Below are 131,918 nucleotides of genomic sequence, written 5' to 3' on the forward strand. Positions count from 1 at the left end.
GCTTTTCCGTCGCAAAACGGCTTTTTTTCTCACTTTCCCAACATGTTTTTAGGGTTATGGTTAAGGTTAGGGTTAGGGATAGGGACAGGGATAGTGTTAGATAAAAGTTTGTTCATGATGGCGTTTCACCTGCGACTCCAGAGTGTCGATATTTACTCAACCACTAGAGGTCACATACGTCAAAACGTAACACTGGGTTGTAATACGGGCGTGTACAGACGACCTATGTGGTCGTTTTTGGTTTGAGGACAGGCTCGATTGCCTGCTGATGAGAGTCATCCTGTCAGCCAACACATCCCTCTACATTCATGGTGCCACCTGTAACGGTCATCTCCCCTTTTGCACTGATTCAGCCCCATATCATCACACTGTGCTACAATGTCAGGACTATGTATTCACTGTGACAGACCTGGCTACTTTACTGCCAAACATTGTGGATCTAATCTGAGTCAAACTAATTTATTTCCATCTCATCTGACCACAGACTGCACCGTTCTTCATCAGATTTTTTTTCGTGTGTTTTCACGTTTCTTCAGTAAATTTTATCTCGCAGTACCAAAACAAAAGCTTTTTTCTTGGCCAGTGTTCTTATGAATTATAGCTATGCACTGTGCCAATTTTCAGTGATGACCCTTGTGCTAATTCTGAAGCATTTGCCTGTCTGCTGCTTATCAGAGCAAAATTGTGCAAGTAGTGGTAGTTATTTTAGAACAACATAAGCCCTGATTAGTGGCACTCTGACTCTTTTTATACCTCCTGATTACTGCTGCAGCAGTGTTTCCACAGATTTTAGTTGGTTGTTGCTAGAGGTACGGACCCGTACCCGTAGCCTGTGGACTACAGATACGGCACTTTCCATTTGCCAATCAGATACGCGAGATCTGGTCACGTGACTCCCGGTAGACGCTAGCGGTACGGACCCGTAGCATCGGTACTACAGGTACGGACCCTAAACCTGACCCTAACCTTAACCTTTGCTTACCTTTCAACAGTTTGCAGTGGTTTGCAGCTTCTTGACTCGCGAGACTCGCGTACGGGTCGGTATCTGTAGACACTACCTTTTTAGTTGGTTACTCATCTTCCTCTATCCTTTTCCGTCTTTTTGAAGTCTGTTATGCCCAGCTCGTTGTAGAGCATAACAAAAAAAAGGAGGTCGACACAGTGACAACTTTTAAATAATAAAATTAATTTATTAAAGAACTCAACCAAGAAATAACCCAAGCTAAACCCAACATAATCAAATCCAAACCAAAATCAAGAAAAGTGCCTGGCAGGCACCCACCATCCGGGATGGGGGGGGGGCATCTTGGGTTCAACCTGCTTTTAAAGGCCCCCAGCAGGTGAAGCCAATCCTGAATAAGGAAAGGGAGGGGCAGGCAGAAGGATCTGCTGCTCTGCTGAACAGCAGAGGTGAGAGGAGGGAGGGGCAGGCAGGATCTAAAATAGAAAGCAGAGACAGGACACAGGAAGACAAACATACTGACTCCAAGTCCTGTGGCCGTCACGAGTCTCACATTAGACTTGTGTCTTTTTCTATGTGGAATCCTGATGCAGACACGCAGACAGACAGAGCCCATAGGTCATTTCTAACCATGTCCATACGGTTAGGCTTGTTGAAGTCACAGATGTACTCAGTTTGGTCTTCCTGACCACAGGTTTTGTGTATTAGTGATCACAAATGTATTTACTTGTGAAGCACAGTCTCTCTTTTGGGGCCTGTATTTTCAGTCTAATCTCTCTAAAGTGTTTGCTTTTGATTGTTCCGAAGAAGCATGGTGCTTTTGAAGTTAGTTAAAAAAGGAAATTATTGGGAGGTGAGACAATTTGGAATCTTTAAGTGATTTGCACAGGTGTCCACTCGTCTCTGTTACAAACTGTCGGGGGGAGGACAGACAAATGGGTCATTTACAGTCAGTGCTCAGTCTTATCCTGTTTACTGCCATAAAAATGTTCCATGAATTTACTTGCATCCTATAATTAGTCACTGTGACTCAAATACTCAAGAAGTAGCTTCAGGAACTTCCTTGCCTGCCCTCAACTTCTGGTATTTCCTTTGTATTTTACTTGGCAGAGGTGCATGTCGATATCAGACAGAAAGACAGACGATTTTTTCCCCACTAAAGTGAAGGTGTTCTTTGATCTGCCTCTCTGACCTCCCGCCCCAGCATCTCGGGTAGTTACACACCCACATTACACAGACACACACACACGTCGTGAGCGCGCAGCAGTCAGTTGGCAAAGTTTGACGCGCAGACTTCCACAGTGCAGATGCGTTAGATAGAAACAGGGAACTATGCGGGATATTTCTCAGTGACTGAAAAGAATTCTTTTGGCTCCACGGTGATAAGAAGTTTGGCGCCTGTAACCTCAAGTCTGACCGTGAACGGAGCTATATTACCTTCCACCTGCGCTTCAGTTGTTTCGGAGTTTTTCTCTTGGGCGCTTCACTTTGTCGAGGAAGGCAAAACGCGCTTCGATATTTTGGCACTTTGGCACAAGTCGGGACGTCGTGCGCGCTTGGCGTCAGACACAAGGAGCCAACAAGTGGCTTTTATGTACGGGTAGAGGAGAGAAATACAGAAAACCTGAAGCAGACAGTTGATTGCAGGGAATTTCAAGTAAGTAATTTTTAATCTAAGCCACTGGAGGAGTTTTAAGTGTGTCGGCACCATGAGAGGACCGCTGGTTTTCCAGATGTGGATGGTTTTATTGTTGGGGACTGTAGTTGAAGTCGGGAAGGCTCAGGTCTCCACCGCCAAAGTGATGAGGGGCAACAACAGGAGAGACGGTGAGTTTTCTTTCTTTCATTATTGCAGTAACTTGTCCGGTTGAAGCTGCAGGCCTGTTCTTTATACGTGCTGTGCTATTTTCATAAATGCAACTTTGGCTCTGGTTTTGTCTTTTCTACTTCAGTTCTCAGTTGTAATATTGCTGTGAGGTGATCATTATTAAGTTGAGATATTTAAATGACAAATACTTTCGTTGCATTGCCTGATTGTCTTGTGGCAGCATATTTTTTGTGACAAGTGACTGAAGTGGTTCATTTTAGTGAAAGACCTGTTGGCACAATGAAAACTGGTTACAAGAGAGAGGAGGCAGTAACGGAGTGGTGGTAAACGTTATAAGTGATGTAAAGGAGGTGCAAACCAAGCTATTAAGAAAGAGGAAGAGCAAACTGAGTAAAAGTCTGCACGTCTCAGCCAGCTGGGTGCCAGTAGCCTTTTAGTGGGACTGCTCACTGCTGCAGTGCATCTCCTCCTTCATTGAAGTTGAAGTTTTCAGACTCCCTGAACCACTTGCCTATATAACTTCCTGGAGGTGTGCCATGCTTACTTTTCACTTGGCCCTGAGGCTGAAGTCATGGTGCAGTACCTTTGATTACACACACACTCAGCTGCAGGGTTGCTTTTGGCTGGGAAACATGAAAATACCAGTGTATTAGGTTCGAACCTGGATGCCTGCTCCTGGGGCCTGTTTCACCAAACACTCCACTGTGTGTGTTCATGAAAAAGGAATAACAGTCTGACAGTTTACACATTAAATAGCCTACATTTCCGTGACCTCTGCTACCTATCAAATACCTCGAAAACTGCCTCTCTTCCATTTTTTTAAAAAATTTTTTAGTTACTGCATTCATCTGCTCATGATTAAACATTTATGAGTCATTTGAACCAAACGTGGCAGTAAATCTAATCACATTTTGAAGTCAGTATCAGAGTTTTATCTTTTGAATCAGAGCGTGAAGCATTCACATATATTTCACTGACAGCACCCTGCCACATGCACACCTATTGATAGTCAGAAGTAAGTGGATCTGCTGTAAATGATGTGGCACATCCCAGCAGTCACAGAGTGACAGCGATGGTGTAGCAGCACTGTGAGACGGATCAGGATAAAAAAAAAGTAGTGAATAGTAAGAAAGAAATGACTTGTTGCAAAGTAAAAGTTTATGCTTTTAAAGACAACTGCTGCACCAACAATATTTGGTCAAGGTTCAAAATGCCAGCAGGATAAAATGTGCCTGTTCTCTAACAGAATGGGAAAAGAAAAAGAATTAAGCTGGAAAGATCAGAAGGCGGCACACTTAAAACACCAATTTTCACGTTTACAATACTGCAGAAATGGGAGCTTTTATTGCTTTTAGTTGTGCAGAAAATCTCCTTGGTAGTTGTTTTTTGTTGTTTTGTTTAATGTTACTAAGAAACAGTCGGTCTTGGACTGGAGTTACAATCAAACCTGCAGGACATTTAAGTGATGTGAATATAATGTAGCGAAAACACATCAAGTCAAGCTTTGAAAAACGGAAGAAAAAAAATCCGTTGTATCACAGATAAATAAAACTTTCTCCTAAAAGGCCCATAAGCAAAATACTTAACTCTCAAAGTCAGCATTTAATAATAACCTTTATGACTTTCAATAAATCTTTCTAGTAGTTTTTCTCAAGCTTCAGATGCTGAGTTTCTTTGTTGTTCATGTTTACTCCTTTTTCACTTATTGGTCAAGGTTACCAGGCATTATGTCCTTGCTAGTTTAACGTTCCTCTGAAAGTCTGCACTGCTGCTTTTGTTCCTGCCTTTATCCTGGTCTTCTGCAGATCTTTGGCAGTAAAGCAAGGTTTTTCTCATCTGTTCTTTTCAGACATCTGATTCTTCATAGGGATATTTTGTTCTTTCTTCTATATCCTGGAAGGTTTGCTGCTCTGCAGTGAGTTTTAAACTTGACTATATTGCTGGCAACTGTGTCTTTTAGAACTCAGAGTGTCTTGGAAGTCATTTTTTAAGCCACTGCCTTTTTGTTGCAATGACGTATTTTTTTTCTCTTTGCTTCATAGACTGCCGCTTTATCTTTGCCATGTTTGCTCTCAGATTAAACACCTGTGTTTTTATATCTCTGTCACAGCTGAAGTGCAATCACAGTGGTGATGGAGCTCACAGAACTTTAACAGGATTTGGCAGCAGTTTGGTAGCTTTTCATATTAGTAAGTGATTAACAGCAATATTAGATACAGGTAGAAATGCTCTTTGCTCTTTCAGTTTCATACGCTTTTGCAATTTTGATTGAGCCTATTTTACTCCTGAAGTAAAAAATGTACTACTTACTTAATAAAATGTATAATCTTCCTTTAAAATACATTGCCAGGAAATTGTTCTCCAAATTTCCATTTAATTGTCATTTGACACCGGCTAGAATACACGCTAATGTACATCTCAGTGGTAACTTTAAATTGGAAGTTTGAGATATAATAATAGTCTTATTTTTGCTGAACATTTTCCAAGTATTCAAGTCAATGATCAGTCCTTACAATGAAAAATGTTAAATTAGTCTGACATGCGAGTTGCAGAAATGAAATTAGTGGTTTAAACACTCACTCAATTTGGGAATTTTCCCAACCAGTTTTATACCAAATTGTAATAGAACTCTATTAAAACATTACTTTTGATTGCAAAGAAAATGATTACGGTCTCCTGGCTCAATCCTCAGCCCCCCCACTATTACACAATGGAAAAACAAGTTAAAAGAGGTGTATCATATGGAGCAGATAACTGCAAGATTACAAATGAAAAGTGACATATTTAAAGATAAATGGGCTTTAATACACAAATATATCTTCAACTGAATGGTATCTATTTGGAAAAAAAAGTGTATGTTGTCTTGTAATGTCAAAAACTGTATGGTCCTGAAATAAGGAGTACTGGAGCTAATTTGCCACACTGCTGTACCAGTTTGTTGTACTTGTATGATGGAGCTTGCACTGCAGAATTGAAATAAAGAATAAGTTAAAAAAAACACTCACTCAATGAGAAAGAGATAGCAGCTCCCAAAACAACCACCTGACATGCTTTTCAAATGTGTTCTGATAATATCAAATCAGACCGATATGATCACAGGGAGGTCGCTCATCTCTGGATCAACAAGCACTATGGGGAAATGTGATCGTTGCTATTGAGACAGAGTGGCTGTTGAATACTTGGATTTAACAGCTCTTTAAATCACTGCATACAGTCTAGCAATAACACTCTGCCCAGAAGTTATCTCTACTTGTGTGTGTGTGTGTGTGTCTCTGCGTTTTTGGTTCAACAGTCAGCTTATGTGGAATATGAGAGCTTAGTTCCGTTATTTGATTGACTGCTGGTGATTAGAGTTCTTTCCACATACAGGAGTGAACCTGAAGCTCACAGGAACTCTGCAGCTTTCCCTCGTCCATTTAGCATTGTGAATGTGCCCGTGTGCGTACACCCTTGTGTATTTGGATACGTGTGTTTGTGTGTGAATGTTCTGACAGAATGTCTTAGCTCACTTCGAGGAATTCCCCCCAAGGTTTTTTCCTCCTGTGTTTGTTCAGCGTTTTGCCCGTTCCTTTCGCCTGCCATTGAAGTGTGTCTGTGGGTGCATTAAAGGGGTCGGGGTGGGGCAGGTTAAGGGGGGAGACAGGGAGACAGGAATGCATTTGCAAAAAAAAAAAAAAGGAACACAAACATGCATGTAAACATGAAGAAGAACGTAAACTATTTGGCCTTTTTGCTCGGAGCGACTTATCTCTGCTGAAAAGACCAGATGACCCAGATAGGACAAAGACTAACACACAGACACACACAGACACACACAGACACACACAGACACACACAGGCAGCATCACAAACCATCACACATGTTCAGCTGTTTTCACGTGCATTAGAATACAGTATAACTGACCTGCTTTTAAACCGAGTCAGGCTTAATGATCATTGCTCTGAACGATTATTCTAATAAATATTCATGTCAAACATTGTCAATATGCAGCACAATGTGACACGAGAAAATGCTTGGCTGTGAATGTGTGACTGACCTCGAGTGGCATCTAAGAGAATTGTGAGATGCTCCAACTAGAGCCCATTATGTTGGTTAATTGATACTGGCTGTCTGATATGCACCAACGTGAAAATTCATTTGTACAGAAGATAATATAGAAATGATGCTTGGGGTTATGTAGAAATTGTATCATACAGTTTGTCCAACAGAGTAGCACATTCTGATTCCATTGTTTACAACACTGCCTGCAGCACATGTAGCAGAGTTTGTGTCACAGCTGAGCAGATGGTGGCATGGAGTCAAGTGGTGCCTCTAAGCTGCTAACTAGCTTGTAAAATACACGGCTGAAAGGTGGACTAACAGTTAAATCGGTAGCAGCATCAGCCCTATATGCATGCGTGCACATCATGTGTTGAGCTACTGTGGTCTAAAATCACTGTTGTAAAATGCAGGCATACTGAGGGTCACTTTGTGAGTTTGACGGAATGTGTGAAATACTCTGGAGATTTAAGTGCATTGTTATCTTTTTCAAGTTTGTTGGCTTTAAGATTAACTGAAGTTATGCAACTGTATGACTTACACACACTTCGTACTTGTGTGTGAAAGTTCACGCACACATTAACATGCAGACACACATGCAGTCCATGAATGCTTGGACACTGACACTGAGCATTTTGGCTCTGTACACCACAACAATGGATTTGAAATGAAAGAAGATGCGCTTTAAGTGCAGACGTTCAGCTTTAATTTGAGGTTATTTACATTCAAATCAGGTGAACGTTTTAGGAATTACAACACTTTTGTTGTGCTGCACAGAGCTGAAATCTGGAAAATTGTGTCAATGTCCAACTATTTATGGACCTGACTGTACAACACAGAGTTTCACTTGGAGCAAAGATGAAAGACAATGCCACATGCAGAGACCATGCTTACAATTAGTGCTACAGAGTTTAACTGGCTACTCTGCTAAACCGAGAACATAGCTTCTATTCCTGCTGGTGGCAAAAGCGCAATATGTTTTATAAAGAGCCCTGGCATATCCTCCTGATTCCTGCTCTTCTTTCTTCCAATAATTCTTCTCTTATCTTTTGCCTTCCTCTCTCAGAACTCTCGTATCAGGCTCTGCCTCGATACATATCACTCCATCTCTCCAGATCCTCCTCTTTCAATCTCTCCCTTTCTTGTTTCTGTCTTTATCTTCCCACCTTCCCCCATCTGTTTCAGCTGTTTTTAATCAAAAGCTATTTCACCCTGTTGGCTCTGTGAGCAAATATAATGTGACAAAACAGTGTCACAGACACAACAATAGTACCTGCACAAGGATAGTACATTTGGTGAAACTCAGTTTATAAACCCTCAGATATTTAGCATCCACTGTGGGTACACTTGAAAGACCTACATCACAGGTGCTGAAAAAGGGAACAGATTGAGAGAAGCAGACAAAAAGCTACAAGATGCACACATGCATGTGATTCATCCAGACAAAGCTGAATTTCTTCAACTGTTGTTCATTCTGGTTTGGAAAATCTGCGACATTTATATTAAAATGGATTTCTTTGTTCTATTTCTGCATGTGTGTTGTAACATCCTGATAGTGACTCGACAAAAAAAATGTTTAAATATGTATTTTCTCATATTTTCTACCACACAATAAAACCAGTGTTTTTGCTTTAGTGGGGTTTCATGTGTTCAAAAATATGTAATGCAAGCTCAGACTGATCTGTACAGATGTATATATCCATTTAATTTTAGGATTTAAAAGATAATATGTCCATTATTTACATGATAAACCGTTTAAATTTGTGCCAATAAATGTTATCTGTAAGCTATTTAAATTATTGGTCCATAAAATGACTTTCCAATTTCCGGATCTACAAAATATTGGTATAATTGCTTTGTACAGTTTACATAAAATATATGGTGTGATTAAAGTAAAATGCTATGGTGGAAAACATGATGGAGCTATTAAGTTTTATTGTGAGAAACATTATAGAAAATCTCATTTGAAATAAAACTTAAATCTAAATGCAAAAATATATATAAACCAGCATTAAAATTAGAAGCTGGACAATCATTTCTATGCTTTTCTGCTCTGCATATCTGACAAAATAAGAATCAGTCAGTGACAGGAGAGTTTTAGCTTCAACTGCTAATGGAAAATACCTGATTGACATCCTAAATAAACTACAGGTGCAACATGCTTCACATGCATGAGTATGTGAGGGCCTGCAAGAGTAAGACTGATGTCAGATTGGTCCTCAGAGGGTGTACATGAGCACTGAGCAATGCATATCAGCAGAATATTTAGACCAATCTACTCCATATGTATGAAACCTGTCCTCTAAGGAGTGTAATCCCCGCTTTACACAGATCAGCAGAATATCCCATTTCTGGCGTGCAATTTACTATTTAAAAAGGGAACAATAGGCAAACAATCAATTTACCAATTTAGCTCCATTTCATGAAAGCCTCAGTTATACAGTTGTGAAACTACATCAGTGTCAAATGTAAAAAAAATGAAATTTATTAAGTTTAGAAGTTTGATTTTCCAATAGTACACGTGGATTTCACTAGATGTATTCTTGGTTTTAGCTGCTGAAGTATGTTCACTTTGCCATTACAGTATTTATCAGTCAAGTTTGAGAGATGTCGAGTGTCGATATCCTTCATAGTCCTTTAATCACTTTCCATGTTGATTAGTTGCCAAACATGAAGAAGGTGGGCTTCATCTAATACGAGCCTGTCAGAGGGCAGATGCCAGAGGAAAGAGAGCAGAGATAAAGACGCATGAAGCTGCGGTCAGACTGAGATTTACCAGAGTGTAGTGACTCCCATAGTGTAGACAAAAGCAGGTGTGAAGCATATACTGTCACCATTAGGCCGAATAGCATGCAAATAATAGCAGAAAGGGTATTTTTCTGTTTATTTGATGGTGTTGATGCATGCCTGTGTCTCTGCTGCCGTTACCTTGGCGTGAAGTTGTCCAGCAAAATATATACAAATAAAACACAAAAAAGGCAACAGGAGATCACTTCCTAACATGCTTCCAGTGTTGCACAATTTAGTCCTTGATCTGAGAAATAACATGTCCCAAACTTAATCACAGGTTAATACGGGGCTTTACCGGGTTGACTTTGGAGAATCAAGTCGATAACTTCTGAAGTGGGTTTAGTATATAATTCCCTCTGTGTGTCACTATTCTCCGTCAGTAGCTCAGTAAAGAAACACTGCCTAGAAACACTAACTGAGCTGGTTTATCGCACAGAACAGGGACTGTGGATTTTGTCCCCTATCACTAACAGCAGAAGCACATTTGGTTGGACTGTCTGAATAAAGTCTCCTCAAGTTCACTGTAAAAATTGGAAACCTAAAGCGAAAAGACGTTGAACTAATTCCACTACTTCAGGCTTGTTGTTGATTAAGCTAATCTAATAATTAGCTAATGACATTCTGTTTATAATTTTATACTTTAAATCAAGTGATTTGCTTTTTGAAGCAGTGGAATTATTTCCATCACAAGATGTCTTTTCCATCACAGGAAACTCTTCCAGTTATATTCACAGTTAAAGATGAAATGAGCTGCTTTGAAATGACACTCAAACATACTGTCATGAACATACACTTAGCTTGATTTTTTTTGTTGCCATTTTCAGTTCCTTTCAAGGAACATATCTGGTTCTCAAGTCACATGATCCACAGTCACATGAGGTTACTACTAAGACAGACCCCAGAATTTGCATTTTGTACAATGTGGTGAATATGACACTTATTTGTAATGCCACATGTTCTTCCTTTTTAACCCTTTACGCTTCAGTGCATCGTAGGTGTACCGCATAGGAATTTCAAGAATGTCCGACGGCTGCAAACCCGATTATACAAACACTATACGCCGATGGAAAGCTTAGATTCTCATGAATCCGCCGGTATAAACCACTTTCAGATGCGATTACCACAGCGGGTGAGAAAAACACATTTGTCAGACAAAAACGAATATCCATCCATCCGTTCTCTATACACGGCTTCAACGCACACAGCGCGACTCACATTTCCGGGTTTATTATTACACACACAAAAAAAAAGATTCCACAAAAAACGGCCATAATCCAACCTTTTACATCCAGATGACACAAGCCAGTAAACTATTTTGTCCAAAACATGTCCTGAAGTCGGTATAAAATCCACGAATCGGTCATTTTCAAGGAAATGCACCTCGCGATGTGCGTCCAATATTCCCTGTATTTTTCGTAATTTTTTTTATTTAAAAATAGAATATTAGCGATTTTTTTGTACTGAAAACGGCTGGAATTGACTGAAGCTTAAAGGGTTAAAAAAAGAAACATGAATGTCTCCCACTACACAATACATTTCATTGTAACTAAATCTACATATCACTTGTTTCTAACAGTAAAATTTCATTGATAGCAAACTCAGACTTAATCAGAGTTATTTCTCCAAAGTCAAACTGTGAGGATAAAGGCCAAAAAGCTAAAAATACACATAAAAAGCCAATTTTATATGATAAAAAATGAATGAGCTCCTATTTATTTTTTATATACACCCTTTGATGTTGAGGCAGTGAGAGAAATAAAGAAGAAATATATATTTAATACTTTTATACGTCTGGGATAGAAAAATGCAGATAGTTGAAGAAACATGCAGATACAGGAGTGGTTGTGCTCACAGTAGCATGTTTGTAACAACTGTGTGGGAGGTTGTGTAGTACTTCACTGTTTGTTAGAATTCAAGGTGCCCAGCGTCACATACAGACACACAAAGAACACCATCTCCCACCGATCAAAACATTCTTTAGCATCTGAATCCATAAAACGAGCAACAAAAGAGATGAATGCAATGCATACTGCAGCAGAGACTGCAAGGATGTTTTAATAGTGGAGAGTTATGTTTGGCCTTGACGTCCATTGAATAGACCTTCTTTTTCAGTAAATAAAGTTTCCAATTTATGATACTGTAGACGTTCTCTTCTCATCCGTATTGGCTTAAAATATATTTCCAAAATGAGTCCAGCTCACCATTGGATCATTAATTGACAAAATGGTTCCCTTCTCAATGTCCGTTCAGAAGCTATTGTGGAGCTTCAGGTTGCATCACAATCACAAGAGTAAACTGTTCCAGATCTAAACTGCTTTGTCCTAAATTCATTCTTTATTCGTGAGATGGAGGGAAACACAGATTTAGTTTTGGCATGGCTGGTTGTCCATGAACCTGCTCACACCGTCTTTTATTATCGCTCTGGCTCTGATGGACTGATTTACGACAGGATGCAAATTGGTTCCAAATGTTTTCTGTGTCACCATATTAAACACAGGGGTGACAGCAGGGAGGAGCATCGCTGAGGTTATTGGAATTCATGAGTCACAGTCAGGACACCCGACGTGGAAATACTCCACACCCGCCCACCCACGCCGACACACACGCCAACACAATTACAGGATCTCCCTTTCAAGGGAATCCCCCAATAAACACTCGACATTTTACACACACACACACACACACACACACACACACACACACACACACACACACACACACACACACACACACGTTTGTACTTCTATCTTAGTGAGGACATCCATAGGCGTAATGCATTTCCTAGAGCCTTACCCTAACCTTAACCATCACAACTGATGGCCTAAACTTAATCCTTACCCTAACCCTAACCAAACCTCAATTCATACCTGTTCTCTAAAAACAAGTCTTCACCCTCAAACATGGCTGTTTCAAAGTGAGGACCGGCCAAAATGTCCTCACTTTGTAAAAATGTCCTCACTTTGATAGTTAAATGCAGAAAATGGTTCTCACAATGTAGCAAGTACAAGAACACACACACACACACACACACACACACACACACACACACACACACACACACACACACACACGTTTGTACTTCTATCTTAGTGAGGACATCCATAGGCGTAATGCATTTCCTAGAGCCTTACCCTAACCTTAACCATCACAACTGATGGCCTAAACTTTATCCTTACCCTAACCCTAACCAAACCTCAATTCATACCTGTTCTCTAAAAACAAGTCTTCACCCTCAAACATGGCTGTTTCAAAGTGAGGACCAGCCAGAATGTCCTCACTTTGTAAAAATGTCCTCACTTTGATAGTTAAATGCAGAAAATAGTACTCACCATGTAGCAAGTACAAGAACACACACACACACACACACACACACACACACACACACACACACACACACACACACACACACACACACACACACACACACACACACACACACACACACACACACACACACACACACAGTGTGCGTGAGCCAAAGTGACCCCACCCCTAAATGTTTGGCAGACAACCTTTTCCTCCCCTGCGCAGACAAAACTGGGTGGTGACCGCTTGGACAGCCTGATGAGAGAGCAGTGTGTTGTGTGTGCGACACGAGAGAGGCAAAGAGTGAAATGATGCCTTGGAAATAGAGTGGAGTGAAGCTCATGTAGGAGGGGGTGCTCATATTTCAGCAGGAGGGGGCAGTCGGAGGGAAGTGAACGTTTAGAAGGGAGCTTAAAGGGCACAGAGGAGGAGGAGAGGGAAAAGGTGTGTAGAGAGAGATATGCCAAGTTAAAAGACCTGTCCCTCAACTTTTCTGCCCTGTCAGCTTTCAAAGAGATAAACCAACTGCAAGCCAAATGGACAGAGTATAAAGGAGGAGATGGAAGAAAGCAGCACAGATAGAGGAGTGGAGGGGGGTGCAGATAAGATGTTTCTGGAGAGGGAGAGCAGGTCCAAGTATAGTACCACACATCAGCAGATGATCTGATCTCAGTCACAGAATCTGATCAAAGTGGAGGGGAATGATTAGGCTGCTTTCACTGTGGATCCAAATGGTTTTTTTCCTCAATTCTGATCGATCAAAAACAAAAACAACACATTCCTCAACATTGTCCATATAAATAGAATGCTCTTAAAAGAAGATTAAATTGCTCCATTTGACACTCTGATGTGTGAATCCAAGTAACAGTGACCATCATCAAATATCTAAAATTAACACTAAGCCAACAAGAAAAGCACAGAGAGTGCAGAACTCTGCCAAGGCTGTCCATTCCCCCATATACCAGTGTCAGAAATGTAGGATTTTTTAATAGAAATGCAGCATTTGTTCACTAGTTATTGATAATCACAAATCACAGCAACATAGAATGTGGCCATCTAATGTAGATGTACCCAAATGACAAACAAAACGACCAGGTGTGTGTTATGCTATAATGTTTTACACCTCAGTTTAGGAATGTACCGTTAATTCTTTTTCTAGACTATGATTCTTAGTAAACAAAGTGAACAATTACTGATATTTGGATCCGATATTTACAGTAAAAAATTAAAATCAACAAGCAAAACTGAATTAAAAGGCCTTCACTATGTCTGTTTTGCATAATGTTCGACTAACACGGAGCTTTAGCTTTTACCCTTCAGTGTTGATAGAATGTTACTCATAATATGTACCAGTCAGATAGTGCTGTGTGGGACAGCGTTAAGACTACAGAAAGGGATCACAGATAGAGAAAAGCAGCTGAAGCGGAGTACATTTTTGAAATAGAATCAGTAAAAAAAAAAATTAAAAAGATACAATAATGGGAAAATTTCTAACCCCACCAAACTGATTATTGATTGAGCCTTTCGATGCATAATTATGATATTTAGGTTAAACTAATCCAACTTGACCACATCATCTTACAAAAGTAACAAAATCTTGGTATAATAGTATGTGAATCCATGACAGTTTACAAAAATGTAATGACTATCAGTTGTGATTGTGTAAGTGATAAAGATTTTGCTGTAAATTCTGTTATTCTCTCTGATCCATCAAGTAAATCTGAGATGTATTATGAAGTCCAAGCACATTATTAGGAGCAGCTGTGTAACCTAGTGCAATCCAATACAACAGCTCTGCCATAAATTCTGCTTTTCAAACAGCATATTTAGTTTCAGTGTTTGTTGACCTTGTCAGAAAAGTGATAACGCCACTTTATGACCATTACTGAGGTCATAATTGGTGGTGATACTGGGCTGCGTTACATGGGAGCATTTCTTTTATTTTATCTACACTAGTAACATACATGAGGGCAGCACATTTTTTTCATATTTAGACCATCCATCCGAGTTCTTCTCAGATGATGATGAGTTTATTTCGAGCTTTTACAAGGTAAAGTTTCTACATGTTGGGAACAGTACTTTGGCAGTTTTTCTACTCTTCCAAGATGTTTCGATACAATTTGTTCGAACCTTATAAACATGTCAAACATGTCAATACAAAAAAGAAGAAAAAAAACAACAAAAAACAGCAAAATTCCAATTTCTTTTGGTTTTTGAAATAAAAGGAAAATTCCAAAAATGAACTGAATTTACGTGTTTAACATCAGAAACGTGTAACTGTATTTTCTACATAAATTACATTCACAAATGGTATCATAATTTGAATTGCTTTGGTGCCCCATGTGCCATCACATTACCAGTTTGGAGTTATGTGATCATTACGTAAATCCTTCCATTTGTAACATTACTCAGAAACGGAGGAACAGATTTGGGTGAAAATTTCAGGGAAGGTCAGAAATGACACAAGGACAAAGTCATTAGATTTTGGTGGTGATGCAGTCAGTAGTCTGGATCCACTGATTTATTAAGGATTTCCCACTGAGATAGCACCACGGCATCTGATAGTGGCACAGCATCACTTTAACTGTGACAAGTGAACACTACCTCAACTGCCTGCTGACGATCACATGATTGCGATCCTTCTACAAAGTCGACTTATTGGAAATGATGATTCGAGCATACACATGCATAGCACACGCCTGTGCTCAGGGCAAGGTCAGGGTAGAGTGCTGTTCTCTGAGTGCTTTTCTAGTTTTGGTATTGTGATCATCCTGGGATTCCATAATTATTATAGATGTACAGTTTATTTTTATTTATTTATTTTTAGCTTTTCATAAAATTGAGGGAAAACAGATTTCTACAAAGTCATGTCCTTTAATTAAAAATATAGAATGTAAAATAAAAGATCGCATAAGGATTCAGAGAGACAGGAAAAGTAGGGGAAAGACATGCAGTAAATGACAGTCGGTCGGACTCGAACTCATGGCTGCTGTGTCGTGGACTTTAGCCCTTTTTTATGGGTCGCCCGCTCAACCAGTTGAGCTACCCGGGAGCCCGACCCTGTTGTGTTTAAACTGTTTTTGTGTTTCTTTGGCTGTATGCTTTGGGTCATTGCCTTGCTGGAAAACAAATCTTCTTCCAAGTCATAGTTCTCTTGCAGACTGCATCAGGTTGTCCTCTGATTCTCAAGCCTTTGCTGCATTCATTTTACCCTCTACCCTTACAAGCCTTCCAGGGCCTGCTGCCAAGAAGCATCTCCTCATCACGATGCTTCCACTACCATGCATTATGGTGAATGATGCGTTTGTGATGATGTGCAGTATTTGATATTGGCTAGTCTGATGGCCAAAAAGCTCAGTTTTGACTGACAAAAGAACATTCTTCCACGAGACTTCGTTCTGGCAAACTCTTGTTCAGCTTTTTCCAATGGTGGCTTCCTCGTTGCCACTCTCATATAAAGTTTTGACTGATGAGGAACAGGGAACAGTTTCTCCCATCTCAGCTGCTGAAGTTCGTAACTCTTTCAGAGCAGTCATTTGTGTCTTGGTGGCCTCACTCACTAGTCTTTTCCTTGCAGAGTCACTCAGTTTCTGTGGCTGACCAGCTTAGGCAGGTTTTTACATGTGGCATGTTGCTTCCATTTTTTGACGATGGGTGTAACTGTGCTCCAAGGGATGTTCTGTGACTTGGAAATTCCCTTGAATCCATCGACTGTGCTTTTCATTAACCTTTTCAAGGCTTCCTTTTTGTCTTTGTGATGTAGATACAGTGTATATATACGACAGTTACATGACACAGATTCACTGCACTCAGAAGACCTCCATTTCACTAATCGTGCGAATTCTAGGAGCAATCGGCTGCACCTGTGTTGAATTACGCAAGTCAATTTAAGGGGGTGAATACTTATGCAATCACTTATTTACATTATATATTTTTAAATAATGGCTGCACAGTGACATAGTGGTTAGCACTTTGGCCTTGCAGCAAGAAGATCCCCGGTTCAAATCCCAGCCTGGGATCTTTCTGCATGGACTTTGCATGTTCTCCCTGTGCATGCGTGGGTTTTCTCCGGGTACTCCGGCTTCCTCCCACAGTCCAAAAACATGCTGAGGTTAATTGGTTACTCTAAATTGTCTGTAGGTGTGAATGTGAGTGTGATTGTGTGTCTGTATATGTAGCCCTGTGACAGACTGGTGACCTGTCCAGGGTGTCCCCTGCCTTCACCTGAGTCAGCTGGGATAGACTCCAGCACCCCCCATGACCCTAGTGAGGATAAAGCGGTGTATAGAGGATGGATGGATGGATGGATTTTTAAATAACTGACGTTGCTTTGTAGAAATTTGTTTTACTTTGACATGATAGTCTTTTATGTATGTTTTTGTCAAAAAAGCCAAATTACACTGACTGTGAATCAGAGAAAGCAACAAGAAAACTACTAAGAGAGCACAGTACTCCACCAAGGCTGCTCAATCATTGTATTATTTCCAACTAATTAAATCTTCAAAAAGATTCATGGTCCACAGCAGTCGATTTTAGTGTGATCACAATCGTGATCGTCCGCATGCAGGTGATGTAGTGTTCACTTGTACTGATAGTTACAGTGATGCCATGCGGCTATCTCACAATGATACAGAAATCTTTAACAAATCTCTGGATCACTGCCAAAATGTAATCAAGTAGTCCTTGAGTCATTTGTGACTTTCCCTGAAAAATTCGTCCGTATCCTTTGATCCATTTTTGAGTAATGTTGCCAACAGACAGACAAACCAACAGCGATCGTCACACAACTCTGCCTCCTTGGGGAGTAACTTCCAAGGGAGCTCAAAACTTTTCCTAAGCCCTGTACTTGTTAATGCAAGGTTGTTGGGAGTTGTGCAGAATCATTTATCTCTGGTGATGTTTATTGTTTTCCTTTTACTCTAATAAATCAATTTATAAGCCAAGCACTTTTGAAAATAAGTAGAGTTGAGGACACAGCAGAGGAGAATGAGGGAAGAGGCAGCAAGAGACAGAGGGAGACAGATGTTTAGTCCTTGTAGAGTGTAGTCAGTTTTGGCAGCTGAGCCATCTAACTGCCACTGGATGAAGATTACAGGAGCAGGACAATGCAACAGAGAGCAGGAAGGAGTTGTACAGAAAGAGAGGAAGGATAAGAAGCAATAAAGAAAGTGATTAGAGTGCTGGATGAAGGAGAAGAAAACATGAACTGATGAAGTGAAAAATATGGCTGAAATGGGATTTTTTATGGCAAGGATGGCAGAGAGGTAGTTAGGTAGAATTGGAAAAGTATGAGAATAAACAAGTACAAAGTTTCTAATTCAATAGAAGATGAGACATTGAGTGGGATAAATCAAAGAGGCAGAGATGAAGGAAAGGAGGAGAGAGATGCTGTAGTATGCCAAAAACAACTGACAGCAGGTGAAAGAAAGAGCTAGTGAAAGAGTGGGAGGGATACAATGAGACAAGAGAAATAGAGAGTGATGGACATGAAAACAGATAGAACAGAGGTGTGAGAAGAGTGATACAGAGAGCCCTGCATCACAATAGGAGAAATGAGTTTGGAGGAGTGTGCTGAATAAGCACCAGAAGTAATATAAACAAGAGACTGCAGGATAAGGAGAAAGAGAAGGAGAGAAAACTTTAGAGAGGTGGAGGGAATTTGTGAACAGGGAATCACGGCACCACCAAAAGTCAGAGAAACATGAATAAGAATGAAGGATAATAAGGGGAAGAAAACTGTGCAACAGAGAGTGTGTGCTTTAAAAGGATGTAGATTAGCTGCAACGGGAGCTTCTCTCACTGAGTTAACTCTGTCCCAGTCCTTGACAAATAAAGCTAATGTGACTAAACAGTAAATGCAAGAAGAAACTGCTGATCCCTTTGTGTGAGCGTGTTGGAGATACAAAGATAAAGAGAAGGAGAGCGTTAGTGTGTGTTTGGGGATGGGTACTGCTTAAGTGCAGCCTGTAAACATACATAGCAAACAGCACATTTACTTCCATTCATATTCCCCTAAACTACTCAGCTGTAAAATAGGCTTTCAGTACAAATATGACTTATAATGTATCTACCACTCAAGCTTATACGTACAAAACTTACAGACCCCTCGGATATTGACAGAAAAAGAGAGAGCCTTGGATCAAACTACACAAACATAGTAAGATAAATAACACAAAATGCCAACGTAAGGCGCTGGACCACCATGAGCTGCCAGAACAGCTTCTATTAAAAAACGCATTACACTTTGCATTTACACAAATAACTCTGGTGTGTAACAATGTCACTGCAGGTGCAGCTGGTGTGTTAATTACAGCGATGTCCCCTCAGGCAAGGTGGTGGATGGAAACTAGGGCTGGACCCGAATATCCCGAATATCCAAATATTCGTTCGCTACGGCGCTATCCGGATATTAATTTGGTATCCGAATATTCGCCCCCCCACCCCCTGTCGGACATTACTGGGCGGAAAGAATATGCCGCGTTACTGTCTTCCCTCCGCCTTCGGCCCACATCGGCACTTATCGGCTCATCTCATCATGTGATCACATAAACATATACACATATGTCTATGTGATCACCCCCTCCTCCCCTCAGATGAAAATATTCGGAGCTCGTCTCTTCCCTGCGCCTTCAGCCCACTTCGGCTCCTCCATTCGTGTTTGCAAACACCACCTGAATGGCCGGGTGGCTGCAGACTCTGAAGCCACGCTTCACTTCGTTGCATAAACACAAGACAAGATGCTGAAGACCTCTGCTGAAGACAGAACGAAGGCAACGAAGGTCGGTTTACACTGGGTTCAATCTGTCATCAGGAAATGTTGGCCAGAACTTTCTAAAAATGAAAAAGGATCCAAATTTTCGGGCCGTTAGTGTCACAAGCCGCCGCCGCGCTGCAAACCCCCCCCCCCCCCCCCCCCACACACACACACACACACACACAAGCACTCTGTACAAATTACTCATCTCCATAGTCAATCTTCAGTGACTCGCAAAATATAAATCACTTGCTATTGAGCTCCGTTTGCAACACAAAAATGGAATCAAATAGGGATGGAAATTACCAAGTAATTCATTAATTGATAGTTGTTTCATCTTATCGATTGATTATCGATTAATTGATAAGCGGCAGTGTTTCTGAGAATCTGAATTTCCCTCTGAATCAATAGGTTCCTTTCTACAAAAATTCTATCTTTCTTATGAAAGAGAAAATGCAAATCATATTCCTTAAAAAAAGATTTATTCTTAACAGCAGGAAACAACACATTCACAAATGGAACAGTCCGTTGTGAGGGCCACATTCGCGGTTGCAAGTTGTGTTTTTAACTCTGCCTTCTTCCTCGCGTAGCTTGCTTCCATGCGGGTGGTTATTGTTGTTCTAGAGGGAATATCGTATCCTGGCTCGATGTACTTTATTACCTCTCTAAACCTCTGTCCTTCAACGACATTTACTGGCAGCATGTCTGCAGTAACCGTGTCACATATCCGCTGGGTAATGCCCTCTGCCTTCGTGGAGTCACATGCGCTTCGTCTCAAAGCTGTGGTGATTGTAGACTGAGAGCTACTCGCTCCTTGCAGCACAGCTGAATGTGACGTATTGAGGTGATAATTTAGCGAAGTTGTGGAGGAGTTGTACTTTAAAATACTTCCACAGATGTGCATTTGGCGTCTTTGTCGTCATTAACCAACTTAAAGTGGTTCCATACCGACCTCCGTCTTGTCCTCTTCATCCTGCCAGCTTACCGCTTCTCGTTTGTCTTGTTGTTGTTCTCTTGTGTTCCCGCGTGTGCGTCAAGGACGTCTGGGGTCAAGCGCGCCCTCATGTGGGCTGGTGGGGAATTACAAGTGCAAAACACAATTAATTGCAATTATCTTATTTTAATCGAGTAATGTCTTATAGACAATTAATCGATAATCGATTAATTGTTTGCATCCCTAGAATGAAAGGATTAGTTAATTTCATGAGTAATTCTTAGAAATCATTCTGAAGTTTGGGAGGTAGTTGAAACCAACAGCACAAGTTGACAGCTACACTCACACCATGACTCACTGCAACTTAATCCAACAAAACTTTTGCAGTAGGACAGTGTATTTAGACTGAATGTCCTGTTCACTTTTTGTTTGCGTTTCACCTGAAACCTCTGCTGGAACAGCTGTGTTTACGTGGCAGCATTCATGGTATATAACATTTTATAAGCTCTATCTGCAACCCTGTATCAACCTGTTATGTTTTGAGCCTGGGTTACCCTGGGAGGAAAATTATTACCATCACTTCTCAGTGTCTGCTGTGCTTACCTTGGTGCATCCTTAAAGTGTAGAAGAAGCTCAGGACCTCTACACATTCTGTATTCACACAATAATCTACTCTCTGACTGAACCAGCCATCATAAGGAAGTATATATATTTTTTCAGAAGTAGATTGTAATGAGACTCTTACAAATCCCAAACCATTGCTTATTCACAATCAGTCTGCCAGAAAGAGAGAAGAAATGGGCAACCTGACACAGGGAACCAGATTTACTGCAGACATTTTACACAACAGGTGAATCAATAAAATGAAAACATTGCCACTCTTGGGATATTTTAAGAGGCCTGCATCACAAAACCAATGCAGAACTTAGCAGTGAAGTCATCCACTGTGTGAGGAGGATTATCTATGGATCCCATTTAAGAGTGAAACCTCTGAAATACTGTAGTGCCGGTTATTGGATACTTCCTCAAGAAAAAGACACAAAGGAATCAAGTCTTTCAAATGTTTTCAACACCTGCTGCAACTTTAAAGTACAAGATAGAGATCCTGAAAAATGGTGTGATACCAGTGAGTTTCTGCTGCCAGGGCAAAGTCAGGGTGAGAACATGACAAATGTCAGAAGTGACACTGCAGAAAGATGAGAGCAAGAGCTGCTCTCACCCCAGGAGATTCGCCTCTGCTGAAGAAAAGAGATAAACACTCTGTGTATTTATGTTGTGTGTTTTATATACTGTGTTTGTGTGTGAAAGAGAGTGTGTTTGACAAATCCTCTAGTGCACTGTGAGAGCTATGTCTTTGTTACTGTGACAATGGTACCCTGACACAAATGAAAAAGATTCCTTTTTTCCTTCTCTGTCAAACACTTTTATCTTTCCTTCTCCAACTGTCAGCATTTCTCTGCATATTTCCCTCACTCTCTCCCATTCTGCCTTTGTGTATCTCAGCATTTCTTCCGCTGTGTCTCTCCCCCCCTGTCTCCTCTTGTCTTCATTAGCTTCACCTCTCCTGTTTTCATTTTATCATTAACTCTGTGAATTTTGGTATCTGAGCAGCTGAGAGAGCCACAAGAGTAGAGAGCGAAGCAGAGAATACAAATACAGAGCAGAGAGGGAGAAATGGGGATAGAGGACATGGATAGGAGAAGAGGGAGAAGCCATTGTTAGAGGGATATCAAAGAGGGAAAATGAAAGAGTGGCAGAAAGAAAACTTAAGGCAAAAAGAGAAGCAGAGGAGAGAAAGTAAAATAAAAGAAGGGGGAAGAAATGGCAGGAGGATGGTGTTATGTGCTACTGTGGAGCCTACATGAGGATAAGTGATCCCAGTGGTAGATAGAAGGTCAGATGCACACTGACAGTCGGACCACTGCTTAACCTTGCGATACGACCACACAAACTCACACACACGCACACACAGGCAAGGCTACGCTTGGACACATGCTTCCTGACACAAAAATGCGTACACAAATGCACACTTACACACATCTGATGTGAGGCAAACAGACTGAGAGCAGGATGGCTGTCAAAACATCAGCATCTGCTCAGCATCACACACAGCGCTCAGAGCAAGCACACATACATCTAGCAAACAGCGTCCAAGCAGCCCTTAGAGGGATCAAGGCTGATTTTTGATAAACTTGTGCTACTCCAGCTGGGGCTTAGCGCACACACACACACACACACACACACACACACACACACACACACACACACACACACACACACACACACACACACACACACACACACACACACACACACACACACACACACACACACACACACACACACACACGGAGACACACTGCTTGCACAGCCCAGAAACAATTTCCCCTTTTTCTTCCTCATAAAGTTCATGATTGCAGTTTTTTGAAACACGAACGGCTGGAAATATGAAGAAAAGTGATCTTGTTTGAAACGTCAGAGCTTTCCATAAGCAGTGGCTTCCGGCCAAACAGCCAAACTACTGAAGTCCATGCCGGCTGCTTGATTTTATTAATTTGATGTATTACTTAATTTTACGACCACCGGCCTCCGAACAAAACGATGTCAGCATGACAACTGAGAAATGTGCCTGTCTGTATCAGTCCTGCTGCCAAATGAGTGTGTCCGTACACACTCAGTGGTTGTGTCCTGCCGAGTAGAGAGGAGAGTCATCTCTGGAGTTTGACAAATATTAACAAAATAAGTGATGGCAAAACACATGAAATGTTGCACTGATTGCACAGACAGACTTGAAGAATACTTGAGGATGGAGCAGTAAGCAATAAAAAGTACACTGAACCTTGTATGAAGGTTGAGCATCCTCTATGACATCACCTGTATGATTCTTAATGGTGTTTTTAAGCTCAGTGTGGTGGCGCTGACAATCACCATCACAGCATTACCAAAAACGAGCAAAGAAAAGAATCCTTAATGAACGTATGGGCAATGGACTGTCCTGTGATGGTGCCCACCTGTTGCTCAAAGCTGCCAGGCACTGAATTGCGCATAACTTTCAGCCCTAATATAATTAAAACTGGTGGGTTTTATAAAACTTCAACCCCCATTCAGTTGTCATGAAATGAGAAATTAGTCGTAGAGACAAAAGCGTTTTTGTACCATGTCGTGCGCGTGTTTATTTCTACTATAAAGTTGAACATTTTAACACTTTTGGAGCCCGCCTCAAGCGGACATTTGAACAGTGAAGTTTTTTTTTTGAATTGGCTTCCTTTTCTCCACAGGGGGTTGCTGCTTAAGATACACCACAGGGACATTTATGTGGTTAATGAATGAACTAATGAATTATCCTTTTTTTGTATCCTCTTTACATGTTGCTTTCTCAGAAGATGACTAGAAGTTGAGTTGATTCTGTAGAGCCACATGATTTAAATGAAGTTATTCACTTGTTTTAATTAATCAATCCAACCTTATTTGTACAGTACGTTTCATATAAAAAAGCACCACAGAGTGCTTTAGCAAACAAAAGGAGTAAAAAAGCAAGAAAGCAATACCCCCGCTTCACCCCCACTCCCTTATAAACACTGAGGTATAATTAAAGGACGAAGTAAAATAGGACATGAGGAACTAAGGAACTGAAGAAATGCTGTCATAAATCTGTTAAAAAAATTCTAAAGCTAATAAATTTTGTTCTAACTTTTGATTTATTTACATTCGTTCGATAAGACATGGTATTAAAACCATGTTCTCCCATAAAATAACACTGACAAAATTGATAATGGTGACACTGAAGAAGCCAATAACTAAGAGAAGATAAAATAAGATAACTTTATTGATCTGTCACCATGGTACAGCAGCTGGATACAGATAAGGCAGAAAGAAGCACAAGACTAAACAGATAACTATGCAATAACTAAATAAAAAATGGGAATAAGATCTAATGATTATTCATGACAGAAATTCTGACCAGTCAGGAATAGTTCTGGTTTACAACTGTATAACTCTTGCCAAACTGTGGGCTGAAATGGACAGTGCTTTACCATAACTATTCACTGCAGGTTTGCAATCAAGTTGGCAAACTCATTAAGATCTGCAAAGAAGATCAGTATAAATGGTGAAATAATATCTTTGGATGGTGCTACAGCTGGATGGGCTTCTTTGTCCCCATGTGGCTGACTACTCCATAGCTTTATTAAAAGCCTTCATTAAATGTCTATTATATCATGGCTGCATGTACTGTATCTGCTTTCAAATGTGCGTTTTATTCTGTGCACACATTTATGTGAATACCAGTGTGAGTGTGTGTGCATTTGTGCAAATCAGGGCTAATTGATTGTCCTCGTCAGCCCTGCTGTTCAGACTGCAGTAGCTGTCAGCAGGAGCCAACTGCTACACTAACAAGCCGTCCAAACACACACACTTTCATTCTCTCACAGGCGCACACATTATTACATTTACCTTTAATGTAGAAACGACTCACTCCAACTCTTCAGGCACAGGAGAGTCAGAAAATGCTCGCGGTGTGTGTGAGGTGGTGTTCTTGATGCTTGCCAGTTTGAATGACAGATATTAGAACCGTCTGAAGAATCCCCTGGTAGTTGTTTGACGTGGCAACAACAAAGACCCAGCCCTTAATCCTGCTTTAAGTCTGACTTATACAAAACAGAAAATCGTCCTCTGTTTGATTCGCAGGAAACCTGAGGAGTCTTTTGACACCTCCAGCTTTGGAAGTAGTATGTCTGATGACTCACATTCCTAATAGTGCAGATAGTGTTAAACAAAGAGCCACCCTGGAAGATAATGCAAATGCTAAGCAACACTCTGCATCGAGCCACACATACTGTACGCACTCACACAAGGAGGATATTGCTGATGAAGTCTCAGTAAATACACTCCATCACAGTGTAGGAGGTTACACAGGGACAAGCCCCTCTCATCCCTCATCCTTTCCTTTCTCTCTATCCTGCCCCTCCCTCTAAACCTCCTCACAATCTGTCGTTACAACTTGAGCTGGCTTCCGACACCCACCTGCTCTCTCCTCTTACTTTCCCTCCTTCTTGCAGGCATGGATTTCTGCGTTAGCTATCACTCTGTCCTCCCCCTCTTCTCTCTCCGTCTTATTTTCTCCATGCCCTCCTGTCCTCCCCCTTTGATGCTTTCTCTCTTCCATTCTCTGTGTACATTTTTCGAGAAATTTGTTGTTCATCCTCCTCATTTAATAAGACAGAGCTTGCTGTCAGACGGCACACTTTGACTCCTCCTCCATCCTTCCATTTCTGCTGGACTGGAGTTCTAAATTAATGTGTGTATATCTTTCTGAGTGGGGTTTGGAGTTTGTGCACGTTACAGGATTTTGTGTGTTTGGTCAAGTATATGTCAGCATCTGTATCCAAACTAGATGTTAACAGCTGGAGGAAAAACATGCAGTCTTTAAATTTACTACTATTTTTTAACAACATGCAGTTAACACAGTCATGAACATATTGAGTCTATTCATTTTGTTTATTTAGACTAAGGAGACAAATGTAACTGCAGTGAGTGACAAATGAGGGCCTTTTGCATGTAATTAGTGTGCCATAAACATGCATCGATTAAACATTTCAGCCCCAACTCCCTAATGTGATTTTTGCACTGACATGCCTTCTACTGCCCCTGTGTTTACGCGGATATGTCAAGCCCCCATGCATCTGCTTGTGTGTGCCGCCTCTGCATTGGAGTGTCAAGGCTGCCAGAGCCGTTCAACCACAGTGTCTCCACTGACCTGTCCTCAGAGCTGACTCAGCGAGAGTTGCTCCCCTCTGCATTATTCAGCGAGCTTAGCCAAGGTGTTAAACAGGAGCATATCACAGCGGAGGATGGGAGCATACTAAGTGGGCTGACACAAGACGAGGAGAATGTAGAGATGTTAGCTTAGTGTGATACAGAGATTAGCTTGTAGAAACAAGGCTAAAGCTGTGTCCTGTTTCCATTCACACACGTTTCAACCTGGATTTGTGGATGTTGAAATCCATCGTAAGTCTTCTTGATTTTTTAATGCTGGTGAGCACATTATCCCACCATGCAACACATCAGAAATGAAGGAGGCTGCTGCAGTTAAAAGATGAGGCCACAGGTTTCTCATGGGCTACAAAAACAAGTCATCGGTGACAAAAACAAACAAACTGCTGGCTTTGTCTTTTCACGGTAATGTGAAAAATTGAACAAATTTGCTTCTATGCTAGAAAAAAGCGCATATCTGATGTCCAACAGTAACAACAGTTTGATGTTAATTCCCACCACAGGAGAAATGAAAGACCCTTATCAGTCGTTAACCCTAAAAGACCATCTTTGTGAATTGTTTTGTATTTCTTCCATAAAAATAATTCGTACTTGTCTTCACTCTCCACACACTAAAATCTGCTGGCAGGTTTGAAATACATTTTACCAAAAAAAATTAAACAATTTATCAGCACCAGAAACTGTAAAAACACAAAGAATAGGCAGATTTTTAACTTTCTGACAGTCCCTGAGCTGATCATCTGTGACATGCTGCTTTGACGTAATAGTTCATCAAACTTCCTTTTATCTGCATTTCTCATTTAAACATTCAACAAAAATACATTATCTGCTCTAACCAGATCTTGTAGTAAAAAAAAAGAAAAACATTTATGTTTTTTGACTAAACTGGGCTGAACTGCAGGTTGTGTTTACACAGCAGATAACAGAAGTATGGAAACAAGTTAAAAATGTAAGAAGTAAAATATCTGTTGCTTGTGGAACCCCAGTTATTTTCTCCAGCACTGGCAACACTTGGTGGCACTTGGAAAACTGCTGTACATGTTGCTGGGGGTTCAGACAGTTAAAATAGTTTACATGTAGCTCCCTAGTGTTGCTTCCTTTAGAATAAATGGATGAATTAAGTCCCTGCCCCCTTCTCCACTCACCCCTCTGCTCACTGCATCTTGAGCACACTAGCTCACTTACAACTCTCCTCAAACACTGTAAGTTGACTTTATACATGCAGCCATACATGTTTGAACTGGAAAATAATTCTGAAGGAATCAGTCACTCAGGCATTGTATCACCTCTGACGGCTGAAATCTTGAAAAAATCCTTGGCAGAAATCCCGGCACCATAGAATAAGGCCATTTAACATAGATGTACCCACAAACAAGCTGAGCACGGGTGTATATTATGCATGTGTACGTTCTGTACGGATACCGAATTGTGTGACTTAAATATGTAGCGGGCGGCAGGAATTGATGGGACTCAGAAACACCAGGACAATTTAATCAATTGTTCCTTGTATCATTTCCGATAGAGAAGTCCCAATAAGTCTGCAACGGTTGATTTGTAGTCGGATCACAGTCATGTGATCGTCAGCAGGCAGCTGACGTAGTGTTCACTTGTTGTCATAGTGACACTGTGCCGCCAATGATACAGAAATCTTTAACAAATTCATGGATCCAGACTATAGCTGCATCACTGTCAAAATCTAGAGAAGTGGTCCCTGTGTCATTTCTGACCTTTGCTAAAAAAATTTATCCAAATCCGTTAATCTGTTTTTGAGTAATGTTGCAGACAGGCAGACAGGCAGACAGACAGGCAGGCAGGCAGACAGGCAGACAGGCAGGCAGACAGACAGGCAGACAGGCAGGCAGACAGACAGGCAGACAGACAGACAGACAGGCAGACAGGCAGACAGACAGACAGACAGACAGACAGGCAGACAGGCAGACAGACAGGCAGACAGACAGGCAGACAGGCAGACAGGCAGACAGGCAGACAGGCAGGCAGACAGAGAGACAGGCAGGCAGGCAGACAGGCAGGCAGGCAGACAGAGAGACAGGCAGGCAGACAGGCAGAGAGACAGACAGACAGACAGACAGACAGGCAGACAGGCAGACAGGCAGACAGACAGGCAGACAGACAGGCAGACAGGCAGACAGGCAGACAGGCAGACAGGCAGACAGACAGACAGACAGACAGACAGGCAGACAGAGAGACAGGCAGGCAGGCAGACAGGCAGACAGGCAGACAGACAGACAGACAGACAGGCAGACAGGCAGACAGACAGACAGACAGGCAGACAGAGAGACAGGCAGGCAGGCAGACAGGCAGGCAGGCAGGCAGACAGGCAGAGAGACAGACAGACAGACAGGCAGACAGGCAGACAGACAGACAGACAGGCAGACAGAGAGACAGGCAGGCAGGCAGACAGGCAGACAGGCAGGCAGGCAGGCAGACAGGCAGAGAGACAGACAGACAGACAGACAGACAGACAGACAGACAGACAGACAGGCACCAACCTTCACATAACTCTGCTGATGTTCTCGATGGGATTGGTGCCTCAGCCTCCTTGCGTATGCACCTCTGGTCTCAATCCATGCTTTTGGGACTATGTGCAGGTTCAAGGTGGAAATGCTCTGCAATGACAAGTATATTTTTTAAAAAGAAGCAAAAAAGAGCATTATAACCACTGAGTTTTCACCCTAACTGGCCGACAGCAGCTCATCCCTCCTCTTTGTACCCATTAGGCTAATCTGCCCCCATCAACAAGTTTTGAATCACAGATGCCTGAGAGGTGCTTATAAAGTTAAGTGGATGCTAATGCTAATCAAAGGCCCAGGAGGACCATTGAAACTCACTGGCGAAGATGCACAGACCTTAAAAGCCCCAGTAACAAAGAAATTTAAATGTACCAGTGAGTCACAGATTTCCAGTGATGCTCTTCACTGTTTTTGCTCTTTGAAATGGATGAAAAAAGTCGTCATCATGACAAACTTGCACAAATTGGTACACATCACAACAGAGCAAGTGAAGCATTTACACAAACGTAGGCATAACTCCACAGAAGCACACAAGCAGTTAGTGCCGTTGCTTGTTTGTGAGTCCAACTCAGATATGCTCTTTTGTGTAGCCGATACAGTGTTTGATGCGTAGAGGTGTCTCTGAGCTTTCCATGTTCTTTTCTCTCCGCTCCCACCACTCCCCATTTCTTCATCTGTCCTGTCCACACACTTATTTTCTCTTTCTCCATTTCCCTCTAAATGTCCCTTCTTTCTCACCTTTGTCCTTCTCTGCCTCACTCAATCACTGTCTCTGCCTGTATCTCTCTCATCCATCCTTCAGTCCATCCTTCATCTGTGCTCCATCTCATTCTGGTTTCTCGTCCTGTCTTCACCTTCATTTTGTCCTTTTCTCTATTTCTGCGCCCCCACCTATATTACCTCCCTATGTGGATGTCCACTCTGAGTTAGGTGTTGTGTTCTAGCTCAGTAAACAGTCCTTTGGTCATGTCTGTAGCTGTTTTAACCTATCCTGTCCGGTTCACAGGGCATGGCTTTGTTTCAGCATTAAAACAACCTAAACGCGCTCTCACACACAAATGCGCTTACACAAAATCTTCAAAATCCTTAATCAGAGGTATGTGTTCACCCACAGAGCACACAAACTCTTTCTGCTGCAACCTCTCACATGCTGACGCTCTCACACTAAAACATCCACCCACACAGACACACACAGAGGGTGTCACCCCTACTATGAGCGGAGGAAGACAACGAGACGAACACCCTACAGTGTTTTGGATTGTACTAAAATTGTCCCCAGGCAGGGGGTTATAAGGACAAGTGCTAGGTCATGATGAACTTTTCTTTTTACTGTACTGAAGATGAGGCATAACAGAGAGAATGGAGAGAAGGAAAAGGATAGATTAGGAGAAATGGATGACTGGCTGATTTGTACTGTGGGTTTACTGCAAGAGGGAACATGAGACAGAGGGAGGACGAGTGAGAATGTTTGTGGGAAGTTAGATATGTGTGGGAATGGATATCTATACAGGACTGCCACTGATGTCACTGAGGCACGAAAAGCTTTGAAATAGAAAGTTCTGTACGATAATGTTGCCAGGTAACCAATATGTTTCTGAGCAGATGTTTCAAGCAAGTCCTAAATATAAAAATTCACTTACACACACAAAAAACATGGATAAATACTTTTAAGTCAAGCTACAACCTGACTAGTGTGAAAATCCTTTTGGACATATTATTAGAAACCACATCTAGGTTTCAGGCCTCCAAGTGACTTTTTCCCTTGACTTCCAGCTGAAGGCTGATGTTGCAATGATACACGTTTTCTATTTCTGTGATGTCCAACTACATCATACAGTAACTCTGTATGTCCAATGATGTTTTTTTTTTCTTTTTTCAGGAAACACACACACACAGTACACATTCTTATTATGTGCTACATTAAAGCTGTCTGTCACTTTGTGTAAACGCCCACTGTACAGTCAGGTTGTGTTTTACAAATGAAGCTACAGAGCTGAAGCGAGGTAATCTTGCTTCTACAGGCAAGTACTGGTCACTACCCCTAGATGGGTTTTTTCAGTCATGGTACAATTTCAGTTTGATTTTAAAAACTGTTAAGTGAAAATCAATAATTTAACCCTCTGTACCCCCAAAACTTGAGACTTTTTAAAAAAATAATAAAGTCGCACAATTTTTCTACAAATGTAAAACTGTTGTCAGATTTTCTACATTTAGTTTGAAAACTCGACCAAATTGAACCTTAAAATCATGGTATTTAATCAAAATTACTTTATTCTGCATGCCACGTTTGCCAAATGTAAACCAATTTTTCTAACCAGATTTTGTAAAAACCAAAGCAAGTTGTGCTCCCCAGAGCCACTCTGAAGCCATTAGTGACTCAGCTGGGACAGGTGACAAAAACTCAGGGACTTGTTGGCAGAACTGCAGGCGAGGTTTACACAGCAGATAGAAGTCCAACATGGAACCAAATAAATAAAGTGCAAGCAGTAAAATGTCTCTAGTTTTTAGAGGCAGCATGTTTCCCACTATTGCCAACACCTGGGAAAATACTGTATGTATTGATTCCATGGGTATGAACATGTACATGAGTATTTGATTTATGGCATTAAAACAGTGTTATACTGAACAGAACACATTCGAGTTCCCTTTACTTTGAGTGTGCTGTTTCACAGAAGTGCTGGAATTTGTTAGCAGATCCCTGCCTGCTGACATGTGGCACATAAACAACATACTATTTTGTTTTTCTCTTTTCTGTGTTTAGTCCAGCGGCTACAAAAAAAAAAAAAAAGTGTTGCATGAAGTTAGGTTTACTTGTGAGTAAAGTGAGCTGCCTGTTTAAAAAAGACATTAAGTTTACAGAAGTCATCACCTGAGTTTGTTCTTTGTGGCAACCATCTTGTCCTGGAGGTGAAAGAGAGGCCACGTCTCCAGAGCAGCTCTTTGATTGGTTCACTGAGTAGGCAGGATGTCAGATGTGATTGGATTATAGATGTCTTCACTGGCCAGTTAAAACTGGGAAGACAAGCTGCTCCCTTGTATATATGAGTGTGTGGGGAGAGAACTGTTGAATGCAGTTTGTGAAAGTTTTCTGACATTTTTGTTTCTTGCAGTTTTTTCCCTTTTCTTCCTTTTGGAGATATGCTTTGTTTAAAGAATGCAAATAAACACTTTACAGTTGTCAAGCACACATTTTTACCAGCTGGATGTTGGTGCTCAGTATGCCTGCAATGCTATTTAAACCTCTCCTTGCAACAATATTACAGTGAAAAATGAACCCACAGTGAGCAAAAATACGAATAGCAAATGGTTCCGAGGGTTTACAGAAGAAAAGCAGAAAGCACAAAAATAGCAGATTGATCTATATGATTGTTAAGTTTTATACACTGACATATTAGATTCTCTTATTTTTTCTGTGATTCTATATCCTGTATACTTTTCTGATAACAACTCAATGGCCGTCAAGCTAATGCAGCAATCCTGTTATGTCCAACTAAAAGAACATAAAGCATGTAGTGTGTTCTTTTCTATAGGCCTGCTGTTCTCTATGATTCATGGATATGTACACCCCAGCTGCTTTGGCACGCATGTAACTCTCAGATGAATGCCCATGTGGCCTGCCTATTGCACTGGACACTCCCACACACCATTCCTTTTAACATGTACTTTCCTTCTTGATCATGTTGCTAGTTAGACTGGAGAATAACTGAAAGGTCCCGGATGTCTCTCAATCCTTTATATATTCCGTCTCCATCGCTGTTCCATCATTCCACTCCAGCATCGCAGTTCCCCACACTTTTCCACCGCCAGCAAAAAACATGCAGTCTGTCTGCATAAAAGAAAATGACAGAAGTTAATTGGTTTGAGCAGCAAAGGTAAGCGCTTTGACAAAACAATGATGTGCAAGAAAAGAGTAAAATATGAGTCAGAGGGAGAGCACAATGCAGTGTAGTGATGCACTATATTTTTGAGCTCTTCACTTTAAATTAACACAGGTTTGGTTCAGTATGACATGAAATATTTTGAAAACTCTATATCAAGAGTCCAGTGGAGTAAACCATAAAAAGGAAACATAAAGCTTCAGTGGTTCTGTTGTGGTCAGACAGAGAGGTAGAGGAGATGGTGCAGGATGGAGGGAAGCAAAGGAAGTAAAGAAAAGAGAGAGAGGAGAGAGATGTGGGTCGAGAGGCGATGCTGACCAAAGCTGACACCCCTCGGCATGCAGCGTTCACCCCCAGGGTGCGTGTGTGTGTGTGTGTGCGTGCGTGTGTGTGTGTGTGTGTGTGTCTTTTTCATGCCTCTATGCTTGTGTGAGCGTGACTGAGAAACAAGGGAGAATATTTAAAGCTGATTTGTCATGAGAGAGTGGCAAAACAGTGGAGCCAGCATAGGCTTTGATAAGCAACACAGAGATGCACAAACACACACACACAGGCTCACACACAAACACAGACACACACATATGCCTTGAGCTAACATTTAGCCAGATGGAAAAGGCTTTGGTTGTTTCTCATGGGTGGAAATGCTCTGAGGGCGCAAGTACGGCTCCCCACATCCACGACCAACACACACTCACATGCACACAAACACGACCCATACACAGTGACGAACAGATGTGCACACACACACACACACACACACACGCACTGTACGCACATAAAAACAAGCGATGATACAAACACACACTACCACACATGCTCGTGGTGCTTAGTAGCGGTTTCGCTGATAATGGGCAATGTTTTACACTCTGTTTCCAAACACAGATGAATAAACAATTCAGCAGATAACTGACGATGACAGCAAGAAGGTCTGTTCCAATAATGATAATAATAAAGGGAATGCTTTCATGCTGCCATCTATTTTTGGTAGAGCTATTTCCACGGGTTCATTCATGCCAAGTCCAAGTAGCCTATTAGGATTCTCACTAAGGTTCAGCTTGTATGGAGCAGACCCTGTGGCTGATTCTGGAGTTGTCTCATAGTATGAATGAAGTAGGCCAAAGGAATCCAGTAAACCACTCTGTACAGCGCTGACTACTGTTTTGTAAATGTTTCCCTTTGCACGGCAGACTTTTTCAGATGTCTGTCTTTAGCACTAAAACAGAGCTTTAAGTCAGCAGCCTGGATATTAACGTACGAAAGTGTCAATCACTTGGATATTAAAGTACTAAAGCGTCAAAATCCTGGTAATTAATACACAGAATTGTAAATAACTTGGATATCACCAGACAAATGTGTCAATAAAGTAGATATGTATGCACTTAAGTGTCAGTAGCCTGGATATTAATGCACAAAACAGTTAAAACTGCATAGTTAGGCCCATAAGTGGCAAAAAACTTCAACATTAATGGACAAAACAGTCAAAATCATTGATATTAAAACATGAAACGATTAAAAACTTCCACATTTACACACAAAACCGAAATATCAATCTCTGTTTTTATGCACTATAAAAATAATAAATTCTCCTTTTATTCTCTGCTTTTATCCTTACTTCTGTTTTCCTTTTTTTTAATTTTTAGACACAATAAGGTTTGACATGCTAATGAATTTTAAAGGTGCTTGTAGGTGGATTTTGTCCTGCTTCCACTCATCCTGCTATGAGACGCTAACTGGCTGCTGGCTGTAGCGTCGCAATGTAATAAAAGATCAGAGAATGGTGTCAAGTTTCTCATCCAGCTCTCCACCAGAAAACAAATGAGCACTTTCACCAGGAATGTCAACCTATTCTGATGCTGCAAGGTATAATTTGGATTTCATGAAACTGGTATAATTACTTACCTGATCATCTCAAAGCACATCAAATCTTAAAACACCTGTTTTTGTCGATAAAAAATGGGAATGGCACCAAGAATGCAAACAGCAGCATTGCATTTCTCCAAGGAGTTTTTTCACAGCTGAAAGTGAATGTATTATGTGTGTCCTGTTAGCTGGTGTTGTGGCTTATGAGAATTCATTTTGAGAAGATGAAAGTCAGACAGGATATGTCAGACAGGGGATGGCAGATGTAGGAAATGGGGTCGCCTTGTTATAATGTCCTGTGGGAGTATGTCTCTGAGTGGGAAGGTATCATATGCAAACTGTCACTCAAGAAAAATAGAGTTTGCTTTGCACAGAATAGAGACGTGGATTGAAAAAGTTTCATATTAGGCGACTGTTTGCACACCTGCAACTTCACCAAAATCAGCTTTTAATGAAGAGAGGAATGTGGAGTTTAATATCTTGTCTTCATCGTCAGCTCTCCTTCTTCTTCAGTATACTTTCTCCACAGAGCTATTTTTCCGTTGCCGGTGCACCGTGTTGCTGTGTGATTAGAGTCTGATTGGCACTTGGATCAGAAATAGATCTCAGAGTCATGAAGAACATCACACCCCGGCACTGGAGGTGGGAGAGCCAAGTTTAATTAGTGAGAATCTACCCACGTGCACCATCACAGACATACATGCATGCAAATACACACGTACAGCCGAGAAGTTTTTTCTTCTTCTTGAAACCTACCACATCCTTAAACACACTTTGATCTGCCCCCGACTCACAAACTCACCACACAGTCACGCAGCATCATTGTCACAGTTATTTAAGTGTCAGATCAGGAGTCTGAAAGCTTAATTGCCAGAGACTTTGCATGTGTGTGTGTGTGTGTGTGTGTGTGTCAGAGAGAGAAAGTGTTTAAATGCAGGATGTGAGTCAGACAGTCAGTGATATTATCAGCACAATATCATATTTCCTGAGATTGCAGAACATTAACTTCCCGTCAAGTTTTGAAGCGATAAATGTTGTACAACTGGTTTAGAGCATAGGTCTTGTCAGACATGTATTTTAACAACGCTGATTCTCAAGTTTTGCAGCTTAGATAAGAACCATTAGATAGACACATGTGCTAAGAATTTACTTTAAAAGTGTGTGTGTGTGTGTGTGTGTGTGTGTGTGTGTGGGGGGGGGGGGGGGGGTGCAAAGAATAAAACTGTAGCACAGCTTGATAAAATCCAAAGACTGAAATTAGTTTCAGCACATTTAGACACAGTAGACTCATTATTTGTCCATGATAAGAGAAGTCTGGGGCTGTTTATTTTACATAATTGGTGCAAGCACTCATGCAAATGCACCTTCCCTCTCCTTCTTTAAAAAGCTTAATTTTTAATCACTCCCACCTGAAACAATGTTCTTTAATAAACATGTACACACGTGGACAAAATTGTTGGTACCCCTCAGTTAAAGAAGGAAAAACCCACAATTCTCACTGAAATCACTTGAAACTCACAAAAGTAACAATAAATAAAAATTTATTGAAAATTAAATAATCAAAATCAGCCATAATTTTTGAATTGTTGATTAACATAATTATTTAAAAAAACAAACTAATGAAATAGGGCTGGACAAAAATGATGGTACCCATAACTTAATATTTTGTTGCACAACCTTTTGAGGCAATCACTGCAATTAAACGATTTCTGTATTTGTCAATGAGCGTTCTGCAGCTGTCAACAGGTATTTTGGCCCACTCCTCATGAGCAAACAGCTCCAGTTGTCTCAGGTTTGATGGGTGTCTTCTCCAAATGGCATGTTTCAGCTCCTTCCACATATGTTCAATGGGATTCAGATCTGGGCTCATAGAAGGCCACTTTAGAATAGTCCAACGCTTTTCTCTCAGCCATTCTTGGGTGTTTTTGGCTGTGTGTTTTGGATGGTTGTCCTGTTGGAAGACCCATGACCTGCGACTGAGACCAAGCTTTCTGACACTAGGCAGCACATTTCTCTCCAGAATGCCTTGATAGTCTTCAGATTTCATCGTACCTTGCACACTTTCAAGACACCCTGTGCCAGATGCAGCAAAGCAGCCCCAAAACATTACTGAGCCTCCTCCATGTTTCACCGTAGGGACAGTGTTCTTTTCTTCGTATGCTTGGTTTTTGAGTCTATGAACATAGAGTTGATGTGCCTTACCAAAAAGCTCCAGTTTGGTCTCATCTGTCCAAAGGACATTCTCCCAGAAGCTTTGTGGCTTGTCAACATGCATTTTTGCAAATTCCAGTCTGGCTTTTTTATGACTTTTTTTCAGCAGTGGTGTCCTCCTTGGTCGTCTCCCATGAAGTCCACTTTGGCTCAAACAACGACGAATGGTGCGATCTGACACTGATGTACCTTGGCCTTGGAGTTCACCTTTAATTTCTTTGGAGGTCGCTCTGGGCTCTTTGGATACAATTCCAACGATCCGTCTCTTCAATTTCTCGTCAATTTTCCTCTTGCGGCCACGTCCAGGGAGGTTGGCTACTGTCCCGTGGGTCTTGAACTTCTGAATAATATGAGCCACTGTTGTCACAGGAACTTCAAGCTGTTTAGAGATGGTCTTATAGCCTTTACCTTTAAGATGTTTGTCTATAATTTTTTTTCGGATGTCCTGGGACAATTCTCTCCTTCGCTTTCTGTTGTCCATGTTCAGTGTGGTACACACCTTTTCACCAAACAGCAGGGTGACTACTTGTCTCCCTTTAAATAGGCAGACTGACTGATTATGAGTTTGGAAACACCTGTGATGTCAATTAAATGACACACCTGAGTTAATCATGTCACTCTGGTCAAATAGTTTTCAATCTTTTATAGAGGTACCATCATTTTTGTCCAGCCCTATTTCATTAGTTTGTTTTTTTAAATAATTATGTTAATCAACAATTCAAAAGTAATGGCTGTTTTTGATTATTTAATTTTCAATAAATTTTTATTTATTGTTACTTTTGTGAGTTTCAAGTGATTTCAGTGAGAATTGTGGGTTTTTCCTTCTTTAACTGAGGGGTACCAACAATTTTGTCCACGTGTGTAGATATCTAAACTATATTCAGTTCTTTTTAAACGTATTAAATGCTAATATTGTTACAACTATTTAAATAATTATGTCATAATATTATAAAGCCTCCAAAACTGTTATTCTTCTGAATCCCAAAACCTACTGGAAGTTTTGAAAGGCATGTTATTTTCTTTTTTAATTTCCAAAATTCCCCCATTTATTAGAGCTACAATTTTCCACATTCCAACAGCCCTTCACTTAATTCTGTGCAACTTGCATATCTGTTTGAAAATTTATCAATTTGACCTAAATCTATACATTTCCTTTCAAAAATGAACCCAGAATACACTAATTACAACTTATTTGAGCAAAAAAAAAAATGCAATCTTTAGATCACCCAACAAAGACATTGATGACTCAGCCACCTCTGTCATATACGAGACAAACATTTGAGACTTTATGGCTGAACTGGTCGGAACAGCAGTGTTTACAGATTGGACAGTATGGACAAGAAATCTGATTGTAAATGGGTAGATTTTTTTAGCATGTAGATAAATATTTTTTTCATGATTAATGATATTAAAACTGTGCCATGTTACACTAAGGCAGGGGTCGGCAACCCGCGGCTCCGGAGCCGCATGCAGCTCTTTCAGCCCTCTGTTGTGGCTCCCTGTAACTTTTGAAAATAAATTGTTCTGCCTTTCAGGCACGTTTCAATGCATTTTAATATAGAGAATTTTATTGTAAAATTACCACTCTTACTTTGACGTGTCACTCCACCGGATGTGCTGTGCCTGTGACATGAGAGCGCAAAGCTGATGCAGACAGACAACACGGAACTTCCAATTCACACACGTTTCATGCCTTTTTTTTGTTTTACTCCTGGAGAAGCAACGCCTGTAGTTTCACATCGTTTTGTACTCAAGAATGGCAAGCCTGTATATTAAAGCTCCACTCCAAGAAAGACACGTCTTTGAGTCAAAAGTACTCATGATAGGGTAATACACGTTACTCGCAAGAACACGGCTCGATGTCACATCCAGGCAGCAGGTCAGAGTCAGAGGAGTGTCGTCTTGGAAAATAGGGCAGCGACTTAGTAAGATATATTAATTCAATTCAATTCAATTCAATTTTATTTATATAGCGTCAATTACAGTCAAATCGTCTCAAGACGCTTTACAGAACCCATATGCCTGACCCCCAGAGCAAGCCCAAAGGCGACAGTGGCAAGGAAAAACACCCTTTTAACAGGGAAGAAACCTCGAGCAGAACCCGGCTCTAAATAGGGGGGACCCATCTGCCTGCTGGCCGAGCGGGTTGAGAAGGACAGAAGAGGGCAAGGGGGAGGGATGGGAGAAGAGGGAGGGGTGAGAAAGCAAGGAAAACACAACACACATTTGAATACATGCATGACAGGATATGTGACACAGACAAAGTATAAGCTAACATTGAAAACTGACTCATAGTTTACTCTTATGATGTACGGCTCTGACATTAAACATACTCCTTATATAGCTAGCAGTAAAATTCAAACAGTATGTAAGTTAGCATAACAGTATATTGAAGGCGATGCAGAGTTGACTCGTGGAAAAAGGGAATTGGAAGCAGAGGGCTGGTGGAAGGTCAGTAGCAGCATCCCACAGTGGACATGGTGGAGACTGGACCAGCTGGTGGAACATCGACCGCAGATCTGAAGCATCCAGCTCTGGGACCAGGGACACTCGGAGAAATAGCACAGGGGGAAACAGAGTGAATGTACTGCAATAACGGTATACATATTAAATGTAAAGGTAGATAGAGAAGGGCTCAGTGCGTCAAGAAAAGTCCCCCAGCAGCCTAGGCCTATAGCAGCATGACTAGGGGCAGAACGAAGGGACGTCCAAGAAGGAGTCAGCTGTACAATGAAGACACAAGCCGAACCTCTGTGGGTCACCCAGTCAGCCCCAACTATAAGATTTGTCAAAAAGGAACGCTTTAAGCCTGGTCTTAAAAATAGAGAGGGTGTCTGCCTCCCGAACCCAAACTGGGAGCAGGTTCCACAGGAGAGGCGCCTGATAACTGAAGGCTCTGCCTCCCATTCTACTTTTAGAAATTCTAGGAACAACAAGTAAGCCTGCAGTTTGAGAGCGAAGAGTTCTACTAGGATAATAAGGTACTATCAGATCTTTAAGATATGATGGAGATTGGTTATTAAGAGCTTTATATGTCAGAAGAAGGATTTTAAATTCTATTCTGGATTTAACAGGAAGCCAGTGAAGAGAAGCAAGTATAGGGGAAATATGATCTCTTTTGCTAACTCCTGTCAGTACTCTCGCAGCAGCGTTTTGGATCAACTGTAGATGTTTGAGAGAGCTATTTGGACAACCCGATAATAAGGAATTGCAATAGTCAAGCCTGGAAGTAACAAAAGCATGAACTAATTTTTCTGCATCACTCTGAGACAGAATGTTCCTGATTTTTACAATATTACGCAGGTGAAAAAAGGAAGTCCTACAGACTTGCTTTATGTGTGAGTTAAAGGACATGTCCTGGTCAAAAATAACTCCAAGATTCCTCACAGTAGTACTGGAGGCCAATGTGATGCCATCCAGAGTAACTATTTGCTTTGAAAGCGAGTTTCTAAGATGTTTGGGGCCAAATACAATGACTTCAGTTTTGTCTGAATTTAGCAGTAGGAAGTTAAAAGTCATCCAGGTTTTAATGTCCTTAAGACAATCTTGCAGTCTAGCTAACTGATCAGTTTCATCTGGCTTCATAGATAAATACAATTGTGTGTCATCTGCATAACAATGGAAGTTAATACAATGCTTCCTAATAATATTGCCTAAAGGAAGCATGTATAATGTGAAAAGTATCGGTCCTAAGACAGAACCCTGAGGAACTCCGTGATTAACTTTAGTCTGCTCAGAAGAGTTATTGTTGACATGCACAAACTGGAACCTATCTGATAAGTAGGATTTAAACCAATCCAGTGCTGTCCCTTTAATGCCAATTGAATATTCTAGACGCTGTAATAAAATTTTGTGGTCGATTGTGTCAAACGCTGCACTAAGATCTAACAAAACAAGTATAGAGACTAGTCCATTATCTGATGCTATGAGAAGGTCATTAGTAACTTTCACTAGAGCTGTTTCTGTGCTATGATGCACTCTGAAGCCTGACTGAAACATTTCAAACAAATTATTCCTTTGTAGGTGTTCACACAATTGATTTGCAACTGTTCTTTCCAGAATTTTAGAGAGAAATGGTAGGTTGGATATCGGTCTATAGTTAGCTAACACATCTGGATCTAAAGTGGGCTTTTTAAGCAAAGGTTTGATGACAGCAACCTTAAAAGCCTGTGGTACATAGCCTGTTACTAGAGAGAGATTAATCAGATCTAACATTGAAGAATTAATTAAAGGTAAAATCTCCTTGAAGAGTCTAGTTGGGATAGGATCTAAAAGACATGTTGATGGTTTGGATGTAGAAACTGTTGAAATTAGTTCAGAGAGACATATAGGAGTGAAGAATTCTAAAGATTCATCAGGTCTAACAGCCAATTCAAAAGCATCTGTGACATTTGTAGGAAGGGCCAGATTAATTTTATCTCTAATCATAACTATTTTCTGTGTAAAGAAGCTCATGAAGTCGTTACTGGTTAAAGCTAAAGGAATACAAGGTTCAACAGAGCTCTGACTCTTTGTCAGCCTGGCTACAGTGCTAAAGAGAAACCTAGGGTTGTTCTTGTTCTCATCTATTAAAGATGAATAATAAGTTGTCCTGGCATTATGAAGAGCTTTTTTATAGATTACTAGACTATTTTTCCAAGCCACATACACTACCTCTGAATTAGTGGAATACCACTTTCTTTCCAGCTTTCGGGATGCCTGCTTTAAAGTCCGCAGCTGGGAATTATACCAAGGAGCAAGTCTTCTCTGAGATATAACTTTCTTTTTTACAGGTGCAACACTATCAAGAGTTGTACGCAGTGAGGCTGAAGCATTATTAACATAATAATCCACTTCTGTGGGGGTAAAATAATAATATTTGCCTTCTGATTTATCAGTAAATGTTGCTGAAGTAAACAGTGAGGGTATTATTTCCTTAAATTTAGATACTGAATTGTCAGACAAACACCTACTGTAATGATATTTGTTCTCAGCTGCTAAACAATCCTTTACTTTAAATTGAAATGTTATCATAAAATGGTCAGAAAGAAGAGGGTTCTGGGGAAATACTGTTAACTCTTCAATTTCTAAGCCATAAGTCAGGACAAGGTCAAGAGTGTGATTAAAACTATGAGTTGGTTTATTTACATGTTGAGAAAACCCAATTGAGTCTAATAATGAATTAAAAGCTGTTGTAAGGCTGTCGCTGTCTACGTCAACATGAATGTTAAAGTCACCCACAATAATAACTTTGTCTGAACTGAGCACTAATTCAGATAAAAAGTCTGAGAATTGAGATAAAAACTCAGAATAAGGAGCAGGAGGACGATATATAACAACAAATAAAACTGGTTTCTGAGCTTTCAAATTTGGATGAGAGAGACTAAGAGTGAGATTTTCAAATGAGCTGTAATCAGGTTTAGGCCTCTGGTTCAATTTTAAACTAGAATGGTAGATTGCTGCTACTCCTCCTCCTCGGCCTGTGATTCGAGGAATATGACAGTTAATATGACTAGGGGGAGTTGATTCGTTTAGGCTAACAAATTCTTCCTGCTGCAACCAGGTTTCAGTCAAACAGAACAAATCAATCTGGTGATCAGTTATCAACTCATTTACTAGCAGAGATTTAGACAAGAGAGATCTAATATTTAACAGACCACATTTAATTTTCCTGTCTCTTTGCTCTGTTGAAATAGAGGTATTAATTTTTATTAAATTTTTGTGGTTACTATTTCTTTTGTATATTTTTGATTTGATTAATTTATTGAATTTTGGTGGTCGGGGGACAGACACAGTCTCAATAAAATTAACTGAATTAACTGAATTACTGGAGGGTGACAGCTGTGAGGAAACTGCAGAGAGGTGTGTAAGACTACAGCTCTGCATCCTGGTCTTAACTCTGGGTTGTCATGCTTTAGGAGTACTAATAAAATCAGCCATATTCCTAGAAATGAGAGCTGCACCAGCCAAAGTGGGATGGATGCCGTCTCTCCTAATCAGACCAGGTTTTCCCCAAAAAGAGCTCCAATTATCAATAAAGCCCACGTCGTTTGATGGACACCACATAGACAACCAGCGGCGAAACGACGACATGCGGCTAAACATGTCATCGCTGGTCAGATCAGGCAAGGGTCCAGAGAAAACTACGGAGTCCGACATGGTTTTGGCGAAAGTACACACCGATGCCACGCTAATTTATTAGTGGTAGGACACAATTTAAAAAATGAATCTATCTAATTAGAGGTTTTGTAATTAATTAATCACAACTGATTAACAAGGGCATAGAGGTAAAAAGTGATATATGCAGTGTTGTCTTCATTTTAAATGCCAAAAGGATTTTGCGGCTCCCGGTGTTTTCTTTTCTGTGGGAAACGGGTCGAAATGGCTCTTTGAGTGTTAAAGGTTGCCAACCCCTGCACTAAGGACTTCTACTTATGCTTATGCTGTTTCCGTAGAGGTGCAGGACTTTACACTGCAGTGAAAAATGAGACAACAGTGAGTGAAAATGTGACAGGACCAAAAAATGCCCAGAAACTGCTTGGCTAAAACTAAATGTCAGCATAGTCTTTCTTTAATTTTAGTTGCAATGTGCTGTAGTACAGAGCTTCATAAAAATGTGTCACTGTCCTGTTATTTCCAGATTGCACTGCATATCCCACTGTGCCCTCAGATATATCTGTTGGTTTCCTCAGGATTCTCCTTAAGCCTTCTTCCACATGAGCCTCGTACCCAGAATCCTATCCTTAGCAGACTGAGGAAATGTCAGACGAAATGGACTGGATCTTTAACTGAAATTCCTTTCCCAATCATTGTTTCATTTGCATTAATTTGCAATAGTGTCACTGACATCTCTGCATGATTTATATTAAGGTCAATGCCACGACTGCGTAACAGCATCCATAAGAGCCGGGTGCTGCTCCAGCATATTTGCATATTTTCTCCTTTTAGTGTCGTCCTTCTTCTTAATGCTCACACACGGACACACTCATACCTGTGCATGGATGGGCACTTTAATGCTTAATTCATTCTACAGGATATGCTCACAAAAATGCCAAAATAGCAAGTTTCACAAGGATTATGTGCTGAACAATTCTGTGGCCAGAAACAGTGAGTTTTATTTCTGCATCAATTCCTTAAGAGAGCTGACTGCAAACACGTTAAAGATGCCTTAAAACATGGGGCTAAGGTGGATTTGCTTTTATATGCTGTAATTTAACTGCTAAGAAAGACACAAATGCATTGTTTGTTTGACAAGCATTATGTATACTATCACATGATTATGGTGCATTCAAAAATCTAACACTCCTTTGTGCATTAACACAAATTACCTTATGTGCAACGCTGACAGACACACACTTAGAGCTCCGTTCCCCAGAGACATTAGTAGGTGAAAGTTCCTGACACATAAGCACTTTTATGAGTGAGTGGACCACACAGTCAGGCCTCTGATCAGCAGAGTGGAAGAATTCCAGTACAAACAAATTCTGCTCCAACACACACACATTTGCACGCATTCACAAAAGCACAAATTAAAAGTGCATGCTGTGTCCCAATCGTTAATGCATGTAAAGATACACTGACGTACGGTGTTAATTGCTGTTGCCAGAATTAGAAGAAGTTGTGACTGCAGCAGCAGCACAAAATGACCGATGAGACGGAGTTACTGACTGCGGAGAAGACGATTATAGAGAAGGGGGAGAAAGGGAAAGATGGGATGGAGCAGGGGAAGGAATTAAGGGAAGTTAGCATTGAAGAGGTGGAGGAGAAGGCCATAGCTTCATCATCATCTCCCAGGGGTGCAGGGGTGATTATACATTCTCTTACAAAACACCCCCCCCCCCAGAAAATACAGCCATGTCAGCCTACCTCAGCACATTACCTGACCTTCTGTGTGTGTCTGTGCGTGTCTGTGTGTAGTAGCATTTTGGCTAATTTTAGGAAGTCAGCAGTACAGTTGTGAAGTTTTGTAGAGCAATCGCCAAATTAACGTTTTGATTGCATTGATCACTTAGGGCTAGATACCCAGTGATGTTTATTAGCACTGATAATGACAGGCTTTGAACACAACTTCAGAAAGTACTGTTATACTTTATAGAGGGAGTCAATAAAGCAGAGCCTGTGATAGATACTAGCTACCATATTATTCTTCATTCCTCTGTAAATATATTTGTCGTGCGTGTTTACATGTGTTTTTGTAGTAAGTTTCAGTCCAAATAACCACCAGTAATGTCTGTTGCTTGTCCTCTAAACCTACTGTAACCCACGACATGATTCTTAGTTTCAAGATAATTATTTCAAAGGATTGTGATGAGCAGCCAGTTTTCTTCCAACTTTACAGTCGTTATTTTTGAAAAATACACTTCAAAATTTTAATTGACCCCTGGGCCTTTTGTCTTGAGTGAACTTAGTTTGTAAAAGTTATTGGATTGTCCTTCAATGTTATATGAATATGTCATTCAATTGTCTGAAATGTCCGCTTGGACTGAAATATTAGAACTGAATGAGTGTAAAACATCAGACTTACAAATCAGTGACAGATGTGTGAACATATTAATGTATGTTCTGTAGAAACACAACTACAGATTCTCTATGGAATCACTTGAAAAATGAGATATGAGACTCTTTTCTCGGTTATTCTGTGCTGTAGATTTCTCATTTCAAACTACTGACCCAGACAGAAGGAACTTGGTTAAATTTTAGGTTTGACCAATAAATTAGTTGACATTATCTGTAATATTTTCACCCGTGTGTATGTGTGCCATTAATAATGAGAAACCGCAGTATGGAAATGCACAGTTTGGCTTGGGACTATTTAGAAATAGTGTCCTTCATAAATAATTTGTCCAGCAGAGAGCTCTGAGAAGTTTTGAACTGTAAAATGTCCTGCTGTGTTTGCATCTCGGTCACACAACCAAAAAACAAACAAACCCCCTCCCCTAAAATCCAAGCAATGAATTTTATGCTCATCTTATGTTCATGCATTTAAATGAGGTGTTTTTTTGAAGGTCAGGTCACCATTTACAGCGAAATGTCATCTTTGTATTGCTATTGTTTATCGCTCTGCATGATTTGTGCTTCTAGTTTGTGCTTCTCTGTCTGTACCAGCATCTATAAAAATTCATTTTTTCATGTGGATTTGCAGTTTGTGTGCATTTCTCTGTGAACAAGCTGCTTTGCTTGTTTTTAATCTACAACTGGACGAACTAACTGATTAGTTGTAACCACTAACAGACAGCAATCGCCTCACCACAGACTTGTACCGCAAAGAGGAAAACGTCACGGTAACACCAGTGGGCGGAGCCATCCACAGCCCACGCTACCCCAACGCTTACCCACGCAACCTGCTGTTGTCATGGAAACTACAGTCACCACCTGGGAGCCGCATACACCTGGAGTTTGACGGACACTTTGGCCTGGAGGAGGCTGAGAATGGAGTGTGCAGGTAAAACACGAGACAGAAAAAACACTGACAGAGGTAGGAGGGATGGAATACAGAATGAAAGGATTATAGCAGAACATACAGAGTAAGAAGAATGACAGGAAGTGCCTTAAGAAGAAAAAGACAACCTGAACAGAGGTAAGAGGGACTGAGCACAAAAAGGAGGGAGCAGTGATGAATTATCACAGCTATAAAAGAGAAAAGATAAATGAAAGAACCAGTGATTAAAGAACCAGAGACCAGTGAGATGAAGCGATCCAGAGGAAGGTTTGATGTGACAGGAAAAGTTTATTGGGCAAAAATCTCAAGTTGAAAGAAAAACAGCAACAATAAAATATGTGAAAATGAATTACACATTAGCACATAGTAATATTAAGTTGTGATTGAAGGGATGTAAGGAAAGGAACATAAAAAAGGTAAGAGGTGGAATAATCACTGTGAGAGAGATGGATAGTTAAAGTTTGCTTTCTTGGCAAGAAGTACAAGAAGTTTGTCCTTGAGGACTGAGGGGAGAAAATAGACTTTCTAATCCCCATATGCAACTCAGCCATCTTTGTAAGCACTTTGCTGAAAAGACAAGGCTGAACAGCATGGGGGAGAAAGAGAGGGAGGAGCAATTTGGAAAGGTAGAAAGAAGGAGAGAGGAGCTTTGCCCAGTTTTTAAAAATCTTACGTGTCTCACACACACACACACACACACACACATATGCATGTCTGACAGTTGACAGAGGCGCTGATTTCTGAGACATCTAATCAAAGTTGTTAACTTCTCCACATAATTCTTCACCTCGAGTACTCTAGCAGGATGATCTGCTGGCTTGAGAACACATTGTAATGGATACAATCAGTAAAAGTATCTGCAGATCCTAAAACTAAGCTGTGGATGAGAAATGGCCAAATGTTCTCCATCTCGTTACAGGGAAATTACTGATTTTAAAAATGTGGTTACTGCTATCGTTTCTGTCTATCTACTTAACAGACTGGCACAAATTTTGGTTCAGAAATTTATGGTTTCCCAACAACATGTCCGAATGTCCTTCATAGCCCACGAGTGACGTTGTTTCAGCATTGAAATAGTCTGTCAGCACATCATTGTGCTTTCAAGGAAAAAGTGTCCTGTCTTGTTCGTATTTCTTCAAACCAATCCTAATTATCTTGCATGGTGCTATGCCAAGGATACAGAATCAATGCCCTTGCAAAATAATGATAGAAAAATTGGTTTGATTGGACATGTGCACTCAGAATGTCATTAAAATGGTTACATTCACCAGAAGAATCATGCAGGTTCGCCTCATTGCACCATCCAAAGCATTGACAAAACTTTCAGCACATAGGTTGTAATTCAGAGTTCATTGTTGCTGTTTTCTTTAGCAAAGGGGTTAACTCTCAGTTTTATAACTGAAGTCTACATCTGATGAGTTAGACCAGTGGTCCACAGACTTTCTGTCTAGTCCCATTATTGCATCAAAAGGTTCCATGTTTTTTCCACACTAGTTTATGGCCAAAGTCATGTGAAATAAACAACATGCCCATCAGCCTCAGTTGCTTAGTGGTATTTAGCAAATGACAGCATGCTGACATGCCAAGCTAACATGATGGACATGGTGGAGCAACACATGCTAAATATCAGCATGTTAGAATGTAGCTGTGAACATGTTGCAGTGCCAACATTAGTAATTTGCACCACATTTATTACACACAGATATTTCCTATCAGTCATGATATCACCTTTTCCTCAGATCTAGACACTAGTCTTAAACAGAAAGAAATAGAAACTGCCAAATAAGAAGGTAAATTGTAAATTAGCCAAAATTTAGCTGGATCAATGAAACAGTTTATCTGGAAAACTGTAATTTTTTCAGGTTTTTCAGAACGCACATCAAATCTGAACCACGCCACATTGAACTTTGACCTAGGCCATCATACTACGGGGTAGAATCACATGATCTGTTTAACTGAGGATTTAGGCCATTTTACCAGGAGTGACCAGCATCATGAAGAGGTGATTTAGGCATAACAATGACGGTGACAATATCTGAAATGACACAATAAATCTTCACTGGACAGCAAAACAGCAGAACATGAAGTGCACATGTGAGATCAGAACTGTGAGGGACATTTGATGTGATCTGTCTGTGTTACTATATGCGTCATCATTGAACCTGTCAAGTTAATGTAATTATAATGAAGAAGAAAGAAAACAAAAAAAACATCTAATTTTACTGCCAGTTTTCTTAAAATGTTCTCCATCCATCCATGAGGATAGACTCACAAACATTCATTTAAGATTTTTTCAGCCTGCCTTTTTGTACTTTCTTGACAATGTACAATTTTCATCCTCCAGCTTTAGCTCTTTCCTCCCACATATTCATCTACTTGTCCATCTCTCTCACTCACACTCCAGGTATGACTTTGTTGAAGTGGAGGACCAATCAGAGACCAGCACTATAATTTGGGGTCGCTGGTGTGGGCAGAAGGCACCACCTAGTCTCAACTCCAAAAGCAACACGCTCAGAGTCACCTTCAAGTCTGATGATTACTTTGTTGCAAAGCCGGGATTCCAAGTCTACTACTCGCTGCTGGTGAGAAACGTTGCACTCACACTCCTGCACACACGGCTGATGATGAATTGTGGGCTGTTATTTGAGACGCAGCTTAAAGTTTTCTTTTATTTTTTTCATCACATTGAGTTCAGCTTGAGTACCACTGCAATGCTGCGGGTAAAAATGCTTCTTTTACTGTTTTACCTGCACTCGACGATAGATAAAAGGTATAAGATGACGGAGGAGATAAATAGGTAGGAGAGAAAGGAGAAAGGAAGTGAGGGAGGATCTAGTAACACTGTCAGGAAAAGGCCAAAATGTATTAGCCAACTGTTCTCTTCTCACACGTCCAGTCGACAATAGAGGGGAGGTAGGGAGGAGGGATGGGGAAGTGTTCTCTTAAAGGCTGTCAAACGAATGGATAAGGAGATTAGCTTTGTCATACTGCCAGGAAGAAGAAAGAGGAAAGAGAGGGACTCAGATTTGAAGATGTTCTCCCACCCTATAATCAGAAAAGGGGGAAGAGAAGAGCAGCAGCAGGACAGAGAGGCATTTAAAGATGTTTCCGTGCTTCCTCTTTCATGGGGATGAGAGACAGCATCACAGACAGGGTTGAACTGGTGGCACTGCTAATTATCACAAAAAGTGGTTTAAGCACACATGGGATAAAGGACGAGAAGGACACAGAGAGATCCTGTGTTTGCTGATGGTCTGTCACTTAAATAGCATCATTTTTACATTACCTTCAATAAATTTGATATGTACAGTTTGTGCTTTTTGCACACGCAGAAATTTCACAGCCATAAACTGTACGTTTGAGCTAAATGAGCCCACAGCAGTGTCACCACGTTTAACGGAACATAATGGCCAAAAACTAAGCGCCTATTAATAGAGTATTTGCCTAAATGTACTTTCTGCCGCTGCATAAACCACAAACAACTTTCTTATCTCACCCTCTCAGACTCTCACGGCTTTCCTCTGCCGTCCCTCCCTCCTCAGCCTTTGTTATTTCTCCTCTGGTCAAATAATCACACCTCTGTACATTTTAAAACAGAATCCACCTCTCGAGGCCTATCTCATTTGATCAGTTTTTACCCATTTTTCAAAGAGCTCCTGTGTTCGAGTGTGTGTTTGTGTCTTTCCATCTTTCACAAACACACACGCACAGCTTCCCTCCAGCTAGACTGCAGCTCGGTGTGTGGCTTAATTTAGCAGGTCTAATTTGTTCTCTCCAGACCTGTCGAACAGATAAGAGGGAGGAGGAGAGGAGGCAGAGAGAGGAGAGGAAGAAGAGGGAGACGGGGAGAGAAGGCAAGGAGAGAACGAGGCGAAGCAGCATTGGAAGGAGAGAACAGGTGTCTGAGATGGTATCAGCATGTCAGCTAATGACTAAAACAACCTGAACTGAGGGAGACAAAGAGAGAGACAGAAGTGGAGAGAGGCAGCTGAGAGGTAGTGAGCAGTATGGAGTGGACTGAGGTGGACAAGATAAAAGAAAAAACCATAGAGAGAGAGGAAAGGCAGAGTGGAGTTGTACAAGGAAAAACAGATAATAGGGACCAAAACAAAACACAGTTTTACTATTAAAACCCTGCCATGTTACAAGTCTTCATGGGTTCTCTGTGTTCCTGGTATCTCAGACCCAAACCAGTAATCAGCATCACGCCTACACAGAAGGCAGCGTGTTAGCAGAACAACCCTGGTTCAGACCCAAAACCTGCCGGTGGGTTTTAAAGGAGTGTCATCTTTAAGAATTCACCTAAATTTTGCCAGTAATTAGACCAAGGCACTGTAAAAACAAGCAAACTTACCAGATTTAGAATTTTTCGAGGGTCCTTGAACTAATATGTGTCACTTTACGTTTTGTCAAAAGAATTTAACAAATCAAAGCTTAAATTGTGATATTTGCTCAAAAAATATTTCATTCTACACATCTCATTTTAAAAATTGCTAAAAAATTAAACACATGAACAAACTAGATTCTGTAAAAACTAAATCAATAAATTTTGGGCTTTTCAGTGCAACTAACTATTAGTGACTCAGCTGTGACCAACAGTCAAATAACAACAACAAAAAAAGATTATTTGGCTGAACTGCAGGCTGTGCTTCCACTGAGCAGATGTGAGACAAATCTGAAAGCACATATAAAATGCAAATAGTAAAATGTCTACAATATATAGAAAACATGTTCAACTGCAGGAAAATGCAATCAAAGAAATTCAACTTTTGTGTGTGCGTGTCTGTTTTTGTGTGTTTTTTTAGATTTATGGCATTATAATAGTTAATGGTTGGATTATGTTCATTTTGCTGTTTCTTATTTTGCACACTATCCTATAATAACTAATGGTTCCATATAAATACAGGACTTTATATTGTAGTAAAAGCTTAGTCAGCAGTGTGTGTGTGTTCTCTGTGAGACAAATGATTGATCAAAACACAACTGAAACAGCTTCTGTGGGCAAACCTTAACTCAAACCAGGTTCCTGTTATAGTAGTTTTGTCAGATTTGGATAGAATGTTGTTTCATTGCCATTTGTTCTGTTTTCGTGTTTGGTTTATAGATTTAAGTGGATCTGGCAGCATGTTTGTTGCAGTGGTCCACAAAGAAAAATGTGTGCTTTGAGGCAAAGTGGAAAACCAGGAACCCATGCAGGAAGAACGACATGCGTTGCTGCTCAGAATGAACCCATGCTTGTTCATTAGAGGAGCATTTTACTGCTACAGTGTTTATCTGAACCTTAAATGTTTCAACTGTTGCATGATCAGTGAGGACAAGATAGTAGTTTGAGTGCGAGCGTAAATTCTCGGTAAATTTCACCCTCTTGGTTGGAGTGGGGCTTAATGCTGATTTGCATGTAGCTGTGGAAAATCAAGAGTTCTAGCAATCAGGTCTGCCTGATGCAGATGCATGCAATATGTCTATGGCTAAATGTAAATGGAAGTGTCATGAAATTCACGTGACCTTCATGCATGAAAGAGGTATTTGAAATGACATCTGTGAACGGGGTGTGATGGGGTCAAACAAATGTCAGATGGGGTCTTATTATCCTTGGTCTGCTTTAGATTGGGTACCTTTTTAAAAAGTATACATTGTGTTTAGATCGGTTTCAGACTATGACCTGAAGTGACCCGTATGTCTGAATACAACTACTGCTGTTCCCTCCCAAAAAAAGCACCATAGGCTACACCGCAGTCAGACGCCTTACTCATTATTCATGTCACTGTTTTCCCCCAGACTTGTTGTTCTTTGATCCTTTTCAAATCTTCTTTTCAGTTGTTGCGATTCGTCAGATTCAGCGCAGGCTTACATGAAGTAATGAGTGCGTTTGATTGCGTAAGATAAACATTTTAAGCTATTTTGAAAAGCTAAAAAAAGGAAATATGAGAGCACAAACCTGCTTCATTATATTTATTGTGAACGGAAGCAGCTTTAAGTTCATCTTTTAAGATTTCAGAACAATACAGAGCTTTATTTTTGTTCTGTTTTATGTGTCTTTTCTTCCGGTGTTGATTTTTTTATCTGAGATCTTCGAGTAACAATGAGGTGTCCAGCTGCTAATCCAGGCGCAAGAACTATGATCCAAGTTAGAATTAGATTCAAAGTTTTTCAATATATATTTGGAAATATATATTTTGAAACATATTCCAATATAAATATATATTTCAATACAGACATAAAACATACGCTATATGAAACTGAAACATAACACTAATTATGAATTAAATTATTTTAAAAATTCTTTAAATAATTATTTCCTAGTTTGTCTTCTTTCGTGTTGTTGATGTGTTTATGTGAGATTCTTCTGGTGGTGCTCATTGGTAGCATTTTACCTATTCATGGATTTTTAACAAGCAGAACTCTTCTGCCGCTTGAATTACACTAAATATATATAATTCCAGCCATTTAATGAAGCACTCCAACTGTAATAAAAACAATGTGCAACAACTCTAGATTTAACAGTAAGTAAAACTGTAACCCACTTAAAGTTTTTGCAGTTTGTGTAAAGCAGTAATAATTGTGTGAAAAAGCTGCGTGAAGTATATAAAATGAGATGTTAAAATTGGTAGTGTCTACAGGTACGGACCCGTACCCGTAGCCTGTGGCCTACGGATACAGCACTTTCCATTTGCCAGACAGATACGGACCCGTACGCGAGTCTCACGAGTCAAGAAGCTGCAAACTGTTGAAAGGTAAGCAAAGGTTAAGGTTAGGGTTAGTGTTAGGGTCAGGTTTAGGGTCCGTACCTGTAGTACCGATGCTACGGGTCCGTACCGCTAGCGTCTACCGGGAGTCACGTGACCAGATCTCGCGTATCTGATTGGCAAATGGCAAGTGCCGTATCCGTAGTCCACAGGCTACGGGTACGGGTCCGTACCTCTAGCAACAACCGTTAAAATTGTGAGAAACTAAAGACTGTCTCTGTGGGCTCTGAAACGCTGATTCTGTCCATTAATGCCACTGACTGACAGCTTTCACTAGCCAGGGAAACAGACCTGAGTTCATTTTATGTGAACTAAACAGCATAAACTACAAAACTAAATCACAAAAGCATACCACAAATATGTAAGATAACGTTGACTGGACAGGAGGATGAAGGCCAGAGAAGGAAATATTTAATTTGGTCCCATTCAACAGCAGTGAATCATCCAAGAATTTGAATGTTCTACGATGAAAGTTTGCAAAACTACCCGACCTCCATCAGCGTTGCTCTTCATCTCATCGGTCTCAGAACATTTGAACACAGAGGTCGAGTTATTCTGTGAATTCTGCCATCTGGGGGAGACGCATTTGCACAGCTAGCTACCAAACTGTAGGCTGTAGCAGAGAACGGCTGTTACTAATGCATTCAGGTTATTGTAGCATTACAGTGTTAGAGGAATGGACCACGCAAAGGATGACTCCAGTGTGTCATCGAGTCATAATGTCTGTCTCACAACATAAAAGATTTTTAAAAAACCAAGGTGCTGAAAAACAGCTTAGTTTGGTCCAGCTCCACAGTTCAGTACCACATCCTCAGTAGTTCTTTACATGTACTGCTATAAATCTCTGGATTTTCTGTGCACTGATTTAAAAATCCGCCACAAAGCGAAAACATTGCAGCTGATGTATTTAAGTAAATATACGACCGACTCAGAAGTCTCACAGTAAACTACAGGAAAAGCCTCAGTGCACCATGAGAGGAGGCATTTTTCAAGGCTCTAACCTGAAAATTAGCTTAGACTCAGTCATAGATGAGACAGCATAAATGTGCTCAGTGTGATTTATCTACTAAGTTAGGGCTCCTCTGGCTGTAAGCGAGATAACTGCTTGTGGGGGGTGAAAGTCAAGAGGGAAATGCTCTCTCCTTCCTCACCATCCAGCACACACTTAATCCTCAGCTGCTCCAATGTCCAACTGTACAAAATGGAGGTTGAAAAGGGCAGCTCCCTGATGTCGCCTCCACTAGACTGCTACTGTAAATAAGAATGTATTCCCTCACCACCGACTTATATGGCAGCACTGCTTCAAATATCACACTTTGCTTCTACACCAAATAGTGATTCATAAATTGTATAATTCAAAACAGTTTCTCTACAAAATGAGCTGGTTTTAGCGTGTTGAAATAAGCTCTGAAAAGATCCTTGCATGCCCTTCTCTAAACACAAAGAGCTGATCATACTTGCTTTTCCCAGTGCTGCTACATTTACAAGTACAGAAAATTATATTCACAGTCTCTAGCATTTCTTTATTGCTTCACAAAATACAAAATGTAAAGCTGGAGCATTTTAATGTTTTTACTGCTATTTGTAACAAACCTTTCATCAGATGCTCTGCAGATTATTACTTGAGATGTCATCACACAAATCAAAGTTTGTATGAGGACCCAACTGGGACCACTTGAATAACTGGGTTGTGGTATGTTTGTAGCATGAAAGCAAAGCAGAAAAAGTTCAGGGTTTAGTGGTAGAAGATGGGGTTTTAGCAAGACTTCAAAAGATTATGTGCTGGAAGGTATTTGTTATGTGATCATTTGGTAATTACGACATAACTGACAGTTACAAAAGTGAGAGGTCTGAGACTATTTTCACTTCCTCCAAAATGAACATATCTGTCCTGTTTCTACCTGTTTCTGGGCTGCACAGTAGCATGGTGGTTACCACTTTCACCTTGCAGATAGAAGATCCCCAGTTTGTGTCCCGGCCTTCCCAGGATCTTTCTGCATGCAGTTTGCATGTTCTCCATGTGTGTGTGTGGGTTTTCTGCAGGTACTCCTGCTTTTTCCCACAGTCCAAAAACATGCTCATGTTAATTGGTAACTCTAAATTATCCATATGTGTGATTGTTTGTCTGTATATGTAGCCCTGTCCCCTGCCTTCACCCTAAGTCAGCTGGGATAGACTCCAGCCCAACGAGACCCTAATGAGGATTAAATGGTGTACAGAAAATGGATGGATGGATGTCTTTGGACTGTGAGAGGAAGTTTGAGTACCTGGTGAGAACCCATGCTGCATCAGGAGAACATGCAAAGTCTACACAAACAGACCTTCTAGCCTTGAGGCGGCAGTACTAACCACCACATCAGCGTGCCGCTTGATTATTTATTTTTCAAAACGTGAATTTGTTACTAATGATGGGGGAAATGCGTTCCGTGCTTTCCCTGTATCTGCTCTGTGTGAACACAGCCTGCAGTTCAGCCCAACTCAGATCAAACATGACTGGATTCTGTCATGTGACTGTTGGTCACAGCTGATTCAGTATGACTCGCACAGAGAACAGCAGAATTTATAAGTTTTTGCATAATGTGGTTGGAGCGTGTGTTTAATTATCAGCAAATTTGTAAATGAAATGTGCAGATTAAAGAATTTGACACAATGTTCTGATTTTAGGCTTCTATTTGGTTTGTTTTCCCAAAAGACCTCTATGTCACACATTTCACACAGCTTCAGAAAGTTAATCATCAGACTGTACTTCGTGATTTTACAGTTTCTGATTTGGATAAATATTGTAATTCTAGCAATGTTTGAAAGATAGAGATAGAGATGGAGTTTTTAGTTAAGGAACTAAACGCGCAGCATTTCCTGCGTTTCGCCTTCCATCCCTGCTTGATGTCTCCTTTCTATTGGCTGCACAGGTAGTCATCACAGTGCAGGGCAGTAAAAGTTCAACTGAGCTGAACTTTGACCGCTGTGCGTTTGGGAGCTCACCGGGAGGCACACTGTGCTCTGCTTGATGCAGAAATAAACCATTATGGCGTTGCTCAAGCCACTGAAAAAAAAAATCTTTCCAAAGGGCAGTGGCACCTTTGTCACATTCAGCCTGGAAGCCTCTTCACTCTTCTTGCTCTGCAAAGAGTCAGAGCAAACATCAAATGCACCAGAAAGTAACCTTCCTCTGTGAATAGTTTAAAACATAAACCTGTGTTAAGATTTTATTTACTTCCAACTGAGTCACATCTTCAACAAATTAATCCATCTGTGCATCAAATTTACATTAAACAAGAAAACATTTTATAAAAGCATTAATCCGTGTCCACATCCTTTGTCTTTTTCAACCCTGTTAAGAGCTCCAGATGTGCTTGACAGGAAGCATTTCATCTTTAAAGCAAATGAGACTAGGAGTGTGTAAACATGCATTTACTCACACAGAGGGACACACACACACACACACACACACACACACACACACACACACACACACACACACACACACACACACACACACACACACACACACACACACACACACACACACACACACACACTTATATTTTCATTACTTCTCATGATGTTGCATTCATTTACATTCATTTTCTGCATAACCACAACTTGTCTAACCTGAACTCTTTGTCAGCTTAAGTTCCTACCTTATATTTAAATCAGGTATTCATCCTAAAATTGAAACATCTATGTCCCCACAACATTAGCAAAACAAGTACACACAAACACACATACAGGGACGTGCATGCTCTTACAGGAAACCTTCTGACCTCATTCGCAGCTGCTTTGGGTCTGCATTTATGTGTATGAGTGCGTTTATCCAAAGGCCACATGCGAGAATCTGTTAAACGAAAACCTTTGCACACTGACTGGCTTTGAAGTCACCTCTATTACATTCACAGACACACACACACACACATACACGCACACAGACAGACACACACACAGACACAACAAGACAAAGTAAGGGCACTGTGTCTTTGAAGTGCAGTTGAGACAGATTTACTGTTCCACATTGACCGGAGATGGTATTTAAGACGCTTCAAGGAGAGAGATTCGATAGCTGGTGAGAGTTTATGTGTGAGTGTATAAAGAGGGTGATCCCACAGACAGTGTGCACGTGTGCGCGTGCATGTGTGTGTGAGTGAAAGAAAGACAAAGAATGTGTGTACTTCTGCCAAACGTGTGAGTCGAATGAGTTCCGTACAAAGGCATGCTGTGACCAGCTTCATTGGAAATTCTTTTTGGATTTTGCTGACACACTGACAGTCGATCAGGCAGACAGGCAGACACCTGAATGTCTTGGAAAGCATGTGAATGCTCCACCCCATGTCCTGAGAGTTATGTTTAAGGGCGACTATTAGAAAAGGAGAAATGTTGGCGCCTTGAGCTGACAGACTGAAGCATTTACCTTTAACAGCCTGACTGTCCATCCTGTCTGGTTGCCATGATCTTCTCCTAAGCTTCATATACGGTTTAAGGTGCCTAAACTCAACCATCACTCATGGTAACTGCACAATGTGTGGAAATTGTTGGAATTGCTCTGTCAGTAAGTGTGGACATATGTGCAACATCACTGTCATATCTCTGAGATTTGAGAAGAATGTCACCCAGCTGGCATTAGCTCAAAAGTGCAATCCACAGCACCGTCCAGCTTATAGAGCACTGCTATACCAGCCAACGTCTTCTGTTTATGCACTAAATGTGTATAGTGCAAAAAGAACCATAGAGGAGGGTGGGGTGGATGGATGGGCTCAGGTTGACGTCTTTTGAAAGCGCTTTTTTTTTCCAAAAAATCTGCTTTTCACCAGAGACATTATTAAAGACTCATAACTTACTATAAAGAACCCTGAACAGAAAACTATGGCAGGTTAGTAAGCCTACTGACCTGCAGGGAAATATGATTCTTAAAAGGCAACAAACTTTTTAAGCAGTTTTTATGGTTCTACACATGCATTTTTTACATCCCTGTGACCACTGAAACTACAGTTATGGCTCTCTCTCTCTCCTCATTCATTGAAGTAGGGACCTGTTTGTTAACCAGAAATAACTGCTGGGGACAATAACCAACATGGATCCCAAATGGTCAGTCTTGCCTAGAAGGACTTAGCTATGCATTATTAGTGACTTTTTATTTGCCAGACTGAACAGGCCTGTTACATTTCTTATTTCTGTAGCCTTTGTGTGCAGTTTTGAGGAGCTAATTCATCCATAACAGGACCACTTCCATGCCTCCAGAACTGCTGCTATGGGTGTTCCAACCCCTTCACACAAGACAAGAGCTCGTTCAGTCCTACCTTAATCATATCTCCATTTGCCCTGGTAATCTCAGAGTTTTAAAAATGTATTTTACAGCCTGAAAAAAAACACTTAGAATCAAACTGCTTTTGTTTATAGCAAGGCACCAATCCATCTTTGTAAGAAACAAAACCTGTTGTTTTTCATTCTTTTTTCTTCACCATTGAATGCTTAACCTTATTTCTGTTTCTGCAGTATGATTCTCCTTTACCTGCATCCCAAACCAACTGGGAGGCTGTGACGATGCCCATGTCGGTGAGTAACACACACACACACACACACACACACACACACACACACACACACACACACACACACACACACACACACACACACACACACACACACACACACACACACACACACACACACACACACACACACACAATGAATGAGTTGCTGAAATCCTGAAATTAAAAGCAAATCAGTAGATATGCTTTTTAGTTACACTTTAGCCACTGAAAGGAAGACATGAATGCATATTTAAAAGCTATGTATTATGAAAAAAAATGTCAGGTTAAGACATTGTCACTCATCTTTGGGTTTGTACTATTTTCTGTCAAACTAATATCAGTGTTTTAGAGAACTTTATCCAAATATAGCATTACCTTCTTTACAACCCTGCCACCCCACACTTAAGTGTACTTGTAAGCATGTTAGGAACAAAGACTACACTAATAATTATGACAAATGGTGCATTTGCATAAGCCAGCACACACCCACACAGCACACATCCATACGTTCATGCATGCATGGACTGTATTTATTATGCATGAAGCCTGACATGTGAAATGACATCCCTCCTTGGACTAATGTTTTTGTAAGAATGTGTAATCTGTATCATTTGTCTGTGTGCGAGAGCGATGGACCTCATTGACATGTGTGATCACAGTAATTAGTGTGCATCAGCATGCGTGCAAGTTTTTCTGCTTGGATTCATGCCGGCTTCATGTGTGCGGGTGTAGGTCTTAACGTGCGTATGCATGGATTTGTCACTACCAGTGGGATGTGGGAATGCACATATGTGTGGCTTGTGGCCCTCTTCCACTTTATATTCCAAGCTGCTACAAGGGCTTTTCCAGTGATTAATGATGATTTTACATTATGTTCATGTTCGTAGATGTTTCAGATTGCTGCACACAAGCATGTTAAGATACATTAATCAAAAAGGTGAAGTTTTTTCAGACCTCAGCTTCTGACTCATGTGCAGATCCTAAACCTTTTAGAATCATGCAAAAAAGGAGAGAAGTAAATAGAAATATAGACGATGATGCGTGGAGCTTAAAATTCTTCATTTCAGTAATCTGTTGAGCTGTCATGTCATCATTTATTTTATATGAGCCAGTGCCACATTTTTATGGGAGGATGTGGTGATACTTAAATTACCATTTTTAATTTATACTTAGTATGTCCCAGAGGAGTGTTTCTATTCCCGTGTTGGCTTTAATGAATCCAAGTCTCCTCCATAAGCTATTGGAATCCTCTCATTGCGTACGCTTGTCCTTTGACCTTTATGGAAGTTATTGCTGAGTGTCGCAGCCAACGTGAGAGTTAGAACAGTCATACATGCCAAAAGAACTTAATGGCAATGACCTCCTATCTATAGAAACAGCCTACAGCAGGGAGGAGTGGCCATCCAAGAATAATCTTAGTGATGTGCTGCTGCTTTTGTGTCCCCATTTTATTGCCAGTATTTATTGTGGTGGGAAGTTAACAATATATGAAGAAAAACATGCCACTTAAGATGAATAAATAAAAGAAGTCCTTGTCTAACTATCTTAATTTTCTCCTTTGTCTTACTCAGCCTGCATGCTGACATGTACACAGTTGTGTTGGAGCGATTGTGATGCAGTGGCATTCTAAAGAATTGGTGCAAAAAGTGTGGCACTGAAACATATATAGAAGTGGGAAATTAAAACTCATTTAGGAGGACTTATGTTGTTCCGCAATAAAGATAGTAACTATCAATATTTAGGTGGAGAGGAGGTCATATTTTCCAGCTTGTTCTGATTTGTAGCATTTTCAAGCTTGAGTCAAGGTCAGTCTCACACTGAGGGTCACTGATAGGCTGCTGTCACTGAGATGCTCTCATTTATTTGTGATGAAGCACTTTATGGAGTATTTTCATTTCAGTGGACACAGTGGTTTCTTTAGACCACACCCATATTTCAACCCTGTCTCCCAAAAGTTACATTAGTGTAGAGCCATTGCATTCTAGTATTTTCTCTTCCAGTATGGAAGGGCCACAAACTCTGTGGTAGGAGGTGGATTTATTAGTCCGTATCAGGACTAGGGTTTGCATCCTGTGTGACAGCATTATTTTCAGACGTAGGTTTCATTCTTACTCACTGTTTGGCTTCATGCAACAAAAAGTACTTTGTTAGGTTTGAGGAGAAAATGCTTCAGGTTGAAATACAACCATTTGTTAACATATTGCAAACATTTCCTCCATTGTCTAGGTTACCAGGGTGACAAATCCTGCCCCATTTCATATATAACTGATTGACTATAAAGGAGCTACACTGAGCAATAAAACAAATGCCAAACCATGCTAAATAGGAACGTATTTGTGATGTCACATAGTTGTATAGGACTGTACTTTTTTATAAGATATGGCTGTGTATTTACATGTTGAATGTGCTCTGCTGATGTGTTCGGGGAGAAATATTTCAAGAAAATTTTCAAAATGCATGTGTTTTGACAATAAAGTCAAAGGTAGCAACAGTATGCCACCATAAGTGACACTGCATTACAAATTCTGACAAAAAAAAGCCATTCTGACAAGAGCTACATTGTGGAAGAAGACCCTGAATGATGGAAACAGTGGCCGTGACCTTTATGTTCGTGGTACATTGTGGTAGCAGAGTGGGGAATATCTGCTGATATTTCCAAATCTTACAATGGATCCTTAGATGTCTTTTCAATGCTTTCATAATAGTGTTGACCTTCCTGTCGCGGCACACAGACTAATGACAGACTAAACACTGCATTGTGATTTTTTTTTTTAAAGAATCCAAGAGCATTGTGAAGGATTTAGCAAGTTTTAGAAAACTGACATTCTCTCTGCAGAAATCTGTGCACATTTCACATTTCGTACAGAAACCTAATAAAAGTGGTTCCTTACCAAACACATGTAGCGGCAATGGAAGACATCATTTGTCCAGTTAATGTCTGGTAATCCTTTAAATGGGACCATAGCAGAGTTCTGTGCTGGATAATGGTGAAGGAAAACATAAAGTCACCCACCCAAGAAAGATTTTACAAGGCTCATATGGTTTTGATATGGGTAAAAATGATAAATTGCTGTATTTAAAGTAGGCTTGAATTCACAGTAGAACTGATCATTTTGTCTTTACCTTTTCACCTTTGCAGGACAGTGGTGGAGGGAAGATGTCGGCAGCAGTCACAGAGGAGGTTCCTTTCTCACTGGAGGATTTAGACAGAACCATAGCAGCCTTTGACACCGTGGAACAGCTTCTCAAATCCCTGAGCCCAGACACCTGGAGACAGGACCTGGACAGCATCTACACTCAAACACACATACACTATAGATCCAGGGCCTATCATCTGGCAAGCAGACATAACAAAGGTAAGACATACAGATTCAAGTTTTACAAGCCATGTGAGCTGTTATGCCTTCCAATATAAAAAGCACGAGGCCTGTACTTTATAAAAAGATAGACATGTGTCCATCACCTTTAACACATGAAGACAGTTTTACAATACAGAACTGGAAGACAATAAGTAGGACAACAATAAACCCTCTGAAGTCGAAGCAGTCACTGGACACATTTTAAATTACTGAAGGCTTATTTTTCACTGCAGTATGAAGACCTGCACCTCTGTGGAAACAGCACATCCATGGCAAGAACTCAGAGAACTCGGAAATGTCTCTTGTTCAGTATAATAAAGTTATAATGCCATAAAGCATAAAAGCAGTAAAAAGTGACATTTCTTGGATTGTTTGTTTTACAAAAAATGAGACAAAATGGAATCAATATGTACAATTTTTCCAACTGCTCACAGGTGTTACCAGTAGTGGTGCAATAATAATATTTTACCACTTACATTTTTATTTTGTTTACATGCTTGTCTTGTCTCTGCTCTATGCAAGCAAAGCCTGCAGTTCAACCAGGTTCAGCTAAAAAACAGTTTTTGTGTTGTGGCTCTTGGTTGCAGCTGAGTCACTCTCAGTGGCTTCTCAGTGGCTTGGAGGAGTTTATTTTTTCTGTTTACTTTTGTCATATTTTAAATAAGAAATGTAAGATAGAGTGATGTTTAAATATCACAATTTTAAGCTGAGATCTGGAAAGTGTCCTGACCGTTTGACACATCACACATGATTAGTTCAAGGACTGTTGGGAACTCTCTCTCTTTTGCTTTTCAAACCCTATAACAGTTTTTTTTTGTCTCAGAGGGCAAACAACTTTTGTAAAGATTTTCTATTTTCTACATGTTGAACGAATCACATTTTTAAAAGGTAATCAAAAAGTTTTTTATTTAATCCTAGTTTTTCAACAATAAGGTACTTGCAAATGGAAAAAGTAGGCCTAGATTTTGGAATTCAGCTGAAAGAAATTCTTATAACCAAGTTCCTTGCTTAAGTAAATGCTTTACTATTTTTACTGTAAAAATAAAAATAGTACTGAGTTAAAGAGTGAGCAGTTCAATGAGTATTGTGGTCCATAAGTACCTTACATAGAGATATTTATGTAGATGATATCAGGTATAATTGCTGGAACTAAATTTGGACATTCATTGAAATAGTATCTTATTATATGTATTTTTTGTGTATTTGTATCATTATTAGCACAAGGATGATGTCAGTCAAACAGAAACTCTAATATACTTTAGTTTATAGTGTTGTGTTTTATAAGGAGACAAGAGAACGTGTGGCATGTTGAAATAGTTTAGCTAATGCAGAAAGATTAAAGCTTTGTGGTTCTCATTCCATTTTATTATTCTGCAGTTAGGGATCCTGAAAAACTTTGCAGTGATCACAGAATTTTTCCTCAGTCTGTTGCAGATGCTGGACTTTGGTAAACTTTGTGTAATAGAGGGGAGAGGTGAGCGTGAAGGCTTCTGCTGACCGAGACAGACCCACACAGCAGGAGTCCCATCCTCACATACTGGGCTATACATTACTCACAGTGGTACAGTGCTGCAGAGAATAAAGGTCTGTGGCTTTGGTAGTTTGAGGGAAATTAGTCAGGGCTGTAATGACTGTGATGGAGCAGCACTGCTGCCTTATGTTCAACTATAGCAGAGTCAATGAAAACCTGCTTTTAAAATGGTGCATATTCAGCTGAAACTGGAGTTACAACACCACTGGGGTTGTCTGGTGGTTCAGTGTATTTCTACTCATTTGGCATTTTTGAACAAATGGAAAAACGTACAAGAATAATCTGTGTGCTCAACTACACAGAAATGAAAGCAAAAAACTGAATTCAAAACAGTTCATGTCAAAGTACCTTTCAAAATTACAGTAGATGCTTTACTTGTTCTGTAAATACAAAAGATCATTGTGGATAAAACAGCTCCTGTTCATATTATGTGCAAAAACATTACCTGACTAAGCTGTTGCATCATCAAATGAGCAGTTTCCCCTTTGTGGGGTCTGTCAGTGAGTCAGTGGCAGATTTAAGGTGAGACAGGACCAGTTCAAGGCAATTCTTTACTGTGAAGTCAGTGCCAGCGACCTGGAGTCACTGAGGCAACAGATTTTATCTTTAGGATGCACAGTTAGAGTGGATGTCTTTGAGCAGATATGAAAATTATTATGCTTATTATAGGCACACGTGTGAGGAAGAGGGTGTTTCTGTGTGTGCTTGTCCGTATAAAAGCATTCAGGCTTGCAGTCGACCTGACCAAGTCGACCACATCTCCTCTCTCACCTGCGCCTTTGTATCTCTCTCCTGCACTCGTTCTACCTGAGGGCCCTCCTGTTCCTTAGTAAGTATTTGTACTTGACAGCAAATCTATCTCTATTTATCAGTTCATATGTGTGCTCGGCTGGCTTGAGAAGGCTCTGTACAGTATAGAAGGAGTCTTGCAGGACTACCTAGAGCTGCGTAGGCGCTGCAGGTCTTTCATACACCAGTGTAGCACTGTAATTGGAAATTCAACCTGTGTAGTGGAGCAGAAATCCACCACAGTCAGCAGCTTGGCTTTGTTTTCATTAAGACACACATGCACATAAAGGCTGACACCCATCCTTTTTTCTCATGAAGGACAGAAAGCCTGATAGTAATATTAATTTTAAGTCCATGTAACTCACATTCATTCAGCCTTAAACATAAATAAACTCAAGTCTAATCCTAATAAGACTCACACTAACTGTAGAGCAGAGTATATTCTGTCATTTTCAAACAAACGTGCACAGGCACTACACTTTTTTATGCTAGTGGCTGTGTGAGTGACAAAGCCATTCTTGCTCGGTCTTTCTGCCTCCGTCTGTTCTTCCCTCACACCCTGACAGCGTTCCATACCACTGCTTTTCTGAGATTACACTCATTCTCCTTAAGTAGACACAAGCTCAGCCTTGCAACCACAGACACACACACGCTCACAGCATAACCACCCGTACACAACCTGTGCCTTCATCTTCACTCGCACAAACACGCACCTCACCCGCATGCACAGAAACACACTTAGCTGTGAGAAAGCATTGAACGTGCCTATCAGAGCCATACAGCGACAGATGGGGGAATGAGCATCTGTACCATCTCTTTTACAGCAGGCCTTGCATCACCTTGAAAAGTCTAAACAAACATTGCAGATGTTAGAGATGCATCTTATAGCTCCTGGCATTCAAACAGTTCTGTCATTATCCATGACACCATCACTCACTGAAAATCTGCTCTTTGGCTCTTTAGTAAAATCAAACAGCAGAAATGATGGGTTCACTGTCACCTCAAGTTTTCACAGGAAGAGAATCAAGTAAAAACAGTTATCTTTATGATTTAGCTGTAAGCAGAGGAATATTCAGTGTAGCACACTGTTGGGTTTTTACTGTAGTTACAGATGTCTAGTAGAATTCTTAGTGCTTGGTTTTCTTAGCCTGATGTTGCATCTTAGATCGGTAAACTGGTTAAGCTAGCTGTAAGTGCATCTACGGTGAGTTGAAGCATGACATTTTGTCTTTTTATCAAAAGTGTCATTCTTCAAAGACAAAAGATCAAAAAATTAACTAAAATACAGTAATAAGATAAGATAAGATAATCCTTTATTACTCCCTGTGTCCGGGGAAATTTCCCATGTTACAGCAGCATACAGCATACAGTAGAGCAACAATAGCAACAATATAATGATAATCATAATCACAATCACAATATGTCCAGGAGTGTAAAACATCTATCAGCTGTTGCACATATGGTGTTCAGCATGAGACTGTTTTTCAGTTTTTATCCGTCTGCCTAAGAGGTTGTTACTGAGACAAACAGTACTTTTGCTTTAAAGCTCTTCAGTAACAGTGCCTTCAGTATTTTCATTTAAACAGTTGAGAGCCCCCCCCCCAAAAAAAAAAACTGATGAAAGGCTTTGGTACAGAGAAGCACAGATCATTTCTACGTGTAGCTGTGATGACTGGGATCCATCAACGTTTCAGTAGTCTTCAAACTTAAAACCAGGTTCTTATTGCAAATATGAATTTGTTCTTAATGACTTACCTGGTAAAATAAAGCTTAAATAAATACATTTAAGAAATGTACATAGCCGTTCTTGAGACAGAAATTGAGTGCTAGGTCAATTTACTTTTAGCAAATGATCGTCATTCTCAATTTCTGTGCATATTTTATAGAAAAAGACACAGATTTATTCAAATGAGTCGATGGGTGTAAACTGATTTTCACACAAATGTCGTGTCTCCACTCATCGAAAATAAATGTAATGCAGACACAGTGTTTGAATCAGTTGTCCTCATTTAACCTGTTAATACTCACACAATCGCAGACATAATCCACTTTTCATTCAGTCTAATGCAGCTGTGCCCACATCGACCGTCTCTGGGACAGAATGCAGGGATTTCAGAGGAGCGTGCGAACACATACAGCACAGTGCATGCAGTAGCTTCTCTTTTCTATATTTCACATTGTAAGCCTAATCTTATTTCCTTGTTGGCTTGCAATGTAACTGAGAAGGCCTAAAAAGACAGAAAACAAGGATAATTTTTCCATCTGTTAGATTTGGAGGGTCAATAGATTTGCTATAATCAGACAAGCTCTACGGGATCGCTGCTAGTTGCGTCACTGCACCATACATAAGGGTATAGTTTAGCTGACCTTCTCGCTCTGAGTTAAATATGTTATACTTCCCAGAGCACTTATAGTGTGAACTAGCAGTAGGAAAACTAAATCTAGGCGTCGACGTGAGGTCAGCAAGCATCAGCCCTTCTGGATAGAAGGACTGCAGCAGCACAGATGGTTTAGCTGGCACAAAAAAGTGGAAAAGCCTGATATCTCTTCATTATTGTTCCTTGTTCACTATGTTCCAACACCACATAAATGGAAACCCACTGCACAGATTTCTTGTCAACGATTTCTTATTGATCATCAATAGCATTTGGTTTCTGTTCACCCCACTGCGCTTCCCTTTGGTTTTTCCTCTTTCACACACACACACACACACACACACACACACACACACACACACACACACACACACACACACACACACACACACACACACACACACACACACACACACACACACACACACACACACACACACACACACACACACACACACACACACACTTACTTGTCATTGTTATACTAATATGATGTACATGTGATTTCTTGGCACTTTCATGACTGATCTCCCTTGTTACAGTGTCACAACAAAGCTTAAAAACAACGGTCACTTGGACTGGACACAAGCCAATCTCACCGAGATACGCCGTTGCACTTCACTGCAAGTATTGATCCTGACAGGTCCTTTATGCTTGTGTTGGGTCATAAAAGCCTATTGTACTTAATGAAGTGGAAAATCTTGGAATAGCCAAAGAAAATTCATTCATCCTCAGATTGATTTGAAGCTCTTTATAGGTTACTAACTAGCTATCATACACAAGCTGGGTGTCTGCTGTCTTTCAGGCTCATGCACGGGTGCTAGAGAAGGTGTACGTGATCTGAGTGGAGCCATTCAGTCGTTACAATGGCTCCTGAATGGAGAACAGAACCATGGTATGCAAAACAAAATTGATTGGCCAACAGTGCAGTGAGCAACAGCCGATACTTAGACAGTCACTCGTGGTATGGACCTGGACTCTTCTTCTCTATGATCCAGTTTGTTCTGTGTGAACAGGCTCAGTCCACCATCATTGTCTGATTGGTAAAGCTTAAAAGGTTTGAGTGTTCAAGCCTATACTGTGTTTGATTAGTTTAGTGCTTTCTTCCTGAGCTTTGCTTTGGACAGAGGACAGTTGCAATCTACCATAAAGGTGAACGCATCAGCAATTTCTTCTTGTCATGCTGCTTTAGCCAAGCGACTGTTCAGTCACCCTCTCCTGAAGTGGTCTCTGCAGCCAGTCAAGCATCAGGCTGTAGTCCAATGAGCACCTCCCGTGGTGCTCATGGATGACTCTGTGGACCATGGGAGATCATTAAGAGGGTTTTCATAACCTTTCAAAGCTCAGTTTATCAGCGTGGTAAATAAATCAGACTTAAACAGACACATACTGTTTATGTGTCTGGACAGTCTAACATCAGTGGCAGAGCATTGAACAGGCTCCAGTCCATCATAGACAATCCAAGTCATCCTCTGCACAGCAGCATCTCCAGACAGAGGAGCAGCTTTAGTGACAGACTGCTGTCACTGTCCTGCTCCACAGACAGACTGAAGAGATCGTTCCTCCCCCACGCCATCCGGCTCTTCGACACCAACCGGGGAGGGCGATAAAATGGATAAAATAACACAACAAAAACTCCGGACTCACTACACACCAACACCACGCACACACACGCACCTTACCCCACACACACACACACACACACGCACCTTACCCCACACACACACACACACACACACACACACACACACACACACACACACACACACACACACACACACACACACACACACACACACACACACACACACACACACACACACACACACACACGACTAAAGTGTGACAAACAGACTGCTGCAGACTGTAACACTGTCATTTTGCACTACTGCACTGTTGAACTGCCAGATGTTTATATTCTTATTATAGTCTTATATGTAACTTGCATGCTCTCATTTTTTTTAACCTTTCATGCTGCTGGAAGTGTGAATTTCTCTTTGAAGATTAATAAAGTATCTATCTATCTATCCATAATACACTACTAAAATTGGAGATTTCACTCACTATTCTCACAGTCCTTTTATTAAAAAGTCAAGCTTTCCTGTGGCGTCCATATTGTAATATGACAAACACCTACGTTGGTGCTGTGTAATAATGTGACACTAAGTTGGAGCAACTGTCTTTCATTCTGTGCAGAGGGGTTCTTGGGGGTTCCTCTTAAAACAAGGTTAGAGAGCCCAGATTCAAAATAAAATGGTTTCAGAAATGCGTATTTTCCATCATGTTAAACGTACTGTACCTACTAAAATATGCTGAGCAACGATGTGTGTATTTACATCAATGAAATATGGACATTAAACTAATGTGTTAGTGCAATACTACTGTATATTTACATGCTAGTTCCAAAAAAAAAACCCCACAGTAATATTAGGACTTACTTAGGTTGCAGCTACTGGCAGCAATTATGGGTGAAAACAAGGACAGAAGTATTTCAATACTTTGTTTCTTAGGGATCTGTCTGTAATAAGAACGCAAATTTTGAACAGTTTTCTTCAATGACAGTCAGAGACTAAATCATTCAATAATTGATTGTTCAGTAACTTGAACTGAGCTCCATGGACATCTTTCCATTTCCTGATGAAACTGAACGTAGTCGTCTACATCACGATACGGCCCACCTTACTGGGGTAAACAATCAGCTACTAGTTCATAGTGACGCTGCCATGACTCACTTCAGCTCTCCAACTAAACTAAATCTCTGGCGGGTAACCAGGAGGCATCACTTAAGACTCGTGGGGGCATTGTGGGTGTGTTGTAGAGTGTTAAAGAAGAGACTCAGCCTGGTGGAAGAAACAGGTACTACAGCTATGGGTTAATGTTTTTAATTGGTTACATTATTAAAGGAAATGAATCGATTAATGATTAATCAAAAACATTTTTAGTCAGAACTGGTGTAAACTTACTTTTTTTCTTTTCTACTTCCATTTTTCTAACATTTCCATTTTTATCCGGTTTGTCTTCTAATACTCAGCTGTGTATGTTCAACAAAAAGATGACTGGTGTAAAGGTGTAATTGCCACCCTCAGTCTGAACAGTGTGTTGATTATTGTCCTGCTGAAGACCAAAATCAAACAGCAGTCAATCCTCAACTGATTGCTGCTCTTCTTCTGCTATGTTGTGTGTTCTTCCTCTCATCCATTCCCCCAACAGCCTTTTTTCTTTACTCTGAATTGCCTTCAGAATAATGTAAAGTATTGTCAGTATTTCACAGGAAATATATTCTTGGTCTCCTTTCTGTCATTTGTCCATAGAAATGTGCAATCCTTGTCAATGACAACAGAGCAGTGTTATGTCATTCACTCAGTGTTCACTATGTCAATACCACTGACATATATAGCAATAATACAAGCAGGGTTTCATCACAGTCCTCTTTCTTTAGCTCCTGCTTTTCTCCCCTCTGGACAAGTGCTTTAGCCCCTTATTTCCCATCAGCTTGTCAAATAATCCATTTGATTCTCCTGAAATTAGTTTTGAGCCATTCCAGCAGGTCCTTCATGCACAAATGAGGTAATTTTTCTCCAAAGTGATGATATGAAGAAAGACTGTGATCGATATGTTCAATCTACAATCAATTAACGACCCCTGCTTCCTATTCTGTCCTTTATGTTCTTTCTCTCTGCATCTTTGTGTCGCTCTTTCTTCCACTCGTCTCCCTGCAGTCAATTGTCACTGCAATTGTCCTCATAACTAACTCCGCCTCTCAACCGTTTTCTCTCGATCGATATTGAGCATATTTGTAGCGTGAATCACAGTCACTTTGCCTTATTTACGCCCTCCTTCTGTTTCATTCTTCCATCTGTGTCTGCACTATGCCGCTCAATTTAATTTATAATTATATGAAGCAAGAGACAAGCAGTAATTGAACAAATCAAAACAGATTTTTGTCGCTGTCAGTCTTCCTTAGCCAAAATGTTCTGTTGAATTTTAGTAGAAAAACTTTAATTTGCTTGTTGTTGTTTCTTTCATATTTTATCGAATAACAACAACTTTGACCAATACCAGTTGATGAGGTGTGTTGTCTTTTTGTCACGATCAGCAGCAGATCCAGTGTACTGAAATAGCCCACCAATGACTCATCAATTATTATTGTCTCTTTTACTCTCTAACTGTACAGTGGATCTGAACCGTCTCTACGACGACGTGAAGCGGTACAGCTGTACTCCTCGCAACTACTCCGTGAACCTGCGCGAGGAGCTGAGGACCACCAACGCCGTCTTCTTTCCTCGCTGTCTGTTGGTGAAACGCTGTGGAGGGAACTGTGGCTGTGGAACTAATAACTGGAATAACGGCTGCACCTGTCAGGCCTCCAAAACAACACTCAAACTACATGAGGTAGGTTTAACAGATGAAGACCCAGTTTAAACATTCACAGACCACACAGAATCACCTGAGATACACTTGGTAGCTCCTTAGTTCTTTCTTGCTTTCTTTATTTCATATTTTTACTCAAACAGTTTACATCTATAAGCCACAACATTAAAGCCACTGACAGAAGAAGTACACAACACTGATCATCACCTTGGGTCCTGGCTTTTGTGTGGATGTTCCTTAGATACGATCCATCTAAATATTACTGTAGACCAAGCACACCTCTTCCATGGCAACTGCGCTCGACAACAGCAGCAGTCTCACAATGCGGAACATGGAAACTGCTCAGGGCATTGGCCCAACCTTCAAACTCCTCAGATCCCAATCTGATAGGGCATCTGTGGGATGCAAGGGACAAGTTCAGTTAACCCACAGAACCCAAACATCTGACTGCCACACACCACTGCTATATCCATGCCTGATGGGTCAGAGCTGTTACCACTACACAATATCAGGCAGGTGGTTTTAATCTTGTGTACTGATTAACTGTCCAAAGGCCACAGAAATTCTACCGCATGTACACACACATACTGCACAGACATGCACATTAGCATACCACCTACACTGACAATGGTTTCTCACCATAAAACAGCAGGATTCGTGAAAGAAAAAGCAATGAAAGACAGAATAGGTAACACAGAGATTAAAAGGTGAAAAGTACAAAACACTGTCAACTTCATCTCTGATGCATAATGGCTTTGGGCTTTTAAACATACGTCTCCATTATGTAAATTTTCCATAATGGCTCATGTGATATTTGGCACCTGCTGCGTGAGAGGCAGTTTTGTCACCGCTGGAGAACTGAAGTGAGATGGAAAGTAATTATGTTAAGGATGAAGAAGGTTCTTTTCAATTATCAGGGATTTTAAAACTTACTTGGCAATGACATATTACTTAAAATCCATTACGAGCGCAGTGGAGGCAGCATACTAATGGACCTCTAAATGAATTTCTTCATCAGTTACATTATTTGTTATCTAATTAATACTGTCATACTTTTTATTCTGTCCTACCATGCCAAAGCAGAGGCCAAATTCCATATTTACTGAATTTTCACACTGTAAGCACTGGCACTAACACTGAATGAAGTTAGTGTTTTGAAAAAGAAAAAGATGTGCCTCTTTGGCCTGGGACTACATTCAGCTTAGATTTGATTTACAGAAGCGTCACAGAAAAGAAATGCTGAGCCTTATGCAGACATGAAACCAACATATAAGATTTCTACCACAATTTAGGTGCACATGTGAAAGAGACCAGGGAAGATACTGTGTGAGTGAATGAACGAGTGAGTGAGTGAGTGAGTGAGAGGAGGAGAGTCTGATGCCAACTGAGGGAAGAGCAGGGAGAAATTGGCCGTGCAGAGGCAGGAGCTGCATCAACAATGAAGCAGCAATGCAGCAGCAGCCTCCACACTTCCCCCCCCCCGCTTCTCTCCTCCACTTGTTTCTATGTGGGCCCTGTCCTCCTCTCCCTCGTATCTCTCTCAGCTCATTGTTAACTTTCTATCACTCTCTTCCCGTCTCTCTGGGCTTCCATCATCCTTTCATTCTTCCCAATTCCCATTTTCAATTTCTCCCTTTGCAATGCACCATTCTTGTTCTTTAAGCCTGTCATTCATTCTTTTCTCCCACTTCCCTCCATCTCTTTGTGTCTTTGTTCTTGCATAGCTTCATTATTGAAACACGGTCCACAGGGCTCTCTCTCTGTCTCTCTTTTTCTCGCTGTTAAAAATCATACAATGGGAATTTAGACAAAAGTGGGATTTGGGTTGTAATTGTGCTCTGTGTATATGCGTGTGATTCTGTGTATGAGAGCATGAAAAAGGAGCATTGTGTCTGTATGTACTGTACATGCAGACACAACAGCCGGAATGTGAGCTCTCATGAGTTTGTGTGCATCTGTGCGAGGCTTTCATGCTCCTCTCTTCTCCTTGCCGGCACTCATAGACCGGCAACTGGTTACTTCAATGATTTAACTTCTAAAGAAACACATTATTACTCACGCTAGTGTTTCAGTGCAGGGAAGTCCTCGCATAAATCATTGGCAGCCATTGAGCTTTGGAGAACACATTCACTGCATCGGTTGTGGAACGATTTGTACTTGCACTCTATTTTCACATTAGAGCTGGCACCTGCTAGCATTGTGGCCATCTGCAGCAAAGTCACTTATAGTAAAACGCTGACTAAACCCAACTAGATCAGTTCTATAGTACCTTTCTAGATTCTTGGAGCCTTTTGAGCCACTTTTTGGCTTCACATTTGTAAAGCTGCAGCATGCTTTTTGACAGTAAAATGGTTTGAATCAGTCTGTATGTATCTGTGTGTTCTCTGTCCAGTTATACATGTTTTCTGAGATACTAAATAGACATTTTCCTGATGACAGCATGTCCTGGAAGTTTCTCTGCTGGAAATACCCTGAAAATAAATATGAGTGAATGAATGAGTGCTAAAGTAATACAGGAATTCCAGTGCAGTCTTTTAGGATTACCAGTGGGATGGGAAGTTTAAAACTACACAACAAATCCTGTCTTTAATGTATTATCTATATTTTGACTTCCCTGACTTGCTTCAGTGTCAAGTTTTGGTGACACATGCGATTTCGCTCAGGGAACAATATTTCTCCTCTCTGTTGAACCCCTGTTGGGTTCTGTCCCGTCTGATGTTCTTTCCCTTGTTATTTCCACTTTCATATTCAAACAAGATTCACTGCTATCAGCTGTGATGACTTGACAAAGCATGTTCACCCGTCAGCCTCTTCATCCTCGCCGTCTTTCTCCCTGCCTCCTTTAGGTGCTGAAGTACTCCCCAGAGGCTACTCTGCATCAGCGTCATCAGAGGCCACGGGTTCGCTGGGTCATCGATGAAATCTTCCTTTCACATCATGAATCGTGTGAGTGTGCGTGTCCCTCCCAGCCTCCTCGCTGAGACGCTCACACTGGCATGTGCATCTGAAACTGTGGGATGACTTCTTCTTTTATCTGTTTTGCAATGGACTTACTACTATAACAGCACCGCTGAGAAACATGCGGCAAAGAAGGCAAATATTTGACTGATGAACTGCAGCTCGTATCATATACACACATTTCCTGTTGCAGGTAAACCTCCTTAGCCTTTCTTTGTGTTGTTTAAAAGCATAAATGTTTCCAGCCAAACAACTTTCCTGCAGCCTGGTGTTTAAATCCCCACTTTTTAGACCACATTTTAACATCACATGCATCTTTAAGTGCTATAGTAGCAGTTAACTTTCTTCAGAGAAATTCACTTTTAATTCAATCATCTTCTCCTCCTCAACTAAACTCTGAAACTCATCACACAACATTCTGAGAAAATACCAGCAGGGTTGTCTTAAACTTAATTTACATTTTGATTAAAAAGGTTTTGATGAATGTCAGCTTGATTGAATTGAAACTGAATTGACTCCAACCACTATTCAAACAGTCTTTTACTCATATTTCATGTGTATGCATTTGCAGTTCTTTGTGTTAGAATAAGACTATTTCTAGAAACTTCAGGCAACTCTGCTGCCAGAAGCATGCCAAGATGAGTGAGCATGAGACAGAAGGAGGGAGGCAGAGGGGTTGGAGAAGTTTACACCAAAATAACACTTTATCTTTATGTGAAATTAGGCTAACTTCAACCCTCCAACTCTGAATCGCTCACATTCACTCCAGGTTTCCTATAAACTAAAACTCTAGTTATTTATGCAGAATTCTAAGGGTTCCTTTGTTTTGCACACATTCCTGTCTGGAAATATTCACGCTTCCCGTTGTCTGCTCATCCATCCACACACCTCATGCTTCTTTTCTTTCTCTCTCACTGACTCAAACACACACACACTCTCTTTCCCTTCATCACTTTCTCTCTCGAACACATCAAAGGAGATGTGAGATCGGGCCGCTGCGCTGTGCCCGGTTTTTCAGAGCATTCCTGGCATTCCTGCTGCTAGGCTGAATTCTGCTAACGCAGATAAAGCCGCGATCCTCAGACCCTAAACACATAACAGAGGAAAGAGAGGAGGAACTCAGGAAGAGCGATAGAGAGGAAGTTTTGAGGAGAGGCGGCTGACAGAAAAGGGACAATCAAGCAGCCTATTTGTAGATTACCAGCACTCCAGGATGAGAGTGAGAGAGAGAGAGAGAGAGAGGCTATCAAGATACAACACATAAAAGATTGCTGCTCATTCAGCGGTTTCAATCAGCATGCTCGAGTTTTTGGCGCTTTTTTTTCCCCTTTTCACTTGAAAATGCTATCACAGTCTGACCCACTGCTCTGTAACTCTGCAGAGATCTGTAGGAATTAGAGTAATGTTCCCGGTCTCGGCTGAAAATACAACTGATACTCGAGCGTGTGTGCAGCTCAGGAAGAGGTCCTTTTGTTTCAGGGGTGGAGGGTTACCAACAGTCTGTGAGAGTCTGGCAGCAGATACAAGCATGTGAGCGGTCGGCATGCAGCTGTGCGTGCGAGTGTGTCCTGTGCATGTATAGGTAGCTATCAAAGCTATCAGCAGCATCAAAGCAACAGAGCAAGAAATCAAATTAGCTGCTTACCAGTTTTCCATAGACACGATCCAGCTGTGAGAAATAAAAGACGGTGTCATCTGTCATCTCTCCATCGTCACCTCCCATGTGTTCCACCATCCACACACTCAGGCTCGCTTACAGGCTGGATTTATGCAGAGAAAATGGGATTTCACACACTACTTTTGTTCTAAAGACAGCAAAAACAATAAGTGGACACTGAGACGATTCCTCGGTCACAGTGAAACCCGATCAGCTGCGTGCCAGCGGCATTTTTATGAGCATGTGTCCACTGTAAGTCAAGGGTATTATTTGGCAGGTGTGGGATTCTAAACACTCTTAAATATTGCAAAAGTATGTCAGGTTGTGCAGTAGTCGCATTCCACATAATTTATCCCAGACTCCATTCACACTCACACACAGAGTTGTTTTTGGCTGCAGTTCGTCTAACAAAAGAAACTTGATTTTGCTGCAAGCTTCTGTTTTCTTGTGAGGTTTGCTCCGGTTTCTGTGTGTCAAACTTTGAATCGCAAAAATAAACACAGCAGAGTTTGGCCAAAGTGAGTGATTTGTTCAGATTTCACAGAGGGACAGTTGACAGGTAAATATCCACGTTATATTTTCAGCAGATAACGAACCTGTCGGTGAGGTTGGTTTAACGTGCCATTTTCTAAGATGCGTTGCTGCAAAATGAATAGGTTTTGTACAACGGGCTAATTTAGAACTTCTAGAACTTAACAGAAAAAAAGCTGATTGTTGATCAACAGAAATGCCTAAATATTCTCTAAAGTTGAAGGATTTGCTGCTGTAATCTAAATATTTGGGAGTTTTTTGACATTCAGTTACATCACCTTCTGCAGTCTTTTGATATTCCACACACTAAAAGGATTAATTCTCTAAATCAACTGCAAATGTAAGTGTTGTAAATGTATGTGCAGGGGATGTGTGTTTGTGTGTGTGCATCCTGTGGCTGCCAGTTTGTTGGCGTTATCAGCACATTCCATTGTTGTGTGCTCCAAAGTGACATTCCTCTTTTTCCATGTAGCTCTTTTGTTTTCTCCTCCAGTTCTTTACAGCACAATCACATGTATTTCAACATCAGGCATTTAACTGGTTTATTACAGACAACTACGAACTTCCAAACCACACAGTGGACTTTTGAGAACATTGCAGATTACTTTACTGTCTTATATTAGTCTCACTTTTCATTCTGTTCATGCTGTCATGTTTTCAACTTGCTGTTAGTTTGAACAAACAAAAGTCAACCTGCTTTGCTGCATTCCAAAAATATTCATGACAAAACTGTATGCTTTACCTAAATAATTTATTGTCTTTCTCTGTTGTTTTATTAAAAATATCAGCTGGTTGGTTTTGATAAAGTATTTCTAGCATTATTGCCTCCAGTGCCATTTCTTTTCCCTGAGCAGAAGCATGTTTTTTTTCAGGTGTTGGATTGTATTGTGCTTTATATGATATGGAACAATGGTTTTGTTTGACCACCTGTGCAGTGTAATATAAAATGCTTTAGTGCACACCATGAGAGAGATATAGAGAGAAATTGATGTGGCTAAGTGTGAACACAGAGACAGTAAGAAGCCAAACTGAGGAAAAAAAAAAAAAGGCTTCAGCTGCTGAACAATGACACTGGGCTTGCCGAGCGCTGCTCAGCTGTCTGATATATTCTTGCACACAGCACAAAGAGCGCACAGGTCACCATGGAAACAAACCACAAATGTGCTTTTAAAACCGGTGTATCAGTAATAAGTTCAGCAGGGGTCACATAGCTGAACCAATCAAATCTCCACTAATCATGGTCTTCCACAATCACTTTGCAGCAGCAGCAGCAGTTCTGTGATCCTGTGAGTCAGCAACAGTTCAGCCACGCTGCAGAGATCCAGGTAGAGCGATAACCAGACTGAACTGTCATTTTATTTTCACTCTGACATTCAGTCTGGGTTTGTTGTGACTGTCTGTTTGGAAACACAGATATTCTGCCCAAACTAATCAGTTGGTGTCATTTTCAGTTATCACAGACCTGAATTAGTAGTTTCTGTTCCCTCACACGTCCTCAAATGTTACTAATGTGTTTTACTATAGCAAGGGTTTTTTTTTTAGCATTTTGTCCATTTTGCAGATTGACTTTATTTAATGCACCTCAATTATGTGGCCTTTTTTGGCAAATATTATGCCTCTTTTTAATACTGCCTAAGTCTTGGTTTTTGTATAGCATGCCAACAATTGGTAAACTTCCTATATGGCAAAAATCCATTTTTATTGTGCTTTGTGCTTGTTATAAACTAGGAGGTGTAAAGTAAAAGCTATTTCTCATGCCTCTAGACAGTCCTCCAGTTTTCCAATGCAGTGACAGTTTTACTGAACTGCTGCATACCAGCTAACAAACTAATGCTCATCAAACTGTCCGCTGGTTGTGTGGTGAACAATTCAGAAAGAGCAGCTTTCTCACAGTTCACCAGATTTGTTTCGTTGCTGCCTCTGCTTATACTAAAATGTCTCAGTGACAAGCACAGACAGAAGGAGCCATTAATGAGAATGAACAGCAGAGTCTTCATGCACTCCCAGCATCTGAGGAACTGTATTCCACTGTATTACTAGTAATTTGGATGGCAGTGTCACTACAGCAACAGAAAACCTTCTCAGTATAGCATGTTGTAAGACTAACTTCACCATTAAATTTATTGTCTGTCCACTTGTCAGAGCTCTGTGGAAACTGTAACGCTGAGTGGCATTCAGATATGGTGGGAACTGATACAAGGACTGGCTGTGGGTTATCATCATTTCAAGTCACCTGTAGTACCTCAACTTCAGCTTCTGTTTACAGCTAGGTTCTCTCATGCTCAAATACATTGCATTTTAAGACAAAAATAAATTCCCAGTGAAGCTGCTGTCATTTACATATTGTTTTGTTTCGAAATTAAATAGTTACCGACACTGAGCTTATTAAGACTACGCGTTAGCCGGCAGCAACTCTCTTGCTTTTTTCAAGTTGCTGCTCTGCGTCACTGAACTACTGAGTTTGTAATCACAAAGTTGTCTGACAAACTTACAATACATACGACAAAAACAACTGCTGTGCTGTAAATTCTGTGATCTTTCCAAGTAAAACGATTACTCAGAGAGAAAGTCAGAAGCGATGGAATCCTCATTGAATGAACTTATTCATGTTTGTGTTAGCCGCTGTGTGGTTCACTGTGCTACGCTGTCAAACACAAACACAGAGAGAGTCTTCTTCCTGAAGGGACCATGGACAGCAGCGGCTCAGCGCTATTCAAATGTACAGTCTAAAACAAGCTGTTTGGAACGGTCTCATGGTCAAATAATCTTTGCAGAGTTTGAGCTGCAAATTTAGACACAGTGGGATGACAGGCGACAAAATACAGCTGAGCTTAATAGGAGTATCATAAGTTTTATAGGAAATATTTGACTAGAGCCCAAAGGTTATTGTGGCACATGGTTATCTGTATCAAATTTTATGTTGATCCAAACAGTGGTTTACTAAAACTCAAAAACATAACCACCAGTAGTGCCAGTGGAACAGTCAGGGAATCACCAAAGTCAGGTGGCTTCACTCTCTGGGGAACACCAGTGTCAATACTTAGAGGAGAGGGTTCACTGTTTCAAATGATACTCTCACCATTTTGTCCAAGTCATTTCCTATATCTCTCAAGGCTGTTTCCCGTCCCATTTGTTGCTGTGGCAACCCTTCCTGTGCTGTTATCATTACACAGCAGTCTCCCCTGTACAGCCAGACAGTCACATCCCACAGGCTACCAACCCGCCAGACATTTGTCCATCCATCCACTCGTCCATCCATCAATGACGACTTTGAGTTATCCAAAGAGAGAAGAATTTCAAAACAAAGCAAAGTGGACTCCTCTCAGTCCCTATGGACACGAGAAAGATTGAATAGGAAACATACAGCAAGATAAACAAGAGTGACCAGAATTAAGATTAAGGTTAAAAAAAAGGGGGGGGGGAAGTAAACAGAGAGAGAGAGACTATAGGGAAAGGCCGATCAATCAGAAAAAAGAGAGAGAAGGTCAGCAAGAGACAGGACATGTTGTTTGTTTGAACCCATCATTCCTACACGGCTGTTTTTGTCTGTCAGCAGCTTCTTATCTTTTCCTCGTGGGCAAACACACACATACACACACCAAATGTCAGCTTGCTTTGTTTTACAGATGAGACTGCCCTCAGGCTGTGTTTTCATTCGCTCTTAAACATGCTTACATTTAAATGACTGTGTAGCATCAGTAGGTCTTCTCATGTTCGACCCGTTTCTGTGCTTCTTCTGCTGTAGATTAACCATCCACTCAGACTCAGCTGCCCTTCTCATGCTGGTAACCCACTTTCCTTTTGATCCAATCATGTTTCAAATGTATTTCACTTTTTCCTTTTTTCCCTCTCATTCACCTCTTATTCTCTCGTCCTCTCTGCCCCATCATGTTGTGTCTTTGTCTTCTTTATCAGGACAGATCACCATTCTGCAGTTACCTGGGAAACCAGGAAATGAAACCATAAGAGATGGTTTAGGGGCAAATATCTAAGGACCTGTATTTAAACATCTTCCCCTTACACTGCTCACCTGTCACCTTCTATCTTCCTATATTTTTTATATTCCTTTTGTCATTTCCCACATCTCCCTTTCTCAGATGGTGTTTAAGTACATGTCTGCAAGCAGTGTTAAAGGGACTCAATTTTCACTCTTACTGACATGTATTAGTCATGGGGGTGCTTCTAACAAGCACAAGACTCCACTGCACTGCTTCTCAAGTGATTCTCATATCTCCTTCTTTGGCAGTTGGTTGTGGGCTTTACAATTTATTCTGGGAAGCTCAGCTGCACATTAGAGGAACTTGTGCACAGCGGAGGTCATGTTTGAGGACTGAAGTGTTGGGCTTTCCCTTGTGCAAAGAGAAAAACACACCAACTCCTTCTTCTTTTGCAAAAGTCTGAGCATTACTCATTCCAGATTCTTCACTATTACCAACGATTCCTCATGGTACCAAAATAATAGCTTCATCCTGCAGCTTTCTTCTGCTCTATTAAGCTTTATAGCACCTATCAGCACATTGTTTTGGTTTTCAGGCCTGACAAAGCTAATTTTACACAACCTGCCCATCATCAGACTGAACACCTACTAGCTGGTGATCACAATGGAGTGTTTATTGATTAGCTGCCAAATGCAGGTGGTGGAGATAAATCAGACATAAATGAAAGTGAGCATTAGATTGGACATTCCAGATCATCTAAAGCATCTTCACAAATGAATTCTAATGTTGTTTTGTGTTTGCTGTGTAAATATTGTAGGTTTTCTAATGTCTTTCTTGCTAGCATGTCACAGTTTGATCCAGCCCAGTATCAATGTGCACTATAGACCCACGATCCAGTAGAGGATGCAGTGTCAGTTTTGCCTCAATTATGTGGTGAAAAAACTGTTTTCCTCCCATAAAATAAGAAGAAATCTAAAGTGGTAAAGCAGTTCGTCTCAGGGCGAGTTTTATTTCAGGGTATTGTGGGTCATGTGAAGGACGGTGAAAAGGCAATAAAGAAGAAGTTTCCCCATTTTTTCAAGTAAAACTGGCAAATTACTGTTTGTCAAACCTGAAATTTAACTCCTAAACTTATCTATGACTGTTTTAGTGTTACTGACTTTCCAGTCAGCATAATATAAATTATATGGAGGGAGGGTGGGATGGGTCTTTTTGCTTTTAAATGTTGCACAGCACTTGGCATACATTCTTTGTATGAAAAGTGCTCTATAAATAAAGTTTGATTGATTGAAATTGCTTCTTTCAAGAGCATCTAGAGCTTGTTACGTTTTCACCCCCCCGTCTCAGACAAATTAAATGAACTAAGGTTGTTCAGGGTGAAACTAACAAAAAACTGCACAAAAAGGGGATAGGGTATGGTTAAACACCACTATGCCCCACTAAATCTACAACAGGTGGTAGAAAAAAAATAGAACCCCTTAAAAGAAAAAACATTCCCCAAAACAAAAGGAAGGAAGTGTTGGGTTCTGGGCATTTACTGACACAAAGATGCTGCGCTTTTAGAAAGAAGGCTGACTGATGGTTCCAAACCTTCCAGGTCACCTACACACAACCAGCTGAGCAGTTGGGAGATCTCTCCTTATATCCCCGCCCAGCTGATTGGCAACTGCACACAGCCGAGCTCAATCACACAGCTGCAGCAGATTGAGTCTGATCTGAGAGCTGTGGCTGTGAACTTTCCAAGTCCAGAACAAGCTGATAGAGCAACCATCAACCCTGTCACTGGGTTACATTCAGCAAGATGCTAATCCAGTCAGTGCTCTGAAGTTATTGTTGTGTCTGGAGTTTTCACATAAACATGTACTTTGAGCAAAACCTTTAGTAAAGTTTTAGCAAAGCTTGCCACTGACTTAGTATCCTTCAGGGGGCCTATTACACACATATTGGGATAATATTGTGCTGCCCCTAAATGAACAAAAAAATCTGAACTTGTTAGTTCAGGTTAAGACTTTTGAACACGTCCATGTGTTCTTATATGCTGAAAAACACCTGAAATAGGCAGGTGTGCAATGCATTGCTGACCTTTTCCACAGTGAAATTGCAGCGCATTGATGACAGTCTGCAAAACACAGATCCAGATTTCTAGAGGTTCCATACATGACAAACCTAAAGAACCAATGCTGTCAGCGTGTGAGATGGAGCTTTATGTGACTGTGCTTCAATGGAAACCCCGTAGTGCAACTTGCCATTGTGTAGCAGTTTTACAGTGTTTGAGCAGAGTTTCAGTGAGCTGGTGTTCCCAGCTACAGTGAGTGGGGAGGGGTCGGTGGAGACACAGGCAGGACTTCATAGATCTGTGCATTCTAGATAAACCAAATGTCCAGTTAGATCAAAGGTATTTTAAGGAAGGCAGGGATTATTTTAAAGACAAATGTTTCTGAATAGTTTATATATTTCGTGTGTAGATACATTTTTAGGTGTGAATCGACGGCTGTTTTAGCATGAAGGACAAGATTTTTCATTATTTGTATTAAAACAGAGAGGAAGGAATTATCTGTCCACAGCCATATTCAATTATAATTTGAAAAATGCCTTTAACCGCAGTTTTGCTCACCAATAGTTCAATTTAGATAAAAACTAAGGAAAAAAGGATCCCTCAAGAGGAGTGTATTTTTACTCTCCTGGCTTTCAGGATGTCCATAGTCTAAGCAGCTGCTATAATATGAAGTTTTATCATACAATATTATCAGCTTGTTAAAATTGCGTGCCAATACGAGCTGTCTTTGAACTTGGCCACCCTCAGCATGCTGTCGTCCATCAAAAGTTTGAGCTGAGTTATTTTTGCAGTGAAAAATGGGCAAGAGAAGAAATGCTCAGAGCATGATCTAATTTAGGGTGGAGGCTCATTGCAGTTAATTAGCCTGAACAATGTTTTGGAATGGAAATAGTTGACGAATTGACTAAATGACAAACGGGTTCAATGAGAGAGAAGTCGAACTTGACAGTGCTGGACAGAAATTGTGGTGAAAGGAAAGATGTGAGTTGATGGAGAAAAGTAAACACAAACAGACAGAAAAAAGGCCTTAAGACAGAAAAGAGGGTTTCAGAGAGACAGACACACATGGAAAAGGCAACGCATGGACAGATGATGAGGAGGTGGAGGAGAGCTGATGAAGTCATTGAGGCGTGTAGGAAAGAATGGTGAGAATATGACCCTTAACTGAGACACGATGTAGCGAGACAGCGCTGCCCCACATCACACACTCTGAGCTGACATGCAGCAGAGATGAATGGAAGGAGCACTGTCAATCTGTCGTCTCTTTTTTCTACGACTGCACAAGAAAAGAACGTAGCAAATTAATATTATGGCTATGATCTCCAAGGATAAGAAACATGTGGGTGAAGATTTGACCTTGAGCACTTTGAGCTCACTCCTCTTGATTTTTTCTTGCCTTTGACTGATTCTTCTTCATTTTTTCTCAGTTTTTTTTCCCTCCAAAATTCACTAAAACCTGTACAGACGTAAGCAGCCACCCATCCACAACACACCCCATCATTTCTCCGTCCCTCCTGACCTCGAGTCCATCGTCCTTGTCCCTTGTTCACATCTTCCCCCTCTTCCACACTACATTATAGAACAGCTTTCATTTTGGTATGAATATTAGATATTTCTTTTGAATAATGGAAAAAGACCATATGTGAGGAATCTGCAGACATAAGGAGAAAAGGGACAGTCGTACTTGTGGGTCTTCACTTGCACATTTAAAATAGTTCAATAAAAATGACATTCTCAGATCCAAACTGTTCCATTAAATAAATGATTAGCTTAAAGTGCAAGTCAAGAAGTGAGGAGTGTGTCTGTCTTCCACTGTATTCCTACGGAGGGTGGGAAAGGGCGGCATGCTTCTCCTTATTACGATTCTTAGAGCAAAATATGTCAGCTAGAATTTTTACTGCAGAGACAAGTTACTGTCTGTATCAACTGACAGCTGTTTCTGTAGTGTAAAGACAAATTTTCCCTCACTGGGACAGCAGTTTAACACTAAAAGTTTTGTGCATGACTTCTACAAGGATGAAGACAAGAAATGAAAAAAAAAAAAAGACTTTTCTTAGTTCCTGAAGTCAGGTTTGTGAAATTACATTTATAGCAGCATCATATTGGAAGAGAACAGGGCAAAGAGATCAGAGAAAGAAAAAGTAGTGGGTGAGGGGTACAGGAAGAAACAAATAACACAAGCCCTGAGGCGACGGAGTCAGTTTAATTTAATGAAAGTGATTCACTGCTGTGCCTGTCTATGTGTGTGTATGTGTGTGCACGTATTACTTATAAAGGAGTTCATTCTGGCAGGAACATCATGGCACACTTTATTCCTACACACTATTCAATTACCTGAATTATCTGCTGCACGAGCATAAAGAACTTAATAACACACACGCAGTCATGTTTCCATCACCTCAGAGGACTTTAATCTGACCTACGTTCATTTACTGGAGACTTGGCCCAGCCATGACTTCCCAAAGCCAAACCCAAAACCAAGTCTTCACTATAAAATTGAGCAATTAATGCACTGCGGAGCTGTTCTTTGTGCCCATGATCTCCACAATATGACTCTGTAAACTGATTCATGTCCCCATAGCATGAGTAGTAAAACTGTTTGTATACACACATGCAAAGATGTAACGAAGAAGAAATGCATAAGTAAAACGCACGTAGGGCTGTACAAGCATACACCAAACCCTGCAAAAACATCAACAAGATTTAAGGTACATATAAATTAGACTGAGAGCTTTACCACCAAATTTAAAAATTTAACTTCTAATCGGGTTTACTCTGTGAAACTATAGAATCTTCCTTAATGCACACACACACACACACACACACACACACACACACACACACACACACACACACACACACACACACACACACACACACACACACACACACACACACACACACACACACACACACACACACACAACTGGATGGCACTGTAGTGGGTGCTGAGTCACAGCCCTGAGGTGCAATCAAGAAATCCAGAGACCGTCCCTGCTGCATACAAGGAACATGTACAGACAGCGACTAGTCAACATGCTGTGTGAAATCACATGACCAGCAGTGAGGCCTGTGATACTTGGGTTTTTGTGACTACTGACAGGTGCGCATGTGATTCCAGCATGTCCCTCAAACAGAGAGCAAACATCACATTATGTGAGAGTCAACAGGTCTGGGATGAACCAGTCTTCATGTCGAGATCATCTCCAGTAACGAGGGGTGGGCCAGCAGCTACAAATAAAGAGTCCAAAAGCAGATTTCACAGTGCCAGATTGGGTCAGGAGCACCAGGAGCATGATTGTTGTTTTCTTCAACGTTCACAGACTTTTGCTCTGTGAATTAGCCCCCCAGGATTGGACTGTCGAGGTCGAGTTCTTCTGTGATGTCCTGAGGTGCAATGTACTTGAGTTGCAGGAAGAGAACATTGGAGTGTTCCAGTTGCACTGTGTACCTGTTTACAGCATGGTGATTAGCTACACACAGGTTTTTTTTAGCCACAACAACACATTCATTGCTCTCCACCTGCCCTACTAACTAGATCTGGCTCCCTTCAACTTTTTCCTCTCCTCCAAAATTAAATTCCAGTTGAAGGGTCGCTGTTCTGGCATAGCTTAAAAGATTCAGGGCCATGCTTTACAGAAGGGGACTTCTAGGGAGCCTTCCAAGCACAGCAGCAATGTTGGGAGAGGTGTATCACTGTGCAAGAAGACTACTTTAAAGCAGTGGGTGGAAAAATTTAAATCAGTTATGGTCTGCGAGTTTTAGAGGTGCAATCTCTGAACTTTTTATCGCACCTCATGGGGGAAAGGAAGCATGATTTCTGTTCATTTTGTGAGGACTGATTCTACATATACCAACAAAACCTAAAAAACATTCACCATATTAACCTTTCTTTTTCAACACCACGTCTACATCAACAACACCAAATACCAAGAGGCATTTTAATCCATTGACACATTCCTACATGGGTAATCTCATTGTGCTTTACAAAGGATACAAAGGAGTGAAATAATTACAACAGATAGAAAATTCTGATGCTCAGTTTATCTGTTTCATCTTTAAGTTAAAGAGGTCAAACATATTCGGCTCATTTATTTCTAGCTTGTCACAAAGCAAAGAATAATTGACAGACTAATAGTGATGTATGAGAACTGAGCAATCCTGTTTCACAAAGTTTAAACCATCAGTATTTGGATAGGTAGGCACCACAAGGGTTCAAAAAGCACCTGAACATTAGTTTATGCACCAAAGAGCTCAGAGAATTTTTTTTATGTCCATTTACAGTAGACTGGGGTGCAATTGTCTGTCAATATGTGCTGCATAAAGCCAGTCATGGAACTGAAGAATATAAGCTGAGAGGCAAAAAGCAAATCTCTCAGTCTTGCCAAATTCAAAAGTTGGATATATTCTAAAGAAAACTAGAAAATGTGGCAACACAAACTCTGCGAAGTGATGAAACAAACATGATGGAAATAGGAAAATGAGGAGGAAAAGGCAACAGATCACAACCAAAAGCAAATCACCTGATCTGTGGTTCTATTATCATTTGGGTAAATATTCCTGCCAGTGGAACTTGCTTACTGGCATTTATCAATAATGAAAGCACCTGGACAAATGAAGATGTCTCCAGGAATATTCTGTGTCCAGATTCAGCCAAACACCTCAAATTTTTGGAAAACATTTCATCATTCAGCAGGGCAACAATCGGAGACGTGCAGTCATTGTAACCAAGGAGATTTCCAGGGTGAAAAGGTGTGATATTTTCAACAAATCAGAGTGTGCTTTCCGTTTGCTGAAAACCATACTAAAGGTTAAGAGGTCGCCCGGCCTAGGAGAGCATCATCAGAGAAAATGCAAAGGTTCTGCTGATGTCTGAGGGTCAAATAATTCAGACGCAGAGTGACTGCAAAGTAGCTTCTGTGTATCTGTTCTGTGACTTTTGAACACCTCAAGTTTGGACACAATGTACTAACAGGCTTCTACGTTGTTCTTACTATTCTATGTAATCCTAAAAAAATAAAAAACAATAGCTGTCCCAATAGTTACAGTTCTGACTGTATGTCAGAACATGGATATTATAGTTAACTGGGAGGAGCATGAAAGCCCAGAGGGATTTGCACCTCGGTCCTTCATGCTGTGGGGCTAAAAGAAGCCTGCTTTCACCCAGGTTCAATTCTTGGCAGCTGTATGTTTGGCTCAGCTTGTGCAACAAACAGAGTTGGCTGTGCTAACAGGTAGGAACACTGCCAATCATGCCCCGGACGCTGTATGACTCCCACAGGTTGATCAAGACGCCTGTTTCTCTGGATGCAGCAGTCTGCTGTATGAAACTCTCAATGTGAAAATCCTAAGCAGGCAACTAGTGGTCAGCTCTCTCCCCAGGATGAGAAAGGTTGGCAGTAACACTGATTTTATATACAATTTGGAGCCGGCAATGAATGCTGTCCTGTCCACCCTGTCGTTTCGTATTGTGCCACATGGTTGAGTTGTTATTTTTCCTCCAACAAGGAAAGAAACAAGGCAGGATTACTTGTGAATTGTGAAATACAGTTGCTGCTACATTTCAATGTTTCTCTTTGAATATAACTCTGCACTATAAGTCTGTGCAATACTGCTGCTACATTTTAACTGTGCAATTAGGGCGAAGGCAGGGGACACCCTGGACAGGTCACCAGTCTGTCACAGGACTACATATACAGACACACAATCACACTCACATTCACACCTACGGACAATTTAGAATTATAAGTTAACCTCATAGGGCTGCACAGTGACATAGTGGTTAGCACTTCCGCCTTGCAGCAAGAAGATCCCCGGTTCAAATCCCGGCCTGGGATCTTTCTGCATGGAGTTTGCATGTTCTCCCTGTGCATGCGTGGGTTTTCTCCGGGTACTCCGGCTTCCTCCCACAGTCCAAAAACATGCTGAGGTTAATTGGTTACTCTAAATTGTCCGTAGGTGTGATTGTGTGTCTGTATATGTAGCCCTGTGACAGACTGGTGACCTGTCCAGGGTGTCCCCTGCCTTCATCGAGTCAGCTGGGATAGACTCCAGCACCCCCCATGACCCTAGTGAGGATAAAGCGGTGTATAGAGAATGGATGGATGGAAGTTAACCTCATCATGTTTTGGATTGTGGTAGGAAGGCAGAATAACCGGAAAAAAGCCACGTATACAAAGAGAAAACGTAAACTCCATGCAGAAAGATCCCAGGAAAGCCAGGACGCGAACCAGGGTTCTTCTAACTGCATCACAATTCCGTTCATAATGTGCACCAGCTAGTCTGTGTTCTGTTTGGCAATTCAAGTGGCTATTCTATTCTATTCTATTCTATTCTATTCTATTCTATTCTATTCTATTCTATTCCAGAATTATGTCTCAGTACTGCTTGTCTGTTCGTTTCCCTGTCTGTATGTCAGCATGACATCCAGCAAGCTGAAATTCATGAAACTTTGTGGAAAGGTGGAACATGGGCAGTGGAAGAATCCACTACATTCTGGTGCAGATCCAGATCACTTTCTTAATGACAATAAAAACTGCAAGACAGGAGGATGCTCTTCCTCCGTACACTTTACTGTGTACCACTTTAGGGTGGCTAAGTAAAACTATCCAGACACAGCAGATGAAGAATAACCATTTTGCTCACACTTACACTTTGTTTTTTGTACAATATTTCTAGTGAAGAAAGTAGAAGACAAAAGCAAATAAAAAAAATAGTTTAAGAAATAAGAGTTGTCTGGAAAATTTACATGAATGAGACAAAGAATCCATTCACTTGCCCTTTTTTATACGCATTACCTGATCCACCACGACCTACAAACTTCCCCACAATTTTTTCATGACTAGCATTCAGCCCGCTGTTCACTCACAGACAACATTCAGCATATTACCCTGATCATCCTCTCTTTTGTACCACCACTGGGTTAAAAAATATTACCCATTCCCCACATCACAAAAAGAAACGGTAAAGAGAGCATGATGAATAAAACAACACATAAAGAGAGACACACTTGACCTGCCCACCTCTCAAGATAGAAGTTAATCAAACAACAGAAAAACAAATCAAGACGGATGGAAATAACAGTTTTCGCAAAACAACATCACACATAGATGATTTTACTTATCAACCGTTCAGAGCAGAAAAGTGTCTGGTTGGTGATTTTTCTGTGACAGCAATTATTTTGAGTGTGTCAGAGAAAAATAGGAAACAAAAAAACAGCACACATATGTTTGTAGAGGATACTTAACTCATATTAGAGCTGAAACGTACACATGACAGTCTGTGAATGCTCTGGGAGCTGTGAGGTTGTTTAGATAGGCTGCTGTGACAGAACTCTAACAGAATCTACAGTACAATATCTCTTATCAGATCAAGACACAGACAAGGTAAAAATGAGGAAAAAATGCTCCTCATCTCTCATCTGGTTCAACAAAAAATCATGCAAAAAATATTCCCTCTGCAGGAAATTAATATCCAGCACAACAGATCAGTTGTGTTTTAGAGAAGCAGGGCAAAACATGAGATCACAGTCTGTGAATAAAATGACACTTACGGTAGAATTAGGACAGATAACAGAGTCAGAACTTCATAAATCATTCCGGTAAATCTCTGAAGGCAAGAAGTCTCAGCTTGGTTGTGTTGGCTCCAGTTTAGAAAGTGATTTAGAGCAAGACTAAGAATCTACAGTTTCACTAGCAGCTCTGGGAGGTTGTTGATGACATGCTCATGTTTCCTAGAGGTAATGTCTACCTAAACATGTAGTGTGAGAGTAATGGGAATATAGTTTAGAATGTATCTGAGAAATGTAGATTTTTGATTCCAAAAAGATCAAAGTGATCATAATTCATCTTGAGAGGGACCCAAGTATGTGTACCAACGTGTGTTTACTGGTAATCCATCCAAAAGTCGGCAACCTTCAGGTGACACAACACGTAAAATCTGGAAACCACCAGTCATCAGTCAGCAGCAGTGTGTCTTTACCATATTTCTGATAATTAATGCAATATTTGCTCAGTTTGGACTAAAAATGGAGCAAAACCTGGGTTAAATGAATAAACACTGCTTTCAGAATAATCACAAAATGTAGCTAAAAACTTAAATAAAATTCAGCAGAATGGAGCTGCAGAACACGAACAGACAGAAGAATCCATCATGCACATGTGTGCTTCTGTTGGACAATCACAAAATGCATAAAAGAACGGATACATTGATCAGTTACCACTATAAAAACACCTGCCTTATAGTGTGTAGGTCTTCTTCGTGCTGTGAGAACCACTCTGATCCGTCAAAGTATGGACAAGAACTTCTAAGGTGTCTGTCATTGGGACGTTGGCAGTAGGTCCTTTGGGTTGGAGGGTGGGACCTCCATGAAATGAGCCAACACTGTTTTCTGGATGCTCAGTAAGGCTGGATCAACACCCTGAGCTCTTGGTCGTGTTCCTCAAGCCATTTATGAGCAGTTTTTTGCAGTGTTTTTGAGGCCGTTCTGCTTCTAGGGGAAGCTGCTGCCCTCAAGAAGCGCTGTTGCCATGGAAGTTGTGCTTGATCTGCAACAATGTTTAGGTAAGCAGAATATGTGAAAATTACATGAATGCCTAGACCAGAAGTTTCACGGCAGAAGACTGCATTGTAATGAGGTGATTAGTGTCATTCACCTCACCTGTCAGTGGTTTTAATGTTTGGCTAATTGGTGAATACCCCAATACTCTGTTTCTTTTAGTGCACACAAAGATTGGTGTAACTTTTACATTAAGACAACATATGTGGCACCAAATCAAATGACTTTCCTCATCAGATGTTGTGTTAGTGAGGTGGTGAATGAGCCTGGGCATAAAATAGAAGTTCTGTCGGCCCACATTAGCACATTGCTGTCATGCAGGCTGAGAGTGGGGCCTATTCTCTGGTCATAAACCTGTTTGCTCAGATATTCACCTCCAACGTGAGATTTTACTGTTGGTGTCTTACACTGATGAATCAAACTAATTATCCAGATCTCCAAGTGTAAAATCAATCATGAGAAAATTACAGTTACAACAAATCTCTACTTGCAGCAAGCAAGTAAATGCATATGGCAGCTCTTTAGACACAGAGGCTATTCAAAGTGTTTTAGGGCAAAGTTAAAACACAAAATACAGCAGAGAAAAAGTAACTGAAAAAAAATCAAAAACAGTGCAGGCAATTTCAATAAAGTGCACACAGATTTTATAAAAACAATTAAGACTGATTGACTAAAGTTGTGGAAAAAGGCAAAAGATAAGACAATAAAAACAGACAAAAGACAAAGTACATAATCAAACTGACAAAATGAATTAAAGTGACTAAAAGTACAGACAAGTTTTATAAAAGTGCCTCCAGCTTAGACCAGACTTTATTAAATAAAACTGCAAATTATAAGCAGTGGAAAAAAGAAGTGTCTTTAGCTTACTTTGAAGAAAAAAATGGCTTCATTTGTGCCACATATAATTTCTAAGGGGAGCCTTTCACTGTGTCTGGTCTGAACTGTGGACTTCACTAACTAACCAGTCCCTGCAGATCTCAGAGGCCCTCTAGTCTTCTACTCAGAGAACAAATCTCTACATCTTTATATTTTGGACCCAGACCATTCAGAGACTTGCATACAAAAAGTGGGGCCTTAAATTTATTTCTAGATTTAACTGGAAGCCACTGTGAGGATCTAAGAAAGTAATGTGGTCTCATCTCTCACCTATTTTAAATGACCTGCAAATAGTCGTATTAGGGAGAAGTACTGCATTACAGAATTCCACTCTACAGGTAATAAAATTGACTCAAATCTGGATTGACATCAATGATTACTTTAAGACTCTTGACCTGGTTGTTAGTTTGAAGTGCTGTGGGTTCAAGGTGAAGCTCTGAGCACCAGCTTTCCTTCTTTATTGCCCCATAGATTTATGTCAGTCTTTATTTAATTTAAGGAAACTTTGTTGCATCAGATGATCTATTACTTCAGATAAAACAGGGCATCTTACATGTTATTAACATAATTCATTTGGAAGAACTCTGTTGTCCTAATGTGATAGGTGATACCTGATTACAGAGTACAAAGAGACAAGAAAGTTTGACCCAAGTCTCCTCTAAAAAATATCTATGTTCTCAGTGGGTCCGAATGAGCGTGAGACTTATCTTATAAAACCTCTAAGCGACTGAATAAACACCTAAGCTGCAGCTGGATAGAGATATCTGTGGTCTCTGCTGAAGTAAACACACAACCATCACACTTTATCCTTGGCTACCTTATAAAAACCTTTGCATTCCACAGCCGTTACCCCGACGTGCTCGATAAACACACAGCCCCTTATGTTATGGGAATGTGAACCGCACCGCAGACCCTGTTTACTTGTTTCCACTGTTGGCATTTAAACAGCAACCATGAAAAAAAAAAAGCTCTGGACCCTGTAAGGCTCAGAAATGATAGTAAGATTAAATATCAAGATGAAATGTTACACATTTGCTGACAGGTTTATGAGAAGTTACAAAATAATGGATTAAAGTGCTGCAAAGGAGAGAAAAAAACATGTCGTCACAATACATATAAAAGCCTTCAGTACAGAGAAGCCATTTTTTATTCGACATTTTACTGGCAAACACTGCTTCCTTTCAGATGATTCACCTTCATCTTGTAAAAACCTGTGCATGTTTTCGTACTGTTGACTTTGGACTTCCACACGCTCCACACAGCCTTATCAGACAACAAAACATGACCCAGAAGGGCACTAAGCACAAACTAAAGTCCTGTAATAGAGCTTGTATGGAAAGCTTTTAAACACATCTGACTAAACAATCTCACCTCAAGGTCTATTTAGAAGTTGTTCTGGAACTTATGATCATATCATCTGACCTTCATGAGCAGATGGAGACTGAACGTAGATGTAATAGTGAATGTAATATTTTGCACATTGTGTGGAAATGTTGCGTAAGTGTGGTTTCTAGATTTGGAGGACGTTTGTATTCAGCTGGATGAAAACAGTAGCTGTTTCCACACAGCTATAAGTCTGACGACAAAACATGCAGACAGTCACTGGTTTCATTTTAATTAGTTCAACATGAAGTCAAACTGCTGCCAATAAGAAATTCTAAAATTGGTGCAATTCAGCACTTGGTTTTATGATATCCAGTTCTAACAAAACAAACTTAAGAAATAAATAGTTTATAAGCGAAGCGGAGTCTGCAGAGCCACTTGTGTAAAACACACCATCCCTCCAGAAAAGAAGCATCTTCAAGGCCAAACAAATCAGACATGACTTCACCTACCGAGTAAACAACCAACAGGACTGCAAACCTTGGAGCAACACTCCCGTCTGCAAACCAAACGTATGCCCCCCCACCAGGCAGCTCCAGGTCTGTAAAATGCAGTCATTTCATCCTGGCACAGGCAAGTACAAAAGACAGGAAAGGACACAGAAATCACCTCACGCTCTTTCAGGATTATTGCTCCTTTCTATTATTATGACAAGACAAGACGTTTCCGGTGCCGGACTGTAAACAGGCCATTAGCTATTGTTTCAACTGGAACAAAGTCACTCTGAAGGACAAGCGAGGACAGAAGAGCAACGACAGAGAGGAAAAATAAAGTTATTCATTTGTTCTGGGTTCAGATGTTGGAAAAACAAACCTCAGAGAAAAATCATTTCAACTGGAGTTGAAACCTTGATTAAGCCGTTATGTAATCATGACTCAAAGAAGACTTTATGTCTTGTTCTGGAAAACAACTGCCTTTATTGTATGCTTGTGCTGCATTAACTTACAGATGGTAAGAAAAAGACACTGTGTTTATCTCTATGTGTGTGAGAATGGAGAGGTTATCAGCAGTATGAAAGGAAGTCTGCTCTCTGACACCTCAGTGTGACCACCATAACTCACAACTTAGAGCAGCCACGAACACACACAGATATACACCCGCACAATAGATACCCTACGTAGATAATGATGAATGGATGCACCCAGGTGACCACACACTTAACAAACAGATTCCCACACACAGACACACACAGTCTCACTAAACAAAGTCCAGACTGGCCGACCCGAATGCCCCTCGGCTACATAATTTACAGTGAGTGTCTGTGAGTGTCTGACCTGTTTCTGATGATGTTGGTGGAAACTTCCAGACCATTATTCATGTCTGTGCAAAATCCTGACTCAGGGACACACATTTTTTATATTAGTGCAATACAATGTGCCACAGGACAAAACAAAGCAAAACAGAAAGTTTCTTTGGTTTATTCCTACTCAGGCGCTGTTTGTAATCCACATAATGCTTTTCTGAGATAAACAACAGCCACATTCAGCGGTGTCAGGAGTCTATCTCAGACACAGAAGGCCACAACATTAAAACCATCTGCTTAATATTCTGTAGGACCTCCTTGTGCCAAGAAAACAGCTCTGATCTGTCCAGGTTTGGACTCTGTGGTCTCATGTCCTTTACATCCTGGAAGATATGAGGTGTAAACTCTATGGAGCAAACATGTTTTTTCAGCACATCCCACAAATGTGCAACTGGATTGAGACCTGAGGAATCTTGAGGCTGAGTCAATTAAACTCTTTGTCATGTTTCTCAAAATATTCCTGAACATGTTTTGGAGCAAAGCAGTGATTGTGCTAAATGAGGCTACTGCCAACAGGGAATACTGCAGCATGAAGGGTGGACCAGGACTGAAATGATGCTTAGATATGTGGTACATGTCACCAAGCACCACAGTTTCCCAGCGGAGCACTGCCACAGTGTTGATTCTTAGTAGGATGTGCAGCACTAATGACCATTTAGCATCACAAGAAGCCACTTGATCAAATGCCAACATCAAAAATCTAATCAGAAGAGCAAATATATCATGATCTGTGGCATAATCTGTGCATCCTCTGACCAGTCACTGACAAGATGCATCACCCTTCAGTACAGTTATGAAAAGAGCAATTATGGTGAGGCAAGTTCAATATCCAACATAAAAGGCACCAGAGAGTTTTATATGTTACACAAGGATGTATTGTTAAAAAAAAAAGAGAAAAAAAGTCATAGATCCACTGCAATCAATGTGATGCCAGTGGTGTCTGAGATTCTACATCAAAGGCTATCATTTTGATGTTTCATTAATTATATGCTCAGGATACTGATGGATGAATTCTGTAAGGGAAACTCATATAAAGAATCAATTTTCCAAAGTCTTTACCAAGATTAGGGCAACACTAAACAGATAATGTTCTTAACCAGACATGACATCCAGTTTAAAAGACTCCACTGGCTTCCAGTGCAAATATGTGATTCACGGTGATTTTGAGGAAATACCAGGATTTTAAGTTTGGATTTGGTCAATTTTGCAGATGGAACCTCGTGTCAGTCATGATTTCTTCAATGACCATCGGGATGTTGAAAAGTCTTTCTGGTTTTACAGTTTCTGGATCTGAAAAATAGTGTAATATAGGAATTATTTAAAAGATTACGAGCCTTTCAAATCCACCAGAGAGTTTTTCAGGTCAAGAGAGTTATCATTAGTAATCATAGCTACATTCTGTCTGTTAAAAAAAGATCCATCCCATCTGAGAGCTCTTCTTGAAACAAAGAACAAGCTGATTAAAGCCTCAACAGAAGAAGAAAACCCCAAACATAGCACTGTAATTACAATTACAGTTTTAAACACCTAGTTTTGGCGTCTTTTTAATTTTTCAAATGTAAGTAATCTTTTCAGTTTGTAGCTGTAGCGAGCAAAGCTCAACTCATCGGACACTCAGCTCAAACCAACTGAGCTGAAGGTGGATGAAACAAGTGAACAACTGTGTCTGACTGAAGACCAGATTTAGGAAGCCTGTTAGACTCACAGGTTATTTTTCGAACCGCTGAAGCAGGCTGGAAAAGCAGTTTGCCTGCAGCACCGCTGGCTTAGGTGTAGCCAATAAACTGTGTCCATTTCTTTGATGCATTTACATTTAAGGACGGTTCACATAAATGACAACAGACATAAATTTCATGGCTTACACATTCTGCTGGATGCTCACACATTTATTAGGTCCAATACAGCGTCTGCATTCAAATGCTCCTGCAGAAAATTCCATCTATATACACGTGGAAAAAAAGCCAAAATGCTTCATCAAAGTGCCTCAAATATAAAATCCTCTGACTTTTTCCCACCATTCACTTTTGGGGAAATCATTTTGCATCATCCTAAATTTCAGGCAGGGGCCTCATAATTGTACCAGTGAAAGCAAGATGGGGAAGGTAGGAGTCTGACTTGTGTGGGTAGGAGTGTTAAAAGCATTTTGGAGCCATTAACACCATTTTCTTTCCCTTCACAGCCTTTTAAAAGCAATGTAGTCTGACACCGTGTCTCTTTCACTGACGTGTGCTTTGACTGTGTATCCGCCTCGAACAGAAAGAGTGAAATCATGTTGGATGAAGATGAGTCAAACTCCACTCCTCCCCTGAAGAAGTTGTCATTTCCCTCAGTGTATCCCTATGTCTTCTTTTTTCCACCTCCTCCTCCTCTCCATCTTTGTCTCGCTTTAGCAGATGTGAGCATTTTTTATCCATTAGAGGAGTCCTCTCTCTCAGATATTGCTTTCTTACATTTATTTATTGTCTCCATATTTTTTCCTATAGTCATTTTCTACGTCGAACTTCCATCCAGCTCTCTCTCGTCTTTGCCTCCTTGAAACATTATTTTCCATTACATTCATTTTTTTCCTTGTGCCTCCTTTTTATGCTATGATCCTACCTTTATGTTTCCCTTTTATTTTTCATAACTTTTTATCTGATGTTGCTTTATTCTTGCTCCTTCTTCTGCATCTGTAATGTCTGATTTTCACATTGTGCTTTTAAACCAGTGAATTGTGAGAATGAAATCTCTACTCAGTGGCTGAAACATGGTGTAAATTAATGTGTTTTCTCATTGTGTGAACTCTGTCATGGTATTTAGGAAGCCCACGTTTTCTTTTTTCACATTCACAAACAAAGATGCAAACAGATATGAAGCACTTGATTTAACTTTAGTTCCTGATTATTCTGAGACACTCCTTGCTTTAGACTCGATTGGCTTCAGTTTTTGGTAAATTTGAAATTTGCAAGTGAGCTGCCTCATTTTCTCTTTTTGAGAAACTACAAAATGCTGTGGAGTGAGAAAGACTGCTCTTCTCTGGGTTCTTAAAAATGTGTTTATTTTCTGCTCTCTGAGTTAAAGTGAGTGATGGTTGTGATATTGTTCCACCACGCTTCAATGGTGATGGTTAATTTTATGCATGAGCAATGATTGTCAATATTTACAGACCCCCCCCCCCTCCCAAAAAAATTTCACAAATCATGTTTTCAGGGGAGCACATGTCTTATTAAGAAAAGCCAAGATCCCTGTGGTTCCCTGAATCGTGCTCCCTGCTATTATCTTTGATGGACTGAAAGCTCACAGCGAGATAAGTACTGAAGTCACTCTCAGTGGAAAATCAAGCTTGTTACCTTTTAGCATGTCCATAGAATATTATTATGTATTATTGCTGTTATTCAGAGTCGTAGGTGAGCTGGTGTGCTCCAGCTGCAGTGTGTAGCGTACAGAGTGAACACAGAGACACAGACTTCCTACGTCTACAGATTCTAAAGGAGGCTACAGTGTAAAGTCACATCCAATTCATTTTAAGGCAGGAAGGGATTCTTGTGCTGGGAAAGACATACATATGCAATTTTTAAACACAAACATGAGTTTTTAAGGGTCATCAATACCCAGAGAGACACTCTACTCGGTGGCATCCAGTACCTTGTCCAACCCTAAATTCACCACCTGTCTCCACTTAAATCTCTCTTCACACTCTCCATTGGTTCATCTGTTTTGTCAGACTGTGTCTGTCTGCCTTCTTGGCTGAGTTTAACTTTGCTAATGAAGCATGTCAGTAACAGAAACACTGGGTTAATTTCTTCCTGGCCCCAGCACTTAGTACAATTGCACACACACACACACACACACACACACACACACACACACACACACACACACACACACACACACACACACACACACACACACACACACACACACACACACACACACACGAACTACTGCCTGATAGACATATACATCTGTGAATGGATTTTGTTGCATATTGAAGTCAAATCAGAGTTAGTGGGAATTTGGAGAAAGCTTGAGATATACGTGAAAATGTTGGTGCATCGTTCCAGTAGAATGTTGGTTCTTTGGACACAGTAAAAATAAAATATAATTGATTCTGCTGTGTAGACATTTTGTCTCCCCCTTCTGGCAGTGAGAGTAATTACTTTAACACTGTTGCATACTTATGGCACGTCTTGCCAATAATCATGTTTTTTTAAAGAGTGTAATCCTTCCTCTGAACACTGAGTTTCTTTACTATCTGGAGTAGCAGAAATCTACTCCGTCACTATCGTTGCTTCCTCTTTAGCGCTGACAAACCAACCAGCGCTTTGTGGCATAAAACACATCGCGACTATTACACAAATGTTGGCATGTTGCCTTAGACAGCAGAGATTGTGATTGTGAGAGAGTGTGTGACTCATTTGGGTATGGCTTCAATGCACTGGATGCTAATTATACAAAAGCCCTGTGATCGACATTATAAGACTTATCTGTGTTCGTGTCGCTGTGTATTTCCACAGAAATTGTAATTTGTGATTTTCTTATTAATATGTGTTTTCTTTCATTTATTTAAATAATAAAATTGCATTACAGGATCTTGATCTCTGCTCCAACAACTTGTAGCGGTCACTGGTATAATCGATGCAAAGAAACTTTTTATCCAACTCTGCATTTCAGTGGAAGGTCTTTTTATGGAAAATTACAAAGTTACTATTTATTGGCAGTTGTAATAGATGTATTTGATGATTTGTGGATTAGTCCTGTGTAACATACAGTTTTGAGTTTTGTTATATATCGCCAGTGTTAGTTAAAGAAGGAAGCCCTTGTTATCAGTTAATAACGAGCACTTAGTGTGGGAAATTAAAGGACAAACTTTTTTTTTATTGGACGAGGGTTTTCCTGTAACTTTAGACCAATAGCTTCCAAGGATAAACCAATCCCAGTTCTTTTCTCTATTGATCAGTCTGTTAAGATTTGTCCCCGACAAAAAAATAAATTAATTAACTGAATGAATTAAATAATTGTGTAGTGGCCAAAGTCATAAGTAAAGTTTGATGAGAAAAATAGCTGAAATTGTGCAGACATCCAAGTTCTGGAAAGCAACTAAGTACAATTACTCAATTACTGTATTTACAGTTTTTAGTTACTTGTACTTTGTTTGCATATTTTCATCTTCTGCTGCTTCACCTCATACTTCTACTCTACTACAATTCAGAGGCAAATATTGTACTTTTACATCATTTCATGACATTTATGAGATAACTTTAGAGATTTGGTTTAATAATACAATACATAACCAAGAAATAAGTTACAATGTAATACTAATAAAAGTACCCTGATCCCAGAGGGGAAACTCACAAACTAATCACGTTACCTGATTCACCATTGAAATAATTAACACATGAATGCAACAATATTGATAACCTGGTTAAATTCATTACTCTGACCCTACTTTCACTTTCTATAAAGTTGCTAATACGTTTGTCCTTACGGGTAAATTTATCTATTATTATCTGGCGATGAATGTCTAATAATGAATTTGTTTGTCCAGTGACAGGCTGTCAACCCTCTGGACGCAGCTTGAACTTGGGATTCAGTGTCTTGCCAAAGGACTCATGAGCACATGCAGGAGTTAGCGATCTAACAATCTGATCTGATTATGATTAGTGGACAGCCCACTTTACCACTTGAGCTGTAGCTGCCCACGAGGTCACCCAGGGGGTTAATGGTGGTGAAACTGTCCAGGGAGTGACTCTGATAAGTGGTGTGGGAGACCTTCTCTTCTGGGTAGAGATGGCTGTTCCAGTAGAACATAGATGGCTTCTTAGAGTCCTCTCTTAAATAATCTGTCTTCTTGGTCCAGAATGTGGACATTGCTGTCCTCAGAGGAGTGTTCCTTGTGATTCACCTGCAGGTGGAATACTGAGTCTTGTCCTGGTTCTCCCGAGGCTAGTAGGCCAGTGATTAGTTAGTTGAAGTACTGGAGCTCACAGATTAGGAAATACAAATTCACATGTGTCTGCTGTGGTTCATGCGGCCAGAGGACTGGTTCGCATCAATCGACTGGAGGAACATTTTTTTCCACATGATCATATATTCTTCCCATTGGAAATATCTGAGATTTGCCTCCCAGGGGGGTGGTCCTGCCATTCAGACCGTCATTGAGCCTAAGAGTGTTTGTAAAAGGCACAGAGGCAGCTGTCGTCACGCTCCAGGACAGGGGATTCAAGTGGCCACATATATAGACTGTTCGCTTGTGGCAGATTCTTCCCAACAGGAGGTAACTCATCACACAGATATTGTCATGTAAAACCTGGTAAATCTGTCTTTTACATGAATGTGGAAAAGGCATGATGGCACCTACTCAACGCATCATTTTCATGGGCCCACTCTGGACTCCCTCTAGGGCAAAATGTTCTAGTCCCCAGAAACAGCGACAGTATGAAAACAAATTTGGTGCTGGTGTGCAGGGGCATCATGGTTTCTCTCCAACAATGCCAGAGGATGTTGGATCCGATGGCCTCCTCTGTGGTGAGGTAGTCAGCCAGGAAGTGATCTGCAATCACAGACACTTCCCTCCTCATGAAAGCAGAGCAATGAAAGGGACATGGTGGCCCTCACATGCACTTTTTCCACAGAAATTGCCTGGCCTGCTGACCTGCTCTGAAACCTTTCCTCCCTTTGGTGAAGGACCATCATGTTTTAATGAGTCCAGACAATTTCACGTTGTCATTTTAACCACCAGACCAGGGGGACTGAGGTCCCCTTAGTTACACAGACTGACACACAGACTGATAGTTTAGAGCAATGTACTCCTGCTGTTGTTGAGAGCGAGTCATGGATCGGGCGTCCTTACCTGTGAGGTGGATCTGCCATCCAGAGGCTCCACCCCAACACAATGAAGCAGGTTTGGCTACAGTTTGGTCAGGCAGGCGTGGATATTTATTAGAGAATGCTCATTGCTCTCTGATCTTCTCCCTGCATGATGGAAGAACTCCACTGGGGGTTGATGTACTGGCACATGAGTGGCCACTGAACTGTCTTTATGCTTTCCCAAGACAGCTTTGTTGCTAGAACCTCAGCAAAGTGCATCGGGGAGATTCATGGTCTTTCTGTGCATCAGACAAGTAGACATTCTTCCCTGGCAAACACTAAGGTCTATATGCAGCCGGACCTGACCTTTGTCCCAGAAGTTATGGGCCTTTATAGAACTGCTCACATTTTATCCTCTGCCTTTCTCCTCTGAGGAGGACTGATGTCAGCATCCTATGTGTTTGGTTCGATCTCGTCAAGTTTACTTTGAGAGGACAGAGAGTTTTAGTAAACGAGACTAGTTATTTGCACCAAAGAAGCATCTTTCCAACTGGATAGTAGGAGTCCTTTCCCTGGTTTAATCTAGTGAAGATCTTCAGCCTCCTTTCTGGTCTGTGTGCACATTTTAGTGGAGGCCTGCTGATCTCATGGGCTCTTTTCAAGGGAGTTTCTGTTCAAAAGATGGATGGAACTGCATGCTGGGAGTCTCTCTCTGTTCCTTAGGTTGGATGTCTCAGCATCAGCTCTAGGGCACTCAGTCCTCAGTCCAAAGTCTTCTCAGGAAGTTCCTCAAATGAGACAATGAGTGGATTGGTGGATTTGGTTTATTTTTTTCTGACAAATGTCTTAATTTACTTAAAGCCACAGAGGTAAGAATCTTGCTGGGAAATAGTTTTTTTGTGGGTGAGACCTGAAAAAGTAATAGTTTTTGACTTTGTAAGGGAACAGGTGTTGAATAGCTCAAGGCTATTTGCATTTTAAACATGACACTTTAAGTTTGGTTCAGTATCAATAAATTGTGACCCGACAGTGCATTCGATTATTTATAAGACTGGCAAAGTATGCTAAAGTCATGTAGTCTCGCTCCATTACTAACCCTTTGATGCACAAAATGGGTCAAAAGTGACCCAAATTCAATGAAAAATGGGTATCTCCTGACCCACACTGCACATCAAAGGGTTAAAGATCATCCACAAACAGCCTGAAGACTTAACTGTTAATCAAAGTCACTAAACAGAGACATCATGCCAGTTGCATCAGCACCACAGACAGCACTGACATCCAACAAACAGGACTACAACATCCTGCAGCTGAGGGAACATTTTAGTCTTCTCACATGTCTGTTACTCAGTGTTTTCCAACATACACTGAAATACATACCCCACCTACCTGAAATTGGAAATATATTAAAGCAATTTTACTAAGGAATTATACAAAACCACTTCCTGTGTTAATCCAAGGTGGTTAAGAAGAGTGGAACTGGGCAACAATCCTGGTTTACAATAGACATTTTAGACTAAACTATTCTGGGACAGTTTTCTGTTAAACTGAGGCTAAAGTCAGGTAAAGATTGATTTATGTTAAGTCTGAAAAGCTACTTTAACCCCAGGCTAAGTTGGCATAAGACAGTTTCCATGGAAACACTCACTGAAACTTGGTGACCAGCACCAACTGACAAAATGGGCAAAACCACAAACTATGACCCCAACATGAGACCACGGCTCAACATGACTGAAAAAAGCAGGACATTTGAAGAAATGTTAAAAACTAAAATAAATATGAAATTATATCAGAAAAGATGGGAAACAGATAGAGAAATAGAGACAAAAAATGCAAAAATAACAAAAATAACATGGAAAAAAGTTTTTTAATTCATTTTGTTAATATTATTTTTATTTTATGGATATGATTCAGCTCTTGGAAATAAATATTCTAAACAACAAAACAGGCAGCAGCCCCTTTATCAAACCTGCAAATCAGACACATGTTGACAACAACTGAGAAAAGGAGTGAAAGAAGAAAAGAGAGCACAGCAAAGAAGACAGAAGGAAAAATGAGACAGGAGTAAAACAAAATGGAAGAAAACAGATTTAAAAATTTATATCTCCAAAAATGAGAAATTTCAAAAATAAATAAAAGCCTGGAAAATAGAGAAATGTGTTTTTAAATGGGAATAAAACCAAAATATATAACAAAATAAAATGAAAAAAAATAATTCATTAAAAGAAGAAATGTGTTTTTTGGGCACATATAAACGGCAAACACACGTTGGTGGGAAAAGGAAGAGATTAGGGGAAAAATAGGACAGAAATGTGGAGGAAAAAAGAAAAGTAGAAAAAATAAACAAAGTGAAAAAAATAACAAGCAAAAACAAGTTTAATTTCAAAAACAAATCTGAAAACATTTTGTTTGTAATAAGAACAACCAAGATCACATGCTATTAGAAATACTGCAAATACTTATTCTATATGTAAACGTACACAAAGTAAATGAGTCCCGGTATCTGACATGTGTAGGGCGTTTCATTTGGTTGTTACATTGTAGGTTCTAATAGAAGAATTTTCCATCAAGGCTTTGCATCTTTTGAAGAAACACTGAAAGACTGGAATGCATTTTAATCAAGAGGTATTGACAAAATTTCAAAGGTTTTCAAGGCATGTGGAGGCCATAGCAACACTTTTGTGTTTCTCAAGACAGAGAATTGAGAAGAGCTACTGTGGGACGAGTCTCAGTAACTCTGCTGATGCAATGCTGATGATACAGACGAAAGTCGAAGACAACAGTCTCTCTCACACGCAAACCTATTGGAAGTTGCACAACAAAAAACCCCAGCAATGAGCACGTTCACAAACCCACACACAAAATACGGCTGCATGCATAATAATCCTTCATAGACTCAATATGCTTGCATGCACAGGAATTATAATTCAGTCAGGAACTGGTCAAAACACAGCAGGGGATTTTTGGTGGCAGCGAGTGCCTTTTTCCATTGCATTCAGGAATAATGTATGTGGATGGAAAACTTTTGTGAACACTTATTGTTAATTAGAAGAAATGTGTGCTATATTTTAAGACACTCTGCTTACTTGGAGATACAGAGAACAAGCCAGCATGGATCATCTTCACTTTAGAAGATACCAGCAGTGTCCTGGCCATCAGGCATGCTGGGACAAACAAAATCACTGCACTGGTGGGCGAGTGGACTGTCATTTCTGGTACACGTGAGAGTGTGCTATGATAAATAAAACATGCTGCACACTGACAATTCTACGGGACAGTACCAATGCACACTGCAATTATATGAAGTAAAATGATGGATTTTCTTTTGTCCTTCTTTTGGGATTTTCTATTCGTCAAACTGGCCAGAGTCTGCCCACTCTCTCTCTGAATGTGGAGGCATTCGCTGCTTGATTGTTACTGACACCTCCCCGACTGAGCCTCTCCTCTGGTATAGCTGCAGCCAAGGTCATGATGAGTCATCAAAAACAAAATGAGCACAGGTGATAAAAAAAAAAAAACTGATGAAAATGCTGTTTTTGTGGTGCAAACCCCCACCGTACCTCACACACCGTCCAGAACGCAGATCCCCTTTAAAGTGACTGTTTCTTACTAAGCTCTGCACTTTTAGCACAAAGCAACAGAATGACTGAGATGTCTGTTTCTCATAAAATCCACTGGAAATTGACTCGTTTTGGCTGCAGAAATGACAAAATAAGAGCAAAATCCTGCACGGATCTTCCTCTTTATCTTTGTACTTTACACCTTAAAGCCTCTGGCGCTCGAGAGGCCAGTTATAACAAAAGTTCAGTCAAGGGACAGACTGCAGAGTTTCCTTTTGCCAGAATGAACTGTGTGTTTATTAGCTTTAAATCTAACATTGTTAATGAGTCACAATTTCTAAACTGCATTTTGTGAGCCGATGTTGCAGTAGGTGGTGGTTCCAAACAAGTGACACAGCTGCTCCTCTGACACACACACAATCCATCTCTTTGCATAAGATAGTGAGCCACAAACAACAACAAAAAGCCTTTATGCTGTCTGAGCATATGCATCATCTTCACTTCAGGGTGCATGTGTACGAGTGTGTTTGTGGGTGCATGTGCGGGTGATCCACGGTTTGTCTAAGGGCTGGTGGACAGGTCCTGCTCGTAAATCTGCCCAGCCATAACCACGGTGATTTGCAGGTTCAGAGAAACCATAAACATCCTCAGTGAGCGGCCCGCTGCCCTCAGAGGAGGCAGAATTAAGTGGTGAGTGTGTAGCTGTGTGTGCAGTTTTTTTTTTTGAGTGCCACTGTGTGTATCTCTGCTTTAGTGTGTGTGTGTGCGCGCACGAGTTTGCTCAAGGGCATCCCTGGCTGGAGATGAGAGCAGAGTTTGGTGATTGGCCGAGGGTCTGAGGGGGTCATTAATCTACGCCGGTCTATTGGCTGTGACGGTGGAGGGGAGGGGTTAGTGCAGCTGGTCAGTTAGCTGCTGTCAGCTTTCTAATCTGGAACATTCTTCAATATTAGATGGAGTGCGCATGATCACTAGGGCCAAACTGGATACTCTAAAACGCTAGATCTCTCTGCCCTGCCTCCTCTCATTTTGTCACAGTTCTTTTTTCTTTACCATGCAGGACAGCCTCCTGATTATTTATTCTTATTTAGGCAGAAAAGTGCTCCCTGACAACACATGCACTCGCTATCAGCACAACAGCAGCAATAAACCAGTGTGCATCAGAACATTACACTGATCTGAAATAAGTTGGATGTACAACTGTTGTGTTTTGGGGGAGAATGAGTGTCTTTTGTCTGTTTTGTTTGCTTTTTAGAAAATACATGTGATACACAACAAATAGCTTTAACTGTAGCTTTATTTCAGGTGACTGATTCAGACTAATCGGCTCTCATCTTTTCTCAGTCAGGTCCCTCAATCACTTTGATTTCTTACAAACACTTCAATCTAATGCTGCAAGCTCTTCAAATTTATTTGATGAATTCAAGTTGTTCAGCACTAGTAGTGAGAATTGATTCTCTGACAGCAATAATCAATCAATCAATCAAAGGTTTGTGTACCAGCTGACTGAAGCTCCAAGTGCTTCACAGATGGTTGATAAGTTTTAGACAGAACAAGTAGAGTGAAATAAAGCTCGATCAAAAAGTAATAGATGAAAGATTTAATCATAAAACATGACAACAAAACGAAACTAATTATTAAATGAAGCATTAGTTCACTGATTTAAAGCTGGTTTGGTCGTGTGCCGCTGAGCAGACCAAACAGTGGAACTAATGCGGGATGATGCAGATGTTAGCTCCCATGATCGTTCTTAAACCACAGCCAAAAACCTGCTTCACTCTGCAGTGTCCCCCGGTATGACCAATCAATGCTCCAGTCTGATCAACCATAAACAGGTTGTCTGTCTCTGTCCTCTGAATACAACCCGCAGCAGGAGGGTTCCTGAATTAACCCTACAGAAAATGTAAAACAGATATTTGTCACATCTGTTTGGTCAGATTTATGCACGAGACAAGTTAAGTTCAACAACAGATCCTCACCATGGTGACTTTGTGGCTTTTTACCGAGCCAGCAGAGGAAGCTGTTTAAATGGAACGCGTCTTTGAGCAATAATAAGCCATGCCTCAAGTGACACCAGGATTATCAGGACAGACACGGAATCCATTTAGCCTGGGAGTGCTCGGAAACAACTGGATCTCAAACATGACCACAAAGCCACAAATGCTTTGAAAAGGTGCATTTTGGCGTCAACAACTGTTTTGTCTTTGTTGCACAGCTGCTGGCAGAGTTTTTCTTTTTAATGTATAGAATATGTAAAAACACATTGCGAGTGGTTTTATTTTGTTGGGCTGCAACCAATTGTCCAGGTTATAGGGGAAACAAGCACAGTTTTAATACAGGAAGCTATTTTTTTTTAAATTTTATATTCACTCTCTGTAGCAGGGAAAAACAAATCGACATCAAAACTGTGAATCAGTGGTACAACTTCAAAAAAGTAAGCTTCAGTTTCACTTACAGCTCCTTTGTTCAGTCATTTTGAATGATTGGTCTGTCAGTACTAGAAAAAAAAAACTTGTTCCTCCAAGAAATTCTCTTCCTCCTCTTTATATTTGATAACAGTGGATGTACCGTTTTATCTGTTGTAAAACTGTTCTCTGTCCACTGCCACTTACCATCAGCCTTTAGTGAAAAAGTCTACTCTTGACCTTTTTGATTTTAACATAAATATGCAGTTCATTTTAAAGATTCAGCTATTTTCAGAGTTTTCTGAAAAACAGTTATTCTTTTCTAACATAACTTTCATTTATTTCATAGCATTGAAAGCCCATTCATCAAAGTGACCTAAGATTGTCCTGTTTGAGCCCGACTTGATTTTGAGTTCTGCATGTGGTGCTGCTGATCGCTCAATTTTAACTGGTCATCTGGAAAAATGAGTTGAGAAAAACAGATCTTGATCGACTTTGTTCTTCCATTTGTGAGAAGTGCCCCACTCAATGCCTGCCAACTTTATTACTGATGTCACCAAGGGCCAATTCTAGGTCTGTGTTTATTAGTCGGAACCTCAAAACATGCTGATAAACACGAAAATTATTGGATTTTCTACTCGTTTTTGCAATAAGTAGAGCTACTTATCTGTGAGCCATGTAGAAAAATGTGGTGTTTTATCAAAATCACATTTTTCTACATGGCTCATTTAAAAAATTTGTCAAAGATAAACACTTTCTCAAACCAGGTTTAGTAACAAACAAAAAACTATGTTCATCCCAGAGCAACTGTGATGCCATTAATAAGTGGACTGAGGAACACAGTCAGATAACAAAAAAAATGAAGGATTTGTTTTATTAAACAGCAGGCAAAGTGCAAACAGTAAAATATGAATAATTACCTTTTTTTTTTTTACAGCGTTTGTCACACCTATACAGGCATGGCTCAGTGGGTAGAGTGGCCGTCTTGTAACTGGAAGGTTGCCGGTTCGATCCTCGGCCCGTCGTGTTCATGTCGAGGTGTCCCTGAGCAAGACACCGAACCCCTAATTGCTCCTGGTGGTCCGCCATCAGTGTGAATGGGTGAATGAGATGTATCACGTAAAGCGATTCGGGTACCTTGCAGGTATAGCTATATAAATACAGCCCATTTACTTGCAAAAATTGATGTACGAGTTGATTCCAGGTAAAATTTCCGACAGCAAATAAGTCTGAGGCAGAGTTCCAGAAACAAATGGTCATATTTATTCATCAGACAACACACTATGAGACACGACAACACTGAGAGCAACTAACTGCCTTTTACACCCTCACGACCGCAACTAATTACCTGGAAGTGCCTACTTAGGTGAGTTGCTCCGGGAGCTTTTTAGCAGGTGATTGGGCCGGCCTCACTCTTTTACCCCCACGCCCTGCTGAGGAGGAAACTGGAAAACCGTGAGTACCATCATTTTAATTAGCTGAGTGGATAACGATGTTAAATGTTGGTTACACTACAGAAAAAAAGGACTTTGCCTTACAGCATAAAATACTGGTTAGGAATGTCAAACAGTGGATTAGGGTTTTTGTTTCTACACAAGCAGGAGGGCCAATCCTTTTCTGTGTCCTCACTCACCCTCTGCAAACTGAAAAAAATCCACTTAACTCAATAAAGAATAAAAAAAATAGATATCTGTATACAAGTACGCATTTAACTTGCAATCCTGCCAATCATCCATGGAGTAATACCAGCGCAGCATAAGGTAGATGGAATCCATGGTGTCCATTACATGTGTGGTTAAGCAACGAAACAACCTCAGTCTGTCCACTCCAACAGTGTAACACACATAGTTTCACAGGACAGATGCCATTTGTGGCCGTAAGTTGGAGTGTGATTGATTCAGAATGAAGACTTCATGTAAAATCAATGCAGAAAACAGCTTTTAGATGGTGTGTGCCCGTGTTGGCAGCATCGATCCAGGACGGAAAAACACTGCAAAGAGTTCGCTGAAAGTTCAATATCTGGGATAACAGTCTTTGTCGCCTTTGAATGGATTCTTAAACAGTGTAAGATTATAGAAAAATCATGGCAGAAGAAAGAACAACCAAGTACAGAGGAAAAGTTCCTTGCAAAAAGCATTTAGATGATGTGACTCCATCGCTCTTCTGTTAGACTTTTACAGGCTCGATATTCGACCCAACAGAGCATTTTCAGCACAACTGAAAAACCCATAGTGTGTTAAACTATCAAAGACACATCAATGCAGCAAATGCAGATGTGAGTTTGTTGTATTACTTTGTCTTTAAGAAAATGACCTCTATCCCAAAGATAAACTAGAAAAGCACTCAAAGAGTTCAGTACTCCGCCAAGGCTGCTCAGTCGCATCATTTCTGATGGCTGAAATCTTTAAACAGTCTGTGGATCCAGACTATAAGCTGCATCACTGCCAAATTTTAATTAATTGGTCCTTGTGTCATTTCTGACCTTCCCTGAAAATTTCATCCAAATCTATCAGTCTCTTTTTGAGTAATGTTGCTGACAGACCGGCAGACAGACGGACCAACGGCGCTCGTCACATAACTCCGCCTCCTTGGCAGAGTAATACTAGAAGTAGGGTAAGAGCTAGATGTGATTCCTACATCCATCTGCATTTGTTCGACTGAAATGAGCGGATACGGAACAGTGCCCTGGTGTTAAGTGATCTTTGCAGCAGCGTGGGCCATCTGTTGAGCATCTGCACCGAATGAAAACGGTTTTGCACAGACAGCAATTCTGGCAGTTCTGACAACTACAAAAACTGCTGAAGCTGACTTTACAAGGATGCTGGGCAAAGTGTAGAAACCTCTAACCAAATATTTTCAAGCTGCTGTGTGAGGCACCAGAGGAGCCGAGACTGTATTCTGTGTGGTTAGAAACGCTGAACTCATGCTCTGAATGCTATTTGGAAAACTTATTTTCATTTTGTCATTTCATAAGAAGACTGACAACCGCTACATAACTTTGTGAATTCACAACAGATAGTATGTCAGAATTCAAAAGGAGATGATTAAATTCTTTCAGCAACTCAGTTAAGCTTTAAGCCATCGAGCACTTGAGGTTTTTAGAGACAGTAAAACAAACTAACGTGCTCCCGGGTGCCCCTGAAAGGTCCTCATGTATCGATTGAGTACAAGATCAATTTCTGCCCTTGCTGTTTTTACTGGGGGAAATCTCTTCACTTTAATGGACACAATTCTCTCAAATGGTTCCAGATTGCAGCCAAGCTGAGTCATCACAAGTTCTGTTTGTACTGAACAAAATAACAGCATATGAGCTCTGTTGTTCAAGTGATTTGTTCGAAAAATAAAAAGTGGCTATTGCAAGGCCACCATTCAGTCTGTAAAAATGTTGTGTAGTGTGTGCTCAGGAAAGTGTACACAGAGAGCTCTTTGCAATATCTTGTCCTGTTTTGTCCCATTATTTGATCTTGTCCTGGTAAAAGCTGTTTCCTATTACTTCATATATATAGAATAAAATCTACTCTCCTCTTTCTTTATTTAATCACTGGGATACATCTCCATATATAGTATGCTAAAAACAACAATGAACAGTGATTCAAGCTCAAAATCCTCTTTTTCTTCCTCATCGCCAAGTCAGTAGATTATATGCACTCACATCTTCAATACAGACTCCAGAGAGACTCCTGTTCTACACAGATCTCCTGAAGGCCAATCCATGGTTTCTGTTCCCTCTGCGGACCCCCACATGCAGCCTGAAATTTTAAACCGTGCAGACTTCCTGCACAGAAAGCCCCCCCAACTGTGCATGCACCATAAAAGTCAACTGGATGCTTGTTTTGTGCATGATATGTACGTATATTTGCCATATTCCACATCCTTGGGCTCTTCTTCCTTCTGTCAGGAGTTTGCCATCATGTTTTCTCATGTGTAGATTGTGCCCGCAACTAAATATGCAAGGAGTTCAAGTCTGCAGCTGTCAGGATTTCCTCCATGAACTGGCCTCTGGGGAACATATTAATGAAGAAGAAAAAGCAGAAGCCCTTATTTGCTACAAATACATTTTACAGCATTGTGAAATGTTGTTTTCACACAACCTAACTGGGGTCAGAGTGCAGGGTCAGCCATGGTACAGTGCCCTGCAGCAGGAAGGGTTAAGGACCCTGTTCAAGGGCTCAACAATGGTTGATCCTCTGACTTTCTGATCACTAGTCGACAGGCTTAGTCATTGTGCCACTACTGCCTCATGCTACAAAACATATTGAAAGAGACTATATTTTTCACTTAACGGGAAAAAAGCATTGTTGTAATCACTACCCAAGCTAGGGCAGAGTGTTGCAGTATTTGTGACTTCAACCGTGAATTCTGACTGAATTACAATATGGTGCAGGATGTGGCAAAAGATTCTGAGTTGGATCACTAATCTAGTGGAGGAATTTAAAATTCATGGTTCAATATGAGCTTTGGAGTTACAGTTTGATATGTTTGGGTTCTGCAGAAAACAACAAAAAAAGCGTGTTTTCTCAGCTTTTTTTCAAAAGATGAAAACACGACTCCATGGACATGACCACTGAAAAAAATAAGCTACTCAGATACTGTGAATAAGAAAAGACTGAGCTGCTGACAGTCACTCTAAAATGCAGAAAATAAAAAAAGTGCAACACATTTATTATGAATTTGAAATGAGCCGTTCTGTTTTACTGTCTCTGTCCACATTTAAAAACAGAACAAAGTCACGCTGTCGTTCTCTCTTTTTATCAACAATGAGGGCACAGACATTTGTTTTAATTAATCTGTTTGAAATTATCCGTGGACAGAAGTGATGGCGAGCCTGGAATCTGCACACAGTGTTACAGTCATTTTTGGGCTCCAAGGAAATTGTATTCTGAATCAAACATCTTGTACCACATGGTTCAGGACAGACACATGTTCAGCTACACCCCTACTAGTGGACAGTGACAGTGTTTAAGGAGCAAAATCAGACAAAACACGGGTGATGTGTTTCTTCCTAATATGTCAGTCAGGCAGTTGGCTCAAATACTGCATGAAAATGGCACCAAGTCTTTAAAGGATCCACTCTAACATCTGCCAATAATACTAAAATCTCCTTATTCTGCTGGGACTTAAGCAAGAATAAGAGAGAAGGTAACGTGGGAAGACACTGTTTGAGAAGCAAAGATATAAAGCCACAGTTAATTTAGAAGCAGTGAGGGAGGAGGGAGAAGAAAAGGTGTGATGGTGGAAGAGAAAAGTGCAAATGACAAGAGTGCAAAGAAAAAACGGGACTTAAGGGAACAGAAGAAAAATGGTACAGGAGAGCAGAGGTGAAGAGAACAGAAGCAAAGGCAGAAGAAGAGGGAAATTCCCCTGAAGTGTGTTTGCGTCTCCTGAGAGGATCACAGATTGGTAAGACGAGTGACCTTGTGGTCATCTGTCAGCCCCTCTGACTCCGCTGGAAGCAGGAAACCTCTCCAGGGAAAGAACACACACCGACACACACACTGCAACACACACATTGGACAGAAAACTGAAGAGAACATATGTGTGCTCCCACATTCACACATAGAAACAAAACAAACACATGAAAATACTTCTCACACAGCACAAAATGTCTCTTTTCACGTACTGAAGCAAGTTTTTTGTGATCAACAAACACGATGGCCACATATTACATCCTAAAGGCTTCCACTGCACAGCCTTACTGCTGTCCTCACCACAGTCAACTTTTCAATTTTCTCATATTCTGTCCCCTGAGGCGTTTACTTACACACAATATTTTAAGAAAATGTGAACATGCTGTGCTGTAAATAACATAAATCAAACATGCTGTGCAGTTGTTCCTACAGATTGCAAAAAAAGCAGACAGAAAAAAAAACTACTTATGTTAATGCTTATAACCACCTCTCACTGCCTTAATGGATAGGACATTTTAGAATTCTAATTCTATGCTTCAAAGTCAAAAGTCTGAACAGTTTTAATATTTATTTTAGAGAAAAAGGTCCCTTTTAAAATTGGCTGGCTTGGTGTTCTCCAATGCAAATGCTCTAAAGTCACCTCATCCTTTCACAGTATCACAGGAAGCAGCGACATCACTGAAGATTTTTTCCTGCCATCATTACAGAGCATAAGGCCAGTGCTTCCCACATAAAAATTATATGAGATCACAGTCCATCCACTGCTTCACTGTGGGTAAAAACGCCTTGCAATTATTTTAATGGTCACTGGGGACCATATGCTGTTATTAGCTGGTCCAGGACATTATCATCTCATTATCACGAAGCAGCGGCCCACCATTTATACAGTGACTTATTATGATCCATGCTCTCATCTTGGATGACAGAGCTGCAACAAGGAAAGGTCAACTAAAAGAGGAAGGTAACACAGATGTCATCTAGTGTTTAGTACCACCATACCACTGTATCACACAGAGGAATGACTTCTCTGTAAAATCTGACACAAATGTGACATAAAATCAGTAAGCTGTTAGTTTACAGTAAATGTACTTGAAAATACAGAATATCAGATGAACAGGCTGCATCACTGAAACATGTATGTGCAGCTGTCGATTACTGACTACAAAAAAGCACCTAGCTTAAAGGAAGCTAATTACTGCAACGTGTTTGTTGTAGCTGCAGGGTTTTTGATGACAAGCAAAAAAAAATGTAAGGATGATAACAGCTACAAGTGCTGTTATGTGTGTGTGTGAGACCAGGTTATTAAATCAGTGTCCATAAATCAGTCTTGTTAAAAATCAGGCCACTGCTTTCAATTTAAGGACCAAACTAATCAGTCTTGTAAATTAGAATATCAGCCCCGTAAAATGGGCTGAAATATCAATTTGGAACTTGGATTAATAACTACAACTAAAATTAGCACACGAATAACCAGTTAAAGTTGAAGGATTCTGAAGTTCTGAACAGCAGAGGTTGGCAGCGTCCACGCTTGTACAACATTAAGTAAACCAGCGTTATACTCAAAAGCAATTTATTAACCAAAGTGAAAGCAAATATATATATACAGTACAATCTAACTAAAAGTAATTAACTAAAGACCGTGCGTGTGTACAAATGTGTGTCAGAAATAATGACTTGTTGTCCCTTTAAAGGGGAACTTCTTTTTTTTTTTTCAACCTGGGGTCTGTTTCCATATGTAATTTCATACATGTGAGTGATGGAGAAATGAATTTTTGACATAGCTCCAGTATTTAGCCAGGCAGGCAGCTTAGCAGCTCAGCTAGCAGCTCAGCTAGCGAAAAGTATGAGGCAGCTGGCCCCCCCCCGTGTCAAAGTCCGCCCTAACGTGCTTTTTTCCCCCCACTGACCGGCTCAGATAGTCTCAATGAGTGTCCCACAACATACTAGAGATGAGAAGTGAAGAAAACCTCCACATTACCTGGAGATCGCTCTTTGTTGTGGTCTGTATCCAAAGCTCAGGACGCTAGAACGCAAATCTCGTTCCGAAATCGCGGTGTTTTGGCGCGAGCTATCGCGCGATTTCGGAACGAGATTTGCGTTCTAGCGTCCTGAGCTTTGGATACAGACCACAGCAAAGAGCGATCGCCAGGTAATGTGGAGGTTTTCTTCACTTCTCATCTCTAGTATGTTGTGGGACACTCATTGAGACTATCTGAGCCGGTCAGTGTGGGGAAAAAAAAGCACGTTAGGGCGGACTTTGTCGTGGGGGGGGACCAGCTGTCCCATACTTTTCGCTAGCTGAGCTGCTAGCTGAGCTGCTAAGCTGCCTGCCTGGCTAAATACTGGAGCTATGTCAAAAATTCATTTCTCCATCACTCACATGTATGAAATTACATACTGAAACAGACCCCAGGTTGAAAAAAAACTGAAGTTCCCCTTTAAATGTTCCAAGTACTGCGTTTGAACACACACATGGAAGGTCAGCCACAAGAGAGCCTGTGAAGAAGGAGTTTTGACTTTCCCCTCTACATGTATGTCTCTGTCAGAGCCAATTCAAAGGATGCTTTTTTGATCTGTGTAGAATTAGAGTGCCAGGTTGAAAAAGAGGATGCTAGTTTGCATGCAAGACGCTACTGTATTTCTGAGTGCAGCATAACTAACACCAACGTAGTGATACTGCAGACTGCAGCGCTAAGTACCTAATAAATTAAACCTGAAAGGAGCAACGAAGCTCTGTAAATCAAATCAAAACAGTGCATGCACATTAACAAAGTTCTAGGCTTAGCTGGGGTGTAAGCTCACTCACCACAGTCCATGAAGGGCTTCCTCTGGTTGTCTGTTAGCTGGTGATTCCACCTGTCTTATGGTTGAAGTGCTGGAAAGAGTTATAGTTTCTACCAAGGTTTGACGGTTTCGGAGAACATTTCTAATTGTGATTTTTCGTGGCTCGGTGGTTAGTATTGTCACTTTGTGGCAAGAAGATCCCCGGTTCAAATCCTGGCCTGGTCCTGGGATCTTTCTACATGGAGTTTGCATGTTCTCCCTGTGCATGCGTGGGTTTTCTCCGGGTACTCCGGCTTCCTCCCACAGTCCAAAAACATGCTGAGGTTAATTGATTACTCTAAATTGTCCGTAGGTGTGAATGTGAGTGTGATTGTTGGTCTGTATATGTAGCCCTGTGACAGACTGGTGACCTGTCCAGGGTGTCCCCTGCCTTCACCTGAGTCAGCTGGGATAGACTCCTGTCCTCCTGCGACCCTAATGAGGATTAAGTGTTGTTTTGATCATAGATGGATGTTGTGATTTGATTTGTGTCGTAACTTTTGCTTCAGTTCAGTACTGACTGTGTATTATTAAAACATGAACGATCATATGCAATACCATCAAAAACATGCTACTCGGGCACAGCATTAAACTGCAAACCCACTGACACTACAGTCTAAACTGTGGGTCAGACACAGCTTCACATACATACAAATCTGAAGGCTCAATTCTCCAATTACAGCATTTCACATTTTAAATTGATGAACTAGTTCCTACTGTGCTGTGTTAAAGCTGAAGGACCTGGTTGCTTTTTGCCTACATGTGTGCTATAGAAAACAGCACACTGTGCGTATGCAGCTCAGAAAATATACCTGGCATAGCTCTTATATTTTCTTTGGATAAATGTAGCTATGTCTTGATATTATAAAATACTTTGCTACGGCTTTGGTCCCTGCATCAGTCGAAGCTGCTGGACGCCATGCAGATTCCATTCATCCTCTCAGACATTTTGCCTTCCTGCCGGTGGAGTTCCCATTTCTCTCCACACCTCCGACATTATGCTCTGCTGCAGTGTTTTTTCATTACGTTTCCTTCCTCCTCCTGAGCATGCTGTGGACCGTGTTAGCTTTTTCTCTCACTTCCCACCGCTGGAAACCCTCTGCTGAGGTGGGACACGCTGTAGCTTCTTCTGTAATCCAGGGCGTTCATTGGGAAAACAGCACTGTGAGAACTTTCAATCACATAGCGTGCACAGTAAGGCTGATGAAGGCGGTGAGAGACACCAGCGGTATCAGCACCAGGAGCCCCAGAGACAAGGTTCCAGTCCTGGACGTCAACAGCACACTTGGAGCATGAAGAAAAGAAAACTGAATGGCACTCAAGCTGTTTGGCTAATGTGTTGCATTCCTGGTTTGCACAAAGTTCTGATGCTAACAGTCATGATTTTACTGTCTGGCTCCCGTGTAAGCGGATTCTGCACTCAGTCTGATGTTACTTGCTGCTGGCTGTGGCTCATCCATGGTTTCTGTTGGGCTCTCATGAAAACGTGGCGACAGCCTGATGCAGCAGTGTTTAACATTTTAAACCCGGAAACCCAAAAGGAACCCAAGATATTTTACCACTCTTGTTTTATAGGGACTCACCAGATGTCAGTGTGCCGGTTGCCAAAAGTTAAAATGTGAATGTGTCAGATTTATCCAAAAAGCTGTGAAAGGAACACTAAATTTTGTCTCCAGTCTGATTACATATTTACAGTATAGGAAAGCAAATAGAATGCTTGTGTTCTTTTCTGTTTATATCCTCATGTTTCTTTAGTATTTATTTGGCCTCAAAGATATGTGTGTTAGAAAGATTGTGAGATAAAAAAATGTTTGTGTCTCACATTTGTAAGCTTTCCATAAGCATTGTATTGTGTTGTTGGTTAAACAAGAGAGAAAAGCCCCAAACACTGTGAACAGTGAACGTCACAGGAGAATGAATGCAGGAAGTTCTGGAAGAATGAAGGGAGGGTCACAAAGGTTAGCAAGAAAAAGGATAAAAACTGTGGATGTAGAGTGGAGAATTTTTATTATTATGAATGAAACTGACCTAAAGTCTTTAATGGGGTAAATCAGACTTTTCCTAGATGTAGGACTCTGGTGTGTTTTGCATTTAAATCATTGTTCAGACGTACAAACAGATTACTCATAATGTGTGGCTTTGCAATCAAAAATCCAAACAACTCACTGAAACAGCAGCTGAATGCCATCGGAGTAAGAATTATATCACAAAGTTTCTTAAATCTTGCATGCTAATTTGTGATAAAGACAAACTCTGTAAACACATTACCTTGGAAACAAGACTTTTCCTTCGATGCTGATGTTAATTTTTCAGCTCAGTAGGATTGGAAGTCATCAAAATGTAAGGAACAGCTGTGAAACAACACTTGCTGTTTAGAACCAGCTTAGACAGAATGGAATGTTTGAGAAGTTTCAGCTGACTTCTAAATAACAGCAAAAAGTAACGACTCTTACTTCTTACAGCGCCATTTAACAAACTTTCCAAATGTGTGTAAATGAGAACCTCAGAGGTGAAGCTCAAAGAGGTTTTTCTTTTGTATCTCATACGATTTAAGATTCTGAAAATATGAGGAACAAATTGTCAGTAGGTCAGTTTAGTGATGGCATAAACACTGCAGCAGTGGCTGAATGAGAATGTTCTGCTCTTTCAGCCTCTGTCCTCCTCTTCATTTTTCCTACTTAATGCTTGTCCTAACCACCTCCATCCATCTCTCCTTTTAACCTCTTCTCTCCTCCCAAACTCTGTCACCTGCACCATACTTATTTTCCTGTTTCTTTACACGTTTTTCACACAGATTTTACGCCCTTTTTTCTCGCTCTTTGCCGCTCCCTGCATAATCTCTCTCTGCCTCCATCCCTCTGTCTCTCTTTCCCTTTCTGACCCAGAGGGCCATGTTTCACTGAAATCCAATCCTCTCTCTTTTTTAAACCTGCTGTTCCATTTCACTCCCATTTTGTCACACTGCACTGCACACACAATACCCGCTCCTCCCTCATTTCTGTCTCCACATACACACAGCGGAGCGCACACACAACGCACATGCACTCATGCGTTCATACAGGCACACACACACACACACACACACACACACACACACACACACACATTAACAAACATTTGCACAACTGCAAACAAAATCGAAAGAAGAGGCTGGTACAGAACCAAAGAAGGCTTAATGAAGCCATCAATCAAATGTGACGCTCTCGGTTGGATTCATACACAAACACCTTATGAAGCTCACACCCTCCCTTGCAGCTCCGTGGCCATCCATCACGGCTTCACTGACTCCATTCAACCTCAACTCAGACCCAATCACACAGAGGTTAGGGGCTGACTTGTGCCAGAGTATGTGCATTTGAAAGACAGAGACTCCCCATTCGCTTTGGGAAGAGACGCTGAGGTGTTTCGTGCCTGTACAGCCCGTTTCAGCTGAACTGAGTGAGAGGCAAACGCATTGAACTGAGATCTGTACTGTTTACTGCTCAGCGGCTTTGACTGCTGATGGTTTGTGATGGAGGGTCAGCCCAACTCCAAAAGTGAGACAGACACAGATGCTCTTTCTTAATGTTATATATTGGTAATAGAAACTCAACTGAGATTAAATCAGGAGTAAGTTTGAGTTTCTTATTAATCACCACACTGGGAAAATGCATGTTAGTAACTGCAACTACTTAAAATTACAGCAATGATGACATGTATTTGAGTTTTATTTGAGTAAATAAGGTTCAAAAATACACAGAGGTAACAAGAATAACTGTAAAGCAAATAGTCAGGCCTGAAGCTTTAGCTAAATGCAGCATCAGGACAATGGATCCTGTTCCCTTACAAATATGAAGAATCACTGATGTACAGTTTGACATTTCTTTATGACATGCATAAGATGAGCTAAGTATTGTTTCATGAGACTAACAGTAAGAGAGCTCAGCAGAATGAAGCTTGTTACAGCCAAAACTTCTTTTATCCAAACTGTACCGTTCTTATGATGTATTTAAGATGTTGATGCTGTTCCACTTTGCTGTCTGGTTTGCTGACTGACTGTTGTTGTAAAACTGAAAACAGAACCACTCTGTTCCACTGTTGTACCTCATTATGCAAATGACAGGGCCATATTAAAATAACTGTATTTTAAAGTTTTTGGTCTACAAGCTAAAGTGCTTAAGAGGAAAAAATGTCTGTGTCCGTATCAGCCTGACATTCTAGAGCGCTAATAATTTGTCCTGGCAGAGCCAAATCTGCTTCCGTGACAATACTATCTTCACATAACACTTACAGCGCTCTCAAAAGCCTCTGTCGCTGCCGTCTCTGTGTGCCTGGCCTCACCGAAATGACGTCATTTCACTGCTGTTTGAGAAAGAGAGCAGCTCCACTTTGTATCCACTGGCTGGGATTAGCTCCACAGGGCAGAGAGATATGCGTGACCACTTTCACCCTCTCTGAGCTGGTGTACAGAGGCAGCCACATGGTCTCCTCTGAAGCACTGGAGTCAGCAGCACAATTCTGGGATCACAAATAAATACAGTTTGTGTATTTATGCACATTTCCTGTATATTTAAGTAGTTTACATGTTTGAGGATGAATAAATAATGATAGGTGTTTTGCAGATACCCTCCAAAAATAAAATCCCTTCAGATCCCTTCACAGTCCAAGTGTTTAGCATTCTGCCATTGCTAGGCAACTGCTTCGACCAGAATATATCAGTCCACAAGACTGATAACTACAAAAACATATTCCTTGGACCTTTGCCTATCTGTGCAATCTTATATGCATACAAATCTGATTATCAGATAAAATACAAAGAAATTAATGCTCAAATGATCAGTCAGGTGACAAAAACTAACTGGCAGCTACTATTCGAGTCATTTTTCAAGCAAAAAGGCAAACAAAAGCTTCCTAAATGTGAGAATTTTCTGCTTTTCTCTGTTTCCACCATTTTAAACTGAACATTAAAAAAATATAAAATTAGACAAAAAAAATCAAAAGAACATGACATCATGGGGTCTGTGAATTCATGATGTGCATTTTATCAAACAATCATGAAACTTATGGTTTGTTGCTACGCTAAAGGCAGCATTACATAAAAATATAAATGCATACCTGTGGAACCCAGGCCATGAAACACGGAGGAACGGCTGACACACTGGGAGAGTCATGCTGATTCTCACAAAGATGGACTCCATCAAAACTACAACCTTCCAACTGGAGACCTCCAACCTACAAATCAGGTGAGATGCAGCAGCAGACACAAGAAACACAAAGGAGACAAAAATGAAAACTAATTGAGTGTGATCATGGAGACACAATATTACAAATAAAAGATTATTAAAAGCAGCAGATTAGAGATAAAGAAGTTGCAAAGATATAAAGGGAAGAGAGCAAAAAGAAAAGAGGACAGAGTCTTTAAGTAAAGGGAAACACGGAGCATGAGGGAGACACAAACCGGCGTCACCAGATGAACTAGCATGTTCTGCACATAGTACATGAGAGAGACAGCGTTTGTGAGTGAATTCAGTCCAGTGACTCAGGGATTTTCCACAGTAAGCTAGACAATAAAGGGAACTCTGGCGTCAAGTCAGACATACACAGACAACTACTAAATCACCATAATCTGGGCAAGAAAAAAGCAAGAGACAAATCCAGAAAAGCTTCATTGTGTGTGTGTACGTGTGTGAGTGTGAATGTGTGTGTAAAAGAACTCATTGCTTCACAACAATTATCCCCTTTCTCTTTCTCTGTCAGATGTCTGAGTGTTTCCCTTCCCTCCCTGCAGCTGCAGCCTCTTTTTAAGCACCCACACCCTTCCCTTCCCTCTTTGTATATTTTAACTGAGCGCATGCCAAGTCGTGCCAATTTTATTAGAATGACAGAAATGAAACTATTCCCTCAAAGTACTGAACTGAAGACAGTAAAGTTACACCACCTTTAAATTAAGGCATGAAAAGGAAAGAAATGAAGATCAAAAGCAGTGTTGTAAAATGTGTGTACTTCCAGTGATGTATTTTGTGTATTTGTGTCCACTGAATGTATGAAAAGGACCAGGAGAGCTGAGATGACTGCTGTCAGCAGTACAGTTATCTCCAATTAATATGCAGAAAACTGTGCTTTCGTTCTAACTTTGTTTTCTTCTCTCTTGCAGCTCATGGCTTCTTATCTGCATCTGTAATCTATTCTTGCTGGCTTCTACTCCATTATTTTCCAATTATCACTCAGCCAGAGTCTGTCTTGTTTATAGCGCAGCATTCTGCAGCTGGATGGGAGGCTTTGCTGTTTGCATGCATGATCTATGGATTCATGTGTGTTTGCTGTAATTCTACCTTGACTTGAAGTTTGACCTGTGCAATTGGACTTCTCCATGACGACACAAAAACCAAACTATCCATAGAACAGCCCATGGACCTAGAAACAAACAACACATTTGATCTACTTTAGCACACCTGCTCTTTGTCTCATATTAAATCACAACACTTTGGTCTTACCTGGCAGTTTCTTGTCTCAAAGCATTGAGAAAGGTGTCAGGATGGAAGAGCTCGGATAAGTCTAGGAGGTCTGTCAGAAGAGTTTGTCTACTCGCACGCTCCACCCAGTTCTGTTTACACAGACATCGAGACAAACATGCAGAGACGCACACAGACAGACACAAAGATTAATGGACCAATAACTTAGCAAATAACAGTAAACACTCCAAGATAACATAGAATTCAGGCATGAAATCAGTTTTGCACAGCAGTCAGAAAAAGGATTTAGTGGATCATTTAAGGATAATGAGAATACAAACTATTTTCTTCTATTTCAAGAGTTGAACAGATTTGAATTCTTAAAATATTTCATCTAAATATTCACCCTCTTGTCATCAGCGGTTTAAATGCAATGAATATCAAATGGCTGACGTGTATTTTACTTGCCTTTTTAAATTTTCATAGTAAAGAACAATCTATGAGTGCAATGATCATAATTTCTAAGTTAGTGTGTATTTATTAAAAGACACAAAATGGTTACAAAGGAAGAGAGTAACACAAATAGCCAATAAAAATGTGCAGCTAATAGATAAGTTAAAGTCCCCTTGGCTTTTTTTTTTATCATGCCATCAACAAGCTGATAACACTGGAACCCCAATTACCTGCTAATGGGAACAAAGTACATGTGAGCCCACACAAAGAGGCACAAACGTACAGATTCCCTGTAGGCATGTGAATATATACACACACAAACATAGGCATGTGCACACAGACACGGGGATTTGTGCAAAATATACTGTGTCCAAATACACACTATGCAAAACATGATGTGCTTGAATCAGTGAGTGGAGACAGACCCCAGGAAGCCTTATCCAGTATGTTCATCCAGTGTGTCTTCTGCTGCAAGATCTGTTCTGATCAGGTGAGCAGCCTCCATCTGTGTCACTGCAAAAACTATTTAGTTTTGTCAAAAGAACAGCTCAGCTCACCTGATATATTTTACAGTTCAATCTGAATTCTCAGTTTGTATGCTTTCCTTCTTTTATTCTGTTGAAATGCTGAAAAGCTGCACTTTTGACTCTACCATCCTTTTTACCCTTAGACTGACCTCATGATGTTTAAACTTGGGTGGCTGCAGTAGCAAGATTTAAGCCTTGAGGGGTGACCTAATATCGATGTTGCGATCAATTCTGGGCGCTTATTCCGCATTTCTTTTCTTAACAGGTAATCAGTTCTTTAAATCTCCATAGAAATTAGTCAGTTTGGAGGTCAACTGAACAAAATTGCTGACAAATAAAGCTAGAATGAGCAAACATCTGATCCAACCCATGAGTTCATTTTTAACACAGCAGCAGTCTGCACTAGCTGTAGAGATCATTTAGAAAAAATGTGCAGAAGTGCAAGTCCGTACATTAACACAGACACGTACTTACAGGCACAAATAGAGGCTGCACTGGGAAATATTTTTGCGTATTAATAATAAAGTGAGTCAGTGTGTGCTGATGAAGTGCATACTACTTGTGTACATGCAAGTGTGTGAATATTTGAGTGTTTTCAAGGTCGTCTTGTGCGTCTGGAGGCACTGCTGTGCTGTTTGCTCTTTTTTTCTTCAGCCGCTCAACACAGCAGCAGCTCCAGACTCCGCCTTTATTAGACTGATTAGCTAATAACAGACACGCTGCTAACAGAGATATCACTCAGTAATGATGGGCAGAAACAGACAGTTAAGGACAGTGCAGCTTCTAGATGGACGCATATGAAGACAGATGGAGCGCAGGTAGAGAGGGAGGCTAATAGAGAAAAAAAACGAGACGTGTCAGGCAGACGTACACACAAACAGATGGGTAAGCACACAGGCCAGCAGACAGACAGACAGAGGCAGTGAGGCTCGCCCACATAGATAATGAAATGCATCCACACAGAAATAAATAATTCCTGAATGTGTGAGTGTATGTGTGCATCCTGGTCTGCCAGAGCATATTGAGGTAGGCGTACAGTCAGACACAGCTGAGAGGAGATGGAGAGCAGTTTCCACCAGAACCCTGATTTCCTGGCACAGCCCAAAGGCTGACACTTCCCAAAACCTCCTGCCTTTATAGAATAATCCCATTTTATTTATGAAGCGCTTTTGAAAACAACAGTAGAATTTTTCTGGCATGGTTTTAATCAACACACTGCCTAGATCACACCATGAGCAAGAACTTTGAAGTACTACAGGCTTAGCTGAAGGACTCGTGTCATCTTTAGAGACACGAGAGAAAAATGTATGATTCCAATTCATGTTTTAAGATGTTTGAAGTGGTGGTCCTTTAAAATCATCTGGAACTAAAAACATTTTGTAATATTAATCACTCCTGAAGGACAAGGCTTCTAGTAGGATAAAATGCATGATGAATTTAAATGGATCCCTCAGTCATTATACTAATGCTGATTAGAACATTCTTAAACTTCTCAAGTGTCATTCCAATGAGAGTTGTACCACAAAGGATTCTCAGGGACATTTGGTTTTTGTAATGAGCTGTGAGGTCAACAGCAAATGTCTTTTTTTGTTGAGAGCAAGATCCCCTTATAGTAGCAGGCCTTTGTAAATGCACCTTAGACCAGAAGAATGACAAATTCAGCACCGTTTCCATAAATGTTTCTATATGTTTCCATTTCATACAAGCATTCTTTGTGTAACTGTGGGAAAAAAGCAAAAGAGACAGACAGATTCACTAACAAATAGTGTGTATATTTCATGTGAACATATCAGTGTGTTACCTGTATGGCTAGAGCCCGTGTCACTACAGCTCTGAGGTACTGCATTGGCTCCTCTGGTCCCTCCCACTTAGTCTGCCATGTTAAAGGACACTGACATGGAGGAAAAAGACACAAAAACACTGAAAAACAAGGAAAAGCAAGAAAGTGTGCAATATAAAAAATAGAATAAATCCTGTTATTATCACTGTGGAGCTCTGCAGTCAGTAAGCTAAGTCCTTCAGTCAGGTTGCTTAGAGGTGAACTGAATCTACTTCTCTCTTTATCACAAAGCAAATATCAAATTCTTTATTGATAACAGCTTACGTCTGCCCATAAAGTTGCTGGTTTGGGTGTGGGCATTTTAAGATAATGTTTTTAAACCAAACCTAAAAAATCATGAAATTTTGAGATGTCCAGACATGCGGGGGAACAAATCCCACATCACAGACAAATATGACTGTAACGGGTCATCATGGAAGAACATGATATCATTTCTTTGACACAGATTTGTGTGTTTAGCCATCTGCCCATGGCCTTTGTTTGACAATAAAATTGTAGTAAAAGCACAATTCAGTGGGGTAAACTGCAATACCTCATTTGTCAAAAAGAAAATACAACAATGGACTTTCTCTGGGGAAACCAATGATTGTTTTCTGTGGTGGTTCCAAAGTACCAAAACATTTAGGAGAGGATGGATGGATGGATGGATGGATGGATGGATGGATGGATGGATGGATAAAAATACCTCAAAAACATCTGTCTAACAGTAATGTGGTGTCCTTTAACAATAACAACAATATTTCCAGTGGCTAATTGGGTAGTTTGAGTTGTTTGGGGGCACAAACAAATGGAAAACCTTCGTGTAGGTGGCCAAGGAAAGTTCCCCTCAGGACACAGCAGTTAACTTTGGAACAGCTAAAGCAGTCTATGTTACTTTAACTGTAAGACTGGAGACTGAGAATTGAACATGATTCAAACAAGTCCTAGGAACTAAAAGGAACTTTGTACGTCTCTCAGCTGCAAGTCAACCATTGAGTCACTCTGCTGCTGTGTGCTAATGATGCCAAACAACAAATATGGCCACTCAGGCTGCAGTAATTACATTTTAAATGTTTTAATAGGAATATTTCTTTGACTACTTTTTGCTGATGTCAGTTTCCCTGAAAGCAACTGTGATGATATAAAAATAAAAAAGTGTCAGCATTAATTACTACAACTTGAACTAAAACTCAGTGATAACACAGATTGTTAACCTCTGTTCAAAAAGCCATCTCTGCATTAGTCATCATGTCTTGATATTAATGATCTCACTACCAACTAAAGGCAGTAGTTATATTTATTTCTGTTTTGCTGCACAGCTTACCACTCTCTTCTGATCGGTGGTTTGTGTAGTTTCCGAGTATCTAATTATTTTTTAGTGCACAGCTGAGGAGAGGGGCAGTGGAGCTGATCCCTTCAGAGCCTCGCCTGCCATACTTTTACAATATTACAACCCCAAATGGTCCATTTTCCACATATATAAATCACATCACCAGCTCATTCTGTTCCTTTTCACTGGCTGAAAGTGGGCTAATCAGTAATGGCTGGTTATAACTGAAGCCTGAACACATAATGGCACGAAACCCTGTGAACTGCAAGTTGTACATTATTCTATTTGCTGCAAAGACTTAAAATCTCATTGGAATTCTGTCTTATGATGCAGTTGCAACAACCACCCTTTAATTGTCTAAATATTATATGTAATTAGGCTTTTTCTTGTATAATTGGTTGAGACTAAATGCATAATGCCCTCAAGTGCAGAAAAAGTCAGCCACACCTCAAGGCTCATTTTCTTTCTAAAAACATTTTATTGATGCTTCTTTACATGATTTGTTTTTGTTTTGATTATTGCTCTATTTATTTATTTTTTTTGCTTTTGCTATAATGAATTGTGTTTGAATTATGTCTTGTTTGACTGTAGGCCTTGATTTACACCATTAAACATAGTTTTTTATGAAGTGCTACATACTGACTTACTAATTGGTTATAATGGATATTGAACAATGATAACTTTACATTGTACAAGACAGAGCAAGTATCTCCAGTCTACTTGTGACTAATTCTAATGCTATAGAGTCTTAGAGCATTAGCAGACTGAGACAAAACATGAAGCAATGCCAATAAAATAAGGGGCTTAAGTTAGTACAGTAATAAAAACCTGTACTAGGTTTTTATTAAAAACCTGTACCTGTACTGGGTTACTCAATTCAATTCAATTCAATTTTATTTATATAGCGTCAATTACAGTCAAATTGTCTCAAGACGCTTTACAGAACCCATATGCCTGACCCCCAGAGCAGCCCAAAGGTGACAGTGGCAGGAAAACACCCTTTTAACAGGGAAGAAACCTTGAGCAGAACCCGGCTCTTTATGTGGGGGGGGGACGACTCAGTTCACTTATTTCGTCTTATATGGTGTAACAGCCGAGCAGAGGGTTGTCAGCAGTGATGTAAAGCACTGCCAACTAGGGTCACAGAAGTCCTGAGGTGTTGGATAAAAATTCAGCTGGGACTAAATTTGGTGTGGGTTGAGAATTTTGTGGCTGGGAAATGTACAACAGCATCATCAAATATGACAGCTGCTGCTGCTTTTTCCAAGACTTGATAACCTTTTTACGCTCAGGCAACATTTGTTCAAAATAGTGTGAAGTCTGTCGAAACGCTTCCTTCATGGGAAGACCTTTACTATCAGAAAGCTTAAACCGGTGGATTGGGTCAATTAGTTATATGAGTTTAAAAAACTAAATAAAAACAGGCCAAGGGAAAATTTTATGAATTTTACTGCTCTACAAAACTATGGCAAACATCAAGCAACTCATTAAAACGCTGCATCTTCATTAAATACAACACAAGCAGGACATCTTAAAATGGGCCCTTGACAGAATCATGAAGATGCTCAGAGCACTGGGCCTTGGGAACAGTTGAACATTTAAATTAAAAGCAGAAAAAAAACTGCTTTGTAAAACAGTAATGACATCTGTTTGACATGCTGAGCAGTTACATCGGTCACTCTTAATGCACTACAAGATGTCCTCATTTGGGAAAATAATGCCAAAGGTGGAGGTATAAAGTACTACACTAGGACATTTCATTTTTTATTAAGTCTTACCAGATGAACACTTGAAGGAAAAGTAGATCAAGCAGATTTTTAAAATGTGTTGGCTAATTACGTTTCTCCTCTTTACTGTGACCACGAGCACGGATTTAACAGCATGAGTGAACAGAGGATTAAGGAATGACTGTATATTTGGTTTGTTCTATAGAATTAGAATGGACTTCTATGTTTGGCTTTACACCTGAATCATTTTGTTTTACATAAAGCATGTGGATAAAACACATCTGAATGCATTAACTAATGCTTTGGTTATATATGCACTTTGATCAGACTTGTATGTATTTTTTCACATCATTACATTATGCTATTGGAAAAACATTCTTGTCAGCATTGTGGTACAGATTTCAGTTGCATCCTGGCGGCTAACACATTTGATAGCACAGTTATTAGGATTGACTTTAGAGAAAGAATACATCAGAGGGGGAAAAAAGGGAAGATAATTAGAGAGTAAGGAAAACATGAACGATAGGAGATGGAGAAAGTTGGTCGGGGGAGCGATGGGAATCACACTTAAGACCTGCTTATTAATATAGAAAAGAGAGAGGGGGAAAGCAGTGAAGAAGGAATTATGCCCAAGGCTTCTCCCAGAATATTACAAACACAGGAGTGAAAGGTTGACGGGATGTCTCTTCTTCTCTACCTCATCATATCCCCTTTGTCCTCATCACAGCCTGGAGACATACGAGGATACATATTGCGTTTTCTGGATGTCTACAAGTCAGCTCTGTATACTGTATGAGTGTCTGCCCCTGTGGCCTCAGCTTCACCTCAAAAACAGTATAGTGAAGAGAAAACTTTACTTTACCCTGCGACTCAGAAAGTCAGGCCTAATTATGTGTGTGATAGTACACATAAGATGGCATGTAGAGACATGAAAGATCCAACAACAGTGTACAAAGCTGTCATTTTAGAAGATATTAAAGCTAAATGACTTACAAGCTGCTTCACATGCTCTATCTAGCAGAAAGGCTGTACTGCACAATTTAAAACAACAGTAAAAAGTGCAATATAAGACCATATTAGTACTCAGCATTGTTCAATTTTCATTCATATCTGTCTTTTGATTGTTAAAATTCATCTTGTGCACACACACAAAATAACAGGTATGTGCTGGGCCAACACAGTCTGGCATTCATGTTTTTATTTATTAGTACAAACTATATGTATCTCATTCATTTCCCTCTTTACTCTATGTCAGGGCCCCCTCCTCCACCCCTGCCTCAGCCCCCACCTGACCCCCTCTCTCCTTCCCTCCGTCTCCAGTGGAGCTGCCCCCCACCCAGTCCTGCCTTCTGGAACCCCGGATTCCCTGTCCACCCGGACCTGCCCTCCTGGTCCTCCCCAAACCCTTACCTGGATCTCTCCCCCCGCCTTGGAAGGCCCCTGCTCCACCACTCCCTGCCCTCTCTGCATGGGTTGACCCCCCACATCTTGACACTCTATTAATGTCTTATTTCTTTCTCCTGTCTTACCTCTTGGTTTAGCAGGGCAGTGGCCAGTTTCTGGACTTCTGGAGTTAACAGTTGGGTCCCTCTGATGACTTTGCTCAGTGCAGCCAGGGATTGGTGGATACTCTGTAGCAACACTTACAGTTTACATACTGTACACACTGTATAAAAGTTTGCATCTGTGTAGCTGGAAAGTTGAAATCTTACCATTTTCACTGCACACAATTATCTAGTTTATAAAAACTGACAGGCTCTGTGAATACAGGACGGATAGGGATCTTCCTTACATTCATTTGATAGCTTTGCTTTAAATGCAATAGTCCTGCACTTGAGAAAAACGCACAGGACACATTCACTACTACAGAAGCCACCAAATGAAAGCCATAATACATAATGCTGTCCTGTTAAAATATTTCTTAATATGAGAATGCATGATTCAGCGCTGCTTGTGGTTTCACCCTGTTCCCAGAATAAAGGTCACACACCCACTGCAGATTAATTACATAACTGACCAGTTTATGATTCAGACTCATATTATGCATCTCCATGAAGCAAAGCTCCCTTTTTACAGTTCTTAACATGTTCACATGCCTATCTCATTCTCATTTCACGTAGCCATCCCTCATGCTATCTGATGATAGCCGTGTGTGTAAACACAAATCATCTGTAAACACCATCCTGGAAGAATTTTCCTTTTGATAATGTAACTCAGGGTAGCTATCATTTAGTTATTTGACACACCTGGACCAAGCGGATGGCACTGAACTGCTCCAACACAATGAAGGACAGGACTGGTGACCTCTGACCTTCTGTAGGTGGATCCACCTTCTGGTGAATCAGAGTGGAACCCTGAGAGTACACAGACAAACATATTAGCAAATTGATGGATGAGACAGAGTGGTACTAGATATATGTAATGAAACAAATCCTATAGGCTCTACTGCTTCAAGACCTACTGTATACTATTGTACAATCAGCCTCACAGTGCCTTTTGTCATTCATATAACCCTTTTAGCGCTGCACTAACTGATCAGTCTTCTCAAAGCGGCTGCTCCATAGTACACAAAATATTATTTAGATGAAGATGCATAATGTGTTTTGTAGCCTCTACCGAGCATCAGCATATTATTGTTCTTTGTTCTGAATGATTTTTTCCACTTAGTGCAGTATATCTGCCCAGTGTTCCCTTAGGGTTTCCTTTGTTGAACCTGCATATACTAAATTATTTTGCTCTTAGTTCTTCTGCAGTAACAAGATGTAACTAAATATGAAACAGTTGCTCTCTCTCTCTCTCTGCAGTGCAAATCAGGGGAACAATTTGTTTGCATTAGATAACACTGTAAGTATGTCGAGTGTTTGCAGCAAAAACAAACATGCACAAACACTGATATCTAGTTGGATTCTGCAGCGGACATCACTCTGGGTACCTGCACCTTATTCTGCTGTCCTTGCATCTACTCAATAAGTGACAGAGGAGGCAAAAAGGGAGGGAAGTATAGTAGGACTGTGAGGTGGAGGAATGTAGACAATGGAGAGTGAGAGATAAATGGGACAATGGAGAAAAGAGCGGGTAGGATGGGATTCTGCTTGACTACAGCTCTGCTATTGTCTCTATTCATAAACGTGACTAAAGAGCCAAATAAACATTCTCAGCTGTGTTGTGCTACTCCACTTCTCTCCAGACTACATAAAGATTTGTCATAATAAATATATACATATCTGCAAACACAAAGCCTTGCACACACCCTCTGCCAGCAAAGCAAGGGCACACACAGAACTGCACAATGCCATGTGTACTCGGACAAAAGGCTACACACACTTCTACAGACCAAAAACAACTTTTAAACACAGAGGAACACAAATAACGAACACGATCAAGTTACACACACCGGGAAGCCCACGTCAACTGATGGTCAAACACCAAGGGTTAGCTGATGACAAAGGGCCAGTGAATTAAAAGCAGTCAGTGGTAGATTGTGATCTATGAAAAGCTAGCTGGTCATGCAGCAGCAATAATTAACACAGTTAGTCATTCTGATTTTGGTATGTAGAAAACAAACCCTGCCTGCAAGGGACTGAGAAAACAGGAAAGAGAGGCACAGAGAGGCAGGTATAGATGCAAATTAGAGAAAAGGAGACAGCGAGCATGTGTGATTTACAGCATGAGAGCAGATAAAGGACAGGCAGAGCAATGGAGCAGGAATATGGTGGCTAAATTATTTAACGTGGAGGTAGATGTGCTTTTGATTTGAAAGGTGCTGGTCTCCAAGCAACCACACACAGCGTTATGTGTGATAACCACTGACTCTACTAATTTCCAATGATCTCTCACAGCTTTTAATTGAGACTAGGTGCTGCTGCATGGCTACTGTAAAAATGCTCTGGCATCAGAAAACGGTTTACACCCTTTTAATCCAGATGCTGTGTGATTTCATAAGAAGTAAAATACAGCCTGATGCAATTCATCAGGCTGAATTTCCCCTTGGTCTGTGTTCAGGCTGGTTAGAGTAACCAAGTTAAAATGAAAGTCGAGATGGAATCAGAATCAAATTGACAGCGTCAGCATTGCAGTTTGATTTGCACAACAAGGACAGCAAAAAGAAAATACGTCAGATAGAAACTTAAGAGTTCAGTTTGGTGAAAGAAAAGAGTGGAAAAGATGATCTGGGAAAAACAACCTGATTGAGCATTTTCCATAAGTTGAGGATAGGGAAAAGTCCATTCGACCAGAGCTCCCTGTCAAACTTTGAACCTGTTGCCACCGAACGACTGACGACGCGCAGCTGGGAAATTACCTGTGAATAAATCAGATGGAAACACAAATAAATAATGAACTAAGCAAAGGTGATTATAAAGTGGAACAATGGTATATTTTTACTGAATGAGCTATTTGAGTGTAGCCTG

General features: G+C 40.6%; 2 protein-coding genes across 3 annotated transcripts in view; one reads left to right on the forward strand and one right to left on the reverse strand.

Moving 5' to 3' along the window:
* Positions 1 to 2,159: 2,159 nt before the first annotated feature.
* Positions 2,160 to 76,942, forward strand: pdgfd (platelet derived growth factor d). Of its 2 annotated transcripts, none has more exons than XM_051957788.1 (7): positions 2,160 to 2,788; positions 46,075 to 46,285; positions 48,687 to 48,864; positions 58,516 to 58,575; positions 61,693 to 61,909; positions 70,782 to 70,999; positions 73,825 to 76,942. In XM_051957788.1, exons 1-7 carry the CDS (start codon positions 2,671 to 2,673, stop codon positions 73,957 to 73,959), a joined length of 1,137 nt encoding a protein of 378 aa, XP_051813748.1. In that variant the 5' UTR covers positions 2,160 to 2,670; the 3' UTR covers positions 73,960 to 76,942. The 2 variants fall into 2 exon arrangements, with proteins under 2 accessions (XP_051813748.1, XP_022051615.1); XM_022195923.2 differs by having other exon boundaries at positions 2,162 to 2,788; positions 46,096 to 46,285.
* Positions 76,943 to 118,911: 41,969 nt separating this feature from the next.
* Positions 118,912 to 131,918, reverse strand: part of LOC110967662 (cytoplasmic dynein 2 heavy chain 1) — a 134,439-nt gene continuing 121,432 nt past the window's right edge. Inside the window, exons 90-97 of the mRNA XM_051957789.1 lie at positions 131,693 to 131,809; positions 129,756 to 129,863; positions 129,039 to 129,140; positions 124,435 to 124,524; positions 121,696 to 121,805; positions 121,534 to 121,615; positions 120,317 to 120,433; positions 118,912 to 119,719 (exon numbers count right to left, since the gene is read on the reverse strand). Of these exons, the coding sequence (XP_051813749.1) occupies positions 119,558 to 119,719; positions 120,317 to 120,433; positions 121,534 to 121,615; positions 121,696 to 121,805; positions 124,435 to 124,524; positions 129,039 to 129,140; positions 129,756 to 129,863; positions 131,693 to 131,809 (888 nt within the window). The 3' untranslated portion in view covers positions 118,912 to 119,557. The remainder of the gene's footprint in view (positions 119,720 to 120,316; positions 120,434 to 121,533; positions 121,616 to 121,695; positions 121,806 to 124,434; positions 124,525 to 129,038; positions 129,141 to 129,755; positions 129,864 to 131,692; positions 131,810 to 131,918) is intronic.

This window comes from Acanthochromis polyacanthus, chromosome 13 (assembly GCF_021347895.1).
Source record: "Acanthochromis polyacanthus isolate Apoly-LR-REF ecotype Palm Island chromosome 13, KAUST_Apoly_ChrSc, whole genome shotgun sequence".
NCBI lineage: Eukaryota > Metazoa > Chordata > Actinopteri > Pomacentridae > Acanthochromis > Acanthochromis polyacanthus.

Excerpts from the sequence above, each read along its gene's own strand:
- pdgfd (XM_051957788.1), top strand. The coding sequence starts at position 2,671 with ATGAGAGGACCGCTGGTTTTCCAGATGTGGATGGTTTTATTGTTGGGG. Across the intron at positions 2,789-46,074 it reads GGGCAACAACAGGAGAGACG|ACAGCAATCGCCTCACCACA; the intron begins GTGAGTTTTCTT and ends AACCACTAACAG. Across the intron at positions 46,286-48,686 it reads GCTGAGAATGGAGTGTGCAG|GTATGACTTTGTTGAAGTGG; the intron begins GTAAAACACGAG and ends CTCACACTCCAG.